General features: G+C 45.8%; 2 protein-coding genes across 2 annotated transcripts; one reads left to right on the forward strand and one right to left on the reverse strand.

Moving 5' to 3' along the window:
- Nucleotides 1–21,170: 21,170 nt before the first annotated feature.
- Nucleotides 21,171–82,030, reverse strand: LOC119445944 (protein regulator of cytokinesis 1-like). The gene is made up of 12 exons (XM_037710247.1): nt 81,998–82,030; nt 79,811–80,050; nt 73,070–73,237; nt 69,056–69,205; nt 58,665–58,809; nt 46,772–47,001; nt 43,183–43,326; nt 40,897–40,903; nt 33,984–34,226; nt 32,399–32,472; nt 31,735–31,848; nt 21,171–21,269 (listed from the first exon to the last, which is right to left on the reverse strand). The coding sequence occupies exons 1-12, from the start codon at nt 82,028–82,030 to the stop codon at nt 21,171–21,173; spliced, it is 1,647 nt and encodes a 548-aa protein (XP_037566175.1).
- Nucleotides 82,031–118,373: 36,343 nt separating this feature from the next.
- LOC125942444 (piggyBac transposable element-derived protein 4-like) lies at nt 118,374–119,164 on the forward strand. Its single transcript, XM_049660611.1, has one exon. The coding sequence runs from the start codon at nt 118,393–118,395 to the stop codon at nt 119,062–119,064; it is 672 nt and encodes a 223-aa protein (XP_049516568.1). The 5' UTR covers nt 118,374–118,392; the 3' UTR covers nt 119,065–119,164.
- The last annotated feature ends 25,015 nt before the right edge of the window (nt 119,165–144,179 follow it).

Genomic DNA, 144,179 nt, shown 5'->3' on the forward strand with positions numbered 1-144,179 from the left:
CCTCTTTCCTTAATTATTCCCTTAGATCAGTGCAGTTTTAAGGGGAAGCTTTTGCTCGGGCCCAGCACCGATGACGCCTGTTAATTGAAATACATGTAAAACGCAGAAACGCTTCTTGGATAACCCCTGAGCCGATTTTAATATATACATTGTTTTTTTTTGTATTTGAGAGAAAAGGTTAGATTCCAGTGGCTGTTTGAAGCGGAATTTTCATTTAAGGACTGAATGTTTTAAAATAAATTTTCAAAAATTGATAAGTTAGAAAAAAATAAAAGCAAGACTGAAGTTTACAAATTCGTACGCTTAACCAAGAACAGATCGCAGTTCTGTAAGCTGCATCCGTTAGAGCATCCAAAGCGGACAAACTTAATACAGCAATTTATATCTTTGGCGAACTTGTTACATTTGTTTACAAGTGTTTTGCAAAAGTTCGACTAACATATGTTAGTGGTATATTCGGGAGTCATGTATAATACATCAATTTTATCTCCTTTAGATGTACTATTAGATGCAATTTACAGAGTTGTGATATCATTTTTCAATACTGAGTCACCTTGTGAATTGTAACCTTATAGTTTCGTTTTCGGAAAATTTGCGATTTTAGGCAATTTTTAATGAATAATTGACGGCTTAAATAAAACATTCGCCACCAACAGTCACTAGATTTAAACTTTTCTTTAAAATGCAACAAGCCTCATCAAATTTGGTGCAGCGGTTGCCTAGAAAAACTATTTCTCCTTTCTCATGTATTTAGGAGCTCCGAGCTAAAGTTATTAACAATAATAAATACTCGCAGTGGCGCAGTACGGCTGTGTTTTTTAACAACTGTTACAGACACACACATGACATACGATCTTCATCAAATCACTAAACTTTTCGAACGTGCTTGAGAACGCCGTCTTCAGTGAGGATAACGATAACCTAGCTGAAATGGATCGCGTAGCAGAGGGCCGGTGCTGGAACCCTATGCTGGAACTGCTTTACGATATATTGGTGCTCAGCTCGAACGCATCTGACGGGCAGCGTACCATCTAAGGCACAATAATCGGTACGCCAGTTAAGTTGACGTTCTTGCTGCGTTCAGTTTGTACAAAACAAAGCCTGACGTATATGATATCCTATCTCTTGCTCCAGCAACGTTTCGAAATTTCCGTTATAAGTTGTGGAAGCATGCAGTAACGATCGACGGCATCGTATATCTGCGCGATTCAGTGCTGCGTGCTTTCCGAGTGCCCTCGCGCAAATGTCAGGGATGGAAGGTAAGTTACATGCACTGAATGATAAACAATTCGCATCGTTTCTTCTAAAGCTTGCTGCACATACAACTGGTCAGCCGACACAGAAAGGTTTCTTGATTCGAGCAATAACCTTCCTGCTTTTCATTTTATTTACCCACCTCTTGGTGCTCAAATGACTTCAAGATAATAAGCTCACATGGGTGGAGGCTTGGGCTAGTTGGTTATTCCTAATTAAAACCACGTACAGCGTGCATTAAGGACGCGGACTGAGTGAGGCGACACACACTCCGCTGACTTAACGGGTGTCACATGGCGCACTGTCGATCGCGATCAAGCGCGATCCGGATCGAATTTCTCCGGCGCGATTGGCTCCTTTGCGCAAGCTGAGCGGGAGGCAATCGCAGACGAGAATTTTGATCCGGATCGCGATCAAAAGTGCGCAATGCGACACCCGGGCCGTATAAGTCAGCGCACTGTGTGTTGTCTCTCTCTCTCCATGTCCTCCTCCTTCGCGCTGTACATGGTTTAAATAAAGATAATAAGCTTTTATATCAAACTCTCTGCATCTGTAAATGACACTGCTGCAGCTTTTGCCTGATCTCCTTGTAGCTTAATTCTGTACTTTCGTAATTAGAACAGAATTTATGCTTATTCAGTAATCTTGTGTTGCAGCTAGTACATCACGCATGAACACATATGCTTGCAACCGGTGCCACCAGAGGACCCACTCCTTGTCGGCTCTTTTTCGTCATTTCTGCACCTGGCATGGCATAGAAGACAACTGGAAGTGCGGCTTGGAAGGCTGCGAAAAATCTTTTAGGCTTTATAGCTCCTTCCGTAAACATGTCAGCCGTCACCACAATCATCTGTTCCTCCAGACAACCACAGCTGACACATCTTTGGCACCTTTTGCTGACAACCTCGAAGAAACAGTACAAACTTATCCCACTCAGCCGGCTGATCAAGCAGCTGAACAGGCATGTTTTGATGTTGACATTCTTAACACCAGTGGTCAGTGTGTTGATCGTGGTACTCCTGGCAGTAGTGATCAGTGTGCTACGGCTCTGTCTTCATTGTTACTAAAGTGGCAAGAGGGCAGGCAGTTACCTCAGAGCACCTTGAATGAAGTTGCAAATGATATGATAAACTTTATTTCAGAGTTTAGAGCAGACTTCAATGCAACCACTATTACAAAACTTGAGCAGCTCAGAACAAAAACAGGCCGTGAAAACTGGTGGAAATCTTCACATACTTTTGTTTCTCCCCGAACAGTATGCCTTTCAGATCAGGGTACTTCTGACAGCTTTGAATACATTCCAATTTTGGAAACACTAAAAGCTGTCTCAGGTGTCTATGACACTTTCCAGACAACTCACAAACCTTGTTCAGCTCTCCTACAGGATGTGTCTGATGGCATGTACTTCAAGGAGCACTGCTTGTTCAAAAATGCCAGTAGTCAGAAACTTTTTGCTCTACAGCTGTACTTCGATTAATTTGAAATCTGCAATCCAATTGGAAGCAAGCGTGGAAAACACAAACTCTTGGCTGGATATCTAACAATTTTAAACTTGCCACCCCGATTTCGCTCGAAAGTTGACAGCAAGCACCTCGTTCTTCTTGTGAAAAATTCCACTGTAGCCAGATTCACCTTGCACAAGATTGTGCAACCACTACTTGAGGACATACAGTACCTAGAATCCCAAGGAGTCGAGATTAGTGGAGAATTCATTAAAGGGTCTCTTCTTTACGTGTGTGGAGATAACTTGTCTAGCCATCAAATTGGCGGTTTCCGCGCATGCTTTTCATCAGGGCCTATCTGCCGTTTTTGCTTGGCGAAGAAAGAGCACATCAGTGAGAAGTGGAACGAAGAAGAATTTATCATTAGAACAAAGAAAATGCATGCTCAACATATTCACCTATTGAAGACTGATTCAAGCCTCAGCAATGTGTATGGCATCAGTGGTGAAAGCTGTCTAAGTTCACTTCAGTCATTTGATGTGACGAAAGGCCTTCCCCCTGATGTTATGCATGACCTGTTTGAAGGAGTCATTCCATTTGCCATGAAACACATCTTACGCCACATTATGTCATGCCGTGTGCTCACTCTTGATGAGCTAAATGATAGGCTCGTCTCATTTCCCTTGCAAGGAGGGGACAAGAAATCACGACTGCCTCCTCTGTCCCATCACTCAGTGTTTGGCACATCAGCCATAAAAGGTTCTGCTGCTGAAAAGCTTTGTTTCTTTCGGTTCTTTTCACTGCTTGTGGGAGATCTAGTTGCAAAAGGAAATGCTGCATATGATGTGTACCTTGCACTGCGTGCAATCGTTGACATTGTGCTTGCACCACAACTGTGCTGTAGTGCAGCTGCGCAATTGCAAGTCCTCGTTGATGATTTTTACATTGTATTTAGGGAAACTTTCCCAAATGTAAAAATTATTCCGAAAATGCACTACATGATCCATTACCCAAGGCTTATTCTTTTGTATGGTCCTCTATGCAAGCTGTCCTGTATGCGTTTTGAGGCAAAACATCAATTTTTCAAGTCAATTGCAAGGAAAACTCGTAACTTTAAGAACATTTGTGGAACCTTGAGCCACCGACATCAGATGCAGTTTATGTACTCATTAACTCAACCACTAGAATCTGTGGCTACTACAGGTAGTGTAAGAATTGACATAAACGCACTGCCAGACCTTTTGAAGGACAGACTGCAGGAGCTTGACATGCCTACGGCAGATATGCATAGTTTGACTTCTGTCACAGTGTGCGAAAGAAAAATCAGTCTGGGTTGTGTGCTACCGCTCTTTGTACCAGATGATGACCTTCCACACTTTGCCCAGGTTGTGTTAATTGTGGCCTGTGATCAAAGACTTTTCATTCTCAGTTCAATTTTTGAAACAAAGTATTTTGATGACCACATGCATGCCTTTGTTGTGGAAAACACGGCTCACAGTGTCATAGTTGAAGACACTAGACACGTGTTTTTTGACCCATTATACCTGTATAGGGTAAGGGACATTAACTATGTCAACCCTAGATATGCTTTCTTCACTAGTGCAGACTGATGACTTCTAACACGACAATCAAATAGGCCACTCAGTTGATCTACCCAAGTATGAGTGGCAAACAAACACACAGAGTGCTGTTGCAAGTGGCTTGAACTAGGAGCGAAGAACACTCCTCTTTACCCCTTAATTTGTTTACTTTAAATATGTTGCTGTACCAACTAGCTTGGATTCAGACGTCGCATACTTTGGTTTGTGGTAAATCATGCAACACAGAAACGAATGCAACTAGGTCAATTCAAGCAGAATTACAAAGTATAAACAAAAATATGACTACATATTTTGGATACCCTTAAAAATTAGTTTAGCTATGCTATAATTCAAGTGGAAGAAATGAAGACAACAAAGTTTGTGTCTCTAGTAACGAAGAAGTACAACTCTTAACGACTATTTTCAGAACAGTGAGTGCTATAGTGATTAAACCAAAGTTAAGAAATGAACTTTGATTAAACCATGTAAGAAAGCTAATACTATTTGTCTGCATAATAATAACATGGGAAATGTTGCCAAAAAATAAGAATAATGTTATTCATGGAAAGAGGAAATAGCATCATATATGAGTGAGATGCTGATTATGAATATTCAAAAGCTAAAGAGCTTACAAACGAGTTTGTTAAGAAAGCAAAGTGTGGGAAATAAAAAAAGGCAAGTAGACGGGAGGACATGAATGATAAAGTTATATAATTATTGCGACCTGTGTGCTTTTATTCAATAGGTACTGACAAGCTAGTTGGTGATCCATGATTTTGGTGAAGAAGCTCACTTGGAAAAATACAAAAATACATTCACACAAGCATGAATGATGACGACATACACAGGCGCTGAAACTTGTTTTGAGGATAACATGTCTGGTTAGAGTAAGAAGATTCTTCATTTTCTCGGTCATTTCTAGCATACCACAGTATTGGTATTGAGGTTGCTGAGTTATGTATATATATGTACATATACTGTTATACATGCTTGTGATTTTGTGGTTTGACTTTTGACTTCATTGTTGGATCTGCTGATTACGACATTGTTGCATTAACATTTCTTCAAAGCCTCTCTTTTTGATGATGCTGCAATACATCACAAATCGGTGCACAGCACCATAAGGTCGCCCGTCTTATATTTGTTTCCATTAAAAAATGCTGTCCCTCAAATCATTTCCATGAAAGATTTCTTTACTCAGAAAAAGTGTGCTGATATCAAGTTCTTTATGCATCCAGAAAGAGCAGCAATCTGCTTCTTGGGTCATCTGTCATGCTGCAACAGAAGTTACCTGCCGAATCATGTGAAGTGATGTACATGTGCTAACGTGCTGCTTAGTACATGATTTTGGTAACATGTCTGTTATGTTGATTGTCACTTTTAATAATGCTATGCATTTACAGCTCTACAATTACTGTACCCAGCCAGACTTCAAAGAGATGCGAGTGTGCTACGTGCTCTGAAAGTGTTCATTACAGATGAAGTGCACGCTCAGAATACAAATTTAAACATTACACAGTGAGCAGCTGCACATTTTTTTTATAAGTGTGTGTTTCTGTTAGAATTTTGTGGTGACCTATGCAATTGCCTAAACGGTGTTTCTGCTCATTATTGCATTGAAACGGGAGTACAATGCCTTGTGTTGCCTTTGACAGCAAGGAAGGTGACAAATAAAAGACATTACTGAAGTGCAACATGAGCATTTCGTTGCTTTCATTTTGTAGTGTCAGTTCTGTACTGTAAATGCAGTGCTTTTACTGAGTGGAATACATTGATGGGCTTGTTAGTGCATATTCATAATAAAGCTGATTGCAAACAGGGAGACCCAAGGAGCAAGGACAAGGCAATACTCTCAACTGCCACGTTTACTACATCGTACTTCTATACCTACTTATAAGAACCGAGGCATAAGCAGCATGAGCAGATTCTGATCCAAGTGACCTGTAAAAAAAATGTGGTTGATCCCTCTTATATAGGAATCGGTATAGAACACGAAAGTGAAACGTGTCTTCACAGAAGTAGTGTAATGTTTATTGCACATTGATATATAATGTCTATTGGTGTTTTGTGGCTAAAGCGCCCTTAGGCGTTGATGCACCCACGCTGACGCCTGGTGGCACGTCTCCTCCATCACGACTACCAACGTCGATGACCATGAGCAACCGTCGTGCATATGGAAGCTGCACTACGCTGCACACGCTAGCACAACGCGAAAGACGAAGCACGTAACTGACACACTAATACAACGTGCAAGACAAAGCACGTAACTGAATCGTCACCGAGTCAAATCAGCGCGTACAGCGCGTCGTAATTGCAGCCTCCGCGATCAACTTCAGAAACATTTTCAGAGCTAATTGCGGAGGCCACGCTCCGCTGTGCTGAGTACGGTGAACGCCACCTAGGTGGCGTTGGTAGTGCTTCTTGATGCCAGCGTCCCTTCGAATGCTGGCATCGAGGCGTCGTAGTGCTGAGACCACCGAAGCGTTCACTGTCGGTATAGTGCCTAGAATATACTTACTAGTGTGCCGACCGACGGGCGTTTCCAATGGGAGACGCTGGCACCGCCGGTGATGCCTTCCGCTGGAGCCCACCAGACGGCGACACTGTTTGGGACCGTGCTAACCGAGCGGCGCATCACGCGTCGCTTGCGCTTCGGATGCACTTCGGATGCGCGTTCGTAAGCGCAGTCGGTTGCGGCGCGTTGTAGCTTTCGAGCAAGTAGCATGTGGTGCCTCCGCATGTCATTGCTGGGTTTCTTTTCTGTGCGCGTGGTTCGCACTTGTGTCTGTTCACGGACGGAACCGAGATGTCGTCGCAGAAAACGAGGCGTAAACACAGCACCTGTTTTGTCCCATATTGTACAACTGGATAGCGCTCAAACAACGAGCAAGTCTCATTATTCAGCGCGCCTGCTGACCCAGAACGTTTTGCCGAGTGGGAGAAGAATATAAGAGGGCAGATCGAAGGCTAACTCTGGCGGCTGTCGCTAGCTTGTGAGAAACACTTTAATAATTGCTACATTGAGCGCTCGTTCAAAATTAGTCAACGGTTTTTCGCCGCCCATGAAAATGTGCCCTGTTTAATTACCGTCATTTATGGTAATTAGTTACAACTTGGTGTGAATTTAGCATTTGTGGGCATGTCTCGCATATAATGCTTTACTGTGGAAAAAGGTTACACTTCTTCGGAAACCACATATTTATTTATTGGCATTTTTCGCAGAAACACCCGGTATCGTGTAGCGTTGTAATGATAACTGTGCGTACGCTCGTTTGTAAGTGCAACGAAATCATATTCTTTCGATTACACTTTGCACCTCAACCAACGTTCCGCAGAGCGAAACGGGCTGGGACAGCCCATTGGCGTCTGTCGCACACGCGCGCGTTGGCTAGAGACGCCGCTCGGCATACACGGTCCGTACGGCTATCGCCGTCTGGTGGCCGCCGGCGGAAGGCATCATTCTCCGTGCCACCGGAAAGCCCGCGGTCGGCACACTAGTAAGTATATTCTAGGCACTATACTGTCGGTGCGCGTTAGTGTCATAATGCAGTACTTCTCTTTTCTGCTCGTAGGCGGCGGCACCGCCCCGAGCAAGAGCGCGGGTACACGGAGGAGTGTTAGATATATAAAGCGCGTCTGTGTAGCTCTCTGCCAATGCGTTTGTGGCGCAATGGGTTAAACGCTCGGCGATAAACGCGTCGCGGACCGAGAGGTCGTGGGTTCGATTTCCAAATTTTGCATGTTTGTGGAACTTTTTCTTCTGGTTTCTTTCTTTGTATTATGTTCTATGACGTATTTCCGTGACGGAAATACGTCAGTGAAGTCTTGGTGGACCCCGGCATAAAACACTTTCGTGTTAAAAATGTTACTGATAATTATTGGCAGGAGTATCCTGGCTCCTTGTTCCTTTGAGACGAGCTTGGCATGTGCACATTTTGCAATGCCCTGTTAGGTGTGACGCTGTTCCTGTCAGTAATGACTGCTCATGCTCTTCCAGGTGCTCATTAATGCAGTGGCCAGCCTGTCCAATGTATATTTTGCTACATACTGAAGGAATATTGTAATCAGCTCCAACAGCACATTCTGCAAACTTGGCATTTATTTTTGCAATGTAGTTTCTTAATCCTCCGTGACACACTACTACGGAACCTTGACAGCATGAAAGGTGCAGAGAAAACAACTGTAACATGGTGCCTGGTTGCCACATACTTTCAGTTATAAACTATCCCATAATGGTGCTGTTGCTCAGCACAGTTATGTCCTATTCTTTGTTTGTTAGAATGCCCCATGTAGGCTTATTGACTGGTGGTTTGTTGCCATGTGTATATGCCAGCTGTGAGAGCCAAATTTTACAGTGAAGCTATTAAGGGTAGTTACACAATGGTTTTCGTATGGTGGCGTGCAATCACATTGTCAATATCAACCTGCAAGTGCAATGCAACATGGTGCAACGCCCTCAATTTGCTTTGAAATGTGACGATCAATGACTATAGAATAAAAGTAACCTTGCATATTTGACATTCAAATAGAAAACAAATTATATCCACATTTTTTTAACTAGTAGTCCAAAATTGTTGTTCCTCACATTGCATTATATTGGCTTCGTGATGAAGGACAGCTAGGAGTTTCTGTGGCTGCAGCAGTGAAAGGTAATCGTGAGTTGCTGTAACGCAGGCTGCATGGCAGCCATCGCTAACAACAACCAGCCACAGCCGCACTCTATTGCAGCCTGCATGGAGGCTGTCGATTAACAAAAACCAGCCACTACTAAACTCGAATGCAGCAGCAGAGCCCACATGGAATCTGTCATTAACAACAGCAAGCCAAGACTGCACTTAAACGCATCAGCAACTGCAGTTGCGTTCGAGCATAGTTGTGGCTTGCATTTCCTAATGAGTGGCTTTCACGTACCCCGTGTTTGAGCGAGGCCGTGGCTTACTGTTGTTAGCGACGGCTAGCATGCAGGATGTGTTGTGTTGCTGTAATGCAGGCATTGCATGGGAGCCATCACTAACAACAACCAGCCGCAGCCGAGATCTATCGCAGCCTGTGTGGAGGCTGTCATTAACAAAAGCCAGCCACTACTACGCTCGAACGCAGCAGCAGAGTTGGCATGGAACCTGTCACTAACAACAGCAAGCCAAGACTGTACTTAAACGCATCAGCAACTGCAGTTGTGTTCGAGCATAGTTGTGGCTTGCATTTATTAATGAGTGGCTTTCACGTAGCCTGTGTTTGAGCGAGGTCGTGGCTCCCATTTATTAGTGACGGCTAGCATGCAGGATGTGCCTGTGTTGCTGTAACGCAGGCATTGCATGGGAGCCATCACTAACAACAACCAGCCGCAGCCGAGATCTATCGCAGCCTGCGTGGAGGCTGTCATTAACAAAAGCCAGCCACTACTATGCTCGAATGCAGCAGCAGAGTTGGCATGGAACCTGTCACTAACAACAGCAAGCCAAGACTGCACTTAAACGCATCAGCAACTGCAGTTGTGTTCGAGCATAGTTGTGGCTTGCATTTATTAATGAGTGGCTTTCAGGTAGCCTGTGTTTGAGCGAGGCCGTGGCTCCCAATTATTAGTGACGGCTAGCATGCAGGATGTGCCGTGTTGCTGTAACGCAGGCTGCATGGCAGCCATCACTAACAACAACCAGCCGCAGCCGCACTCTATTGCAGCCTGTGTGGAGGCTGTCATTAACAAAAGCCAGCCACTACTATGCTCGAATGCAGCAGCAGAGTTGGCATGGAACCTGTCACTAACAACAGCAAGCCAAGACTGTACTTAAACGCATCAGCAACTGCAGTTGTGTTCGAGCATAGTTGTGGCTTGCATTTATTAATGAGTGGCTTTCACGTAGCCTGTGTTTGAGCGAGGCCGTGGCTCCCAATTATTAGCGACGGCTAGCATGCAGGATGTGCCGTGTTGCTGTAACGCAGGCTGCATGGCAGCCATCACTAACAACAACCAGCCCGCACTCTATTGCAGCCTGTGTGGAGGCTGTCATTAATAAAAGCCAGCCACTACTACGCTCGAACTCAGCAGCAGAGTCGGCATGGAACCTGTCACTAACAACAGCAAGCCAAGACTGCACTTAAATGCATCAGCAACTGCAGTTGCGTTCGAGCATAGTTGTGGCTTGCATTTATTAATGAGTGGCTTTCACGTAGCCTGTGTTTGAGCGAGGCCGTGGCTCCCAATTATTAGCGACGGCTAGCATGCAGGATGTGCCGTGTTGCTGTAACGCAGGCTGCATGGCAGCCATCACTAACAACAACCAGCTGCAGCCGCACTCTATTGCAGCCTGTGTGGAGGCTGTCATTAACAAAAGCCAGCCACTACTATGCTCGAATGCAGCAGCAGAGTTGGCATGGAACCTGTCACTAACAACAGCAAGCCAAGACTGGACTTAAACGCATCAGCAACTGCAGTTGTGTTCGAGCATAGTTGTGGCTTGCATTTATTAATGAGTGGCTTTCAGGTAGCCTGTGTTTGAGCGAGGCCGTGGCTTACTGTTGTTAGCGACGGCTAGCATGCAGGATGTGTTGTGTTGCTGTAATGCAGGCATTGCATGGGAGCCATCACTAACAACAACCAGCCGCAGCCGAGATCTATCGCAGCCTGTGTGGAGGCTGTCATTAACAAAAGCCAGCCACTACTACGCTCGAACGCAGCAGCAGAGTTGGCATGGAACCTGTCACTAACAACAGCAAGCCAAGACTGTACTTAAACGCATCAGCAACTGCAGTTGTGTTCGAGCATAGTTGTGGCTTGCATTTATTAATGAGTGGCTTTCACGTAGCCTGTGTTTGAGCGAGGTCGTGGCTCCCTTTTATTAGTGACGGCTAGCATGGAGGATGTGTTGTGTTGCTGTAACTGCAGGCATTGCATGGGAGCCATCACTAACAACAACCAGCCGCAGCCGAGATCTATCGCAGCCTGTGTGGAGGCTGTCATTAACAAAAGCCAGCCACTACTACGCTCGAACGCAGCAGCAGAGTTGGCATGGAACCTGTCACTAACAACAGCAAGCCAAGACTGTACTTAAACGCATCAGCAACTGCAGTTGTGTTCGAGCATAGTTGTGGCTTGCATTTATTAATGAGTGGCTTTCACGTAGCCTGTGTTTGAGCGAGGCCGTGGCTCCCAATTATTAGCGACGGCTAGCATGCAGGATGTGCCGTGTTGCTGTAACGCAGGCTGCATGGCAGCCATCAATAACAACAACCAGCCGCACTCTATTGCAGCCTGTGTGGAGGTTGTCATTAATAAAAGCCAGCCACTACTACGCTCGAACGCAGCTGCAGAGTTGGCATGGAACCTGTCACTAACAACAGCAAGCCAAGACTGCACTTAAACGCATCAGCAACTGCAGTTGCGTTCGAGCATGGTTGTAGCTTGCATTTTTAATGAGTGGCTTTCACGTAGCCTGTGTTTGAGCGAGGCCGTGGCTCCCAATTATTAGTGACGGCTAGCATGCAGGATGTGCCGTGTTGCTGTAACGCAGGCTGCATGGCAGCCATCACTAACAACAACCAGCTGCAGCCGCACTCTATTGCAGCCTGTGTGGAGGCTGTCATTAACAAAAGCCAGCCACTACTATGCTCGAATGCAGCAGCAGAGTTGGCATGGAACCTGTCACTAACAACAGCAAGCTAAGACTGCACTTAAACGCATCAGCAACTGCAGTTGTGTTCGAGCATAGTTGTGGCTTGCATTTATTAATGAGTGGCTTTCAGGTAGCCTGTGTTTGAGCGAGGCCGTGGCTCCCAATTATTAGTGACGGCTAGCATGCAGGATGTGCCGTGTTGCTGTAACGCAGGCTGCATGGCAGCCATCAATAACAACAACCAGCCGCACTCTATTGCAGCCTGTGTGGAGGTTGTCATTAATAAAAGCCAGCCACTACTACGCTCGAACGCAGCTGCAGAGTTGGCATGGAACCTGTCACTAACAACAGCAAGCCAAGACTGCACTTAAACGCATCAGCAACTGCAGTTGCGTTCGAGCATGGTTGTAGCTTGCATTTTTAATGAGTGGCTTTCACGTAGCCTGTGTTTGAGCGAGGCCGTGGCTCCCAATTATTAGCGACGGCTAGCATGCAGGATGTGCCGTGTTGCTGTAACGCAGGCTGCATGGCAGCCATCAATAACAACAACCAGCCGCACTCTATTGCAGCCTGTGTGGAGGTTGTCATTAACAAAAGCCAGCCACTACTACGCTCGAACGCAGCAGCAGAGTTGGCATGGAACCTGTCACTAACAACAGCAAGCCAAGACTGTACTTAAACGCATCAGCAACTGCAGTTGTGTTCGAGCATAGTTGTGGCTTGCATTTATTAATGAGTGGCTTTCACGTAGCCTGTGTTTGAGCGAGGCCGTGGCTCCCAATTTATTAGTGACGGCTAGCATGCAGGATGTGCCGTGTTGCTGTAACGCAGGCTGCATGGCAGCCATCAATAACAACAACCAGCCGCAGCCGAATCTATTGCAGCCTGTGTGGAGGCTGTCATTAACAAAAGCCAGCCACTACTATGCTCGAATGCAGCAGCAGAGTTGGCATGGAACCTGTCACTAACAACAGCAAGCCAAGACTGCACTTAAACGCATCAGCAACTGCAGTTGTGTTCGAGCATAGTTGTGGCTTGCATTTATTAATGAGTGGCTTTCACGTAGCCTGTGTTTGAGCGAGGCCGTGGCTCCCAATTATTAGTGACGGCTAGCATGCAGGATGTGCCGTGTTGCTGTAACGCAGGCTGCATGGCAGCCATCACTAACAACAACCAGCCGCAGCCGCACTCTATTGCAGCCTGTGTGGAGGCTGTCATTAACAAAAGCCAGCCACTACTATGCTCGAACTGCAGCAGCAGAGTTGGCATGGAACCTGTCACTAACAACAGCAAGCCAAGACTGTACTTAAACGCATCAGCAACTGCAGTTGTGTTCGAGCATAGTTGTGGCTTGCATTTATTAATGAGTGGCTTTCACGTAGCCTGTGTTTGAGCGAGGCCGTGGCTCCCAATTATTAGCGACGGCTAGCATGCAGGATGTGCCGTGTTGCTGTAACGCAGGCTGCATGGCAGCCATCAATAACAACAACCAGCCGCACTCTATTGCAGCCTGTGTGGAGGTTGTCATTAATAAAAGCCAGCCACTACTACGCTCGAACGCAGCTGCAGAGTTGGCATGGAACCTGTCACTAACAACAGCAAGCCAAGACTGCACTTAAACGCATCAGCAACTGCAGTTGCGTTCGAGCATGGTTGTAGCTTGCATTTTTAATGAGTGGCTTTCACGTAGCCTGTGTTTGAGCGAGGCCGTGGCTCCCAATTATTAGTGACGGCTAGCATGCAGGATGTGCCGTGTTGCTGTAACGCAGGCTGCATGGCAGCCATCACTAACAACAACCAGCCGCAGCCGCACTCTATTGCAGCCTGTGTGGAGGCTGTCATTAACAAAAGCCAGCCACTACTATGCTCGAATGCAGCAGCAGAGTTGGCATGGAACCTGTCACTAACAACAGCAAGCCAAGACTGTACTTAAACGCATCAGCAACTGCAGTTGTGTTCGAGCATAGTTGTGGCTTGCATTTATTAATGAGTGGCTTTCAGGTAGCCTGTGTTTGAGCGAGGCCGTGGCTTACTTTTGTTAGCGACGGCTAGCATGCAGGATGTGCCGTGTTGCTGTAACGCAGGCATTGCATGGGAGCCATCACTAACAACAACCAGCCGCAGCCGAGATCTATCGCAGCCTGTGTGGAGGCTGTCATTAACAAAAGCCAGCCACTACTACGCTCGAACGCAGCAGCAGAGTTGGCATGGAACCTGTCACTAACAACAGCAAGCCAAGACTGTACTTAAACGCATCAGCAACTGCAGTTGTGTTCGAGCATAGTTGTGGCTTGCATTTATTAATGAGTGGCTTTCACGTAGCCTGTGTTTGAGCGAGGCCGTGGCTCCCATTTATTAGTGACGGCTAGCATGCAGGATGTGCTGTGTTGCTGTAACGCAGGCATGCATGGCAGCCATCACTAACAACAACCAGCCGCAGCCGAGATCTATTGCAGCCTGTGTGGAGGCTGTCATTAACAAAAGCCAGCCACTACTACGCTCGAACGCAGCAGCAGAGTTGGCATGGAACCTGTCACTAACAACAGCAAGCCAAGACTGTACTTAAACGCATCAGCAACTGCAGTTGTGTTCGAGCATAGTTGTGGCTTGCATTTATTAATGAGTGGCTTTCACGTAGCCTGTGTTTGAGCGAGGCCGTGGCTCCCAATTATTAGCGACGGCTAGCATGCAGGATGTGCCGTGTTGCTGTAACGCAGGCTGCATGGCAGCCATCAATAACAACAACCAGCCGCACTCTATTGCAGCCTGTGTGGAGGTTGTCATTAATAAAAGCCAGCCACTACTACGCTCGAACGCAGCTGCAGAGTTGGCATGGAACCTGTCACTAACAACAGCAAGCCAAGACTGCACTTAAACGCATCAGCAACTGCAGTTGCGTTCGAGCATGGTTGTAGCTTGCATTTTTAATGAGTGGCTTTCACGTAGCCTGTGTTTGAGCGAGGCCGTGGCTCCCAATTATTAGTGACGGCTAGCATGCAGGATGTGCCGTGTTGCTGTAACGCAGGCTGCATGGCAGCCATCACTAACAACAACCAGCTGCAGCCGCACTCTATTGCAGCCTGTGTGGAGGCTGTCATTAACAAAAGCCAGCCACTACTATGCTCGAATGCAGCAGCAGAGTTGGCATGGAACCTGTCACTAACAACAGCAAGCCAAGACTGGACTTAAACGCATCAGCAACTGCAGTTGTGTTCGAGCATAGTTGTGGCTTGCATTTATTAATGAGTGGCTTTCACGGTAGCCTGTGTTTGAGCGAGGCCGTGGCTCCCAATTATTAGTGACGGCTAGCATGCAGGATGTGCCGTGTTGCTGTAACGCAGGCTGCATGGCAGCCATCAATAACAACAACCAGCCGCACTCTATTGCAGCCTGTGTGGAGGTTTTCATTAATAAAAGCCAGCCACTACTACGCTCGAACGCAGCTGCAGAGTTGGCATGGAACCTGTCACTAACAACAGCAAGCCAAGACTGCACTTAAACGCATCAGCAACTGCAGTTGCGTTCGAGCATGGTTGTAGCTTGCATTTTTAATGAGTGGCTTTCACGTAGCCTGTGTTTGAGCGAGGCCGTGGCTCCCAATTATTAGCGACGGCTAGCATGCAGGATGTGCCGTGTTGCTGTAACGCAGGCTGCATGGCAGCCATCAATAACAACAACCAGCCGCACTCTATTGCAGCCTGTGTGGAGGTTGTCATTAATAAAAGCCAGCCACTACTACGCTCGAACGCAGCTGCAGAGTTGGCATGGAACCTGTCACTAACAACAGCAAGCCAAGACTGCACTTAAACGCATCAGCAACTGCAGTTGCGTTCGAGCATGGTTGTAGCTTGCATTTTTAATGAGTGGCTTTCACGTAGCCTGTGTTTGAGCGAGGCCGTGGCTCCCTTTTATTAGTGATGGCTAGCATGCAGGATGTGTTGTGTTGCTGTAACGCAGGCATTGCATGGGAGCCATCACTAACAACAACCAGCCGCAGCCGAGATCTATCGCAGCCTGCGTGGAGGCTGTCATTAACAAAAGCCAGCTACTACTATGCTCGAACGAAGCAGCAGAGTCAGCATGGAACCTGTCACTAACGACAGCAAGCCAAGACTGTACTTAAACGCATCAGCAACTGCAGTTGTGTTCGAGCATAGTTGTGGCTTTCATTTATTAATGAGTGGCTTTCACGTAGCCTGTGTTTGAGCGAGGCTGTGGCTCCCATTTATTAGTGACGGCTAGCATGCAGGATGTGCCGTGTTGCTGTAACGCAGGCTGCATGGCAGCCATCACTAACAACAACCAGCCGCAGCCGCACTCTATTGCAGCCTGTGTGGAGGCTGTCATTAACAAAAGCCAGCCACTACTATGCTCGAATGCAGCAGCAGAGTTGGCATGGAACCTGTCACTAACAACAGCAAGCCAAGACTGTACTTAAACGCATCAGCAACTGCAGTTGTGTTCGAGCATAGTTGTGGCTTGTATTTATTAATGAGTGGCTTTCACGTAGCCTGTGTTTGAGCGAGGCCGTGGCTCCCAATTATTAGCGACGGCTAGCATGCAGGATGTGCCGTGTTGCTGTAACGCAGGCTGCATGGCAGCCATCAATAACAACAACCAGCCGCACTCTATTGCAGCCTGTGTGGAGGTTGTCATTAATAAAAGCCAGCCACTACTACGCTCGAACGCAGCTGCAGAGTTGGCATGGAACCTGTCACTAACAACAGCAAGCCAAGACTGCACTTAAACGCATCAGCAACTGCAGTTGCGTTCGAGCATAGTTGTGGCTTGCATTTCCTAGTGAGTGGCTTTCACGTAGCCTGTGTTTGAGCAAGGCCGTGGCTGACTGTTGTTAGTGACAACTACCATGCAGGATGTGCTGTGTTGCTGTAAAGCAGGCATTGCATGGGAGCCATCACTAACAACAACCAGCCACAGCCGCACTCTATTGCAGCCTGCATGGAGGCTGTCATTAACAAAAGCCAGCCACTACTACGCTCGAATGCAGCAGTTACCTCTGCTGCATTCGAGCACAGTCATGGCTGGCTCGAATGATGGCTTTCATGCAGGGTGTGTTCGAGTGAGGCGACGGTTGGCTGTTGTTACCGACAGCTCCCATGCAGGCTGTGTTGTGTAGCTACAATGCTGCCTGCGTGAGAGCCGTCACTAACAACAGCCAGCCATAGCCTCGCTAAAAACGTAGCTTGTATAAGAGTAGCCAGCGACAACTGCTGCTGCCTTCGAGCAAAGGTGTGAGCAAGTGAACAGACTCCTAGTAGTTCTAAAGGGTGTGGGAACTTACTTATACAGCTTTGCTGTCTTTGAAGCTTCAGTTGTCTCATCGACATACATGTGTGATTTTTTTTTGTGGACACATAACGCTAGGACACTCATGTACTTAGATTCAGGTGCATGTTAAACAACCCCAAGCAATAACAATTAAACAAAAAGCTTTCCTTGCAGCATCTCCTGTAGCCTCAATGTTGTTTTGTGATGTTAAATCCAATGAGTAATTAGACATTTGAGAACAAAATGACTTGTACTTAAATGTGTTAGTAAATAAAGTGATAGAAGTAAACAATAAATTGTTTATATAGTAAGAAATAGCGATTCTACATTGAAAGTACTATGACACTTCATTTGCCACTGAAATACCATCAAGGGCACGGCAACGCACAGAAAAGACCTGCTTGCTGTGTCTGGCACAGATAGGTGGCCTCTAAGATGCAGATGTTAGTTACAGCAAGCGGTTGTCGAGAATCATATGTTTGTACTTTCAAATATTAGAGTGCATGCACTAGCATACAAAATGCTTTAAAATTAAGCATGCCAGGGCAAAACGTCAACTTTGAAAGGCTCCTTTTTTTAAGCAGTAACTGAAATTCACGGTCTGCTTCGTGTATAGTTCGGCAACGTTAAAGAACCACAGGTGGTCTAAATTATTCCGGAGTCCCCCCACTACGTCGTGCCTCATAATCATATCATGGTTTTGGCACGTAAAACCCCGTAATTTTTTTTCTCGATTAAAACAGTTATTAGTAAATGTCTGTTATTTAGGCAAATGTGCAGTGTGATTTGCCGTACAAGTACTAATGTCTTGTACACTAACTAAATGCCGAGACTGGTAGCTGTGAAATACGCGATCTCGCATACAAGCTGTGCAGGCGCAACGGGGATCGCCGTTAGTGCCGTTTTCGCCTAAAAGGCTGCTCCGACATATACGGAGCAACGCGCGACGAAGTTCGCGTAGCAGAACAAGTTTAGCGCACCACCGCATTTTCGCCGCGCCCAGTTTCAGACTGCGGCGAATAACGTTGACGGAAATATAGATACTGCAACTGTTAAGGCAAACTTCATACCACTTGACCACGAACGCAGATGTTTGTGCATCACTTGCGCGAAGCAAGCCTCTCAATATATTTTTGGAACAAGTTAGTCTTTATTTGGCAACACGTATACGTACGTCAATAAAGGCAGAGAAAAAAAAAGCACCATATCGGCCATGCGAGTATCGACACGATAGTCCAAGAATTATCACTCATTTACTCCTATCAAGTTGTTCAGCAGGCTCACGAAGGTATAGCAATCGTGGTTACCTGCACACGAAACACGGCCATGCATGGGCATTGCTTCGCTCGGCAGACACTGCACTACACGCCACCCATCGCCGTCTTTTCGTCATGATATCCACTTCAATGTTGACATTCACTTGCAGATACTCCAGATGACTTCACACTTGACCGAAAATTTCATGACGGGTGCCTTAATCAGCCGACGATAACAAAAATTGACCGAGTTGTTCAGCAGGCTGACCGCCATGTTGACAGAAGACGGCTGGGGACGCTGGGGTGATTCTCTCTGCTCATTGGCCCGCACAGTGGACCGCGCATTGTCCGCGCATTTAACTGTCCGGGCGCGGCATGGCGCGGGTCCGGGCAATGAAATTACGGACGACGGGCGTCCGACGCAGAACCTGATGCCGGTTCTTCGCATATATATACGTGCAGATGTACCTGCGTTACGGAGGGCGGTGACAGAGGGTTGCATGGGCACATTCTTCACTCCCACTGTAATCTGCGTGCGGTCTCTCCCCAGAAACGCCAGTTTCACTATTGCGTTACTTCCGCTTCCTGGGGATACGAAAAAAATAAGGGTTTCAGCCCATTTTACCCCCTTTCGAGGGGGTACACATTTTGGGCTGGGGAGGTAAAAGGGGATGTCAGCTGCTAAAACGCCCATATGGGCTAATTTGTGTTTACAGTGTAATGTCAATTGCTTTTATTCCGATAGAAATTATATGGATACTCAAAGCACATTTCTGCCGTCGCCGTCGCCGTGAGATGTCGTGTAAAGTCCGCGGGCGATAAAATCGTCGCCGCGCGCCGTATAGACGAAGCAACCCAAAGTTTGCCCGCGTGCCACCAGCGCCAAATGCTCCCCTAGAGGACCGATGGAAATTTCGAAGATCGTAGGTGTGCCAGCGGGCACGAGTTCTGAACTGCGCGAACGCTCTTGCGCGTTGTTTTGGCTATTGCGAGCGTGACGGCATCAACAACGAAAAGTAGCACACAATACTGCTCTGTTGTTGATTGCCGCAACAGCCTCGAAAACACGAAAGCCGCGCGTGAAGTTATACAGAATTCCGGATTTCCAGGAAGGTGGTACGAGAAGGACAGACGAAAAGCATGGAGAACTGCAGTGCGCTGAGTCATGTAAGTCACTTACTTTAGTTCGCGTGTATTATCACAGCCCTTCGACGAAACGTAATAGTAATATGCCTGTTTTTAGCGTATGACCGTTTGTTGAGCCGTGTCGGGTAGTTTAAATGTACAGTGACATCCGCCGCATTAGGTTATAGCAGTAAATGCATACACGTTGCGGCGCTAAGCTCGACGACGCGAGCTCGATTTCCGGCCATGGCGGCCGAATTTCGATGGGGGCGACATGCACGAACACCCTTGTTACCGTGTACTTTGATTTTTGTGCATGCTAAAGAATCCCGGTGGTCAAAATTGTTCTTGAGACCCCCCATTACAGCATGCATCATAATGATTTCGTGGTTTTTGTCCGCAAAACCCCCGAATTTATTTGATTGTACGGTGTGTTCGCTCGCGATCGGCAAGGACGGGCTCAAGAGAATTATTTAACTTTCCCAAACGCTGCAACCTAAATTACTAGTTGTGCAGGTTATGAAAGGGGCCGCGCGCTACTTGTCTTTTGTGTGGTAGCAATCCGTATTGAAAGCAAGCCGCGGTCGTCGCGTGCGTCGGTAAGCGGCAGATTGGAAAGCAGCCGCTCGAAACGTGGGCGTTATGTTTGTTGCTTGGCCATGCTTTCTATGTTCACAATATCCAAGCATGTTTTAAGGTAATTGCCAGATTGCACATTCTTCGTGCTTCACTCTTTCTGCCAAGAATGTTTGTTTCGTGTAGTTACCGGCCATCGGTGCGAACTTACATTTACAGCGGCGGGGGCATTAGCCCGAAGAGAAACTCGATTTGTTTTGATGAGGTATGTATCGCTAATGCTTGCGCTCGTGCTGCTGGTCCCAAGGTCATCGCTGGTTACCGTGGTCTGGGCTCATTTCCCGGAGCAGTCCGTACGAGCCATTTCTCGCGAGCAGTGAAAAGAGACCTGGCTCACTGATGCAATTAGTTGCAAAGACTCTAACATCTGCATTGAATAAGATATGATTCACAATAAATATTTATACAGCATGACATAAGGCATCATGCGCATATGTAGTACTTACATTGTCAATTTTGTATAGATGTAAGTTTTGGCTAGTGTGCTCTGGGGCCTTTGTGTAGTCTGTCGAAACTGCTTTAGTGTTATATTCATGCAGTTCTGTTCGTGCCATGCAATGTTGTCATGTGCCAAGAAGTAGGCAGCACAAGTTACAGGTACTGGCATCTCCTAATCACCGTGTAATAAAAGCGTGTACAGTTTGCCACAAACATCATAATTTGTGATTTGCCTTAACCTAAGGCTGAGAGGGTATAATGAGCTATAAGGTAGGCCACGTTGCTGAAGATGGGAAGAGGGTCTTTCTGGGTAGTGCCATGCTTATTTGTGGCCAATGCATGTGTTGTATCTGTGCTCACAGTGCTGATGACATTGCCTAGGAGCCAACATGAGAGCAGCCGTGTATGTGCGCCCACCTACCAAAGAGACCAACGGCAATCGTCACCATCTCTGCACATCTATGCAAGCATGCATGACCGCTTTGTGACTGCATCATAGAGAAATAAAAGTGACTAAATTACTCAACTCGGCCTATTCCTCTAACTCGACGTCGTAACAATCTTGTCGAACACCTGCGACACGCACTTGGCTTTCACTGTTCCATGCTCCGCACCATGCACGTGTGGAAGCAGACGCTCCTGTTTTTGGAGGTTGCCGACACGTAAAAAAAGCTGTCGGCGTCAGCAACCTTCTCGAAACCGCGTTGCAATCTTTGCATCGCTGCTCCGCAAGTAGGCGATCTGCCACCGTCGAAAACGATGTGAAGCGGACACGAAGCGACACAGGGGTGCGCGAAGCGCCTTGAGTACGAGCAAAGAGGGAAAGCGTGGGCGAAACAATGTACACAAAGCGGAGACTACTCCACGGCGCGACCGCGCTACTTGACGTTTCCACATTGGGGGCGCTGTCAGCAGGCACACTGTAAAGTCACTGGAACCCGAAACGTACCGCAACCCTTTTCTCTTCGCCGCCGCGCCGCCGATTGGTCAGTTGCAGTTAGGTGATCACTTTCCGCCATAGATGGTCCACGCCGTGCCGGAGCGGACAAGCAGACAAATGCACCGCTCGCACACGCCGCCCGTATGAGCCATCGACGAGGTTGGATTTTGATTTCTGTAACTTACGGCAAATGGAACTTTCCTAGACTTAAAACGAAACGAGAGGAAATGCCCGGGGACTGCGATTTCGGGTGCAGCAACCACCGCGAGTCCGGCAAAGCTCTTTTCGCGATCCCAATTTAGCGGAATGAGTGACAGCAAGCGCTATGACATCTGGATGCACCGAATAATGCGCGACAAGTTCACTCCCACAACGTGAATTCGATGATATCGCAAAGTTGCGAACTTTTGCGGTATCATCAAACTGCCTAAATGCCATATAGTGTGATCGAGATCGAAGCTTCTTCACGCGTTTGCTTTGAAGGCTGCGATTCACCTTGCGCAAACAATCCGAGGATCGAGAAGCTCAGAAATATGCAGAACCGAGCAAAATGTGGCTCGAAGAGTGTCGGATTGCGGGTGACTGTGTCAAAAATTACATAATGTCGTGAGATAACCACTGCAATAAAGATCTATCGACCTGTTAATGTCGAATATTAAAAAATAATTTTCTCGTGTGTTGTTTATTACTACTTCGAACAACCGGAATTTGACCAGGATAAATTTGTTGTAGCATATCTTTCCTTGTGCTGCACTTAGCGACCGTTTATCTTCGTCGAAGTTGATCTGTATCAATCGTTTTTCTATCAATCGTTTCGAGCGCGAGTAAATCAGTGGCCACGTTCGAAACCAATTACATTCTTGCTTATAAACGTTGCGTGGCAGCGCTTGATACCTAGTCAGCCTAAAAAATCATGTGTGACGCACGAGCATGGGGTTCGTTTCGCATTTAGAACGAGTGGCGCACTGTTGAATGCTTCACTTTCCGAATACATGTAATTTATATCGTATCTAGCTAAGCGAAACATGGTTTTGTTTGTGGATTTCACAGGGCCCACGAAGAGAACGATCGTGCTGTTCTTCATTGTAGCAAGCCTACAAAACGCGAGAAAAAGCTGCTCGCGTTTTCCGCAACGCGTCGAGTAGCTACGAGAGTAAAACAGTGAATGTAAACAAAAGCGCGATTTACGTAGGTATGCGACGTATAATACGCTTAAAGCACGAGTAATGTTGCCTAGCTATGCAGGCTGTCAAGCAGTTTAGTATACTCCTTGGATAGCAACGGAACGAAAACAAAACTTATCGGGAAGGTGAACAAACCAAAGAACGGCCGCTATAGCGCCAGTTCTCTGGCCTCGCTGCATGCAATTTGGTGCCTGTAAAAATCTTCCGATCGTACTTATCAGTACTGCCTCGCACGCATAGAAGATGCACCATCTCATCTTTCACGTAAAGGACGATGAAATCTGTCGATTTCCGATAATATAAATCGCTGAAAGCGAAGCTACATAGCTAAGCAGCAGAAAGACGCGTTGGAAAAAATCTGGCAAAAACAGCGCAGTGTTGACTGCGCGTGCCCCGGTGGTTGCGGTACTTTCCAGTTTCCAGTGACTTTAGCACAGTATAAGGTCCCTGTATACTAGTACCTTAGCGCAGCAGCGTTGTCTGGCCATGCTTTTCTTGTCTATGCTCAATGTGCGAGTGAAACCGTGGGCGGGTGAGCCGCCGATCGCGGCTAAATCTCGCGCACGCAAGGGCGGGAAGCGGGAAGGAAGCGCTCCGTCTTCCAGTCGCGCGCAACGCTCCGGAGGGAGGGTAGGGAAGGGGGGAGGGGCGTTTAACTCCGCGCCTCCCGAGCGACCGCGCGTGACCGCCGGACTGCGAGGCTCCGCGAGGCTCTAGAGGGAGGGTAGGGAGAGGGTAAGGCCACGTTCTATGCCGCGCGCTCCCGCCAGGGCGGTTGTGTCTTGAAAGTCATCTGCGGCGCTGGCAGAGTCCTTCCTGCGCTGTGTTTTCGCGGCTTAGTTAGCGTTGTTGCAAGCCGCGGGACGAAGGTCAATTCGCTCGCTGCTGCGACTGCACTTACTCACTCCAGCATTTTGACAGCGCGTTTCCGCGGTGATCGAGTGAGCTGTGTTCAAGTTTGCTTCTTCGCTCTTGACACTAAGCTTGTTAATTTAGTTAGTATGCTTATGTTTACAACTTTATACGGCCAAAAAAACTACTATCCTTATTTCGTATAGCTATCCACAAGTTGCTCTCGCAATCGATGCTTCATGTTTCGGGCGAAACGGCGACTTTTATTGAGTGTCAATAAATACATGTTAAACGACACCTTTCCGTGCGACAGGGATATTAGGTGTTTACTTTAACGGCTTTGGTGGAACCATTTATTGGATATAAAATCGCATTTTCCGTTAACTGATACAATCATAGGACGCAATTAGGTGGTAAATTATCGCAAAGAAAAGACTTACATTTTAACTTACAGCGCGTACTTAATATCAGAGACCATGGCCGGAAGTTCAGTGTTGCTTTTTATTGAGGATTTTTACCTCACTGCTCTGGCACGTATACACCAGCGTGTAACCTCAAGTACCTGGTGACCAAGTACTCCAGAATATGGAAAATTGAGCGCTATGTCAAGCTACGTATTTTTACGCACTATACTAAAGATACGCGAAGCTACTACATAAAAGTTGTATTTAACAAGCTTGATAACCTCTTCCATATTAATGAAAAAGGAAAACGGTGAAAAAATGCAGGAACTAGAGTGCGTCAACCGTAGCCTTTTTATAGATTACTTGCAGGTTTTTCCTAATTAGTAAAACTTGTAAATTGTTATTGTTTCACAGAGGCTTAGTACCCGTTACCGAGACTTACTAACAGCTAACGTGTGGGTGCCATGTTTCCTATTTGCAGAAAATTAAAAAATATCCTGAAACATGTAAATAAGCATTTGCCCCTGAAGGTATATAGTAGCTTCATCAAACTTGAACGCTTTGTCTACCAGCTGGTCGCTAAAGTTGAAATCATAGCGAGAAGGCTTCCACTTCCCAAGCGTTAGTTTCAGCTGAATGCTTCAGCTTTCTTCGCTTAGCGTTTGGTAAACATTGATAGAAAACTTATTCCAGAAAGTTTTTTTTTGCACATTATAAACCATGTCATCAGTCAAACAAAATTCGAGACAGGCAAAGCTCTTTCACTTAACGGTTTGCTGGAGAAGTCGTAAGAGCGCCTCACTAAAGATACTAAAAATGAGAATTCGAGCGCTGCATGCTCTTCAGCCACCGTGGGAGAAACGAGTAATACGCTGATGTTTCAGCAATTTGTCACAACCTCGCCGTAAAAGCAAACTGCAACGTGTGTTACTTTCCAAGTCGGTTTTCTTAAGTGTTTATCGCACGATATTTCTTTAGAGCAGTGGTGCATTTTTGTTGACAAAAGCTTCTTCCTAATGCTATATAGTCTGAGCATCTGATACATAGGTGGTGAAGTTGTATAAATTAGTCTGCAGCTCTCTCATCACAAGTACCAGAAGTATGTTTGTTAGCTGTTCCTGGTGATGATTCATCCGTATGGCCATGTTCATTAGGGCGCATCAACGCTTCCAAGTAGGCTACGTTGCTAGACCATTTCGTTAGTATTCACTGCCGTAGCTGTAAAAATTCTAGCTGACCTCAAACATGGAGCGGTAAAGCGTTGCTTGAAACACAAAACTTTCATATTGCAGGATATATATTCGCATAAATAATTTTATAGTCGAGCGAGGTATACGCTAGGTACCTTTTATTTTATAACGACCGATATTTACGTTTCAAATAAAAAAGTCGAATCTCAGGCATAAGCTGTGTTGCTGGTTGTTAATTGCATTTGATATAGCGTTCCGCATGCATTGAGGGCATCAATACGGTTGTGCATGTCACTTTAACAGCTTCGCTGCAATAGGGAGTGTGCCTTTTGAGTGTGCAGCTGCCACTAAACCTAAATGACGGTTATGTAGTGACACAAACGATGGGTGTTAAACTTCGATATATTAACATTTTAGTTTCAACTGTTATGCATTAAACCGTTCGCGCAGTTTACGAGACAAATTAAAGCTGTACAACAAATATCGCGTGAAAATATTACATTGCTATATCTGTTCGCACAATAATCACAGCTATTTGCTAAAAACTTTGTAAAACATCAGCAAGTTATGTTCACTCGATGTAAAATTTTTGTGAAATATATTTGGGATACGGATGATCAAATTTGCTGTAGCGACTTTTCTATGACACAGGTACACGATCACTTTTAAAGCATTGACAAATAGGCATCAAATGGTGGTTCCCTCGCGATGGTTGACAGCTTGACGCCATTGTGGCCTACATTTTTCATTCCTCCAGGGAAAGCGCTGGCGTTTGCGGTGCGATCATTAAGAGAATACCATCAGTATACGCTAGCAAATACTGTAAAACTGGGGTGCTATGCAGGATGCGCCGAGTTTCTCGTTCACCCGAGTTTTACCCGAGTTTGCTCGATGGCAGTCAGTGAACGAAGATAGCAAGGAACGTGCAATAACAGCAGGCAAAAAGAAATGTCGAGATAAAGCCGCGTATGACAACATGAGCGCACCCTGCGCGGCACAGTGCTGCCGGGCTTCAAGCACAGAGGACTGCGCAACAAAACGCGCCAGCGCCGCGTATTGTTATCAACGTATTATCGCAATTTAGCAATACCGTCACTGTCCCGCTGTCTGTCTGCACACTTGCCGTGAGCCGCTTGCCACGCCTTTCTCGGGCGCGTCAAGGGCGTGCCTCCTTTTTCGGGCATTATCTTTCTATCCTCCGTCGAATGCGAACAGGGCACATGCGGTGCATTCTTGCACCTATACTTTCCCTCAATCGAATACTTTGAAATACAACAAATAAAATAACCAACATTTTACTTCTTAAAGTATCGGTTTTTTGTTTTGTATGCTGTAAATTTGTGATGAAAAACGGACATATAATGAATTATTCAATTTTGTACTTTTTTGCCGCGAGTGGCGACAGTGAGGCGAAAGCTTACAAGCGGATACATTCTAGAGGGTCACACGCACGAGGGAGTTCATGCGGTGAGCAGTCGCCAGGGGCGCTGCAGTGCTAAGTCAGTCATGACAACGATCTGCCCATTCCCTGTCTAATAGGGCAATGGCAACGCAGCGCTGCGGCATGGCTGTTCACCGCAGGTGCTTCACTGCGGCGGCTATTAAGGCCGCCGCTTTACCAACTGAAACGACACTTTAGCCATAGAGACGGGAGCAACGGCTGTCGCTGCAAAATGGCTGTGCGGTATTCTGGGTTCGTAGTGACGCAGCACAATGAAAATGCACCAGTTTATCTGCGTGCGCGAAGTTTCCGCGATGCATTGCGAACACGAGCGTGCTGCCCAGCGACACAGTTCGTCTCTTGTCACCGCTTGCCCATTGAAGGTGCCTCCGTGCGCATGTGCGCAGAATTTGAGTGTGTTGTTCACTCCAATGTGCTTGCCGATTGCCTCTGCTGCTGAGCTAACAGCGATCGCAGATGGATATCGTAACGACAGCGCAGCAATCGCATTTTGCTGGGTGAGGGCTGTTGTGTGCAGTTAGGAAATTAGACTTCGAACGCAGGAAGGTGTTGCAATTGTTTAGTGTGCCGTGCTTGTGATGACAAAATGCCATTGCACTGGGTAGGTTTGCGCTGACCGCTGACCGTGTTTGCTGCACTATATCATTGACAGAGCAGCCATCTCAAATGACAGCTGCGATACGTTGCCGTTGGAAAACACTACGCACTGCTCAAGATCGTCGTCCACCACGGCGCATCGATGCCTTGCAAGCAGCTACTGTGAGGTGCGGATAATTATTTGCTGTGCGCTACGTAGCCACAACGCAGGCAATGAACCGTGTTGTGGGGCCATCACAGCCCAAGAAGACATATGCATAAGGCAGCGAAAGTCGACGCTTTTTTTTTTATAGTGGTGCTGAGTACATCACCGATGACAGTGCGTTGTGCGTGTTTTATTTCGCCGGTCAAGATTGTTCATTCCTCTCAGTTCCGCACCACGTCGCTGTTGTCGAAAAATAAGTTGGGCGTGGCCCAACCGTGGCAGGCGCGCACAAGAGTTACATGCCTCGCTCGAGGCGTGACCTATGGTTTTGATTGACACGCGAACTCGGGCCAAACTCGTACATCGCGAAACCCCTCTCGAGTTAAACTCGGGAGCATGGCGGCGGCAGCAGCAGCCTGTGTCATCGCATCCAGCGGCGGCAAGCGTCAATATGACCATCTGGACCCGTTCAGCTACATGACCGACGTAGAGTTTCAGCGTCGTTTTTGCCTTTCCAAAACGTCAGTGCGCTGGCTGTGTGACGAGTTAGGCGAACGCCCGTGTCTGCGGAGACTGCGTGGCGGGCATATTATGCTTTCCGAGCACAGACTGATGTGACTAGGCTGCGGAGGAAAAGTTCGTGCGATCGCTTCGGCTCTCTCCTGTTTCAAGCGCTGCTCGTCCACCGCGCCCTAGCCCCAGGCCAGGTCCGGCGTCGTCATCGGAGTACTGGGGCACCTACGAGCACCTGGGGTTCAACCCGGGCCAACCAACCTGCGTAGGCGAAGTGGTCACATTATATTGGAAGACTCAGAATGGAAGCCGGGCTGCCTTCCGATGCAACAGGTGCCGAAATCAGTTTTCGCAGTTACACGGTAAAGCTGCACTGCAGGGTCAGAGAGGCGAAGGACGTTACTTCGCCAACACGGACCGCCTCTGCCATCCGAACGACCACCTCTCCAGGCGGCAAATGATTTGGCTCACGTACTGCGTGAGCAAAAGCGTAGACATATGGCTGTTGAAGGAGATGACCGGTGACTTGTTTCCTTTATAGGAGCACACCATCGCCGACAGGACGAACTACCCCCGTAAGGTCGCGAGGGACGAGCTGCTGGCGCGACCTCCACTTGGTACCCCGGGTAGATAGCTCAAATTGATGAGTGCCTTCTTCGCGGCGAGCAAAAGTATACAATCGAGGCCGCCTAATGACGGGCGACAACTTCCCGCCAGCCGCCAAAATTACGGCGGTGTTAAAGTTGGGGGCCCATGGGTGTTCGGCATGTTCTGCGCGACCAGAGGGGTGTTGCGACTTTCAAAGTATACCGACGAAAGGCGGTGACGCTAGGCGCCATTATTGCAGCCAATGTTCAACCGGGGACCATTATTCATAGTGACGAATTACTACAAATGTATCCCAAATTTAGTGGATGCTAACGGGGCTATGCCTCAATCCGCATTGGTAGACAGTCAACCAAAGCGTGAACTTTGTGGACCCCATCACGGGCGTTCACACGCAAAAAAAGAAAGTTATTGTCAAAAAGTGAAGCGCTCCCTCGTCAGCGATGGGTACAGGGTAACTGCACCGATGCTGGAGTCCCACCTGGGATGCATGTGGTGGCAGTCAACATCCACGTGCGCTGCAAATACCCTTTCGTGCGTTTGTTAGAAGCCACGGATCGCTCGGGCTAGCCACTACAAATAATCTTTCCTGCGGTTGTTAGAAGCCATCGCTCGACGCTTGCCAGTATGAAGGTGTGTCGCAAAGTAAAAGAAAATAAAGCGTAGTTTTCTGACCCTTGTATGTGTGCTTTCCGGCATTCCTGTGTGCTTACACGGTAAGCGCGCGGCAAACCACTTATGCGCTAGCCGACGCTCACTTCGTCTTGTAGCTGGATGCGCGCGCTACTCGCAGCTTTTCTTTAGCGCGAGCAACGAGCGATCTGTTAAAAGCCCAGTGTGAAAACCAGGCGCACACCAATCTCTGCTCGGAAATGGGAGCGCAAGCATGTAGCGAGCCGCACCAATCCAATCTAGAGCAAAGTAGCAACGAGCGATCTGTTGGAAACCCAGTGAGAAAAGCAAGCGCACACCAATCGGTGCTCGGAAATGCTAGAGCAAGCACGTATCGAGCCGTGCCAATCGAATCCAGAAAAAAAGAGGGGGGCGAGCGTCCCCTCGTGGCATAACGCGAAACGTATTTAAATACAAATTAGTCTAATACACATTCCGTGTACATCGTGGAAACATTAAAGTGCTTACAACCCACGTTAATGTGACTAATATTATTGTACTAAATGAATTTATTTTATAACTTGCTTGTGCCTGTATTGCACTCGGTGGAACGACAAACAAGTGAAAGAAGGCACGACCATGCACCGACCGTATGATCACGTGAGCCCCAGTTTGTCGACCGCCCATATGGCAACGCCTAAGGGATAATAGCCACCCAGAGTGAATCAAGATAAACCAATGAAATTGGAGGTGTGCCGATGGACAAACGTCGTCTTGTTACCATTTGTTCTTTGATCTTGGGGCGTCGCCAGAGCTCGTGAAGATCCCGAGTTTCGCCAAACTCGGGGCATCCTGCATAGCACCCCTGGTGACACGAAGGCGGTTTCAAGCCAGAGAGTCTAAAGATGATACAAATCCTTGCAGTACCCATCATTCATAAGAAGCACTGTGTTGGCGTTCAGCACAAAACATCAGATTATCTCGAGGTGACATTATACGAGACTGGTGGTAGCTTTTTGCCCAATGTGCGTTGCTAAGTGCTCCAGCAGGCACACATTGAGTTGGGTTGATGGTTCAAGGTGTGCGCGCGTCCGAAAATTTGAATTGACACTGTCAAGTCCTGTTTACGCATATCACAACAATGAACCCGGTCAGATCAGCTTTCTTGGACACCTCTCCATCATTTGCTCCATTACCATCCGATTATTGGTTGGTGTGCGTGAACTGGCACCGTCCAGCACAGACATGGGACTTTCTGCGCAGCTTCACGGTTTTATTCCAAAGCTTCATGCACTTTTCATCATGAAGAAAAATTTTATATTAGGAGCATTGTTTCGGATAATTCAATATGAAGTGCTTTATTGCCAATAGCAAATATATAGACACTCCAAGCCCATTTCACCCATCGCCGTCGTCATCGCCGGGAGTTTCCGTACAAAGTCCAACAGCGATAAAATCGTCGCCCGGCGCCGTATGCTGTATGTGCGAGTGAAATCGCGGAGGGACGCGCGCTTTCACGGAGAGTGAACCCACGGCGGAGAGCAAACGCAACGTCTTCCGTCGTGCGAAAGGCCCTGGGGGGATGGGAGGGAGGGAGGGGAAACGATGTTTAGCTGGAGCGTATCTTGCGTCCGGGCGCAAGGGAAACTAGCGACTCAATCTCTCACGCGAAAGGAGGAAAGCCGGGAGGCAGCGCGGGAGGGCGGGGGCGCGGCTTCTACTCCGCCAGCAACTGCGTACTGGTAGTTTGCGCGGCTGAGGGCAGTCGTGCGCACCGTATCTTGAAAGCGATCTCCACACGGCTCTTACTTTTGTATGCGCTGTGCTTTCACCGCTCATACCGCGCGAACCTTCAGTCGCTGCTGCAGCCGCGCTTGCACACGCCAGCGTTTTTACAGTGGTTGTCTGCGGTCATCCAGGGTGATCTATTCATTTTTTCTTGTACGTGCTGAAACAATGCTTGGTAATTCAGTTATTAATCGAATGTGTCCAAGGTTATGCAGCCAATAAAACTACCATACTTACTCCGTATAGCTCTCTATATAAACTAGAAATTTCGCTATCGCGATTGATACTTCGCCTTTCGGGCGAAACTGCGACTTTTTCTTAGAATAGTGATATTAGAAATAACACTCGCGTCTACACATCAACCAGGCAACGCGAAAATTCGCGTCTTGCAGCCATCGTTCGAGAGATAGCGTAGAGGGCGACACCACGATACGGTCGCGAGTGGCAATGTCGCATGCGTGCTCTCAGCAATCATGTATTACATATCTCGAACCCAGCTTCGACCACTAAGCGATGCTTACGTAGTCTGCCGCCGGCCACTTGATATATATATATATATATATATATATATATATATATATATACTGATCCATTGTATGCAGTACAGTCTTTAGCCTCCTCAAGATATTACATTTTCTTTCCACAGGTCTGTGCTGGCAGAGCGCTCTAGTGGCGGACATTTATTTTGAAACATATCATTCATTTCCAAGGATATCTATAAAATCAACCACATTAAGACAAGAAAACCATCTGAGCAATTCATGTCATCTCAAGACAGTGTAGAACGGCGTCAGCGTACCTCAAAACTCACCGCGAAGGCGTCCATGGCGGTCGCCTCACTGACTTGTCCAGCTGTGCTGGTGCATGCGCTATCCTCGTCAATTCCTTTTCCCGCGGACAGCTGTCGCCCACTGGCCGCTTTCCTCTGCAGCAGTCACCGAGAAGAACAGAACACATTGCTGCCCCCGCTATTGAATTCCGGCTGCGGGCTGCAGCATTTCGAAGGGGTTGGAATGCAAGAACACCCGTGTACCGTGCACTGCGTGCGCGTCAAAGAACCCCAGGTGGTCGATAACAATCCGGAGACCCCCACTACGGCGTGCCTCATAATCAGGTCCTGGTTTTGGCACGTAAAACCCCAGAATTTTAACACGTTGCTGCACACACAACGAGACTGCTGTAAGTACATGTGCTGCGCAAAGGAAACATTTCTTCTTAGCCAATGTATGTAGTCAAAGCTTGCAATAACAGACAAAAAATGGTTCTTTTAAATTATTCTACAAAAACCCTTTTTTCTAAAGCTCAGAAGTAAGGTTTACTTAATTTTTGATAAAACGTAGAGCTGCGTGTAAGTCGTCTGAATCAGGAGTTAAATATTCACGTTAACTTTGAACTGCCATGGCAATGTGCCAAACCGGCCCCGATGCTAAATCGGCGGTCAAATACACACTTTAGCGCTGCAGATTGCGACGCACCCTGTAACTGCTACTGATTGCCGCAGTCTCCTTTCCTCTGGCGCACACGGTGCTTGGGTCGATGTAATGCACGGCTTGCGAAACAAAGGGGCACACGTGAGAAAACGTATGCCGACAAGAGATTGCCCGGTAAGCGCGATTTTCTCTTCTGCCTGTGAATGTCACTTGAAGTTATGGACGGCGGTCCAAACTTGGAATTGTGAACTTTGCACGAAAGTTTTCAATTTTAAGGTATGCATGTTTATTGCGACGAAATAAATTTCTTTTCGGCGATCCACGAGAAAAAAGAATGCGGACTAGGGATAACGAGATACGGCCGATTTTATCTTCTGCCTGTGAACGTAACTGGAAGTTAAGGACTGCAGTCAAAACTTCCATTTGCGACCTTTCCAATGTAGTCGTCAATTTCAGTTTATGCATGTTAGTAACGAAGAAAGTTTTTTTTTTCGGCGACCCTGTAGTTTGTATGCTTTTGTTCATGGGCGTACAGGAACTACATTTTGTGTCATGTAGTCCTGTTCAGTATTTTGCGTGGTATATGCAAAATCATGCAAATGAAGAAATGTGGATCCTGGATGTTCAGCCGATGCCGGGTGTTTCGACGTCTAAGGTTCCCCGGCGGAGGCAACACAACTCTTTGGCCTCTGCTTCACATGGACGGCGTCTCCAGACTGACCCACCTGCAGGAAATCGGCAGTCGCCTTTTCCTATCCCCCTATCAACACTTTTTCTTTCTCCTTCACTGTTGCCTCCTTCCTGTCTTCTATTCACTTATCACTTCCAAGTTTCCGAGCGGCAAGCGTTCATCTTGAGTGGCTAACTAGTATTGGTTACGTTGTGAAAACTGATGATTATGTTGTGATTGCCAAAATTCCTTATCAGTTTTGGCAATCATTTCAAGATTTGCACACTGCAACTCTTTTGTTAAATTTTCCGCTTCAACTTCTCGAAATCGCACGGTGGGTTATGAGCAAAGCATTAGTGTAGGACAGCAGATAAGTTTCTACCAGGTTGGGTGCTTTAACGTGCAGCCACAGAACGGTGCACGATGGTTTCTGCATTCCGCCCCGATCGGAATACAGCCAATGCCATACCGGCGACAACTTGGTCAGCAGCGCAGTGTCATAACCAATAAGTCACTCTGATAGGTAACACACTGCAAGTAGAGAGATTGAAGTTCCTATGCTTATCTTATTGCAGGTGAGTGCCGGCCCTTCAGAAGTTACCACTTAACCAGTGAGCACTAAAGTTCTCTGCTAAATCCTGTCTATCGACAGAAAGCACACAGGCTTTGCATCCTCTGTGTACATTGCATACAAGGGCAATGCACCAGGAACACGCGGCCCACGCACGCAATCATTCCATTCCCGAATTGACATAACAATTCCATTAGGTCTGATTGCTGCTTTGCAATGTACTTTTCCTGGAATCCTGCCTTGTCTAAAAGAATAATTGCTACTCCTGAAATAGACCCCTTAGGACTGGAGTACATCAGTAGGCCTCTTCACCGCCCCCCCCCCCCCACCCCGACCACTCTCGCAATTCCTCTGACCACGCTTTGAGAAGTTGCTTGCCCCAGCCATACCAGGTACTTCAGCGAGCGCCGCCGGACGGCTGTTGCAGCTGCTGCAGAAGCCGTTCCAGTGCGGGTTGCTGGGCGGCGGTGTGCCACCAGGGGGCCAGGTGTCCTGCCTACGCGGCTGCTGGACGCGGGAGTGGCACTGCTTGTCCCTAATCGGGGCACCTTGGAGGTCCCACTCCACTGTCTCCCGCATGGCAGTGGTGTGAAGCTGCTTGAGCTTCCTTGCGCGGCTTTGCGACGATTTTTCTGCAAGTGAAGTAAGCCAATTTGAGTTTCACTCGCGCACTGGCTGTCCTTTCTACATGGCGCCAAGAACAGCTTTATTCGCTGCAAATGAAGAAGCGAATGCATAACTCCTTCAGGTGCTGCGTGCACATTCGTAGATGCCAGGATTATGGCTAAAAATCAGCATTACTACTACGAAAAATCACGACATTCACAACGTATTGCGGAAATTCCGAATATACTTTTCAGTAGCCCAATGCTGCAACATCAATTATTACGTCAAAAGCCGAAATCGACGAAGTGTGGGGCTGCGTAATAAGCACAGCGTAACATGATGTTGCTAACAGCTGCCTCTAAGCAACATTTTATGTTTGAGATACTGGTTGATGCGTCATGAAAAGCTCACTAAACTTCAGTTTTTGATTAGAGAGACAATAAATAGAGAAAAGAGAAATATGGGATTACCAGAATATACGCAGAAACCGGAATACTTTGAAACACAGCGGTGCCCGGGAATGGCCTCCGATTTTTGGTGGTGTCCCCAACAGACGAAAAACTCCAGATGTCATGTTCTGCGATTGACGTCACACCCACTAGCTGCAAGGTGCCCACATCTCCTAAGGTGTTGTTTCTAAAAATCCGAGGACACCTAAGCACACCTTATTAGTTATGAATGCGAAAGCATAAATGTCCAATTGAATGCCGCTGGGCGGTCCATCGAGTTATGAACTTCTTGCGGGGAAGCGAGTGCAGTGAGACGCTGGTGTGTTTTGATTTGGCATTACCGAGGCACCGTCAGAACGCCGGCCAGAGGCTGCGCAGACAAGGAACGCGCGGATAACACTGGCTTCCGATAGCGAAGGTGACGTGGCGTCGCGGCGGTGCCTTCTGCCCTCATGCAACACCTGGCGCTCTAAAGCAGCAGCAGCTATTCCCAATCACCCGCTCTACTCCTTCGTGGCGCGCTCGTGATATGGCGTCGCAGCCAATGGGAAGTTACCTGCCGTTTCGCGACTACAGACGACAGACGGAGGATTTTTCGCTCAATAAGTCATTTCGACGCTTTCGCATAAAAAATGTCGTTAACCCACCTGCTGCCAAAGCTGGTGAACAACGGTTACAAAACATAGAGCCATACAAATAGTGTTGTAGGCGAAGTTTATGCATGTCACGGGAGCATGATTGTATATAGAGACATAGCAGCTACGAAGAAGTGCCAGCTTCGCAGTTAGCCCGGGATGACCTTGATGATGGATTGAGGCTTGTCGAAACCGAAGCCAACGCCGATGAGTACCTAATGTCAAATGCTTTTATTACGATAGCAATTATACGGATACTCCAAGCACATTTCTGCCGTCGTCGTCGCCGTCGGCGTGAGATGTCGTGTAAAGTCCACGGGCGATAAAATCGTCGCCGCGCGCCGTATAGACAAAGCAACCCAAAGTAGGCCCGCGTGCCACCAGCGCCAAATGCTGCCCTAGAGGACCGATGGAAATGTCGAAGATCGTCGGTGTGCCAGAACGCGCACGAGTTCTGAACGGCGCGAACGCTCTTGCGCGTGGTTTCGGCTATTGCGAGCGCGACGGCATCAACGAGGAAAGGTAGCACACAATACTCCTCTGTCGTTGATTCCCACAACAGCCTTGAAACACGAATACCACACGTGAAGTTCTACAGAATTCCGGATTTCCGGGAAGGTGGTACGAGAAGGACAGGCGACAAGCGTGGAGAACTTAAGTGCCCTGAGTCATGTAAGTCACTTACTTTAGTTCGCGTGTATTATCACAGCCCTTCGACGAAACGTAAAAGTAATATGCCTGTTTTCTGCGTATGACCGTTTGTTGAGCCGTGTCGGGTAGTTTAAATGTACAGTGACATCCACCGCATTAGGTTATAGCGGTAAATGCATACACGTTGCGGCGCTAAGCTCGACGACGCGAGCTCGATTTCCTGCCATGGCGGCCGAATTTCGATGGGGGCGAAATGCACGAACACCCTTGTTACCGTGTACTTTGTTTTTTGTGCATGCTAAAGAATCCCGGTGGTCAAAATTATTCTTGAGACCCTCAATACAGCATGCATCATAATGATTTCGTGGTTTTTGTCCGCAAAACCCCCGAATTTATTTGATTGTACTGTGCGTTCGCTCGCGATCGGCAAGGACGGGCTCAAGAGAATTATTTAACTTTCCCAAACGCTGCAACCTAAATTACTAGTTGTGCGGGTTACGAAAGGGGCCGCGCGATACTTGTCTTTTGTGTGGTAGCAATCCGTATTGAATGCAAGCCGCGGTCGTCGCGTGCGTCGGTAAGGGGCAAATCGGAAAGCAGCCGCTCGAAACGTGCGTGTTATGTTTGTTGCTTGGCCATGCTTTCTAGGTTCACAATATCCAAGCATGTTTTATAGCAATTGCCAAATTGCACATTCTTCCTGCTTCACTATTTCTGCCAGGAATGTTTGTTTCGTGTAGTAACCGGCCATCGGTGCGAGCTTACCTTTACAGCGGTGGGGGCATTAGCCCGACGAGAAACTAGATTTGCTTTGACGAGGCATGCATCGCTAATGCTTGCGCTCGTGCTGCTGGTCACAAGGTAATCGCTGGTTACCGTGGTCTGGGCTCATTTCCCGGAGCAATCCGTACGAGCCATTTTTCCCGAGCAGTGAAAAGAGAACTGGCTCACTAATGTAATTAGTTGCAATGACACTAACATCTGCATTGAATAAGACATCATTGACATTAAATATTTATACAGCATGATATAAGGCATTATCCGCATATGTAGTGCTTACATTGTCAATTTTGTATAGATGTAAGTTTTGGCTGGTGTGCTCTGGGGCCTTTGTGTGCTTCGTGACGGAAACTGATTTAGTGTTATATTCATACAGTTCTGTTCGTGCCATGCAATGATGTCATGTGCCAAGAAGTAGGCAGCGCAAGTTACAGGTACTGGTATCTCTTAATCACCGTATAATAAAAGCGTGTACAGTTTGCCACAAACATCCTAATTTGTGATTTGCCTTAACCTAAGGCTGAGAGGGTATAATGAGCTATAAGGTAGGCCACGTTGCTGAAGATGGGAAGAGGGTCTTTCTCGGTAGTGCCATGCTTATTTGTGCCTAATGCATGTGTTCTTTCCGTGCTCACAGTGCTAATGACATTTCGTAGGAGCCAACATGAGAGCAGCCGTGTATGTGCGCCCAGCTGCCAACGAGACCAACTGCAATCGTCACCATCTTTGCACATCTATACAAGCATACATGACCGCTTTGTGACTGCATCATAGAGAAATAAAAGTGACTAAAAACTGAACTCGCCTATTCCTGTAACTCGACGTCGTATACGATCTTGTCGAACACCTGCTACACGCACTTGGCTTTCACTGTTCCATGCTCCACGCCATGCACGTATGGAAGCAGACGCTCCTGTTTTTGGAGGTTGCCGACACGTAAAAAAGCTGTCGGCGTCAGCAACCTTCTCGAAACCACGTTGCAATCTTTGCATCGCTGCTCCGCAAGTAGGCGATCTGCCACCGTCGAAAACGATGTGAAGCGGACACGAAGCGACACAGGGGTGCGCGAAGCGCCTTGAGTACGAGCAAAGAGGGAAAGTGTGGGCGAAACAATGTACACAAAGCGGAGACTACTCCACGGCGCGACCGCGCTACTTGACGTTTCCACATTGGGGGCGCTGTCAGCAGGCACACTGTAAAGTCACTGGAACCCGGAACGTACCGCAACCCTTTTCTCTTCGCCATCGCGCCGCCGACTGGTCAGTTGCAATCAGGTGGTCACGTTCCGCCATAGATGGTCCACGCCGTGCCGGAGCGGACAAGCAGACAAATGCACCGCTCGCACACGCCGCCCTTATGAGCCATCGACGAGGTTGGATTTTGCATTTTGTGTAATTTATGGCATATGGAACTTTCCTAGACTTAAAACGAAACGAAAGGAAATGCCCGGGGGCTGCGCTTTCGGGTGCAGTAACCACCGGGAGTCCGGCAAAGCTCTTTTCGCGATCCCAATTTAGCGGAATGAGTGACAGCAAGCACAGTGACATCTCGCTGCACCGAATAATGCGCGACAAGTTCACTCCCACAACGTGAATTCGATTATATCGCAAAGTTGAGAACTTTTGCGGTATCATGGATCTGCCTAAATGCCATATAATGTGATCGAGATCGAAGCTTCTTCACGCGTTTGCTTTGAAGGCTGCAATTCACCTTGCGCAAACAAAGCGAGGATCGAGAAGTTTAGAAATATGCAGAACCGAACAAAATGTGGCTCGAAGAGTGTCGGATTGCGGATACTGTGTCAAAAATAACATAATGTCGTGAGATAACCACTGCAATAAAGATCTATCGACCTGTCAATGTCGAATATTAAAATATAATTTTATGGTGTGTTGATGTTTATTACTGCTTCAAACAACGGGAACGTGAGCTGGGTAGATTTGTTGTAGCATATCTTTCCTTGTGCTGCACTTAGGAAAAGTTTATCTTGGTCGAAGTTGATCTGTATCAATCGTTTCTAGCGCGAGTAAATCAGTAGCCACGTTCGAAAGCAATTACATGCTTGCTTATAAACGTTGCTTGGCAGCACTTGACACCTAGTCAGCCTAAAAAATCATGTGTGACGCACGAGCATCGGGTTCGTTTCGCATTTAGAACGAGTGGCGCACAGTTGAATGCTTCAAATACATGTAATTTATATCGTATCTCGCTAAGCGAAACATGGTTTTGTTTGTGGATTTCACAAGGCCTATGAAGACAATCATCGTGCAGTTCTTTACTGTAGCAAGCCTACAAAGCCCGAGAAAAAGCTGGTCGCGTTTTCAGCAACGCGTCGAGTAGCTACGGGTTAGCTACGAGGGTAAAACAGTCTATGTAAACAAAACCGAGTTTTACGTAAGCATGCGACGTATAAAATGCTTGAAGCACGAGTAATGTTGCCTAGCTATGCAGGCTGTCAAACAGTTTAGTATACTCCTTGGATAGCATCCCAAGCACAAAAATACTTATCGGGAAGGTGAACAAAGGAAAGAACGGCCGCTCGAGTGCCAGTTCGCTGGCCTCGCCGCATGCAATTTGGTGCCTGTAAAAATCTTCCGATGCACCATCTCATCTTTCGCGTAAAGATTTGCGATTTTTTCGATTTTTCGATTTGCGATAATATAAATCGCTGAAAGCGAAGCTGCATAGCTAAGCGGCTGCCACCAGAGAGACGTGTTGGCAAAAATCTGGCAACAACAGGGCAGTGTTGACTGCGTGCGCCCCGGTGGTTGCGGTACATTCCAGGTTCCAGTGACTTTAGCGCACTATAAGGTCCCTGTATACTGGTACCTTAGCGCAGCAGCGTCGTCTGGCCATGGTTTTCTTGTCTATGCTCAATGTGCGAGTGAAACCGTGGGCGGGTGAGCCGCCGATCGCGGCTAAATCTCGCGCACGCAAGGGCGGGAAGCGGGAAGGAAGCGCTCCGTCTTCCAGTCGCGCGCAACGCTCCGGAGGGAGGGTAGGGAAGGGGGGAGGGGCGTTTACCTGCGCGCCTCCCGAGTGACAGCGCGTGACCGCCGGACTGCGAGGCTCCGCGAGACTCTAGAGGGAGGGTAGGGAGAGGGTAAGGCCACGTTCTATGGCACGCGCTCCCGCCAAGGCGGTTGTATCTTGAAAGCCATCTGCGGCGGAGGCAGAGTCCGTCCTGCGCTGTGTTTTCGCGGCTTAATTAGCGTTGTTGCGAGCCGCGGGACGAAGGTCAATTCGCTCGCTGCTGCGACTGCGCTTACTCACACCAGCATTTTGACAGCGCGTTTCCGCGGTGATCGAGTGAGATGTGTTCAAGTTTGCTTGTTCGCCCTTGACACTATGCTTGTTAATTTAGTTAGTATGCTTATGTTTACAACTTTGTACGGCCAACAAAACTACTATCCTTACTTCGTATAGCTGTCCACAAGTTTGCTCTCGCAAGCGGTGCTTCATCTTTCGGGCGAAACTGCGACTTTTATTGAATGTCAAAAAATACAAGTTAAAAGACACCTTCCCGTGCGACAGGAATATTAGATGTTTACTTTAACGGCTGTGGTGGAACCTTTCATTGGATATAAAATCGCATTTTACGTTAACTGCTACAATCATAGGACGCAATTAGGTGGTAAATTGTCACAAAGAAAACAGTTACACTATAACTTACAGCGCGAGCATAATATCAGAGACCATGGCCGGAAGATCAGTGTTGCTTTTTATTCAGGATTGTTACCTCACTGCTGTGACACGTATACACCAGCGTGTAACCTCAAGTACCTGGTGATGAAGTACTCGTAGAATATGGAAAATTTAGCGCTATGTCAAGCTTCGTGTTTTTACGCACTATAGTAAGAATACCCGAAGCTACTATACATACCGGTTGAATCAAACAAGCTTAACAACCTCTGCCATATTAATGAAAAAGGAAAATGATCAAAAAAATTTAGGAACTCGTGTGCCGATAGACTTCTCATAGATTACTTGCAGGTTTTCCTGATTGGTAAAACTTGTAAATCATCTTTGTTTCATTTAAGTATGCAATGATATTTGCGTGAACTACCTTATCAGTCCACGAACCTGAAAAGCTTAAGGCGTGCTTCACTCCGCAGTTCCACACAGCACATATAGATATTTAGCATCAGTGTTCACAGACTCTTTTGCTAACTCTAAATCACCTTTAGACTGAAAAGGAGAAAACATTGCTCCCATTCAAAAGCCGGGTACGAAACCAAGTTTGCAAATTTAGGTCGTCTCTTAAAAATTCAGAACACGTCGTTTACACAAATATTTTTGATATCATCAGGATGACTTCTTTGACTATCAGTACTGTTGTCGAGCATGATTTTTGAATGGATTAAGCCTGCATATGGCATATGTCGTGTCGGCTCAATCTATATGTCGTTTTCCGGCTCAATCTCAGATGCCATGCCTAGCTGTTTCAGCCTACGCAGCACGCCGCATAAAGAGAGAGGTACATGGCGATGATTATAGTGAGCCGTTGCATGCACACAGCTAGCTTGGTTGTACAAAATGCCGAGACGCATTCACTTCTCTCGCTCTCTTTTAATACAAGGCGTGGCCTACGAGACTGCATCGCCGCAGGTGCAAAGTCGATACGGCGAGGTTTGTTCGCCCGGCCTCCTGGTTCACACAGCAAGGCCTGCGGTCACGTCAGAGGCGTCAACTGCATAGTCCGCCCGGCGTCTCGTGTGCCACGTGCATCTGAATTACAATGAACTTTCGCGTTGCCGTTTTGCCTATTTCACGGCATGAGCCAAAGATAAAAGAGGGCAGAAAGCGTGACGCTGGCGCAGAAGGCAGCTGTCTTTACGCGGTCACGTGGGGTGTTATGAACTTTGCTGCTTTATTAAAATTTCTTCGACTATGTGCTCACGCGGCAGTCTGGAGATCCGCAAAGCCGTGTTCCTTACATGTTCGAAGTTGTGCACCCCATTTAATTTATGTTAGAGGAAAGGGCAATAATGGATATAGCAATGCAATAGATGTGTATCAGCTCGTTGCAGCTTCGGATTCACCGTGCAGCAGACGACACGCCAGCGTCGGACAACGACGACGAAGTGCCGGCTCTTCTCGGCGACCGCGCAGCATGACCCCCGACACAGAATGATCAATTACTTGGAGAAGACACGGAACCTTAGTAGTGGCGCTCTCCTCTTGTGACACAGTGTAAAACACTGCAGCTAAGCGTTGGCTATTTCTCGTCCTTAATACAAGTTATTGATTTGTGGCCGACCTCCTTCATTTCTCGGCTAAGGCCACATATAACGAAGTAATAAATATAACGAAATGATTTATCTTCCACCTTCATCTATGGTATAACGAGATTTAAGTGTATTAATATACAGTGCTGTCGGAATCATTTTATTAGATTTGCTGTTAAAAAAGGCATGTTCAAAGCCTTTTTCCTTTTTTTCTCGCCCGAAAAGTGCCATCAAGATCATTATGGCCTATGCATAAACAACGGAGATCATTCACAAAATGGTATCATATGACTTCAGGACTACAGATCTTTAAGACAAGTAACCGATGGCAAATACAACTCCGGAAAAATTTATAGTCAGAGCAATACAGTGGCTCTTTAAACCAAGTGCACTAACACCGACCAAAGCAAGTGTAAATCCTGTAACCAACTGCATACCCCAGGAACCTTAGAGTAACCTCCTAAATACTTTCAAATGTAGCGTTTTGAGGGACCGGATGCAACATTCCTGCTGGCCAATACGATTTTCAATTATTGTCGACGACAATGGACAAGGCTCCTAAGCGAGAACACCAGGGTACGTTTTCTAATCTGTTTAAATAGGTTACCTACTGCAAGCCAATTCAACTCTACTGAGGTGAATTGGTAACCCGAAAACGACAGCTGTTCGAGCACTTCCAGTCGAGTCACTAGCATCCAACATGACACAGGGAGTGCCACGAAGACTAGAGCGACTTTTCTCAGTGCCTAAACTTGCGACCGAAAATAATGCAGCATATATGAAAGAAAGATAACAATGCACTATGCAATTCAATGTAACATTATTTTTCATAATTTTGTGCTCCATATAATGATGGAAATATTGCAAGGACGGCATCGCGGATGTTAACCTATTTGAGGACGAACACGTGTAGTGAAACGTTTTTGCAAAAAGCAATCACAGTGTATCACTTGCGATGAAAATTTGGTATTTCCCAACCTGGGAGCATATGGGAGGGCAAATAATGTGCGATTCGAAATGACTTTGCGTCCAAGAGTTGCAGTTTTACACGTCAACCAATAATACACCACAAAGCATCACCCAGCGAAAACAGCTGCAATGCGAAAAGCGCGAAACAAAATTGCTCTGATCGCCCTATTGGCGTAGCTTCTTCGGCATTGCCCTCCAAGCATGAAGCACTACGCTCGAGCAAACTGTGAAAAGTAGGCAACGAAGACAAAATACTGCAAGTGCCCTCACCCTTTCTAGGCATTCCCGCTGTTTTTCTTCAGCGCGTGCGTGCTGCTGGGATTCCAGGTAGGCGAGGAACTGCGCACTCCACAGTGGGAACATCTCGTTCCTACCGCTGTAGAGGGCGATGTAATCTTCAATTTCCTTCCTCAGCTGAAAGCAAAGTTTAAAATTGTTCAAAACGCCAGAATTACCACATAGTGCAGAGGGGTTATGCAAGTGTCTAGCACGAGCTGAAAAACTGTATGGGCCCGACACATTGGAAGAGTGGCGCACTAAGAATCAACACACTGGAGAGCATGCAATCGACATCCCGAGGGATGTGCTAACAAGGCGACGGTATTGTTCAAGCTTTTACGATATAGGAGCAAAGGTTGTCGCGTTTCATGTGCCTGCTTACATTGTTCTTGCTAATATAGCTAAAGCTGGAGCAACAATACTACCTTCTGATTGCACTACTCGCAATATTTACATCGTGCTCACGTGCTTATTTTGCGGCACGATGCTTCTCAAGGCCATCTGCAAATGCATCAGACCAACTTCACCGCGACTGAAATGCGTGCCATGCTTTTTAACCAGTGACATCAGTAAAAATTGAATTCAAGAAACAAAGAAATCGAAAGAGTCTGCATAAGTACCAGTGGTTGCACTTTAAATACGGGTAAACAGCTGTTAAGCCATAGGCGGAATGATGATACATTGGCTATTGAAGCGGTTGAAAGGACTAGGGTATAGAATCAATCGCACGACAGTTGCCCTTCAGGTGCCAATCAATTCTGTTCATCGAAAATTTATTTTCACCCCATTTTTCTCCATCTTCAGTACAGTTGATTTCTGTTAGCGCTTTCTTGACTAGACAAACAAAAGCAGTCAAATCATCCGACTGATCGAATTAATAGTAAGCAAAAAAAGCCACAACACTCTACTGGTTATTAGGGTAGTGTTTTCCCGGTTCTAACAGGCCCTCTAATAAAGCATGTACGAAATATTTATGGGTTCAACGCAGTAAACTAGCGTGAAAATGGCGTTAGAGTGCCATAGAAATGTAAAAATCAAGCACGCACTGTCTTCTTGCGGAAAAAAACGTAGTGTGTTTCCGATTCTGGTAATGAGGAAAGGACAAAACCGGTGAACTTTACCTTTACAGATTGTAAATTTAATTACTTAATGGCCATCGCCATCCCACCGAGATAGCTGTAACGATGTTATGAAGCATCAGATTATGTGGTCCCCCTTACGGTCGATACCCCTTTGTATTCTGCATATATTTAACTTTGCAACAATACCGATTGGGATGTGGCCCAGACCTAACAAACCACGCGGCCAGTTTGTGCTTCGACACATGCAATTCTAAAGGAGGACAAGAACACGTGACACGACTCGTTGCTGCTAGCTTAACGTGTCAGTAATCTTATTGTTTGAATCTGCGGTTGTAATCTGACTGATGGCTGCGTGTCTTTATTATCATGCTATGCGGGAACTTATTCTATCCCCATCAATGTTCGCTCTCTCGTGATGGAAATGGCGATGGCACTGGCTAGGCTGGCAATGGCGGTAGGCTGTCGCGAGCACAATGCTGGTTTCGTTACCTTTTTTTTCGAAAATAAAGGAGCGTGTTAAAATCACGTAAATACGATAATAAATGCTTGTGAATTACCGTTTTCGCATTTAAATATTTCTCGACCGCACAAATACGGACATTTTCAAATGGGGATGGTGTGTGCTTGCGCATTCACTGCACCCTAAGCGCCGCCAAGAGAAACGGTGCTGCTATTCGAGTCACCAACGGTGTCAGCACTGGAATCATGCACGGGCGTGCTGATTAGCCAATCTTGAAGTATCCGGCGAAGGCTAGTCTCAGGATTGAAATAACGAAAGTTAGGGCCCATAGAAATGTATGACTGCTGGCTGTGGACTTCGGCAGGATTCGAATTAACGGAAGAATTGGGTTAACCAGTCCACTGTATGATGAACACTTTACTGCTTCAGAACGTATTGGATTTCCCGAATCCTTCAGTAAGCCTTAAAGTTTCCAGAATATGGATTCTATGCGTGAACTTTCTACACGAACATCAGACATGAAAACACTTTTTCATATTTAGCATAGTTGGAAAGCACATTTGCTAACTTATCGTAGGCATCACGCTTGCGTTTATTTCACATGCACCTGACTACAATTTTATTTCACCAATATCATCGTTTATGCGTAAAAGAATATTACATATAACAAAGGTGTCTTTGTGTCAAATTCGGCTTCATTACAACAGGCCTCAGTTGTATCTGACTGAGGCTCGCAACATCGTCTATTGGTGGCTCTACAGACAGCAACATATGACTGTCACTACTTTCAGCAGATCATATAGGTCAGTCGCCGTTGCAATCAGGTTGGAATTTCCCTTCTTTACTTAAATCTGGCAACACCAAGATGTCTTTACGCATACGAAATTGATTCAGCTCCGTAATGATGAGAAATGGAAAACAGAAAAATGTGGATAAGAGTTGCTGGATGCATGCCAAAGGGACCTGAGTGGTTTTTCACAGACTCGATGTAGTCCTACAAGGAGGTGAACATCTGTCATTGTGTCTCTACAACACAAATTTCCACTTCGGCTGGGCTTCCACAAACAGTAATAACAGTAGTAGAACAGTGTTAAAAAGCCACTAGCATAAGAGTTACCTTTTTTAGTTTGTTTCGTGCAACCTTCTGTTGGATTACTTGAAGCACTGTTGTTACTATACTGTTTTCAACAATTAACTGCTTACTGATTCTTACTCTCGCCAGTCATTACGGCTGGCCGGATCAACTCCAATTATTGGTGTAAGGGGTACGGTGATATATTCTGTGGCCATGCCTATTTACAACTCGGGAACATGGAAACATAAACATCAACTGTGAACAAAAAATAACAAACGAACTGCTCAAATTACAAGAACGAAAGTTGTTCACAATGAGTACGTAATTACGCAATTTTAAAGAATTTGTCGTTTTTAATAAAAATATTTTCTGCAAGAACAGATAATAGATAATTTAATATTTAGTGCGTGCCTGGTCATGACAAACTTTTTTTTATCTCGTTCACATCGGTTTAGGTTATCTGGGTAATGCGAACAATAATATCGACACACACGCACACATTGTTTCCATTTTCCAAGTGATCATATTTTACCGGCTACGTTGTAGCTCAATATATTTCCAATTCTTATATTGTTGTCGCCGAATCTACAGGAATATAGTTCATTGAAGTGAGTGCTTGCGCGACATCAATAAGGGAGTACATTCTCGAACGTATGGCCGGACCAGTGATGACGCAGGAACGCGCGATGACTCATATGTAAATATGTGATGCCCTTCTCTAGAAGGTCTGATTTTGACGACCAACAATTTCGGTTTCATTACTGTAGTGCTTTGAGTGTTACTGTGCTTCTGGACAGAAGTTCGCTTGCTAAACAAAGAGACCAATTCGTAACTCGCAGTTTTTGCACCAACTGATTCTTCGGCTTCACTAGAATGTGACAATATCCTCCCCATATGAACTAGCCCGCAGCATACCGCACTCCTGCATACGACACCCTATTCCCCATGGCGGTAGGCACATACCCTCGTGAGTTTATTCTGCAGCCGCTGCCGTTGTCTTGTCTCAATGAGGAGGCGAGCTCCTCGGTTCTTCAGGCGAGATGGGTCCCTGGCATGCCTCTCCAGTTCCGTATAGTTATTCCAGAAATTTTTATAGGCCTTTACTTTGGCAATAATGCCTTCGTTTTCAGAATATAAGTCTTTCATAATCTTCAGCTTCTCCTCCAGCACTGACAGGCGCTCTTCGGTGACCCCTGGAAAATCAAGCATAAACAAAAGGAATTTCGGAGAAAGTCCACAAGTTGATTGCAGCGAATGAGAGTCACCGATGCTCCGTTTGTAAAGGAATTCAACTTTGGTTTTAGAGAACTGGAAAAAAAAATAAGACGGCAAGCGTATTCCACCGTTTGTTGGGGGCTCACATCACACCTCTGTTGCTTCCACAAACCCCTTCCACAGCGTGTAGCAGCCGGCAAGCGACATTTCACTCAGGCCGACTTCTCTACCTTTCTGCCAATAAGGTTCCTCTCTCTCATAGACTGCAGCAGACCGCCACTGAGGTAGCTTCCCGACCTTGAGGGAGTGTCATGGTTACCATTCGCAAGCTCACGTTACAATTCCCTAATGCAGCGGTCAGAAAGAACTGCCACAAATAGGGTCAGCAGACGATAGCGTTTTTTCTCACGCGGCTAGTCTGCCCTGTGTGAACCCCTCTTGTCGGGCGCTTTGGTACGCCTATTTCCCACGCGCAACGGTCAACAGCTACAAAAGTAAGCACATACGCTTTAGCGCACACCGCAAAAACAGAGTTGTCCGGGAACAGGATGATTGTTTCCATTTTTCCGGCAAATCTTCAGAGAAAGAAAAATTCGGCAAAGACTCTTAAGACTGCTTATGTGTGGGAATGCCAAGTGACGCACGCACTGGGCCATACCTTTAGTCAGCCAGATGGCTGCGACGTGACATGTACAATGACGGACGCACTACGCCCACCTTTAGACAGCCACATCCGTATAGCCGCCGTGGCGTCGGGGAAGCGCGCTCGTCTCGCACCCCTGATGCGCGGGTTCGATTCCCACCGAGACCGAAACGTACCAAATTTTCTTTTCATAGCCATTACTTTGTTTACAGGAACATCGTTGAGAACTTCTACGTCAATCCGAGCATTCTTTGACGTGTTTTTACTCTGTGCACCGTCGGCTATTTTTGGTACTATCTTTCGGTTACGCCGACACCGAAGATTTTGGCATAATGAAGCTTTTGGATTGAAAATCCGAGGGCACCTAAGCACTTACGAGTTGCGAACGCGAAAGCACCAATGTCCAACTGAACGCCGCTGAGCGGTGTTCAGTTGGACATTGTTCAGTTGGACTTCTATACTCTGCCAACAACCGCACTCGTCGCTCGCCCGCACCGTCTCTTCTCTCCAGCGGCTCGGACCTTTATGCGCTGTGCATTCGCCGCTCAGTTTCCCTTGAAGCAACAGACCGCACGTACAGTCAACCACAAAAGTTTGCGGACCACGCCAGCAAGTGGCCAAGAGCCTCTTCGCGACACTTCCGCTACGTCACCAGCGATCGACAGCAGCGCTACGTTGAAGACGCATCCCTCCTTAAATCTATGGCCTGTCTATTTTCGCACTGTGCGCAAATATTTTCTACCTATCTCTTTCAACGTGACGCGCTCTTTGTTAGCCAGGGCTACTTGCTTATATTTTGAGAGCAGAATATCAGTACAAGTAATCAGATAGCGTATTCTTCGGCTGTTATCAGTTCTATTTTCGCGTAGCCACGCTGTATGTTTTGTTTTTTTTTCGTGAGTGCGTGAGTGAGCGGTGAGGCAGCCATGGGACACAGATGCTGAGTCAGTAGGCAGAATTTTTCCGTTCCTCCCCCATCGCTAAGTGACAGTAGCGGCCGGGATTTGATCGCCTGCGCCCAGGTTTTGCTGCGCAAAGCCCGAACCACCGCGCTGCTATAGTGGTTACATTTAGAAAAATAAGAAATAATCGGGTGCGATGACTCTTTTTATAACCCTTTGCGACACGGCGTCCTCGTTTGGGGACTCGAACTTCGGAGCCGCGTCCCACGCCACGTGTTTCTTCAAATGACCTAAAACTCAGTGTGCACATTCGTGTCCGCTTCCTGATGGGACAACTAGCGGTCAGTTAACTTCATTGTCCTGCGTATTGCTGCAGATGATCACTTTGCTGGAGACACTACCATGTTAGACAATCGTTCGACGTGCCGCGTTCCAAGACCAACGTCAAGAGTATTTTTTTTCTCCGGTCGACACGAATACAACCGAAAAAGCAAGTGTGCATGCGTTTCGGGCCTAATAGTTGATTCTTTTTATGCAAGCATTGAAGCTGACGGATTTCAGAATAATTAGATAATGAGTTATACGCTAATTAATTTTTTTTACTGAAACTCGCACAAAACAGCACATTGCTTCGTCTTCTTTCTTGGAATGTAATAGTGAGCGTCTTGAAATGATGCCATGCGCATTTGACGCATTTGCAGACAGTGCATCATAATTCGTGTCTGAAGGGGATGAATTTATTCACAAGACATTTACAGAAGTGTCATGAAACATACGTCTCTCAATGATCTAGTAGGAAGTGAAATGTCCGCCGTTTTCTAGCACCTTATTGATGCGTGTGGGCATCGACTCGTACAAAGATTCAGTAATCTCCGGTCGACCGCGCAGGCTTTCTCATTCTTGTGCGATCGCTTGCCACAGCGTATCGGCCGTGCGGCCGCGGTTGGCTCGTGTGGACAGCCGTTTCTTCAACATGCCCCAGACATTTTCTATGGGATTCAAGTCGGCGCCACATGGAGGCCACTCAAGCTGGCAAACAGCATGTTCTTCTAGCAATGACTGGACGATACGTGCTTTATGGATCGGGCTGCGGTCGTGTTGAAAAAAATAGCAGCCGTCGCTGAAGGGACCGTCCAGCGCATACGGAACGAGGTGTCTAGTGATGACGTCGCAGTACCGTGACGCAGTGAAGGGCCCTTCCAGACGCACAAGGGGACCAAGGCCATCTTTGCTGATTGCTCCCCACACGCTCACGGAACACCGTCCACTGGATAGAACACTCTGTGTGTAATTAGGCAGATATCTGCAAGAAATAGCATACAATTGGGTTCCAGCGGCGCGTCTAAAAATGTTGTGATTCCTCTTGCGTATGAACTTTATAATGCTGTTATAGAGTTGCAATAGAAAACGTGCAAACATCATTAGATAGTACTGAAAGACCCACTGGCAGCTTTTAATTAGCTTCAGAGTAAGTAGTACTATGAAACAATCGTTAATGTTTTCAACATAATACCACTACAGAAAAATCTCGTAATGTCCAAAAGCTCATTTTACGTGAAACATGTTGTGATGCAGAATTAGCTTCGTGAATTAACTGCCAATACACTGTAAACACACCTGCAGTTTAGTGGACGCCAAACCCGCTTCCGTTGGTCCCAGCGCGTGGAAAAAGTTGACTCGTCGCTAAAGATGACATCGCCCCATTTCTCTGTTGTCCAATCTTTCATTGCTGTAGCTAACATGAGTCGTTCTTCTAGCTGGCTGTCTGAGAGGCAGGGCTTCTGTGCTGCTACGAAAGACTGCAGGCCAAGCTCACTCAGCCTTCTTCTTACAGTCTCAGACGATACCGTGAGCGAGAGCGCTTCTCGGATATCCTCTGCACTTTGAAAAGGATCAGCCACGATGGCGGCCGTAATCAGGCGGTCCTCTTCCTCAGTCGTGGCCCTTGGACGCCCACTGCGCTCCATATCTGTGAATCTGTCATCGTCGCGGAAAGCTTGAATAATCCTATTCACGGCAGTCCGGCTCCTGTTGGTTCGGCGGCAGATTTCGCGCTGAGGTATTCCCTCTATAAATAAACACACAATGTGCCTTCTTTCGTCAAGTGGAACACGCAGCGGCATCTTTCCAAATAGGCAATCACCACGTGGCCTGAAGCAAGTCTACTACGTTTTCAGCGACTGATGCGAAGATGCGCCTATGTGTGAAAGAAAATTTTCTATGCATCCGCTTTTTCTTTATTTTTGATGACAGTGAAACACCTCCCTACCCTTTCTCTCAAGACGCAGAAGCAGCAACACTCATTGGACCAAGAAGCTGCCAACCAAAGTGCGCCAGTAAACGTCGCGTAAAAAAAAAATCGTCGCAGCGCTTCGTGAAACTTATCTACCCACTGGCACACCAGTCGACAAAGGTTGCAGTGATTGCTCCGATACTGCTATCAAGCCAGATATGTGGCGGTCTTATCGCAGACAGCGCTCTGCGTCAACACAACGAACTAACAATGTCATGCACGGGAATAAAAAATTAACAGGCAGGCGAGTACCAAGAGGGCTCATATCCGGGAGAGCGCCCCTGTCGCCGCTAGGTGGCGTACCGCTAGGTGGCGCGGATAGGCAGTCTGGCACGCGCTCGCGTGGTCCGCAAACTTTTGTGGTTGACTGTACCTTCGCCCGCTGCGGCGTATGCGCTTGCTGCCAGCGTCTTGACAGACGTTGTCTGCAGTCATTCAGTGTGATCTATTCATGTTTGTGCGCGCTCACACCACGCTTGTTCATTCAGTTAGTAATAGTCGGGCCACATTTTCCAACGCATGCTACACATGCAATGCTGCCCGGATCGGCAGTGCAGCGCTACAGGTGTATGCCTTCGCACGCGCTGCCCACGGGAAGCGCTTCTCATCAACACCACCGTTTCACACGCGCCTTCTCGTGGTCATCGAGTCTCTCTTCATGTCGGTCTACTTAAGCCGCAGCACACCTGCTTACTTAATCAGCTCATGTTTACTACAATTCATATTGCTACCAAAGCCGCTCACCTTACTTCGTATGAGATTGCTGTGTTGCTATCGCATTCATTGCTTCGCCCTTAGGGCGAAACTGTGACATTTTTTCTATTGAACAGAAACAATAAGTCTGATGAAACATAGACATCAAGTACGCCAGTTAATGCCCAGTACAAGTATTCAGCAGAAGTTTTGAGGAAGAGAAAAAAGATTCAGGAGTTCTATGCAAAAATGCTAGAATAAAAAGCATGTATAGCCTGCCTGATTAACTGCAGTCAATTAGTTGACTATTTGTGACGGCCTTGTTTCAAAGGGAATGCCACAAAATCATCATCATCATCATCATCATAATCATCGCCGTGCTGCTCGTACTAACGGGTGGAAATTGCACGTGCGGGAAATAAAATATTTACGCGAATAAATAACGGATACCGCGTTGATGTGACATTTGAATATAGTGCGGTAAATTCTCGAAAAAGAAATATGACAGCACATGGCTCTTATTTTTTGAGCGAGCGTCCCAGTTTTGGCAAACATTTTTATTGCGATAGCAGTTATATGGACGCTCCAAAGCAGATTTCTGCCGTCGGCGTCGCCGTTGCCGTCGCCGTCGCCGTGAGGTTCCGTATGACGTAAATGAAGATGAAATCGTCGCCGCGCGCCGCCGAACGCTGTATGTGCGACTGAAAGGGCGCGAGGGACGCGAGCTTTCACGGGGAGTAAACCCACGGCGGAGAACAAACGCGCGTTCTGCGCCGTGCTCCCTTAAGGGCTGCAGAAGTAGGCATCTCTTTCCTCCTTTACAATCACCATATATGTAGAGCAAACGCGCCTTCTTCCGACGCGCGAAAGGCCGTGGGGGGAGGGGGAGGGAAGGGAGGCGACGTTTAGCTGCGGCACCAAGTGCCTATTTATATCAGAGGTTCCGACAACAGTCCCCAACGCCGCACGCATTTTGTGCGAACGCGGGCAAAACGCCGACGGCGTCGACAACAGTTCTGCGTGTTGCCGGTGCTGCTCCATGTCAAAGTTTATACAGCTGATAAAGCCACTATCATTACTCCGTATAGCTCTCTACAAATTTGCTATCGCAATTGATGCTTCGCCTTTCAGGTGAAACTGCGACAACTTTTTTTTTTGCACGTCAAAGACTCAAAGCTAATCTGGCGCCATCTCGTAGCCTTCGTCACCGCAGAGCCCGTCTTCCGCGGCATTACGCTTTTCTTATCACAGTTTCGCTATACCTTCCTCCTCCGCTTGGTAACGCTGCACTCTCATCCGCTTTCCTCATCGTGCTCTCTTCACTATCGCCGTCTTGACGTCACCGCTTTTGTCACGCCCGGCATGGCAATGGGAATTTCGATGCACGTAGCATGACGTCATAAAGCAGGCTTGCTATCCAGGGGCGGTATCTGTAAGAGTCTACCTAGTGGACTGTCCATTTCGCCATTTCTGCGACCGTTGATTCGCTGCAGCTTGACGTGCAGGAAGGTGCCAGCCAGTCCCTTCCTGCACGTCAAGCAGCAGCGAATCAACGGTCGCCGAAATAGACAGTCCACTAGGTAGACTCTTACAGAATACCGCCCCAGGAGGCACTGCCCGTGCCCGTCATCTGCGAAGCCTGGGCCAATACCCCGGTCGTCTCCCTGACCTTCGCCGATGGAGCCATGGTTCTTTTTAAAGGCCGCTCCTGGATTTTATACAGGACATTGGCCTTTATATCTTCATTTGAATTATGCCACACCGCGTGCTTGTGCAATAATAATAATAAAGCCGCACATAACGGAGTACACCTGACGATGAAGAAAGATCGGAAATTCGCGGCGCGTCTCTTGTATCGAGAAGCTATATGGCGCGGTTGTATAAGGCCAAGCGTGCTGTGTCTCGGCGAGCACTGAACACGTTTTAATGCTGATGAAATGTACCAGCGAAAAAGATATACGTTTTACGGGGTATAACAGTGGCCGCTCTTTAGTGGCTTTCTCGCAATCATCTGATAACGACAATCCGAAAAATGACTCTCCTGTCCCTGGATGAACGTAAACGTAAACAGCGCTGTGAGGATGTCAATTACCTTGCTTACGTACACCCTAAACGTTGTTGTCCCGTATTATTTTAATGTATCCGATAGATATATGACGAATATAATTATTTGTCAGACTGACATATCGAAACCTGTTGTGCACCCGGATTTCTTGGAGTAACATTGGTAAAAGACTTTGTACCGTCGAAGACATTGCACTCTGACCGTCGAAGGACTTTTTACCTACGTGCCGAAGCGGATGAGTATTGAACCAGGTGTTCGTGAGAGGGCTGTGCAACTTCAAAGTTTCAAAGTATGCCAGCTACTTCGCCCAACACAAGCCTCTAGCATGAGCCGCGCCCGGAGACTCTGGCAGTAGCGAAAAAGAACAACGGGCAATGTCAACAGGGCACCATTAATTATGTATGAGAAGAAACTCGGACGCAGAGTGACAATCGGAAGACTGTGTGCACATTTAATGAAAACTAGAGGGAAAAACGATAAACATGTATAAATGTAAATATTAGATATAAATATAGTGTGGGTTCGGTTTCCAATGGCGGCAAGTAATCTTTTCGCGTCCATTTTCACTTCCTTTTTCTTTATTATTTTCTAGATTTCATTTTCAACCACGGCTAATTTCCCCGATGCTTTCCTGTATATATATATAGGAAAGCATCGCGGATATTAGCTGTGGTAAATTCGTAAAGTGCAATATGTGTTGTAAAGTAATGAACTAAGAAGTTCATTAGTCAGTGTTTGTTAACTACCTTAATATGCGTTTAGATTTCTCGTGCTACCAATGTCCGCCTCACCGAATAACCCAGCTCAATGATAAGAATTATGCTGCCTGCCACAGGCTATTTCGAAAAATTCCGCAATACTTAAAGATAAACACGCTGTATGTATACAGGGTGTTTCAGCGAACACTTTCAAGAATTCTTAAAGGTTGCCTGTGGCAGATAGCACAATTCTAGTTCATGGGCTGGTCTGCTCGAGAGGCAGACATTAGTTGCACAAGAAATTAAATGCATAATCAAATAATAAACAAAAATGCACTAATTAAGTTTTTAACTAATTACCTGATCGCCCATATTTCAATTTACAAATTGTAGCCGTGGAGTTCGCAAGGCGGATCAACTTGGAACGAATTCTTGGGATGACACCAGTTTCGAGATATTAATTCCCGAACTTTGCGGAGAAATGCATTGGCGTGGAAAGATTGTGTCTCCTTGCCTGACCCCTTTCTTGATAGGTAACTTTCTACTTTTCTTGTGGAGAGCCAAGGTAGCTGTGGAATCCTTGTAGATGTTTGCTAAGATATTCACGTATGCCTCCTGTACTCCTTTATTACGCAATGCCTCTATGACTGCTGGTATCTCTACTGGATCAAATGCCTTTTCATAATCTATGAAAGCCATATAGAGAGGTTGATTGTACTCCGCATATTTCTCTATTACCTGATTGATTACCTGCATATGGTCCATCGTAGAATATCCCTTTCTGAAGTCAGCCTGCTCTCCTGGTTGATTCAAGTCGTGTGTTGCCCTGATTCTATTGGAAAATATCTTGTTGAATATTTTATATAATACTGAAAGCAAGCTCATGGGCCTATAAATATTCACTTCTTTAACGTCTTCCTTCTTATTGATTCGTAAATATTTGGCATTCTTCCAGCTTTCTCGTACACATGAAGTCCTGAGGCATTGCGTATAAAGAGCCGAAAGTTTTTCAAACATAATGTATTCTCCATCTTTGATTGAATCGACTGTTATCCAATCTGCTTCTGCCGCTTTTCCCGGGGGCATGTGTTGCAAGGCCCTCCTAACTTCATCGCTAGTTATAGAAGGAGCTTCTGCATCCTGTTCATCACTACTTCCACTGAAGGTTACATGGCTGATCTGGGTACTGTACAGGTACAGGTACAGGTAAGTATATAAAACCTGTTATTTAGCTGCACAAAATTTTTAAATATTGCCTGTGGCAGATAGCATAATTCTAACCATTGATCTAACTTATTCGATGAGGTGGCCATTAGTGCTACGAGAAATCGAAATACCTAGATAAATAATTAACATAATTACGCTAATGAACTTTTCAATTATTATTTTACTGCACATATTGTATTGTAGAATTGTAGCTAGAGAGCTCGCAAGGCGTATCCACTTGGAACGAATTCTCTGTACTGGACCAGTTTCGAAATATAAATTTTCTAAACGTCCGACGAAATGCATTCTGCTCCAGTTACTATTGTGCTTCAATACATGAAACAGAGTTTTCTTTAAAAAGGTAAGTTAAACACCAATTTCATTAACACGTCCCTGTCTGGCCCACATGAGGGAGCGCCGTGTGCAGGTGCGGGCTTTGGCGGGATCGAGCCATCTTGCTAACCACTGCAGAATATTCCATGCATATGCTGATTTCGCAACACGCTTTCTTGGGAATCACAAAACGAAAAAATTCAGATTAGTACATGCAGCGTTTTGTATATCAAATGAGACTGACAAGTGCGTGAAAGTTTCATTATTGCTTTGGTGAGAAAAAAAAACTCCATTATCCTGACAAGCTGTTTCGTGCTTTGGGGAATAGGCAATGGCATTAGTCAAGTTGTGCCATGTTCATCGCTCTGAATTATGTCTATGTTTTATTTTTTTATTTGTTTCCATTGAAATCTAGTGGTCCCAAGCTGGCCATGATTGGCCAGAAAGTGGGAAACCACAAAGTGGAGAGAAGAGCCAAAGAAAGTTATCGCTTTAATACCCCACTGACTATAATAATATTTACTATAAAATTCAGCTAAAATGATAATAAAAATCACCAACAATCATTAGAAGTCAGACATTTATTAAGTGGAGCGGGGGATGAGACCCACTTAATAATTTTTAATAAGGTTGCTTTCCCATTTTTTGTTCTATTCTACAACAGTAAAAAAGTCGCAGTTTCGCCTGAAAGGCGAAGCATCGATTGCGATAGGAAATTAGTGGACAGCTATACAAAGTAAGGATAGTAGTTTTATCGGCCGTATAAACTTGTAAACATATATACTAACTAAATAACCAGCATGGCGTCATGCGCGCACAAGCAAACATGAACGCATATCACTCGATGACTACGGTAACTGGCTGTCAAAACGCTTTTGTCGTAAGAGTGCGTGCAAGCGGCGCCGCATGCCGTTTTCTGCCTAGCGCCAAGCTGCCCCAAAAGGGTGTTTCAGGATAATGATGGTGATGATGTTTAATGGCGTCCCCTTTTGAACGGGACGGGGACAAATAGTCCCCGAGTCTGCTTGATTTATTCAGGATTTACTACGTCTTTCTCGGTCTAGCTTTTATCCTATCTGATCTCGATCTTTCGTATTTAAAACCTGTATCACTATATTGTATCATTACCTACACTTGCAATGATCCCGGTTCGATCAATCTCTTCCCTGCTTATCTTCCACCAGTACTCTAATCGTCTCTTACTTATCTTCACTGCTGACCAGTTATTCCATCTTCATTAAAATCCAACGCTTCTGGAATGTAGGTACTCCCTATGGGTCTCGCCGGATGAATATCTTGGCATACCATTGCGATGTGCAGAGTCGGTTCTGGGCATTTCCTTTTTTTTTTCAGAACACACTTGGCTCAGCCTGTGGGGCATATTTGTTTCGCTATGTTTTTGTCCTCAGGCAGCAGGCACGGGCCTTATATAGCAAGGCAATCACCTTTGCGTTATCATACAGTTTTTCCCTCCTGACTATTTTGGCAATTTTTGTAAATCTCGAGACATGGCCTTTTTTGTTACCATTTTTTGCATCAAATTTATCGTCTATGTTTCTCTCTCTTTCTTTGCTATGACTCCTGGCTGTCTATTTACACGTTCGATTACCCTGTACTTGGTTGGCATCTTTCTTAACCTCTTCTTCCATTCCGTGTCCATCCTATTGAGGTACAGATATTTGTGTGCTTTAGCCTCGGTGGCCAGCATCACCGTGGCGGGAGAGGGAATCCAGACGACTATGCGCTCTCCGTACGAGTGGGACGGCCTGAGAAAGCGCATGCCGCCCAAACCGCGAGGCCGTGGTTGAAGCCTCTGGTAGTGGTGGTGGTGGTGGTGGTGGTGGTGGGTAGTGGCAAGACAGCAGCACTAGATTGGTTGAGTGGCTATCGAATAAAGAGTGCGGGCAGTTTGATGCGTTTCCAGATAGCCGACGGCTCGTTGGATTTTAAGTCTACAGCAATAGCTGCACTACTAATAGACTCGTCCTCCGTCAAATTTCCATCAAGTCAAAGTAAAACAATCAGTAAACATTTGCGCTGAACTAAAAGTGTAGTACGGCATTGAATTCTAGGGGATTTTTGCTTTGTTTATATCAGATTTTATAGGAATGGGCTTCGGTAGAAATTTCACGGGAAATTGCAATTGCTTCGTCACATCCACTAGTTATTTACGAGTCGTTTTCTTAATACAAGGTGTCACAAATAATCGGGGACAGTTGTTACAGAAACACGCAGTATACACCAGACAAATTAATCCCATGTATGCAGTAGAGTAGCCAGTGCGGTGATTTATGGTTGAGAGAAAGAGTCTTTGAACGCAATCTGGAGCAACGTCCGAGCCATGCCGAAGCGATTCGGTCAACGGTGCCGTGTCACGCTGAGAACACGCAGCGGCGAAATTATCAAACACGAGCACACTCCAGCTCACAAATGTGCTCTCGACATCTACTTTTGACTGCATTGTTCCATTCTGGAAACACAAAAAACAACCGTCGCTGAGAGGAAATGACGTGTGACTTCAGGTACTAGCCTATGTAGCCAATTATTTGTTGTTATCCAAGTAACTTCTAACCACTTGTAAAACAGCGGGCTAACGATAATCTTGATACCTGTTTCTGGTAAACAGGATTTCTAGCTGTGCAAGTCTGAATTATCGTAAGTGGACTATATAAAATGCTTGATTTGTCCTGCTGGTGTTTGCTGTTCTAGTGGCCTGCAAGTGCGTAAATAGCATTCGTAGATACCATAAATGAGAAGCACCTCTTTTGCGCAGCTTGGCACGGAGCGCCACGTGCAAACAAGACGCACCTTCACAGTCATCATCGGGGTGCACCAGGTTCTGTGGAAGATCGCACTTCTGGCACCACATGGTGATCTCGTCCTTCACTTTGTTGTAGAACTGAGGTAGGTGGAGTTGATTTAGATGCTCGTACTCGGCAAGCTTGTTCTTGAGCTGCCGAGACAATAGAACATTGAAAAGTGCTCAGACATTGCTGCATCACTCGGCTTGCAAGCGTTTTCGTGAGCACGCCAGCACAGCACTGCAACCCTCATACAACGCTCGTCTTTTCATTCAAGCGTAAAGAACGGCTGTTTTATTTTTTTTTAGAAGGGCATTACTCACGCCTAACGACACGTGTTCACAGCTGCCAACCTTACACTGTAATAAGTAGTATAGTCAAACCCGGAAAATACTAAAATTCTATGAAGTACACTAAACATACATTAGTGAATATTTCTATTGTTTATGAAACATTTGCCAACATTGTTTTGTAGGGAAGCTTCGAACAGATGCATTGCTCATAAAATCACGGCAAAATTACCTGCGCCACTAACCAAAATATTGGGGAAGCTTATTCATGAAATATGCATTGCTCATAAAATCACGGCAAAATTACCTGCGCCACTAACCAAAATATTGGGGAAGCTTATTCATGAAATATGCGTGCATGCATGGCGTCTAAAATGCACATCGATTCCCCTGGACCGTTCCATCCAGTGCAGCACCATATTGCTTGCGCAATGAGTCGGCTCTCTCACTTTTTTACGCATGGCGGCTCACAATTTCGCTTCCATGCTGGCTAGGGCGAATTGTCAGTGCTGTACAGTGCTGTATGCGAGGTATGCGCTCGGCTGTGTTACTGGTGGCTCTTTTCGGGCTGGCACGGTCAGCGTGGTATGTCGTGACCTCTTCTACAATATGTTAGAAGTTATGTTACTGAATGGGTAGCGTCCAGCTACAAGACGGTGAGCACTAACAAATGAAGAAGACAAGAGACGAAGGCGCGCGTAGCGGGTGCAAGCAGCCGTGTGCTGATCGATAACAGTGTCAGACAACATTCTATGCCTGTGTGCTCATTCCTTGAGAAGCTAACATTTGTCAGAAGTGGAATTCTAGGCCGTGGTGAAGACCTTAAGGAAAGTGAACGGACTCTGTATAAATACTGAATCGAGCCGTGACGAGCTGCGAGTGCTGTGAACACCGGCGTCGAACGTCGTCAGTAGGCCTAACGGAAGCCAATGGAAGGCGCTGACGAGGCACAAGGCCATGACGGCGGTGATCTGTCACTGCCTGATCTCCTGAAGATCATCGTTGAGAAGGTTCGTCTCATCATTACCTTACTGGTCAGTGGTCATTTCATAATGATTGGTTGATTATCAGAACAAAAATTGAAGGTCAAAGTTCTATTTTTCGCACTTCACTCCGAAACACCAGCGCCAGTGTAGCGTCCCAAATTTCAAACTTTTTTTCGTGGTTATGCCACGTTGTCTCAATTAAAGGTTTCAGAAACTTGCCACATTTATTCTCTCACTTCTTTAGTACACAATTGTCACAGAACCAGTGACCAGAGGTGGCTTGCATGAACATTTAATAACGAATATAATACGAATTTCAATAACGCTTTATTAAACGGCCCTTCATCACCGCCAATTTGAGCATAGGCAACAGTTGATTAAATATACTGGTCGGCCAATGTCATTCGCAAAGGCAGTGCAGAATATTACGGAGCTCACGCGATAAGCTTCTTAAAACGAACCGACGATATCGCGGTCTATAAATTCAGAAGCGCCGGCTTATTTTGCTGTGTAAAAACGTTTTCGCAAGAGTTTGATTCAATTTTCCAGCAAGAGGTGTCGCGACACATTGTGAGTACTAACTGCATGATTAAAGAAACGCTGGTCTTGCGAGGTCATGTACGTGTGCGACATTTCGTGACTATAGTCAAATAGTACAGCTTTTGCCGAGGATAGGGACGCTGGGGAACAGCTTGCCCTGCTAATATGGCCGCCAGTCGTCACAAACTGTTGTGTGCCTTTTCGTCGGTTAGCCACACTCACGCCTTCTGGAAACTTTCTTTCAATGACCAAAGGTATTGGGATGGTTCGATAACATGGCTTCTCCCCCACAAGAAGTTATCAAGAAGGAAGGCGCTTTTCCATGCATCATGGTCCTCGGGTCACCGAATGTAAACAGAGCGAACGCGATCTAGACGCGGCATCTCTGTGTGCAGTTCCAGCCTCGTTACGTGGTAATTATACCGTTGCTCTGGGTCCTGCGAGTAAATTTAAATTAAAATTAAATTATGGAGTTTTACGTGCCAAAACCAGTTCTGATTATGAGGCACGCCGTAGTGGGGGACTCCGGAAATTTGGACCACCTGGGGTTCTTTAACGTGCACCTAAATCTAAGTACACGGGTGTTTTCGCATTTCGCCCCCATCGAAATGCGGCCGCCGTGGCCGGGATTCGATCCCGCGACCTCGTGCTCAGCAGCCCAACACCATAGCCACTGAGCAACCGCGGCGGGTTGGTCCTGCGAGTACAAAAATGGCAGTGGTGTGTCCATGCGATTGCCACACTGCTCTGACGGTGACGTGAAGAGTGTTTGAGTTGAAAAGCTCCGATAAAACGGCACAGTGTTTCGATTATAGCCATAGGCCTACTTAGCTTGAAGCAGACGATTGCTCGGCGTAAATTGCTGGTGACGGAGTTGTTCAGTGGCTTTGGGCTTGACAAATTGGCTTGAAATACATTAGCGTAACGTTTATGTTTGGTCTGCAGCATACGTTCTACACACTCTGCCCGTTCAAGCAATGGGCCAAATGTTGACTACCGCTCATCGTGATGTGCTGAGCAATGATGCGCTGCGCTCAGTCTTTGGAATTCGTCTTGCTGAAACTATCAATTTTACCTTAGCACGGTGCACTAAAATATACCAACGTAGTGTATTTCATCAGTGCTAAGTCTCGGAACCATAGAATGCTTTCTTACCACCAACACTCTGTGTTTGCGTGTAAACGTGTGAGGAAATGGTTTACACGAATTATACCGCCACATACTGCTACAAGTAAAGTCACTTATTCACTGAAGACCTATCAGTGGTTTTCGCTGGCAAATGAAAGTGGCAGAGTAAAGATGACACATTATGTTGCTTAAATAAGTGCCTTGTGTACAACGTTTCCTACTGAACTGCTCGTTCGTTCGTGGTCAAATTCGAAACAATCATTATTTCGGGATGCATGCATTTTTATTCCGCTTTTGGAGCATCATTGCTTCTTTCATTCAGAATAAATAGAATACACGTCTATTTCCTTTGCCAAGCAGAAAGTGTAAAAAATGTGGGTACGGAACCACAGTGCCGTCTGTAGTTAAAACGGCTAAACACGGGGCACACCTTGTTTCACCCGTAGCCTATGGTATCACCTTGGTATTATCGAACGGTTACAGGAAATTCGATGTGTTCTGCTAGGCGCTGCAGTAAGAGGCGCCCTATAAAGGCAATAAGTAATGATTATTATTATTTGTTTTGAAAACATATATACACTAGACAGGAAAGGCAAAGTGATGAGCAGCAGGCTGGCAACTGCCACCGGAAGGGGCACAACGCCTGCCTACTCTTCAGAAAGAAGGAGACAGCAACATAGAAAGAAGAAGAGAGGGGTGGAAAAGGAAAGAAAGAGAAAGATGACAAATCCGAAATAATGAAGCAGAACACACACAGTAGGGCCGGTCCCTGCAGGTCACGCCACTAAAGAATGTCAAAATAGAAGAAATAGTGCCTGAGGTTTGGTCACCCGAAAACAGAAACAGGCTACAAACGTGAACCTAAGTTAGTTAATTCTATAGAAAAGTAAGGAGAGCGCGATGAGCCTGGTCGCGCCGAGACGCACAACCACTGGCGTACAAGCATTCGTCGAGTGTCATACACCGCACGCCAAGGAGGTAATATTCTCTCACTAGCCACGTGTGCTGCGCAATGAAAGCGGGACACTCCATTATCAAGTGCTGAAGTGTCTCGCAGCAACCGCGAGACGTACACGATGGACTGGCCCACACGTCCTTGTCGGTATAAACGTTCGCACACGTTCACACAGCCAACCCTTAGCTTGAGTAGTTGTGCTCTAGCGCGACGAGGGCAAGCCTCGACCACGAGCGCGGGGCGGGAAGTTTCCAGTAAGTAATGCAATCGGCCACAGTATAAAAACATGTTCACTAGGAAGTTTAGGTGCGAACAAGCCAGCCGTCTAGCCAGAAGAGTCATGCATGCCTCGAGTTGTACCTGTATTTGGATTGAGATATCGCACCACTGGTCTAGGAAGTGGTCACCGAGCTAGGGGTTTAAAATCGCGTATCACCCTCTCCGCCGTAACACTTGCCTGCGGGTGGATAATTCCTAATGGAGAAACAAGAAATGAAATTGATTTCATACTCTCTGCGGATCCCAGCATGGTGTAGGGTGTAGAAGTGTTAGGTAGGATAAAGGGCAGTAACTATAGGTTAGTGAGGTCAAGGATTTAGCTCAATTTGAAGCGAGAAATAGTAAAATTAGTCAAGAAGAAACAGGCCAACGTAGATGACGTAAGGGCAAAAGCAAACGAATTCAGGCTGCTGCTCCCAAACAAATATGCGGCTTTAAAATAGGTAACCTATATATAGTGAATGAAACCATAACTAGGATGATTTCAGAATCAGCAAATGAAGTGTGAGGTGAGGCACCAAGGCAACCAGTAAGTAAGCTCTCCCAAGTAACAAAGGACCTAATTAAGAAGCGAAAAAACATGAAAACGTCTAACTCAAGAGATCATATAGAATTCACTGAGCTGTCAAAACCGATCAGCAGAGAGAAAGTAAAGGATATTCGAAATTATACAGTGGGAAAGGTTAAGGAAGCAGTAGAAATGGTCGCAGCATTAAATCAGTGAGAAGAAAACTTGGCATAGGACAAGGCATGATGTGCGCACTGAAAGAAAAGCAGGGTAATATCATAAGCAATTTCGATGATATAGTAAAAACAGCAGAATTCTATACTGACCTGTACAGTACCCAGAGCAACCACGCTACCTTCATTCGAAGTAGGGATGAACAAAAAACAGAGAATCCTTCTATAACTAGCCATAAGTTAGAAGGGCCTTGCAAGACATGACGAAGAGAAAAGCGGCAGAAGAAGATGGAATATAACAGTCCATTTAGTCAAAGATGAAAGAGATATCATGCGTGAAAAGTTTTCGGCCCTTTCTACGCTATGTTTCACGACTTGAAGTGTACCAGAAAGCTGGAAAATGCCAACATTACACTAATACTTTAAAAAGGACATGTCCAACAAGTGAACAATATAGGCCCATTAGCTTGATTTTACTGTTGTATAAGATATTCACCAAGTTAATTTCCAATGGATATAGAGCAACACTTCACTTTAATCAACCAAGAGATAGAAAGGTTGGCTTGAGGAAGGGAAGTTCTACAATGGATCACATTCCTGCCATCAATCAAGTAATTGAGAAATTTGCGGAGTACAATAAACATCACTATATGGCTCTTATAGAATGTGACAAGACTTTGATTCAGAAGAGATACCAGCAGTCATAAAAGCATTTCTTAATCAAGGAGGAAAATATGTACAAAGATTCCACAGCTACCTTGGCTCTCCACAAGAAAAGTGGAAAATTGCCTATCAGGAAAGGGGTCACACTAGGAGACACAATCTTACCAATACAAGTCATTACATGCCTAGAAGTATCGAAGCTATTAGACTGGGAAGGCTTAGGAGTGAGGATCCACAGCGAATATCTCAGAAATCTTCGGTTTACAGATGACATTGTCCTGTTCAGCAACACTGGGGACGATTTAAAACAAATGATCAAGGAACTTACCCAGAAAGTGGTTAAGGTCATGGTGGTTAAGTGGGGTTGAAGATTATTAACCCGAACACCAAGGTAATCTTCAATAGCTTGGCAGGGGAACAATAATTCGGGATTACCAGTCAGCCTTTAGAGTCGGTGCATGAGTATTTTTATCTAGGTCAATTACTCACAGGAGACCCTGTTCATGTGAAGTAAACTTACAGATTAATAAAAATGGGCTGGAGTGCATACCACCGACATTACCAAATTCTGACTGTGAGCTTACCACTGTCGTTGAAAAGAAATATACAACCATCGCATTCAACTGGTGCTAACATATATGGGGTAGAAACTTGGAGGTTTAGAAAAAAGTTTGAGAACAAGTTAAGGACTACGCAAAGAGTGATGGAACGAAAAATGTTAGGTGTGACGTCAAGGTACAGGAAGAGAGCTGTGTGGATCAGAGAGCTAACGGCGATAACCAATATTCCAGCTGACATTAAGGGGAAAAAAAAGAGCTGAGCAATACACAGGGTATATGACCGGTCGACCACAAGAGTTACAGAATGGGTGCCAAGGGAAGGGAAGCGCAGTCGAAGAAGCAGAAAATTCGGTGGGATGATGAAATGAGAAAATCTGCAGGCGAAAGCTGGAATCACCTAGCGCAAAACAGGGGTAATGGAGATCGGCTTTTATCCTGCAGTGGACATAAAAATGCCGCTATTTCGCCCGAAGGAGAAGCATCGTTTGGGATTGCAAATTAGTGGGCTCGAACTAAGGATAGTAGTTTTATCGGCCGTATAAACTTGTAAACATAGGCATACTAACTAAATGAACAAGCATGGTGTCACTCGCGCGCAAGCGAACATGAACGCATCTCACTAAATGGCCAAGGGGACTCGCTGTCAAAACGCTGGAGCGAGCAGTGAGCAAATGGACCTTCGTGCCGCCCCTCGCATCAACGCCAACTAAGCCGCGAAAACACAGCGCTGGGCGGACTCTGTCCCCGCCGCAGACGGCTTTCAAGATACAGCGGCCGGGCGGGCGCGCCCTTCTTCCTTCCTCCGGAGCGTTGCGCGCGACGGGAGCCTTTGTTCGTACAACAGACAGTGCTTCCTTCCCGCTTCCCTCCCTTGAGTGCGCGAGATGGAGCAGCCGCGATCGCCGGCTCACTCTCGCACGCTCTCACTCGCGCATATTGCATACGGCGCGCGGCGACGATTTTATCGCCCTTGGACTTTATACGGTACCTCACGGCGACGGCGACAGCAGAAATCCGCCTCGAGTGCTCATATCGCAATAATAAAGTATAATGCAGAATGTAGGACTGTGCTTTCCTTTTGTTACGATGTATTCCTAGGACAGAGTACATTCAACCACAACTTTCCCGGTGCTTACAGACGAAAGTGCTTTCAGTTCTAATTGTAGTCATAAAATCACGATGGATGTGCTCAGCACTTCCCAGAGATCTCACTGCACATAGTCGCCTGAATAAACCGTTAATGGTTGTTGCAATGCATACGTGGTCGCTTGAATTACGCACGGCATACCTTGGTTCTTATTTTGTTTAGGACAGGCATTGCTCAGCAGTTTTTTTACTTCATGCAAAAGCAATCATTTAAAACCGTTATACAACAACCTGTTGTGTTAGTGCGACATATATAAGAAATTGGCATGCGTACACAACAAAGGCGTTGGTGTTCTGACGCCTTTGTCCTTTGTCCTATATATTTCGTGCTAGAACATCAGTCCGAATTATTTTAGCAACAAAGCTGCAACTTAACCCTTCCAGCGATATGCATCAGCACAAGGATTTGCTATTCCTTTCATACTTGGTCGCGTCGCACTCAAGACTTAAGTTTAACTTAAGATGCCGGAGCTGTTTATGACATATAATTGCGCCTAAGCATTATTCTTATATGTACATAAAAGCTTGGAGTATTTTAGAATATCTTGAGAGCAGACATCAAATGTGCAAAAATTTTCATGTCTCATGCCGTGTCCTCGAACCTCAACTCGTGACCATCACTGAAACTGACACCCCCGCAACTAGAGGCTTCCCTAGGTCCGCGCTTGCGTGAGGTTCGACGGAGAACGGATGTTTTGACGTAGGAACGAGGAGCCCTTCCGCACCAGGCAAGTGCAAATAGGCGAAAGTTTACGACTTCTGACACTGAGTGCAGCAACGCTAAGCAGAAAGGAAATTAATTGGACGATCTTGAAGAATGAATCCCTAGTAAAATGGGCCAGCGGTCGCAAATAACTGCGGAGAAGACGTGCTTGTGGAGATCGTCACAGTAGTCGTGACCATGACTTTCACATCTGGTAGCTAAGTGAAGTTCCGGGGGGGGGGGGGGGGGGGGGGGGGACTTGCACGCAATAAGTGTATGGAAGTATTTCACGCCATTGTTTATTAATGCGTGGAATGGGAAAATTGCCATAACTGAGGATGCCAACAATGCAATTGAGGCAGCTGGAAAGCTGCTTGATGAGGAGAACGTGTATGGAGAGTATTCAGCCCTCAAAAAGCAGAGCAAGGATTTATCAATCCGCGAACAAATACTTCGGTATTTAAACAGGAGTGCAAGAAACCAAAGGAAATAATTTTGAAAATTCTGAGAAGAGTCAACTTTTAGGCCCTCGACACCATCGCACTTCACCAGGAAAGTGGACATTTACCCAGAAAAGCGAAAATAGAGTGTCGTAAGTACAATATTGAGACAAATTCTTAGTGTGGAGATTCGGTCCAGTTAGAAATGAATCAAAGCGTTTATTCATTTGGCACAGAAAATTATAGCAAACGAAAGAAACTTAAACAAAAGCACAAAAATGGCAAGAAAGAGTATAATTATCACAATTACAAGAGAGAAAATAGTAAAGTAGACAAAATATACGGGTGTCCGCAATATTATGGTTCATCCCACTGAAGGCTAATATACCTGGAAGCTCGTGTGTGGCACTGACTCAGAAAATAGCAATGTCATGCAAACCATGTGCTACGAGGTTCAAAATGAAGTCATACATCAGCACATATGAAAGAGTACAGGCGTTAAATTAAGTACTTGTTTGTTAAATGTGAAAGCAAACTTCGTGGTGTGCGCGCGGATCCCTAAACAATGACGTTAGGCAAGTCAGGATGTCTGAGCGTTAGAAGTTATGTTAGCTTATCTCCAACGCAAAGGTTACGTGGCGGTGAGCAGGACAAAATGAAGATAAAGACACGAAGGTGCGCGTGGCGGGAGCAAGCGGCCATATGCTTATCTTTGTGCGAATAAATGTTCTCGTTTTGCGTGTTTATTCAGTAAAATGCCAACAATGGGACATCATTATGCCGCATAAGCGTGTGTGCGTATCTCAAGCTCATAATGTGTCTGATAGGAATGAGCTAAGCAGCATAAAATCTTAGTAACAGGGACCACCTAAAGTTCCGGGGGCCCCAGAGTGGGTCCAGGACATATTCGAACAAAGTTGCTAAAAATCAAATGTAAGCAGTTTGGTAGATGCACGTACGCAGCTGGCACTGACACCGGGACTTCTTTCAAAACCTGGACATGTCCCGGAAACCCTTGTTTTAGCCTTAAGACAGCTGAAAAAATTAGGCAAGAATTTCTGCGCAGCTATTTCTACGCGCACAATGACAGTGAAGGTGAACTGGCACAGACACCTGTACTAGTGAAAGCCAGTCATCTGGCAAAAAATAGTCATTCACTGTCCTTTGGTGGCAGGTGGCAAGTTTTTCCATCAGCTTTGATTTATGCAACAGTAACTCAATCAACGCTGCCTCTCGACGGCAGTGTTGATTCTCTGCTCGGGCAGCTTGTTTAGTAGCAGCGGCAGGCGAAGCATTTCTACCGGTGGCGTCGCTCATTATTCAGAAAGCAAGCGTGAACTTGGAAACGCGTGGCTCACGCGGAGCGCATTCTCTACCGGCGGCGCCGCAGGCTAAGCAGTGCATGCGCAGTGGATCCGAAGCCCACGCCAGCGCTTAGTTTCCATGTATGATATCGGTGGACGCACTCGCCGCATGCCTGGTCGCCGCCGTGGAGCACGTCTCTTCCTCACCCTTACGCCATACTCCCCTCCTCCGCTTTCCGCCTCATGCTTCCGCGGCACCCTTCTCGTCCGTTTTCCTCCTCGCGCTCTCTTCGCTCTCGCCGTCGTTCATCCCCTGCTGCGCTCCGCTTTCGCTCTTTCATCCTTCGCTGTGCTCGTTCGCTCGGTCACGCCAAACGACGCCGACGCTCAACGCAAAAACGGCCGCCTAAGAGCGGCGTTGTAAAAAGCAGACCCTGACAGATATGCGCAACGGTGCTGCATCAAACCACACTTCCCGAACCACCCCAAGTTTCATGAACACCGGGCAGACTTGGGCAAGCAGTTAATAGTACTTTTCCGGAACGTTATTAATCTCTACCCGACACAACACATTGCGCAATTTTGGGCATCCTAAAGTTTGCTTCCTCAGAGAGGTGCGTACATTTTACAGATGCTACCGTTATGGCATTTACGTGTTTCGACAGTTCTAGTTGCGACTACAGCCTTGTTGTAGAAGGCCTTGAAAGAAACCGGGCATCATACCGCTGCCATTCTGGTAGGAATGAGACCGCTGCCGGCACTCGGGATGCGGCCCTGCTCTTCAGGCGGCACTTCGAGCCAGTCATGCAACAATGTCTGGTGGTGCAGCAGGATGGCAAGCTCGTTGCGCCTGCCCTCTTCCAGTTTTTCCAGCTGATCATGCAAGCAAAAGACAGGTGCGCAAGCACGACAGTTTATACGTAAGGTCTCTAGGAAGTTTTTGGTGGCAGCATCAAAGTGGCAGCTGGGTCCGGTCAGGATCCTTCAATTCAAATACGGTTGCCCTGATGAGCTCGTCCTTAATGCATCTACAACTAAAAGGGCTACTAAAGAGAGAACCCGAGCTGCAGGAGTAAATTACCTTTCCACAATACAAAGGTCACTGTTATCCTGATGAGAGGTCAAATAGGCCGGCTTGAACATCCCATATCAGCTCGCCCCGACTTCATAGATTTCAATGGCGTCTATTCAGGGCTAGTTAATTTCTTATTATGAAAAATGTGGGTATCCTTATCTAAAATAGCCAAAGACGGAACAAAGTTCTGCAATGCTTTACTGCACCTTAACAGGCTAAATATGACAAAGCATATAGAAATCCGCGACGTCATACTGGGTTTTGATGGGGTTTCTTCGGCAACTTAAAAAAAATGAAAGTCTGGCCTTCACTTTCTGTTGTACAATAATGAATGATTTAAACGAAAATCTTGAAGCACTTGGCTGCCTGGCACTTCTTGCGCCATCGATGGGCGCTCGGGACACCAAGCTGATAGATTTTTGTATTACGTGAAAGTGAGGGTGTTTGTGACACATTGTGATATGCATTCGGCCCCTAATCGATCACCCACCGCTCACCAGCACTGCGAAAAGTGGCTGCCGCCACGCAGTCCGCATACCGCGTTTGAATCGCTGATCACTGTGCAGTATATACTCGTCCATTCGTATTTCACGGGGTCGGAAAAAATTCCACTTTGACGGAATGTCGAATTAACCACGGTATCAATAGAACGATATACAAATGCTTAGTACACCAGCAAGGATTTGTTTATTGAATAACTCCTCATATCATGTGTCTATTCTGCACAAAAGCAGTGGTGAAGCAGCAATTCTCGTTTTCTCGCGACTGATTCGCGCTCGCAGCAGCGAAGTCCTCGCGAGTTAGCTCGCAGTGCGTCCGTGATCGAAGACCCGGGAGCATTTTCATCTGCATGGGGCGTGCTTTTCCCTACCGCGTGGGCATCGTCGTTATTTTTTCGACAGTGAGCTGGCCGGCGACAGATCGTCGGCCAATTGTAGCGGGTAGGTTGAATGCCAGCCTGCGGGACGTGGTATCTTCATCCTGTACAGTTTCCGCCGCGTTTATGACATTGCGCGCGCATCGCATTGAGTCAGAACAAAACTACTGTTCGCGACAACCACTGCGGATGAAACCGCGGTCAATACCGACGCAATCATGGACGGTCACTACGAGGTTCTGAAGACATGCGGCCAACATGCCACGAGTCAAAACAAAACTACTGCTCAACGCAGCTGCTGTGGACAAAATGATGGTCGCTACTGGCGCAATCCCGGATGACTACTACGCCGTTCTGAAGGCACGCGGTCTGCGCGGTGTCATGTACTAATGTTAACGCAAGATAAAGTCTATTAAATGCACAAGCGCACGACGAGTTCCGGTGTACCCGTACAGATATCGCTGATGACAGGGACGATGTGGACTCCGCAGTTTCGGTTGCACTGAGCGCTCCTATATCGTCGTCCAAATTAAGAAATGTACGGCGAAATAGGTCCGAAAAGGAGTTTGGTGGCTGTAAATAGTGCATACGCCTACAGATACAAGACGACGAGCCCGAAATATGCAATTTTGGAAATTAACAAGGATCAAATAACGAGGTTTTCCTTTAGTAACCAACCTCTTGCCACCAAATGAGTGAATATACTTTTATACAGTGAATATACTTTATACAGTGAGTATAGTTAATTGAAATTGGCGCCAGCTACTCAGCAAGCTCCCTCTTCCTTTCTTCACCCTGTTCACTACCAGAATCTCCTTTTTACGGACTTATTTTTATTAAATTGTAGAAAACGGTGTAATTAGGTGAGGATGACAAATGTATTGTTCAGCTGGCACTTCTGTGTGTCACGGTAGTGACCCCACCATAGCCAGGTATCTTTTTGCATAGCTTTTGTCAGTTGCCATTAACGTCAGATGCGTCAGTTGTTAGAGGTGTCGCTAGCCGATGTGGATTGGCACGCGCTGCTTTAGGCGTTACCGGCGTTATGCGATGTGACAGCCAGGTAACACGTATTCCTTCCTATACAGTGAAAAAAAAATGCCATTGAGGTTGTGGAGTGGCATCGGCGAACCGAGCAAACTGGGCACTGCTTGTTGGTCCTGTATAGCCAGAAGGTCGTGGGCTCCTTCAGGCCGAGGGCACGGGCCCAATTTTTGGGTCGATCTCATAGGAATCATTTGAGGGATTTGAGAGTGATGACGTATAATAAAAGCAGTAATTGCATGTTATATAACATTTTTGACTCAAAAGAAGGCGGTGCTGTCTTTAATGCGAAGTATTCTTCGCGAACTTCAGGCGCTTTGAGTCTATGTATATATCTATCTATCTGTCTATCTATCTATCTATCTATCTACCTGTCTATCTTGCCTCCTACGTCGTGATGCCGTCGTGGTTTTTTTAAGCTGGCTATATATCAAAATTGGCATGGCATGCATGGATACATAAAATCAATGACATAGTATGACATCAATGACATGACGTATTATTCATGTCATGACGCAAATGGTATGCATGTCATGATGCCGTCGAGGAGCAGGAGAAAACAATTTTATTTAGGGCCAGCATTAAGGCCCAGTAACGAAGAGCGCTTGCTCCGCTAATGAGTCAAGGTCGTTTCTTTAACTCGATATACAGGGTGTCCCTCGTAACCTGTGCCAAAAAAAAATATATGTGAGTGCCACGTAGCTGGACACAACCAAGGTAATTCGCTGTCCCTTGGAGCAAGTGAGACTACGTTTCGTATTTCGCCTAGTTACATAATTAGTTATTTGGATTTATTTACTTGTCAAATATTATATTCAGTGCAAAACTGTCAATCCGAAAGCCGTAGGCCATAATGGCAAATTTGCGGTACATCTTTCTGTTGCGCTATCCGTGCTACATAAGAGTTTTTTCCAAGCTTGAAAGAACCCCGCAAAAGCACACTAAAAGTACCGCTAGAATAGTCACGTGGCACTTTTTTCGTGTTTTGCGTGCTTTAACTTTTTTATTTAATTAGTCGTATCTCTTTAGTGTCCCTTCAAAATGCCAGGGACCAAGTGCCTGATTTCTTAACTGAGCCGCTACCGAAATTGTTTCAAGCCATCTCTCCAAGGCTTTATTTGACAAATATAATTTCAAGCTCTCAATAAATCGGATGCGATATTTCCGTATAGCTGAGCATGGCTGCCCGCTGCATCCTGCACACACTTTACTATCACACATGTTATGCGCAAAGCAAACTTCCCGGTACTATTCAACTCGCTCATTCTGCACATTACCTTGCATGGGAAGATCATTTGCAAAATTAAAGCACATTTGCTCCTTTTATGCTGCTACATCCGGCCACGCACTGAGTAGCAGCATAGCAGACAATCATGTGAGCTGGAGCAAGTGCCAAGACGTCGCGATGTACTCACCACATGAAAACGGAACTGTAAGTGGCAGTGGGAAAGCTTGTATAGTATGAAATTACTTGTAGCGTTCTGAGGATTGTCCATATTGTATTAGGATTTACAGGTCTTTCATTGAATGCAAAATAGAGAAAAGCAGAAGAGGTCATAGCATTACTCATATAAATACTCATCGCCCATGTGCTTAAATTGTTCACTATTGTTTTCACCTGTTCTTCAAATTAATGTAAGTTGTCTTGGCGTAAATTAGTGCAAGTTATCTTGGCTCCTAGAATGCAACTCGCTCCGCTTGATAGCTGTGAGCAGCAATTATTCCACCAAATTTGATTTACCCTCGCAAGGAATGCTGAGGCTTCCTCGATGTTTTGTGTAGTCAGGCTGAAGCCTTCCTGGTCCTCGATCAGCTGCATCACTAGCTCTGCCTCAGGTTGTACGTCGAGAAGCTTGACCTTAGCGATGATGCTGTTCCTTAGTGCAGAGACCTTCCTCGAGCGGATTTCCTGGAACAAACAATGTTGCCCAAGGACACGGGGACCATGGCTACGACAGCAACCTGTGACAACAGACTCGTCAGGACACTGCACTTTTCCTTGAGGCCAAAAAAACTCTCTTTGCTTCAGACTAAGGAAGTGCAACTTTGCTATCAGGATGCAACAAAGTATTTTAGACATCGATAGCGACTAAGAAAGACTCGGGTTGGATGACATGAGAGAGCAGCGTCATCGCATCCTATTTTTATAAAATACTGATTCTAGAAACTGTGGGAATCAATTTATGAGAAGCATAATTTGCAGGCAGCTGTCTATCTCAAATAATGTGAGGTTGCTGATAATCTTACCAGATAGCACAACGTGGCTACGTCCGGCAATGACTGATTTATTGTACTCCAGTCAACAAATATTACATACAGCGAGCTCTGTTACAGGCTCGGCCAATGCCAAAGGTGCCGCAATATTACATAGCATTTCAACGCAGAAGGTGCCCTGGAGAACAACGGGTGAAAGTTTCATCCTTTCGTTGGAAGGAAGAAAGTTGGAAGATGGAAGCGCGTTAGCCCTCAGGTGGCACTTCGGTCGGGTAAGCAACACCCCACTGGAAGGCTCATCCCGCGATCATGGAAACGCATTAGAGATGCAGCGGGTTGGCATTAAATTTTGGCAAAAACAGAATTATTCCCATGTGTTCAATGCGCTAAGTGGTCCTAGAGATAGTTTTTATTCCACCACCACCAAATCTTTCAACAAAGCCTTCATAGAAATGGTTCTTTGACATGTGTTTTGTACCGCCGGTACAACACATTTATATGGTTCATGCATCACACTACATTCTAAGATCTATTACACTACACTAAGATGCATTACACTACATTCTAAGAAAGCAGCCCATTTATGTCAAACTACTTCCAAATTCGTGATGTTGTCAAGCTCACTGGTGGTTCACGTTTGGGCATAATTGGAGAGTCAAACTACGACCTTCATTTTCCTAACAACCGGCCTTTCTAAAAGTTGGTTTACGAGCCACAACTTATGGTACTTTCGGCTGGTGCCGATCACGCTCTGGCTCAGATTGCACTGGTGTTGAGCCCGTTCTAGATCGAAGCCAGGGAAAATATGCCTGTACCAAACGTATAGCGGGCTCGACAAAGTGATTCGAAGCGGGCAACACGCGAGCGCTTCTAGCTGTTGTAAACAAACGCAGTGGATATACAAGGCGCGCACTAACAAGGCAAATCCTACAAATGCCTACATCAGCCATGGCAGATACCTCACCGACAAAGGAAACGGCAGCAAACACGCGACCAGCAACTCCACCAGATACCGGTTGTGCCCCCAGATTGAATGTGGGGGCGCCACTGAACATTTCGATCATGAGCTTGGAAGAATCCTTGAAAAGCCTTTATCTAAGCGTTCGATTTTGACTAGCTGAATGTATGAAGAACGTAGCGTTTAAGAAACCCTTTACGTAACTAATACACTTTTCACAGCTACAGAGGACCTACAAGTATTTTAGAGCTTTCAAGATGACAGCAGCTGGAGCGCTCATTTTGACAAGGTGAGTTGTCTTCATCACAGTTTCAATTGAAGATTTCTTCTTAAGGTGGCGGTCCCACTCGGGCGGCACGAGCCCCCCGTTTTCAGTACTTTTAGAGCAACCGCGGCGGCTCTTCTACTGGGGATATAAAGTAGTGGTATATACCATGAAAAAGCCTAATTCTTGCAGATTCCAACTATATATTATATAAAGAAATTTTTGAATGTGATCTAGAAATAAATGTTCAAGAACAAGAATGAGATACATGGTTTTTGCGAACTGTGTCTCAGTTGTGACCATATTTAGAAGGAACTACCGCATTTACTGCATTGCGGCTTGCTGTGTACCTTTAGGGCATATTTATCTGTTTTCTAGACGAAGCGAAACAATTTTGAATTTTTACGTTTTGTATAATTTGCTTTTGAAGATTGCCAAATATTGCAAACTTCTCTTGCAAGAAGCCTGGCAACTACACGCTCAAGAAAGCTAAATTTCGGAAACGTTAGAGTTCAAGAAATTTACATCTAGTACGCAAAATTTCATTCATGTACCTTTATTAGTTTTACTAATAATGCGGCCGAAATTAAGCAATATTTAGAATTCTGGTTTTGCTTTTGCCCATTTTTTCGGGAAGGTACTAAAGCTACGAAGCTCCGCTTTAAAACTAATAAAGGTACATGAATAAAAGTTTGCGTCCTGAATGAACATTTCTTGAACTCTAATTTATCCAAAATTTAGATTCCTTGAGTGTGTAGTTATCGGGCTGTTTACAGCACAAGTTTGTGATATTTGGCAATATTCAAAAGCAACTTATACAAAAAAGTAAAAATTAAAAATTATTTTGCTGTATCTAGGAAACTGATAAATGTGTCCTAAAGCAACAGCGCAAGCCGCAATGCCGTACATGCGGTAGTTTCTCCTAAATATGGTCACAACTGAGACACAGTTCGCAAAAACCATGTATCTCATGCTTGTTCTTGAACATTTATTTCTAAATCACATGAATCAATTTTTCTATATTATATATAGTTGGGATCTACAAGAATTAAGCTGTGTTATGGTATATACGACAACTTCATATCCTAAGTAGAAGAGCCGCCCCGGTTGCTCAAAAAGTACTGAAAACTCGTGCTGAAAACTGAAAGCTCGTGCCGCCGGAGTGTGACCGCCACCTTAAAGCACTGTTTACCATATAATACCGTAATCGTCTTATGGCCACTATTTTTTAACCGCTCGTGATAGTGGTCAACAAAAACAAAAGCCACGTGGGACACATTTACTTTGTGGCAAAGTTCAAGAAAACTGCTCAAGTTGTGCTATCTAGAACCAGACACATGGGGTGAGGAATTTCGGTGTAAGAGACTAATTGCATTGAAAACACAACATTCGTGTTCAAGGAACGTGATTCATACAAGAAAAAGCTTATATTTTCTCTAACATAGCATGAAATTTTCATTCCTTCTCCATTCTTGGAGATTTCCGCAGAACTCGTTTGCAGATTTAATGTTCCCGCGTTTGGAGTTGTCAATATAGGTCTCTGTTCTTCTCTACTATCTCGCACCATGCTGTTAGCTCAAATAGAAGAATGACTGGATCAGCAAGGCGATGGTGCTGAGATTTATCACTGGACCAGGAGTCATATATTTAAACACTCCGTATAGCCGATGATGCCGCCATTATTGCACGGTTCAACCAGTAATAAGCAGCATGGTGTACAAAATGCAACATAACTAAAATTGTCCCGAGACAAATTTTTGTTCACTGTGAAGCTGCATTTCTAAAGAGCTTTAATTTGTAGCTTTAAGCACCTTTTGGGTAAAAACCAACGGACCGTTACATCCCTTTTCCTCTGCGTTGCACACTCCTCACAAAAGAGGATCAGCCTACAATATTTCTCGAAATAATTAAACAGCACGACATTCTTTAGCCATCACTGTAATTGATTTGTTGATTAGAAAAATATGCGGTGATTGTATATATACTAGGCCGTATATTGGACTCTTGTATTTACACATAAATCAAATATTTCTAATTTGGTTCGACTGCCTACATTCCAAATTGTGTGCACAGCCCTCAGCTCATGCAAGCGGCACTATGCTGCAGTGCGAGGTTCACGAGAAATACAATGCAGTCAGTTCTTGAGTGCTCTAATGTTCACATACGAGTGAAAAACATTGATGTACACCCGTGAGCAAAAGTATACGGACCAGGGATTGCGCGATAAAACTGATTTTCTCCTCTGCCTGTGAATGTAACTTGAAATTAAAGACTGGAGTTCAAACTTAGCATCGCGAACTTTCCAGTCCAGCGCCTGTGTGTACGTGTCTCCCTTCCTGTGGTCGTCTGTTTGCGCTGTTACCCAAAGTTTCAAGATGTACCAACTCGCCCGAAAAGAAGTATTGATGATTTCCAGTACACTCGTCAATATAAGTTTGTGCATGTTGATGACGAAGAAATACAGTTTTTTCGCTGACCCTGTGGTCCGTATACTTTTACTCACGGGTGTACATCCTTTAAAACGGTCGACAAAGTCGTATTTGCTTGGTTAGCAAAAAGACCGGCGCAAAATTGTGCAGGAACGGTTAAACGTTTCATTGAAAATAACATTCTTGGTAAAAAAAATCGCCAGCCCTTTTCCTGTTGAGAAAATGGGGGTAAGCGAAGCTTGTCGTGTATGTATCTGACCTTCGTCAGGGTAACGTTCGGAAGCCGTCGCCTCGGGATTCTCTGATCGTCTCTGACGGTGGGCCTCGGCTTCGGAAGCCCTCGCCTCGGGATTCTTTGCTCGTTGCTGACGGTGGGCTGCGGCTACGGAAGCCCTCGCCTCGGGATCGTCAGCTCTTCGCTGACGGCAAGCCTCGGCTAGGGAAGCCCTCACGCTAGAATCGGCACGTCGCCGACGAGCCCTTTCCCGAGTGAGTTCACGCCGCCGTTCATCAAACGCAGCTTGCCCCTTTGCAGAGTGCACCGCGCGTGGCTTTCCCATCTGTTCGCAGAAATTGATCTGAGGCGAGCTAAGCCCGGAGGAGCGCGCGCCAACCCGCTGGCGTTCCATGTCCCTAAGGCCTCACGACACACCAAACGAACCTGATTGGTCGCCCGCGTGTCACGTGACAACGCATATAGCATATGCAATGCGGGTGTATTTCTCTATTTCTTTCTGTCTTCATACCGTCCGTTCTCTCTTTTCTTTCTTTCTTTCTTGTCCCTATTATGTGCCATTGAGCTTGGACCCTTTCTTCACTATCGCCAGGATCGGCCCACTTTTCAGCGTGACACCACCACCACCACCGACTGTTGCTAGCCTGTAAAGCTTCGCCTAAAACGAGACATCGCACGCCTCAGCCAATGCTGGGAATCCTGTGCAAGGTGTTTTGTATTAGTTGCTGCCGAATTCAGTGAAAAAAACATGTTCTGTTGCGTTATAATGGAAGAAAACATTGCACGACTCCTATTTCTTATGGTTAGAAATTATCCCACATTCTTGCCATAATTATTCAGCAGAAATACAAATGTTTTGGATGGGCAGCCATAGAAAGAAGTGCAACATTCTTAAATCCCACATTCGGATGAGAAAAAAATATTTTCTAGATGTATGGCAATCGCAGCAGCTGGTAGGTCAAAGACCCCAAAGCAGTATAAAAGTTCCAGCAACTTTCAGAAGCCCTAGAAAACTTTTTTGGTTACTGCCCAAAGCCTACACAAGCCTTTTACAGGATTCACCGTAGCGGAGCTCTGTACCTGATATTTTTATTGATTAAAGAGGGCGATGCGGCGTAAATATACTCTTAAGAACACATACGCATGTTGATCTTGGAAGGCGATGAAAGCATTACGCGGGTGATTCGAGACCGTCCCAGCTCACCTCCAATGTCGAGCTGATGCAACGGAACATATAAATATTACGGAATACTGGTATAAATTGCGAGTGCAAAATATTTGTTCGAGTTAAGTATAAACATTATAAATTTACTTCTATTGCGATAGCTTTTTCTTCTTTCTGGGGTTTTACGTTCCAAAACCAGTGGTGATTATGAGGTACTCCGTAGCTGAGGGCTCCGGAATAATTTTGTCCACCTGGGGTTCTTTAACGTGCACTACAACGCAATTATATGGACAACCCCGGCGCATTTCTGCCGTCGGCGTCGCCGTCGCCGCGAGATTCCGTATAACGCCCACTGGCGATACAATCATCGCCGCGCGCCGTATGCTCTATGAGCGAATGAAAGCGTGCGAGGGTGAGCCGGCGATCGCGACTCAATCTCGCGCACGCAAGCGAACGAAGCGGGAAGGAAGCGCTCCGTCTTCCAGTCGCGCTAAACGCTTCGGAGGGAGGGGAAGGGGGGGCGGAGGGCCGCGTACTACGCCACGAGCTGCCGCCTGGGCGGCTGTATCTTGAAAGCCATCTGCCGCGGGGGAAGAGTCCTTCCTCCCTACGCTGTGTTTTCGCGGATTACTTCGCATTGATGCGAGTGGCGGGACGAAGGTCCATTGGCTCGCTGCTGCTGCCACGCTTACTCACTCCAGCGTTTTTACAGCGAGTTTCCGCGGTCATCGTGTGAGATGCATTCGTGCTTACTTGAGCGAGCGTGACACCATCCTTGTTAATTTAGTTAGTATACATATGTTTACAAGCTTAAACAGCCGATAAAACTACTGTCCTTACTTCTTATAGCTGTCCACTAGTTTGCTATCGCAATCGATGCTTCACTTTTCGGCCTAAAGTGCGACTTTTTTCTTATTCATAGATCATTATGTTTTCAAGCAAATTCAGTGATCCAGCGCAGGCTCGGCTGCTCTTTGTTCTTTGACACTTCATACCAAACAGGCTGCCACACGCCTGCGTTTACCGACAGCTTTCACTTTCACTCGCCTTAACAGCTTCATTGTAAAATGACCCACGACCAATTTTGCTCTTTTTCTCGCTATGAGATAGCCAACACTGACACTTCAGGCATGCATTGATGCAACCTCAGGCCAACACATCGAAGTTGCCTTACAGACTTAGCGCTCGAATGCCACGATGATAGAAACAAACCAACCTGCTCTCGTTCGAGCTCTGTCACATGCTGCTTTAGCTCTTTCAAATCTTCCTCAGTTGGAATGGGTCCATTGTCGTAGTAAAAGTTCAGATCTGTCATCCCGAGCTTGGCACACAATTCCATGCGCTCGGCGTGCAGCGTCTTCAGCTGGCGGGTCCGATTTTTTTTCTGTTTTCTCAATTCCTTTAGGGATTCTGCCATGGCGTTTTCTTTTTCCAACACTTTTAAAGTCTCGTCAATCTAAGAAAGAAGAGAGGTGAAATTGTCGGAGCTTACACAGGACAGTATATAAAAATTAGCACCAACACATTTTTTAGGAAACTTTGAACGCAAAGCGCACAATCCGGCCATAGACGCGTGGAACAGGACACAAGTCTGGGATGTGCTGCCGCCGTGTCCTCCTGCTAAATATCCTACTAGAGAAATGTCCCTACTAAGTCCTGTTAGAAGTTTATTTTATTGCGATAGAAATTATATGAACACAACAAGCGCATTTCTGCCGTCGTGATAGCCGTCATCGCCGCCGTCGCCGTGGGGTTCCGTATCAAGTCCAAGGGCGATAACATCGTCGCCTGCGCGCCGTATGCTGTATGTGCGAGTGAAAGCGCGTGATTGGAGCCGACGATCGCGGCTCAATGTGGTACACGCGCGAGAGGGCAGCTGACAGGAAACGCGCCGTCTTCCTACGGGAGGAAGGGAGGGGGGGGGGGGGGGGGTGCCGTTGTTCTCCGACAGCAAAAGCGCATTTTGCGACCGCGCGCCTGGGGAAGCGACGTTCGCGGCTCAATCTCAAGTGCGCAGGGAGGAAGGCAGTTCAGGAGGTAGGGGGGCGGCGTTCTACTTCGGCGCCAATTGCATACTTTGCGCGGCCGCGCGCGGTCGCGCGCCCTGTATCTTGAAAGTGATCTGCAGGCGGCTCATACCTTAGTGCGTGCGGTGTTCTCGTCGCTCAGTGTGTGTTGAAGCGATAAACAGCCCGAAGGTCACTTCGCTCGCTGCTGCTGCGCGCTTCCTCACGCCAGCGTTTTGACAGCGAGTGTCCGCGGTCATCGAGTGTGATGTGTTCATGCTTGCCTGTGCACGCTGGCACCATGCTTGTTAATTTGGTTAGTAGGCGAGTATTTCCAAGTTTATACGGCCGATAAAACTACTATCATTACTTCGTATAGCTGTCTACTAATTTTCTATCTCAATCGATGCTTCACCTTTCGGGCGAACCAGCAGCTTTTTTTGGTATTGCGTACAATTTTTAATGCAGTTCGTGGTTCGGACAGCCTTATCAGCTTATCCAGTCTCGTGTGCTCTAGAATGCAATTAGAGTAACTTTGATCATGTCAGTTAACAAAATTCGCTTGGAGTTCATGCCGCAGTGCTTAGGGCAACCATCAGCCATAAGGTTATTTGAGAAGCCTCCAGTGTACAATGTACCGTCATAAGCTATTTGCCAATGATTGGGTGTGAAATGCAGTGCTGCAACCCACAAGCCCAAAGGAGGTTAACCAAAAAAACAATTTACCATTGTGTCATCACAATTTTTTTATCTTCAGGCTTCGGAAAGAAGTGACTTCAACACAATTTTTCACCGAAGGCTCAAAATGTTAAATTGCAGAAACGTTTGATATTTTTTACATTTAATGGTGGCAAGAAAACTGCACAGCTAGTTGCAGAATCAAAGTCCGGAAGATAGCCGAGTACTAATTTAATTAATTATGGGATTTTACGAGCCAAAACCACCCTATGATTATAAGGCACACTGTAGTGGGAGACTCTGGATTAATTTGGACCACCTGGGGTTCTTTAACATGCACCTAAATCAAAGTACACGGGAGTTTTCTGCATTTCACCCCCATCGAAATGCGGCCGCCGTGATAGCCCAGTCCTAGAGACATTCGAAGAGTTTGTAATAAAAATAAGTACTTGTATTTATTCCAAGTGGATTTCAGCTTGATTTGCGAAGATTCCTGGGCTGTTGCGGGCTTTTGGGGTATCAGTTCGCTGCCACGTTTTCATTACAAACGTATGCTATTTTTATGCAATAATTTTGATGCTCTATAATTGTAATTACACAAAATTATATTTTGTGACAACTTGAAACAACATCCCGAAATCGCGAACCTGCAACGCAACATTTATGTCTAGAACACGCCATCAATGTTAATGTAAAAATTTCCGCCATGAATTTCTCACACTGCCGTCCACCATGTTCCAGCCGGAGGTCATCGTGCCATCTGAGCAACAGGAATCGCAAAAGCTTACAGCAAAAATTACTATAGTCGCCAACTAATAAAGCAGACTCGGCAGAGCTGTCGAAAAGTTTGATAGTAAGGAATTTGAAGTGTCAGACTCTATAGGCAAGTGTATTTCTCAAGTGGTCAAAAAAGCTTGTAAGGACGTTGCTATTCATGCATGTGCTTTCCAGCGACCGGGCTAGCGCGTACTTCAATCATTGCCGTGTTGTTGCCACAGGTGCACGAAGGCACAGTCAATTCATGCAGTAATCGCCGTCCCCAGGAAACTTTATTAGACTGCTTAAGGCAATATTAAAACGCAAGTTAGGCCAATATTGTCGCTTTTGCTGCTAGTCTCAGTGGTTAGCTTGTCACGTGATTACCAAGGCGGGCTCCGAATGATTGAAGGGCGCACTGAAAGAAGTACGCAATTTTGATCGTCCTTATAAGTAAATGTATGAGGCGAGTGGGGTGCCCCAAAACTGTCCTAACTGCCCTAATAATTTTTGTCCTTGTGGCTTCTCACGGCTTTCTAAGTTTGCAAATCCATCACTGAACAAAATATTGCGTTGTAAAAGTCACACTTTGCAATGATGTTGTGTGCGCTCAGAGACTTGTTGAATTCACGCATTTTGAAAAAAAGGTTCGCTAAGAACTTCCGCCGAAGATTAATAAACGATGGTACCAGACAGAATACTCGAAGCCACAGGCACGAAGATTCGATAAGCATATTTATGAAATTCTCATGGTAGATGAAAGGCAGCAGTGTGAGAGATTCCACCATTAAGTCTGGAAAATGATTCTAGACATAGCGCAGATTATGCGCCACTTCGCGGGCAGAACCGGCAAGGCACATACACGTCTCGCTACGGGACGCAAGGCCGGGACACCAGAGCTTTGGTTGCTTGGTGCGTGTGGGTGGCTAGGCATGATCTTTGCAACCCTATTTTACAGCAAAGCTCTTACGCTCTAGTTGGATGGAATTTTTCGTGCCCGCGTGCGCGGTGCTCACCCAAAAATGTGGGCCTATCCCGGAGACAGCGCAAAGCGGGAAGCGTATAGTGTGCTGCTTCTCCATGAGGCACCACATTACGTAATCGGGTGGCATCATCACTTGACAAAGACGTCGCGTGACATCACGTTTGACGTGAAGACGGCATCATATTACTTAATCAGGCGACATCATGCCGTGACGAGGCCGTTATTCTCGTATATTCGAATCACAATCCAAAGCTATAATGTCTGCAGCTTGTGTGTAAGTCCTACTTTACGAATGTTCTGACGCAATTTAAATCGAAAATTGCAATTAGTTCTATAAGACACCTGCACTTGGCGGAGGGCCTCGGGTATTGAGGAAGTATGCTGCAGTTCCGCACGTGTGGGTGCGCGCGTGGCGTACGTCGCTTGTGTCGGTGGTGCTTGTCTAACGTCGTCTAACGTCGGTCGTGTTTGTCTAGCGTTGGCAAAAGCTTCGGTGCGCATCCACTTTCATAGGGTGGAATGGAGGCGGATCTTTTTTTTTATTATTGAACCAGTTCCACCTAATTATGTTTTTCTACGTCTCCTCTACTCAAGCTTAGCTGAGTTTTTCAATGTGAATCCCGAGCGAACAGCCGAAGTGAAATGATTGGTATGCACGCACAATTACTATAGAAAACCAGAAGCACAATAGCATGTTGTGTGCTAATCAATAGTGACTAGCATATTGCCATTTTTCTATACAGGGTGTTTCAGCGAGCACTTTCAAAAAATGTTTTAAACTGCCTGTGGCAGATAGCACAATTCTAGCCCATGAGCGGATCTACTCGAAGAGGCAGACATTACTTGCGCAAAAAAATTCAAAGGCATAAGGCGCAATTGACTAATTACTAAACATTAACTTATTAAGCTTTAACTAATTACCATACGTCACATATAGCAATTTCGGAGCAACAATAGAACGAGGTGAAAGCAGGAGTCAATGTTCCGACAAGTGCTCTCCTCGGCACAGTGTATATAGGTACGGTTCTTCGAAAGGGGAGAAAGGGTAAGGCGCGTTGGCGAAGTAACGAGCGAGGGTGTGTTGGGGGCGAGACTGTAGAATTGAAAAGAAAGAGAATGCGCTACTGATCGTCGGTGGAGGAATTTGAGGCTGTGCCGTGTGTCAGCCGGTTGACGTGGCATTGTGGGTCCCTCTTTTCGTGGAAGGATCCTCGCACGACGGCGACGAGGAGGCGGGGGGGGGTGTAGTTCTGCTGCGCTGGAGGTCGGTGAACTATCGTTTCTGTAAGTCACAAATTCTTGCGCATGAGACTGCAAAGCATATCCACTTCAAAGGAAATGTGTGGATGACACCATTTACTAGATACGTGCCGTCAAACCTGGTGTAAAAATGCACTGTCGGTCCCCTTACTTTCCCAATAAAAAGCGTTTTATGTATTGAAGCCCAAAATTAACTGGAAAGCCAATGAATTTCCCGCAAAGATTGGGAATTAATATCTCGGAACTGGTGTCATCCTGAGAATTCGTTCCAAATGGATCCGCCTTGCGAACTCCCCGGATAGAATTTGTAAATTGCAATAGGTGCCATTTGGTAATCGGTTAAAAATTTGATTAGTGATTTTGTAATTAGTCGATTATGCATTTCAATTTTTCGTATAAGTAATACCCGCCTCTTCGAGTAGACCTGCTCATGGACTAGAATTGTGCTATCTGCCACAGGCAATTCTTGAAAAAAGAATTTGAAAGTCTTCACTGAAATAGCCGGTATATGTATTTGATCAAAAAAACCGCTAACTAAAGCACGTTTCCTTTGCACAATGCATATAATAGAGGACAAGGCATAGTTGTATGAATTAAATGTTTCATTTGTTGTAGTCACCGCCATTCTATAGAAAGCTGCGTTACTTATCTATGCAGGAACAAAAAGGGGAACCGAAGGGTTTAATTTTTGGGGTAGTTTCAACATTACCTGAACACAATTACTTCAACTTCTGACTGAACTGGTGAAGTAATAAGAAAAAAAGGACATAAATTTGAACGAAAAGACAACTTGCCCTATGAGGGAACCGTACGCCTTCTTCTTGCAATATGCCTTCGGTGCTTTGCCTAATTGTACCGTAGCCCCAGCCATCTTCCCGCCAACATTATTGGGTATTTGTGTACGCGTACAAAATTAGCCCTGGGAGAGTTACAACATTTCAACCACAGCTATAACCGTATGATCAGGAACAACTTTCTGATGTGCGCAAGAAATACTGATGAAGGTGAGCGCAATGGCGATTCTATGCCAGCATCGGCGTGAAGCAGACAACCCGGGCCTAGCCGTAGCTCCATGCTTTCGTGGCTTTCTGTCCAGCTGCGTGAGTCATATGCAAGTCAAGGCATTCTTTGCTTCCGAGTCGTCTTAGTTTAACCTTACGGTTCTTCCACGACGGCAGGTAGAGCTATTCGTGTACTGCTGGCACACCTTTACGGAATAATTAGGCGATGGCACTTTGAATCATGATTGTCACTTTATTTACCGCAGCACTCGGATTACTCGCAAGCTCGCGCGCACACAAAAGCACTCATTAGCGCCGTCATAAATAAGGAACGCTGTCTCGCAATGACGACGCCGTTCCACTAGTTGCCGCAAATCAGCGCCATTTCATAGCGTGAACGTTTTTCTAGCTCGTAATTCGCATAGGATAAACGCAAACACATATATACGAGGTCTGTTATAAAAGTGTCCAACCTTTTTTTTTTGCAAACACCTGATGGATATGAAACAAGCGCGCTTGCATCAGCCGACCTTGAACCTTCGTGCGCATGCGCGAATTCTTTCCCGCCTGCCGATAGCGTCAGTCACTGGGACGCAGCGTTTAAGTGAGGTAGTGCGCAGTGCTCTCGTCGGTTTTTTATTGCAAAAAAAAATGGCGGAGCGACTGGAGCATCGCTACTGCATCAAATTTTGCCAGAAAGTGGGCGACAGCCAAATGGAAACTATTCGGAAGATTCAGACGGCTTTCGGTGAAGATGCTATGAGCAGCACACAGAGTAAGGAGTGGTACAACTGGTTTAAAGACGGTCGCACATCGGTACAGAGTGAGCCACGCTCCGGTCGCCCATCAACATGCCGAAATGACCAGGTCATTGCCGAAGAGAATGCTGTGGTGATGCGGGACCGTACGTCGTGTGACTATCCGAGAAATTGCGGAAGAGGTGGGCATCAGCACTTCTTCTGCATATTCCATTATGACCGAAGATTTGACCATGAAGAGAGTTGCGGCGAAATTCGTGCCGAAGCTGCTCACATAGGAGCAAAAGCAACTTCGTGTTGAATTCTCACAGGACATGCTGGATTCCACAAACAGTGACCCCGACTTCATGAACACCATAATCACTGGTGACGAGTCTTGGGTGTACGGGTATGACCCGGAAACCAAAACATAGTGAAAGCATTCCACGTCACTAAGACAAAAGAAGGCCCGCCAAGTTATGCTAGCTGACTGCTTTCCTTGACTCCCGCGGTCTGGTACACCACGAGTATGCACCACAGCGTCAAACAATCACCAATGAGTACTACAGGGATGTCCTCCGTCGCTTACGTGATGCTGTGCAGCGCAAAAGACCGGAGTTGGGGTCAACAGGAAATTGGCGCATCCATCACGACAATGCTCCTGCACATTCCTAGCACTTGATTCAGACTTTTTTGGCGAAAAACCAGACTCCTGTAGTTCAACAGGCTCCTTACTATTCTGCTATGGCCACCTGCGACTTTTGGCTGTTTCCCAAAATCAAGAGGCCATTGAAAGGAGCGCAATTTCATACAATAGAGGACATTATGGCTGCAACGACAGCTGAGCTAAACTCCCTTCCGAAAGAGGCCTTCTCGTAATGCTTCCAACAATGGCAGCACCACTGGGAGAAGTGTGTGGAGTCCCAGGGAGACTACTTTGAGGGTGATTAGGTTTCTAACGCTCCCGTTATGCCAGTTTTTTTCTTCGGCCAAAGGTCGGATACTTTTCTAACAGACCTCGTATTATAAAGACTGCAGTTTTAAACAACATTTGGTGCATTCAATAATAGCCGGCTTCTACACAGTAATTCGAGTGCGCATCCATCCCTTTTACCGCAAGGCTGAGACACACCTTTTTCTGCGACGTTCCATGCGAATTTAAAATTACAATTCTTACAGCCTCGTGGTCTTTCACGCGAGACATTAATCGCCTGCAGACATACTCTCCAAATGGTTTTATTTTCGGAGGGGCTTCCCCGGTGGTATCCTTACAGAGGGAAACGTAAGCACTACGTCCTTGTATTGTTCGGTGGACAGCCACCCGGATATTGGACACTTGTGTGGGAGTTTGCAGGCTATGATACAATCTACGGTCGATACAGACCCAAGACAGTGTGGGCGCTGCAACTGTAGGAGAACACACGTAATGATCTTACAGCGCTGTGGATCTTTGTCGCAGAAGCTGGAAAGCGTGGTCAATATTTATACTATTGATGAGACGTTCCTTTTCTTCCTTGCGCCCCAATAACGCTTCGGGCGATCCTGTGAAATTAAACATTAATTTCCTGGTTGACCAATTTATTATTTAATTTTATTCTAACTGAAGCAAACTCTCAACCAAAGAAGCTTGCCCTCATTTGTCAGCAGAGAAACAGCACGCGTACCAAGAAGTGTTGGGAAATCCGTGATCTTACAGTTATGAGACTGGTGCTGCAGTTCGGGCATCCCATAGACAGTAAAAGACTGGCCTTCATTTTTACCACTAGCAATGAAGACATTTTACGCCAAAGGAATGAAAATCGACATATGAACATGCTTCACTAGCCTATATTGTCTTCATCTATAGTGTTCCTCTATGAAGCAGGAAAAGTATCTAGGAACTTACCGCAGGACTGGGAACTGAGAGTTCCGCTGAGAGCTCTTCGATCTGCCTGCTCAGAAGTGAAATATTTTTTATTATTCTTTCTCTCATGCTCATTTCGCCCAAGTGCATTTCGTCGAACAAGTCGGCAATGTGTGCCTGAGTTGCTTTCAGACGGCTGGTCATTTGCTCGTGGTTTATCCCTATTTCAAGCCACAGTTCCGTTAGCTCCTTTACCTTTGTGACCACGAGTTCACAAATTTTTTTCGTTGTCTTTTCCCTGCATTCAGAAAAAGATAAAAGAGGCCAAACACGCCGCACTTTGGCATCACATCTTTACAAACCACAACAATGCGGAGTTCAAACGTGCCCTTCGCTCTCTTAAGGCATCTCTTTACTTGTGTTCAAAAGATGGTATGTAAAGAGCTTGAATACTTCAAAAAACACGATATAACTCAATAAACATATCTAGGAACGCGTGTTTTTAATTACAAGGCATTGATGAAGTGGCGACATATTCATAAGAGGATGAGCTAGTCCTGAGCCAACAAGGGGTCGTCAAGCTAAGGTCGTCAAGACCCTTGTGGGTTAAAGACACTAAGGAGGATACCACGTTGAGCTATATTAGTAATAACGCTTCTGCAACACACAAAAAAACACTGCTAGTCTTAAAAAAGCCGCAGTAGGGCAAGAATAACGAAAACATAAAAGGCGGGTGACGACGCTGTCTTGCTTTGAGTTGGTGCACCAGCTCGCAGTGATGTAATGTATTTCAAAGGTCTCTACTTGAACCTAGGTAATGAGGCAGATTTAGCTTGTCTGGTTTCTGGTAAACGCAGGCGGTCTGAGCGTTTCACCGGATGGGTGGGGGCTTAAACCTGAGCTGGAGGAGTGGTGCATCCATCTGGCAGCACAGAGCTCAACCAGACAAACACAGAGCTAATATTGCAGTAACCAAGTGTATTCTTTTTCGCTGCTGGTCTAAAATTCGCAACGGCGTAATTGTGTCACAATTCGCTGCTGCCGAAAATGTACACCAGCAGTGAAGTAGAATACACTTGGTTAATGCAATATTACCTCTGTGTCTTGTTCAGCTCTATGCCACCAGGTGCCTGCAGCGCTCCGGCCGCTCACGTTTACGCATCCGTCCATGTGGTAAAATGCCCAATCCACCTGCTTTACCGGAATACTGGACAAGCTGCAACTCTCTAATGTTTCATCTTGAATCAAAGCCTGAAGTTAGCAAGTGTCAAGGACATTAACTGAGGCACCATGATCAAAATATGAGATAATACTTGGAAATCGATGACAAGACGTACATGTGCGGAAGTTTACGCAAAGCGGAATCTATAGCTGACTTTTCTTCTAATACTCAACCAATTAGAATAAAATTTAAAAAATATTTTCCCTGTCTATTTTATCAGCGCACTAGGTAGGAATTTTAAGTTTTACAGAATTAAAAAAGACAGCCTGTGGCAGATAGCATATTAATAGTCCTTGCGCTGGAAAGTTCAGTGAGGGGGACGTTACTTGCACGAAAAATCAATAAAAAAATTCAACTAATTAACAAATATTCACTAAGTTAGTACTAAATAATTGCTTTATGGCACACATTGAAATTTGCGATTATAGCCGATGAGTTTAAATTAGTTTTCAAGGCGTATACACTTGGAATAAAGTTTTACGATGACACCACTTTCGAGATATTTATTGCGAATGTGTGCGATGAAATACGTAGGTGTTCGATTGTCGTTTTGCGTTTCAATGCATACAATATCTATAGCGTTTCTTTTTAAGTAAGTGGAACAACAGTGTATTTTTACCGCTAGCTTGATGGCGAATATCTCGGGACATGAGCTATCCTCAAAATTCGTTCCAAGTGGCATGGCTTGCAAGCTCACCGCCTCAATTCCTAAATTGCAATATCCGCCATAAAGTAAATATATTAAAAAATAATTAGTGTTTTCTTCAAATAGTTTCTTATGCATTTCATTTTTTTGCAAGTAATGTCTGCCTCTTTGCATAATCCAGCTCAAGAACTGGAATTATGCTATCTGCCAAAGGCGATGTATAAAATTCTGTACAACATAAAACTTATCACCTCGTATACTGAGTTAGTGTTTCCCTTTACTTTCCCTTTGACCCTTTTTGTCTGCAGACATTTTTTTTTGCGCAAAAAGATTTTACGAGCCTTTGCTTAAGCCAGGAACCCCCCCCCCCCCTTCTAACAGACATCAACTTTCTAAAGAAACTAAAATATAATATAAACTCGGGGGTTTTACGGGATAAAACCACGATCTGATTGTGAGGCACGCCGTAATAGGGGACTCCAGATTAATTTTTACCACCTTGGTCCTTAAAAGGACCCTGAAACGATTTTGACGATTTTGTACAAACGTATTGAGTCGTTAGGGTATACGTCCTTCTGTTCATTAATTGATGCATCTGAGTGCTCCGCGTAAAGCGTGTAATTTATTTTAAGGTTTAAAAAAGGCACATCGCTACCAATCAAAGCATGCCAGTCGTCTGAGTTTTCAGCCACCCCTGACCAGGTAACACGATTTGAAAACATGACGTCAGTAGAGCGAGCTATTTGATTGGCTACCCAGGGCGCGTCATCGATAATTTTTATAACATTATGGTAAAAAATCATGGTAAAAATTATGGCAAAGTTGTTTCTATAAAAAGAAAGTAACAGAATGAGAATGCACAAGGACAGTGTATCACTACACTGTTGAAAGCATTTCCGGCACGCAGCAAGTGTAGTCTGCTTGTGTTACAACGTGCTTCGTGTTGACGCGAGCTGCGTGGTCTGTGTTGGTCTCTAACTGTGTTTTCGCGAGCACCATGGTTCGCCCTTGCGTTGTGGGCTGCAAACGTAGCGATCGGCGACATATCAAGCTGCAACACCGTGTTCCTCTGCAAGGCAAACATGCGAGCCAAGTGGCTGCAGGGCTGGTTGTCGGTATCCGATCCGAACCAGCATCAACGCTTTTGCGGCCGCCGCTTCACACCGAAGGATTACTGTATACCACAATAGTGTTTTGCGCGTCCGGTATTCGGGTAAACGCAAGTGCAAGCTGACTACGCCTGGACGTTTTATGGACAAAGTTGGTTCTTTATTCTATGTTTTACGGAATGAGCGGAGGCACAAACTTGAACGGCCTGGACGGTGCAGGCCATCTGGTTGCACCGTCCCACAGAACCAAACACAGAACTAATATAGCATTAATCAAGTGTATTCGACTTTGCTGCAGGTTTACATTTCTGGCAGGAGCGTAATCGTGAACACGTTTACTTTTCTATATGTTTAAAATGTTTTACACTTGGTTACAGCAATATTAGCTATTTGTTTGGCTGATTAAGCTCCGCGCTAGCAGGTGGCTGGACCATGCAAACCGATCAGGCCGCTCACGTTAGAGCAATGCACGGGCTCGGGCTTACCCGAAAGCCCGGGCCCGGCCCGGCCCATGGGCCGGGCCGGGCCGGGTAGGGCAGTTTTTTCACGGGCTCGGGCCGGGCTCGGGCACGGCATGTGCTTTTTGACGCGGGCCCGGGCCGGACTCGGACTTTCTGGCGGCGTGCATGTAACGTGCAGCGAGTTATCCTCGGGCTTCTCGATTCTGAAAAGCATGTCTTTTTCGGTCTCGGGCCGGGTTCGGACCGGTTTCGAGCCGGGCTCGGGCCGGGCTCGGGCCTAAGGTAAACGGGTGGCGAGCCGGGCCGGGCGGGTAACGCAGATTATTTCCGGGCCCGGGCCGGGCCCGGGTCGCACTATAAAACTTTTGGTCGGGCTCGGGCGGGCAGCCCAACGTAAAAACGGGCCCGGGCCCGGGCCCGTTTTTACAGCCGGGCCGGGCTGAAAAAATCAGCCCGTGCAGTGCTCTAGCTCACGTACGTCTGCGCTCAAGCTCCTTCATCAAAGCAATAGTAGCGCTGAGAGGCTTTAGTTTACGCCTCCACCCATCCGTCAAAACGCACAGCTCACTTGCGGTTACCCGAATACCGGACACGATCGGCGCTGCGACAGAGCGCTCGCAACGCATGCTGCTTGCATGGAGAGCTCTCGCGTGCGATCGACGGCCAGGCTACCAGCAGAGAGGTTGGAGAGGCTGCGCGCGCTGGCTCCAAGATAACCGGAAGTAGACGACACGACGTCACATCATGAGGCAGAGTCAGTGAAGGCGGAGCTTAGCCCCGATCGCTCGGGGAACGAGTTGAGGAGAAAAAGCATGGCTATGGAGGAGGGTAACTTGTAATCGTCTGTAGCTCTCTTAATGTGAGACGCTTCACGCAAATTGTGGTGCGAATGTTTTACTGTAGCTGTACCCTGCGCGTCTACAAAATTTGTACAAACCGTTTCAGGGACCCTTTCACCCGAACCCATTTGGGCGTTCACCGCATTTAGCAATTCGGTGGCTGCCTTTCGCCTTCAACGAAATGGGGTCGCCGTAGCCTAGATTTCCTTAACGAAACTGTTGTTTGCAATATTGTGAAATAAAAGTTTGGCACATCATATATGATACGACATACAGTCATGTATATAATTTGTGATTATTACAAGAAGACATCTTCAGTGCCGAATACCTAGAAGAAATATCATAGCTTTAATAATAATTTCTGGGGTTTACGTGCCCATACCACGATCTGATTATGAGTCGCGCTGTTGTGAGGGACCCCGGATTCATTTTGACCACCTGGGGATCTTTAACGCGCCCCCAGTGCACGGGACACGGGAATCATAGCTTTAACAAGAACACAAAACTGTAAAAAATAAAGTGCATTTCTCGCTGCTCCAGTCGGTATAAATTCGTTTAAAATTTGATGACTTTATCCCTGATCGACTAGAAGACAACTTAAGTATATCAACCGAACCTCTAACGCGCTTCATTTATTGCGAACGTTTGTTTTGCCTGGGCTTTGGTAGCTTGATAAGAACAGAAACTGCGTTCCTCTTCCTAAGAAAGTTACATGACACTACGGCCGCCATTAGCTGGTGGAACATGGCAGATCCGTCATCGTGTTTCTTGTAAACACGGCTGGCATTTTCATTTTCTTTACATATTTCGTACAATAACGGTGCGGAGAAATAGCATTGTCGGTAAACACCGTGGTACTTCTACCGCTAGGCATTCAGATGAAATTATTGTGAAAATAAAGTATGTTTATGGAACTACCTCCGTGTCGTGCAACAAGCAGATAAAACACAATGATTTCCACAGTCAACCGCAATCTATTTCATTGTGTGACAAAGCACGGTTTCTAGGTACATATGTAAGATACTTTCTTTGTGATTTTATTAGTTTTTGAACAACTTGCTTAAATGCACTGTATATGATCCACATATATAAATACTGTGCACATATGATATGCCATCTCTAAGAGCTTAACGTAAACTTTCTTTCGGTGAATTAAGTTTTGCACATTACCCAGATTTCAGGCAGATTTTGAAAAAAAAAGTGTTCTCGCACACTCGGTTTCTGCATACACATACAGCATAGCATTGAGCCTTTTCGCTGCGATCCCCTGGACGCTACCATGTTTGATAACGTGGTGGCGCGTCCATTGCTTGCCTCAACTGCCTCCGTGTTTACAGTGGATGTGTGTGACGCCGGTGCGGCTTAGCAAACCTCAGTTTCGGGAGATATCATACACGGTGATTGGGTGGACAACACGAAGCTTTGGCCACAGTTTCATAGAACATGCAAAAGCGCTTTCGGAGCTGATTAATCTCTGTCCAAACGGCGCGAGCAGCGTTTATGGTGCTTGTTCTAAAAGCGGGGCTAAATATCTATTCGAAGCTATCCAAACTTTCCGCTCATGAATTCAATCAGGATTATGGTGTCTTGGTCTTCGCTCTTTACTTGGGCAAATATTTTGAAGCAGCGGCTTGTCACGTTTCTGACTCAGTAAGGTTCCTCGGTGCGGTAACTATCTGATCATTTTCTGCCTAATCGCTCGTGAGTGTGCTCAGTTCCGTTAGATTTGTTCTTGCTGCGCACAAGGCTTTAAACGTAGCTTTGCAGCAAATGCACCTTGCAGCAAATGCGTGTTGTCGCTAGTAACTCGCTTATTCTTGTGGACCGTCACGAAACATTCAGCTTCGACCATTCGTGTGCTATCGGTGTAGTACCATCACTTATTGTGCGTATATAGTGCGCATGTATTCAAGTGTGCGCCCATTCACTTATTCTTGACACGTTGGCGAAAGAGTGGGTGCAAGTTTCCGCGCTGGTTTGGTTAGAGGTGTGTAGATACTGTGCGCGAAACATACTATGAGAGGAAGCGGTGCTACTCCCGTTATCATTGTTTAATGAGCGATACTCACTCTTGCCGACGTACCGGGGCTGAAGCCCTTTCTTTGAAGGTTAGCGATGCAACGCTGGCGGATGTGCAAATTTCTGTATCCTCGAGGAAAGCCGTAACATCTCGAAGTGCCGGTAACACGTGAGGACAGTTGCAGCAGCGGTCCGCGAACTCAGACACAGAGATTCATTCCAATCCTTAATATGCCAGTCACTATTTCTGCAGCCAACTACTGCACACATCTTCAATCCACATCATTCAATCCAGCATGATTGGAGCACAGTGCGTTAGCGAAACCTCATTTGCATTTCCGACAGCTGATCGCATAGGAGCAAGGTAGAAGCGGTAATGGTTTCGTATTCGGGCGCTGTCGTTGAGGCCACGTGCAGTACGCCGTCAAAAGCGCTATCTCGTTTCTCTAGAACAAACTGCTCCGCGAAAAGGGGTCAATAACAACTTCCCTCAGTAATAGCCTCACACACAAACAACTTTCGCACATCATAACGAAAAAATTGTCATCGGCAGGAAAACTTGGCATTGTTACCCAACCATGACGATCACTGCACTAACTTAGCTAATCACGTAGTTCTCAGATGGCGGCAAAGCAATGATAGGTTGAGCTACCAGGTGACAATGCTACACATTTCATTCACTGTATATTCTGCGTCAAGATGTGCCAGTGTCATTAGCGCTTATTATTTCTTCCTTAATTGAACAACGTGCGATAACAAAAAAGAAAAGCCCCACGTCAGAACTATGCCTGCAACTTCAATCAGTTACCAAAATTCATGATGAGTTTCTAAGCAACTTTTTGATTCAGCTTAGCGCACGCTCCATAGAAATGCATTACATGTGGTTAGGTTTAGGTCAGGCTAAACTATCCAGACGACTTTAGCCTTGCTAAATAGTCCGGATAGTAGACCAACTACGGAACTGCGCTGTCAACGACCAACCAAGAACTGGCATACCAGCGCGGGCTTCAAGCCTAGCGGGGAGGGTCGTCTCAAGGTGGTTCTTAATCGCACATATGCTCTTCCTTAATTGTAGTGTGCCGCAAGACTTAAGAACGCCGAGTCAAACCACACTTCTTCTTCTCTTACCCGGGCGTGTAAAAAAAATTAACACGTTCGTGAGAACGTGTTAATTCTCACGAACGTGTGAGAACGTTGGAATTGCAATAACAGACATTTAAATGACGCCTTGCCAGGGTCGAAAGTGCCGGTAATCTTTATTTTTTTTTTTTCAACGCGGTGACGGATAATGCCTCACCGGCACAGAATGACTGCCGAGCACTCTTTAAAGCTAGCTGGTGAGTCAGCATAAGTTCAGACATCATGTGTTGAAAACGTTTCGCTAGCCTCGACTGGCACCTTTCAACACTAAAGTAAGCGAGCAGTGGTGCTAGGGCAAACGTTACTATTACTTGGAAAACCAAACAGAGGATATTCGAGTTGCACAAGGCGTACGCACCGTGCCTCAAACGCAATTAAATGAATCATGCTCACCTGAGTTCTTCCAGTCGGGCCTTTTCGTCCATGCCAAGTTTTTCCACACCTCGAGTTCCGAAAGGCGAAAACGAAATAGTGCGCGGTTTCCAGCAGGCGGTACAGGTTGAGCCTTGGAGTTTGGTTTGGTTTGGTGCCTGTAGATATAGCACAACCCACTTGGGGGATTGGCCATGAATCGGGCGGCAGTGGGAAGAAAAATGAAGGATACCTAATTGGGATTTTCTTACTTAAGAATGAGATAATAAATGAATTATAATCGTTAATATCAATTTTCATTCTATAGCATCTTAAATTTGAAGCAAATATTTTTGTTGTCTTGTGAAAAAAAAATTAGCATGGCAGTCTCCTTGTTTCCATTACAAAATTAAATATGGCATCACATACGTTCCTATTACAGTGTCCTAGTGCCGACGCCCCCAGAGATAGAATGATAGGTAACGTAATGTTCAATCCAAGTTGGCGAAGGGGACCTTCTAGAAGTCGTTTTCTATTTGAGTAGGCGCAGCATTCGAATCATCATCATCATCATCATCATCATTCGAATCAATTCTTCTTCTTCGTCCTTCATGTGATGGCATGCACCACGTACGAAAGAGGAATTGGCCATGGTTCGCATTGGAAACGTAATATGAGGTTCTTGCTTCCTGTTAACCTATTGATCAGTACTACCTATATTTAATTAATAGTGAATAAACGAACTATATGAACAGCAGGCGAGTACTGCCGGTATTTAGCGGCTTGTGGACGAAATCGCGTCTATATTTTTTTTCTTCAAGAAGACCGGCCTCGCGTGTCTGGTGAGACGTCTGATGCAATTTTGTGAAGTGCCGTAGGTAACACGGCGGAGATTGAGCTTTCAATGCCCGACGCCTGCTTCAAGTATTGCGGTAGCGTCATCTGCTACACTGGGCGTCGCATAGACGCCAACGAGAAAGAGGTTCACAGGAGCGCGCGTGCCACGTGGAATGCGGTGCAGGCGCACGAGGGGGAGGGGGGGGGGGGGGAGAGAGAAAGTCTGAAGACTAGCTGACACTACAGTGGCTAGAATGTGAAAGTGTAATGAACGCGCCGGCTCCCGCGTGGCGCTTTGGGAGTAACCCGCCAGGTGGCGCTGACACACCCTTACACACCCTTGCGACAAATCTAGGCCTTAAGTTTAGCACAGAGAAATCAGGGATTATGATCTTTAAATGGCAACTCCGGCGATTTTTTGACCATGTCGAGCTAATAAAATATTTAGGTTCCCGAGACCCTCCTGTGACGCACCTGATAGCAGAATTGTTCCGCAAATTCGAAAATAATTTTATATCAGCAAAAAAGCACAAAAACGAAACCGAAACCTGAGCAAGCAGCCGAGCCAACCTCTGCATGTGACGTCACGAATGTATCCCCGGCGGGGAAGGCGCGCAATGCATGCCGGTCTCGCCCGCGGGGTTAACGAAACCGGCGAAGAGCAGACGCTCAGCTTATTCGTGACCGCGCCGGACCTTCGGGGACCTTCGGGTGACATTGCATGTAAGCTGCACCACCTATTCGGATCTGTCAAACAGTGGCAGTTATTATTCAGAAGAATTCAATAGCCACGAATCGCCGTCCTCCACCACTAGAGCCAGCACCCATGCGCAACATATCGCGCTGCGACATGAAGACCAAGGGTAGCCCTAACCACTGATATACGTGCTGCTTGCTATTTTAGGCGTTTTACCCCTCTCAGGGAACCGCTTCGCATGCTCACTGTAAGATGTGGAGCACGACTTTCCGCATTTGTATCCCACAAGAACGCCGCTGACAGTCCAAAGCACCGACCGGTGCATTTCTTTACATCGGCAGGTACAGCGACCACTCGTACGTCGTTCGCTTGAGATATCCGCTCATCGGTGACATCAATTAATGTCAGAACATATCAAAACACGTCGATTTTGTGCATGTAAGCACCGTTACATCACTCTGAATCGCACTGATACCACGCACCTTCGAAACAGCGAGCGGGAGACCGTATAGTAGGGAAGCGTTGTGCAGCCTGCTTATTTATTCTTCGTATTCTCTTCATGCACACAATTAGTGTTCCGTAAAGTAGACATAGATTGGGACATTGCGCGTATGATCGTTCATTTAGAGAATGTACAGAGATAATGTTTCTCGCGGAAACGCCGATGTAATGAAGTATGACATCGTTGGCAGCTGAACGAGACGGTTGTTTGCGCATATGCTGTATCGAAGGGGCCTCCGCTTGCTGCCCATTTGGGATACGAGGCAAACAGTGCACCTCGTAAGCTAAATAATGTCAGCATAACAATGGGTAATAATACACCCATGGATTTGCGTAGTCACATTTCATTTAGGGAAGCGCCGGCGAGTGCGACTGGCCGCATTCGAGAACGGCAACGTATACGGATGTTGATTGCGCGTCGTGTTGTCGCTTTTAGCTTTTTGCGTGTGTACTGTACGAAATGAGGAATGGTTTATTTCAAATCCGTATGGTCAAAACTGAACTACAGAAGCAGCTTTCCTCATCCTAATAGCTTAATTAGCTTCATATCAGTGGGTCTGGTCCGCCAGCAGCAGACGCACGAACTTGGCCACTGTGATAGGCTTAACCTCGGTTGAACGCGATCGGCATCGGCTCAAACTGTGTTTGCGGATGGCGAGGGCTGAAGTTCGTGCAGCCAACAACGCAACACCGCTTGCCACCCCGCATCACTTGCCCGTCCACAGGGAATGCAACTTCTCGCGACAGCAACATCTCACACCAAGCACTCGCTCACGATCGTCGACTCCTGCACGCTCTCGTCGCTGTCGTCTGCATGATCCCGGCATGCTCTGCGTGGACCATTCCTGACGTCATACACAATGTGGCCTTTAACTGAGGAGGGGGTAAGGTAGTGTGCTCGAGGCAATAAACTAAATTCATTTGTAAAAAATCTGTGCAACTCTCAAGCCTGCTTTTTTTAGGACATGACGGAGGTATTCAGAGGAACAGACCCAGCGAATTTCATCGACATGCGTTGACATCGCAAAATCGCCGGAGTTGCCCTTTAAGGAACACACGAGTAACTTCGTGGTGTCAATTCAACAGCAAGTAATACCCATAGTGAAGCAATATAAGTACCTCGGCGTACACATAAACGAAGGAAAGAATTACTCAAGCAACCACCAAGATAATCTGAAAATAAAGGGGAAGCGGAATGCAGCAATAATGAAACACAGAGCACTGTGGGGCCACAATAAGTATGAGGTGGTGTGTGGAATCTGGAAAGGAGTAATGGTGCCAGCGCTAACATTCGCAAATGCCATTATATGCTTAAAATCTGATATATTGGCGGGTTTGGAAGTTAACCAAAGATCAGTAGGCCGGTTGGCATTGGGAGCACACGGTAATACGACAAATGAGGCAGTGCATGGTGACATGGGTTGGGCCTCTTTTGAAGTCAGAGAAGCACAAAGCAAAATTAGTTTTGAAGAAAGGCTCAGGAACATGAATGAAAATAAATGGGCGGCTAAAGTGCACAAGTATCTCTACATGAAAAGCGTGGACACAGAATGGAGGAAGAAGTCAAGGAAGTTGGCAACCAAGTACAGGATAATCGAAACTGTAAATAGACAACCAGGGGTCATCAGAAAGAAAGTGAGAGAAATAGAGACCGTGAATTGGATGCAAAGAATGGAAACGAAAAGGACAATGGAGATTTACAAGAATGAGAAGAAAGAAATTAGAAGGGAAAATCTGTACGATAACACAAAGGGCAGTGCCTTGCTATTCGAGGCTCGAGCCGGTTGCCTAAGTACGAAAACATATCGGAACAAATATTCGGAACTAGATGAGACATGTGTATGCTGCAGTAAAGATCCAGAGACTACTCAGCACATCCTAATGGAATGCGACGGGATCCACCCAGCGAGAACCGTAGGTAACGTGCAACTCCCAGAAGCGCTTGGGTTTAAAGTGGAAGGAAACGTAAACAGATCAGCCGTAGAGATCAGCAAGAGACGATTAGAGTACTGGTGGAAAAAAAGCAGGGAAAAGATGGATACGACCTGATCTCTTAAAATCATAGGCAGCGGTACAAGGTAAATATTTGAAAAATAAAAATAATGAGAGGTATACAAAAATGCTAGATAAAGAACATGTATAGTATACCTGATTAAATCAAGCAGGCTAGGTGACTATTTGTCGCCGCCCCGTTTCAAAGGGCATGCCAATAAATCATCATCAATCATCATCATCATCATCATCAACACCTACTATGAAATGAGCACTGGGAACATGCAGAACTTTCAAGCAAGAAATTGCCTAAGAAAATGTCTATAATAATTTTAGGGGAAGCTCTTTGTTATTTGAAGCCAGGACGGGAGTATTGCGCACTAAGATGTACCGAGTCAAGTACCAAGGTATAGACACGTTGTAGGGTGCATGTGGAGAGGAAAAGGAAACGGCTGAACACCTCATACTTTTCTGTAAAGGGCTTAACCCTACAGTGCAAAGCAACGGGGTTGATTTTTTTCAAAGCATTGGGGTTTAGGGACACTGGAGGCAAAACAGTCTTTCAGCGGGTAGAAATAACCAAACGGAGATTATCTTATTGGTGGCTAAAATCAAGTTAAGGGTGAAATTTCACCTTCCACAAAGTACAAATTATGTTAATAGTCACGGCTAGGTGGCGTGTGCCACCGCCCGATTTAGACGGTTCAGCCTCACCCATCGATCCATCCATCCAACAAGGGATTGAGACACGGTTGCCCTCTATCCCCGTTGCTGTTTATGATGTACATGGTAATGATTGAAAGAGCGCTTGAAGCGATCAATATCGAGTTTAACCTCTTATACAAACAAGCCGGCACAATTGTTGAGCAGCAGCTTCCAGGTTATGCGGACAATATTGCGTTGCTTGCTAACAAGCAAAGTGATATGCAACGTCTGGCTGATATCTGTGGAGAAGAATGTGAGAATTTAGGATTAAAATGTAACGTAAAAAAAAACAGGTTTTATGGTATACAATGAAAACAGTGAACAGACAGTGTTGATATAGGGCCAGGAAATACCTAGGGTAAAAGAATACAAATACGTGGGTGTATGGATAAACGAAGGCGATAGATATCTGTTGACACAAGAAAAAACAATAATAACAAAAGGAATCGAAATGCGGCCATAATGAAACACAAACCGCTGTGGGGATACAATAGGTACGAGGTGCTCCGGGCTATGTGGAAAGGTGTAACGGTTGCAGGGCTTACATTTGGAAATGCTGTTATTTGCTTGAAGTCAGGGGTTCAATCAGGACTCGATGGCAACCAAAGGTCAGTGGGACACCTCACATTTGGCGCTCTCGGGAAGACTACTAATGAAGCTGTACAGGGTTATATGGGGTGGAAAAATTTTGAAGGAAGAGAGGTTAAGAGTAAAATTGATTTTGAAGAACGACTGAGGAATACGGAAGAAGTAGATGGGGTGCAAGAGTGTTCAAGTATTTGTACAGGCAAAACATTGACTCTCAGTGGAGGAAAAGAACTAGGACGCTTACCAGCAAGTGTGCGACCGGTATGGTCAGGATCACGGCAACAAAGAACGTCAAACGCAAACTGCGAGAGGCTGAGACAATGTCACGGGTGGCGGCAATGGAAAAGACACCTGCTATGACTAACTACATCAAGGAAAAAAACAAAATCAGGAAAGAAACAATTTATGATAACTCAAAGGGAAGCTCCTTACGTTTCGAAGCGACATCAGGATGCCTTAGAATGCGTAGTTATAAAGCGAGGTACAGCAAGGAAGAACAAGCATGTGCTTGCTGCGGTAAAGCTAGGGAAACGATGGAACATGTTTTATTGGAATGTGAAGAAATTTATCCAGCTGCCAGTCTAGGCTCTTCTGACCTCCTTGAAGCCCTTGGGTTCAGGGATAGCGGGGGGAAAGTAAACGTGTCCGCTATAGAGATTAGTAAGAGGCGGTTGGAGGCTTGGTGGCAGAAAAGTAGGGAGACCTCAAACAGCGGAAACGTACAGAAACAGAGTTCCCAGTAATGGTTCAAAAAGTTTGATGCTTGGAATTCTTTGTATTTATGTATTTTCTCCAAAATAAAGGTAGGACATTAGGCAAAATAATAAGAAGAGCTAGGTGGCGCAACCCACCGCCCCGCTTCAAAAGGGACGCTCATAGCATCCATCCATCCATCTGTCGGCCGCGATGGCGGCCAGCAGCCGCAATGCAAGGGTGCTGCGTGAAATGCGATTATCCGCGTGCGCCGGCCAACCTGCAATAACAAAAAATGAAAGTTTCGTAATATATATTCTCGCGCGTGCATCGCGGCAAATGGCAATAAAGGAGCTATGCTAGCCCTTTAGGAATTGAAAGGCGCAAAGGTAACAATCAGATTGAGCGCGCGTCGGTGGCTGAATGTAGCTTGCTATAGCCGATTTACTCCCGCTGACACCTTATCGAATGCAAAGCCAGAACAGTCCCGGTGGTAACTCAGAAGCAAGCATTTTATTTGTGACCCGCTGTTTACGCAAATAACTCATTTTTGAAGAGTCGCTCACAATACATTTAAAGGAAACCATTTAAACAAACCAAAACAAATCAGGTCGGCGTCATCTTTTTATTCACCGGAGTGCTATAAAGCAAAAAAAAAAAGCTCATCAAGAGCGCTTTGACCAGTTTGAGCATAGAACACAGCGACGGTCCCCTTGTTTTTCCAGAAGTTTCTTCCTTAGGTAGGTCACGAAGGGGGCTCCAGGAGCGGTCGCGGTCGACAATGATCACTACAAATTGATGGATTCTCTTGTACAAGATAGGCATGGCCATTAATAGACACCAGGTATGCAGTCGTCGACGTTCGCGTCAAGGCGACTAACTTATATAGCGGCGGCTACCGCGATGCTGAAAGAACGAAGAGCGAAGATAGCATCAGTAAATAGGGTAAATCCTTTTTTTACATCCGTCCACATGAAAACACAGACACACGGTGTACATATATATATATGCATAAGGTACATGACCAATCATTGTCAACGCTCGTGTTCCAAGCATTGGGTGCACGTTAAGTAACTTCAGGTGGTCAAAATTATTCTCGAGCCCTGACACTCCAGCGTCCCTCATAACACACGGTCTCATGTTTTTTTTTTTTTTTTTTTTTTTTTTTTTTTTTTTTTCATTTGCGTAATGCAGAGAATTTTGTTTCGACGTTTTCTTTTATCTAAAGAATAGTGCAATAATGAATGTTAAAAACACTTTCCATATACGTTTTATTGATCCTTTTCGCGGAGCTGACTTGAATCATGTGGATTGAAGACGTGTGCAATTGTTGGCTACAAAAATAGTGACGGGCATAATAAAGAATGTAATGAATATGTGGGGACAAATTCGCGGACCGCTGCTGCAACTGTCCGTACGTGCTACCGGCACTTCGAGATCTACGGCTTTCCTCGAGGATACAGAAATTTGCTCATCCGCCAGCGTGTGGATTCATTCTCCGAAAAAGAACGCAGCCATTCACATTCCGCACACCGCGCGACGGCGCCTCCCGCACTTTCTCTTAATTTTCGCACTTAAAACACTGGACTGACTGGACTTTTCGGCGCTTCCGGCAAGTGGCCAGCGCGTGCGCGGCCATTCCCGGCTGTTGTTGCTGCTGTCGGAACGGCCAGGGCGGCTGTATTTAGAGTGTAATAGAACATGGTTGAGTGGGCCGAGCGACGCGGCGCTCCCTAGATCTGATACACAAAACAACGAAAAGTAAGCTGAGAGCACTGTGAGCGCACTAGATATTAGGGAGGCATGCGCTGCAGCGGGTTCAGCGGGCGGGTGACTCTGTCCCCAGGACAGAGTCACCCGCCATTCAAATCAAATCAAAACTCAAAACCATTCAAATCTGTTTTTGTGCCCATATGGGCGAGGCTTGAGCCATTTTGACCTATCATGAAGGGCCATGGCGTACTTGGAATAAAATGTCGCAGTTTCGCCCGAAAGGCGAAGCATTGATTGCGACAGCAAATTAGTAGACAACTATACGAAGTAAAGATATTAGTTTTATCGGCTGTATAAACTTGTAAACATTCGCTTGCTAACCAAATTAGCAAACATGGTGTCACGCGTGCACCAGCAAACATGAACACATCTCACTCGATGACCGTGGAAACTTGCTGTCGGATCGCTGGATGTAAGGAAGCACGGTAGCAGCAGCGAGCGAACTGACCTTCGTGCTGACTCTCGCTTCAACACGAATTAAACGGCGAAAACACAGTGCACATGAAGCTATCAGCACTCTGTCCCCATCGCAGATCGCGTTCAAAATAGGGCCAGCGCGGCCGCGCCATACGCAGCAGTCGCAGGAGTAGAACGCCCTCTCCCTCCCCTCCCCCGGTGATTTGCGCGTGACGAAAGACGGCGCGCTTCCTCCTCGCTCTCCTCCGTTTCGCGCGCGACATTGAGCCGCCAAGCTTTCCCTCGTACATACAGCATACGGCGCGCGACGACAGGTTGGAATAGTTTTACGTTATATCAGCCCAGGGTGATTGCGCATATCTGGGCCCGTAGTACATGGTGATCCAGAAATTATATGTTACCTAGTTGACTGGGCCGCATAATGTGAGAACATTTTCCGCTATCATCGTGAGTGTCGGCGCGGGAATATGTAGTTGGATCGTAGTGTCACCGATGTTTTTGGCTTTATAGGAAAGCATCCGCCGTGCCGCCGTTCGACCACTCTTCAATATTGTAGTATGTTATCGCTACAAAGTGCGCTTCTACTACGCGTTTCTTGTTGGTTTTTTTCTGTGTTTCATTGTGGTTTGAAGTGCGCTGCCATATTCCATTATTCCACCAAAATTCAGATTGGCTTGCTCGAAACTGTTTCAAAATGAAATTTTATCTGCTCCAAATTGCCCCAAAAAGCAATTTTGTCTGCTCCAAACTGCTACAAAACGCAATTTTAATTGCTCCAAAATTGCTCCAAAATGGCTTTGGGCAGTCCCACCCCTGTACAGTCCCACCCCCGTACAGTTCGCGGACCGCTGCTGCAACTGTCCTCACGTGTTACCAGCACTTCGAGATGTTACGGCTTTCCTCGAGGATACAGAAATTTGCACATCCGCCAGCGTTGCATCGCTAACCTTCAAAGAAAGGTCTTCAGCCCCGGTACGTCGGCAAGAGTGAGTGCCGCTCGGTAAACAATGATAACGGGAGTAGCACCGCTTCCTGTCATAGTAGGTTTCGCGCACAGTATCTACACACATCTACCACAACAAGCGCGGAAACTTGCACCCACTCTTTCGCCAACGTGTCAATAATAAGTGAATGGGCGCACACTTGAATACATGCGCACTATATATGCACCATAAGTGACGGTACTACACCGATAGCGTACGTGGTCGAAGCTGAATGTTTCGTGTCGGTCCACAAGAGTAAGCGAGTTACTAGCGATAATACGCATTTTCTGCAAGGTATTACAATGTGCAGAACTGCTACGTTTAAAGCCTTGTGCGCAGCAAGAACAAATCTAACGGAACTGAGCACACTCACGAGCGATTAGGCAGGAAATGATCAGATAGTGACCGCACCGAGGAACCTTACTGAGTCAGAAACGTGACAAGCCGCTCCTTTAAAATAATTGCCAAGTAAAGAACGAAGACCAAGACACCATAATCCTGATTGAATTCATGAGTGGAAAGTTTGAATAGCTTCGAATAGATATTTAGCCCCGCTTTTATAAAAAGCACCATAAACGCTGCTCGCGCCGTTTGGACAGAGATTAATCAGCTCCGAAAGCGCTTTTGCATGTTCTTTGAAACTGCGGCCAAAGCTTTGTGTCGTCCACCCAGTCACCATCTACGATATCTCCCGAAACAGAGGTTTGCTAAGCCGCACCGGCGTCATACACATCCATTGTAAACAAGGAGGCAACGGTGGCAGTTGAGGCAAGCAATGACCGCGCCACCACGGGATCAAGTATTGCAGCGCCCACGGGATCGCCGCGAAAAGGGTCAATACCGGAAATATTCAGCCGCGTATACTATTGCTACTTCAAATTATTTATGAACTAATTTGGATCTCTCTAAAGAACCTTGCTCCATTCATGGGACTTCCTCAGCGTCACCAAACTTCAAACCACGAAGGTGCGCTAAAAAGTGGACTGACCAGAAGGTGGTTTGCTTTCTTTACAATGCCCGCATCTATTATTACCAGCTTGTTGCTGGGCCCAATCGTAGACCTGAAATCACACGACAGTTAATTACTGGGCAGGGAAATTGTAATCAATAAGCATGGGCATGGAGATGTGGCACATAGAAATAATGCCGACAAGGCGCTTCTCATTCGTTTCGTGTATGCGCTAAGATTTCTCGGTTTATTTAATGGCGTGGTAAGGCACGTGCTAACACATTGTACAATAAAGTTATGCTAAGCGCATTCCAGCAAACGCCGCTAACCACTGTAAGCGCAACTTGGTCGCTACGCTTAATTACTGTATTTGTTTGTTGTCTGAAACCAAAACAGTGCGCGTATATATTAATTTACGCTTTCCATTAGTGTGCGTCGCTTTCCACATACAGTCCACGCGCAACGTGGACATGGTCCGCTTTCTTGCCACGCTAGCTGCGAAATATTGATAGGTGCGCTTGTAGAATAGTGTAATTACTTTGTCAGGCTGTAGCATTAAACTAAAATAGACGCAAAGTTGCTTGCGCAGCACGCACAAGCGAAAACTTGCCCTTTGGAGTTTTACTAGAAAGAAAATTCTTTCCAGATGATTCCGAAACCAAAACTTGAGGAGAAATGCTTTGTTCAGAAGCTGTTTCTTACATGTATATTATTAAAAAATTGCGGTTTATTTGGTGGAACCAACGATAATTTGACCGTGATGGGGAATTTACGGTCCAGGTTACACAGTAAGCACCATGACGTCACTAACCAAAGCGGTTCGAACAGCTCATGGCCGGCTTTGAACCATTAGAACCGCAAGCTCGTAAGTTTGAACGCTACTGCGACGGCCTCGTATCTGCTACTCGTGCGATCGGTTGGGCACCTCGACTTCCTCATTCGGTGAGTTCGACTGCCGTTCATCGCTGTCTGCGTTTCGAGTATTGCGAGGCATGCTACATGAACATTTTGATGCTCATTGAGTACTCGATTTGCGTTAATAGTCGAGAAACCTGGCTGTTTGGTGATCCGTCGCGTAGCACCTACGCTTGGTGTTGGTGTCGGAAATGGCGGACCGCGCGTTCACAGGCTATGAGGCGCGCATCGACGCCTCCAACACAAACCATGCTAGAACAATCTGTCGCGCGGCAGCTTCGTGCTTGGAGAGCGCGTTGCTTTATTGGTAGATAGGCAAATGCGTACGATGGCGGGCGAAAGATACGAAATCTACATATATTACACGACGTTTACGAGTAACACTCGTACAATACACGTGTATTGCGTGTTCAAGCGTTAGCTGTTGCGCGGGAGCAATTAATATTTGGAAGACGGGTTCAGGTTTTGCTGTGTGCTTTGCTGTGTACTTTGCTTCTGCTTCGGCGGCCCGAACTGTATACGATCCGCGTCTATGTCGCTTCGCTTGTGCGGCTCTAACCGGCTCGAACTCTCGCTTACGTCGCATTGCTGCGGCCTTTACGGCGCGCCCGACTGTTTTGGCGGGCTAGGGGTTCTCTCTCCCAGTGTCGCCCACGACCTACTACTGTACTACTGACCTGACCAGCGAGCAGAACGCCAGCGCGCCTGTCCTAGGTCATATTTCCGCCACTACGAGCCTTATGGCGCTACTAGTTACCCCATCTGCGCCGCACGTTTGCTGTCGTCTGCTCGCGCCAAGCGGCGATGTTGCAGTGGGTATGCACTTTATACGACTAAGAAAAGGAGCAAAAGTGCGTTGATTGAGCAAAATCAACAATAATGCCGCACTGCTACGTGACTTTGTGTAAATCGCGGCAAGGTAAGACGCCTGGCATACGCCTGACCTGCTGAGTTCCCGCTTTACGCACCTGGGTGAAAAAATGGATCAAATCATGCAGTTTCTAGAAAAGGTGAGGCTGCTCTAGTGTTATTTGGCGTGCCGAAAATGCAGCTACATGCCTTAAGGTCGCGATTGGTCGAGAGCGATATATCGCTGTTAATAAAATGCAAAATGAAATACGCCTTAACGTACATAAACAGCATTTTCCAACTTTTTAAACCGTTTCAAGCGAGGAAGTACAAGTTTAGCACAAAATTAAATAAATAAGAAAAAATAGCATGGCGAAACATGCGGCCGTGATAGTTTCGTAGTTTCGTTTTTGGTCAATGCATCGTCGCGCGCGCTTGTTCCGCTCTACGGTGTTTGGTTGCGTGTTGCGTGGCTCGAAAAACGTTGACTTCGCGGGAAACAGCCAGAAAATGCCTCGTGTGTGTAGTGTTGAGGGCTGTATAAATGGCCCAAGGCGCTTGATCACGGGCAGCGGCAGTGTTGACTCGATTGTGTCGTTTCATGTGGCGTCGCTCGGAGAGCCCCGGCTCCCCGGCGTTCGCAATGGCTCAGTGCTCTGCCGATGATAAAACGGCAAAAGAGCCGGAGAAACCGATGGTGTGCTCTCTGCATTTCTCGCCCTCGGATTATGTGTATAATCTTGCCCTCGGGAAGTATCTTGGCGTGCCCCAGAGGCCAGTCCTTTCTCGAGCAGCTGTTCCCTCAATGCGACCTTCATCAAACCTCCTACCGGTGGGGCTGCAGCAGCAAACTGGCGGCTCGGTGAGTGCTGAATGTCATTAAATAAAGCCACGAAATAACCATACCGAGTACGTGCACAACTTTCTACGCTTGTTCTGTCGGGAACATCGTCTCCTGGCGGACCGGACGCTTCGCCTCCCATCGACGAAAACGAAGCTCTGCATTCCGCCGGCGCGGCCGGCGGTTCACCGCCATCGCACGCGGAAACACCTACCGCTCGAGCACAGAGGATCATTACGCGCTCCGTTTCACTGAATATCGCTGAAATGCAGGCCTGCTTTCCTGGCGAGCGCTTCGTTGCAAGGTTCAGCGGCAGCTACGGTATCCATCGCGGCGAACGCAAACGCAGCGACCATGCATGCAGCCATGATTCATCCAGCCCAGCGCCTCGGCCGTTTAAAATTGTTATACGTGTTAAAAACAGCCGCGTCTCACAGGTCACAGGGGTTTGATTGAATGAAACTTGGTTTAATAAGTGAAAAAGAGAAGGGAGGGTGCTCACAGAGAGCAACGCAGAGGCTCGAGTTTGTCGCACATAAACTCGCACATAGCGTCCGTCGAACACGCACACGGTATCTCGCGCTCACACTCGCACAGACTCGTCGTCACACTATTACAGTGTACTAAAAGGGGGCAGTGGGCTTACTCAGTCGCTCCTCTGACGCAGTCAGCGTCGCATCCAAGAGGTGGCGCCACTGGCAACTTCAATGGAAGCTTTGCTTGCAGAAGCTTTGATTTTTCTTGCATTTCTGTCGGTTCAGTTCGAAGCAGTTCACACTCTTATTTGTTTTTAATTTTGGCATACTTGACAGTCTTTACATATCTTTAGCAAGCACTCTATTTGTTTAGGCCACATGATATTTGCCATAATAGTACCTTGTGGAAAAGGAAGACGGCAACTCTTGGGCAATTTGCTGCCTATCCTAACTCTTAGACCTTTTGTGCAAAGAGCTCGTCGCTCACGGATGTTGCTTATGCGGAAGGGGCCTTCGAATTTTCCGAATTATCGGGCAATCGTAAAAAAAATTTGAAAACGGTTTCATGCCGTGTCGACCTAATGTAAAATTTTGTCAGACAGAAAACAGTGCGTGCATACTTCCCAGCTGGGCTCAAAAAAAAAAAATCAGGCATGCTAACCAGGTTTGTGCCTTTGCTTAGCCAAAATGAATATGTATATATGGCTTAAATATTTCATTGTTCCACTTTAGTTGTTCCATGCTTCACAGTAACCTTCTGCGTTTATTATTAACCATCATTACGCCAGCACACATTTGTTAAATCAAATCAGGTTTGTTTTTCCATAAAGAAATGGAGGGAGGCCTGAACAAAAAGTGAAAACTAGTTCACTTGACAAAGGCTCTGGCCTATGCTTATGTACAGTTATATAAGGGTAAGCAAAATGAAGTAACAGGGCTGTTGCTGACACAAAGCTTTTATTTGCGAGAAGTACAGCAAGCCATTGTCTCATGCACTTCAACTCATCTGCAATGGCTCAACTTCAGCTGCTTGGCCCTTTGCCGCTTTCCTGCCTTGTCACAGTTAATTCCTTTCACATAAGAATGCAGACGTGTGACAATGTAAAATTAATTATTTTAGCTGTGAGGCTAAGAGCGTGCACATTGCAGCCAACTTCGAGGGAAAGCTTACTCTTAACAACTTCCAGCATATCCATAACGCTGCTAGAGTGTAGCTCACTCTGAGAGAAGCATTCTGTGAAAAGATCCTCTAAAATTTTCACAAAGCCGTACAGCTGACTGGTGAGATAAAGGAGGCCTCCTCGGTCACAGAAGTTTGTTAGCCGGGCAAGTTGAAAACTTTCACCTGGTGGCGTCATAGTGAGCAGCTTTATGCATTCTTGGCATTTTGTGCGGGAATTGACAATACACTTCCGTGCAACATAGCCCGCAATGTGGTAAGTGAGCCTCGAGTCGCTTCTGGCCACGTGCTGGTTATGGTCGTTTGAAACATGCAGGCCCGTGCAATGCTGGGGTACCACGTTTGTGTGGCCTCTGTGGCAGTAGCGCTAGTAGCAGTTTGACTGCACTCATTTCTGTCACCTGATGCTTCGAGAGAGTCAACTTCCAGTAAGGAGGCCAGTGTACCTTCCTTGCAGTTTCCTTCGCTAACTGACCTAACTAGACCATAAAAAGAAAAACAATTCACAGTGATCAGGAACTGCGTTGGAGTTGAGCATAAAACGTGGCTCAAAATGGAGCTCGCATGCTGCGCTCGTGTCGTCCAGGGGAGGTTCTATGGAGGTTCTTTTCCCAGTCTTTCCGCCTATTTTTATCCTTCGGGACGCCAAACAAGGACAAATTCGGCTCATCCTTCACATAAACATAGCCTGTTTGGCACCCAGGCGCGTAACAGTGGTTTTGTCAATGCCGCAGCATGGCTCAGTTACTGCAAGGCATACTAATCTCTTGCAGGCTATGTGCGAAAAAAAACACTGAAGGAAAAAAAAAACACACGACGACGTCCACAGAAAAAACAACGCAGCTCAGCAACTCCAACTAATATGATCAGGCACTGGGCGGGCACTAGGCAGCTGCGCCGTCGCACCCACGTTCCATTGAAACCGACGCCAGCGCCGCCGCTCGGGCTATCGGAGAAGCTCATATTTGCGACATTCGTGGAGCCGCCGCATCGCATAGCCTCCGCCAGAGAGTAAGCCCACTGCCCCCTTCTAGTACACTGTAACACTATCGAACACGCGCTCTCACTCTGCCACAGAAACCCACAACACAATAGATGCGTCTCGTCCACAGATTGTGGTGTACAAGGTAGGGGGCGCTAGCTAACAGCTTATGAAAAAGCTAACATCTCGGCCGTCCTGAAATCTTAACGTCCTCGTTAAGGTAATCGCAGTCACATACACATATACACAAAGAACACTAGCTGTCTTATGGTATGCAGTCGCTTAGTCTGGCAGGTACTACTCGTTGCCTGCGTGGGCGTCTAACTGCCAAAGGGTCGTCGTACTGATCCTGGTCAAGTTAGTGCTCGGATTCGTCTGACTCCTCGTCGTCGTCTAGATGAGACGTTTTGGTTGTCGATGACCACGCCTTCAATTGCGAAACGTGTGCCGTCGTTGCAGTACCTCTTTCCAGAGTTCTTGTTGAGCTCTGCCACTCTACGTGTCGGCAGGCAACACTTCAGTTATTACCAAGGGGCCTCTGTACTTGGGTTGTGTTTTAGTTGGATTTCCCGTGTGTTGGGGTGCTGTCTTCGAAAATACCACTTCGCCCACATCATACATCCTTGCAGGATAATGCCGGGTGTCGTATGCCCGCTTACTTTTTGCTTGTTCTTCTAGCAAGTGCTGCCGTGCAGTTTCTCTGAGCTCACTCGGGTCTTTTCAAGCGTCTTCACTGTCAATTTTCTCCTCTTGCAGGGCTAGTTCATAAAAGACGGGTTTGTAACCATGAAGAATTTCATAAGGGGTCTTTCCCGAGCTCTTACTCGCAGCGTTGTTTAAGCTACATTCAACATACTTGAGGTTAGCATCCCAATCCCGGTGCTCTGGGTCTTTCACTGCTGTGGTGATGACGGGCAATACAGTACGATTCACTCCACAAATACAATTCACAAGCTTATTTATTTATTTATTTAGTACATACTGCAGACGTTGCGGTCCAAGCAGAGGGGCAACAGAATACATACAAAAAAGAGAACAAATTAGGAACAAGCAAGTACGAAATTATACAATATTTAGTCACACTGTGTCTGTAAACTGTCGTTCCAGTCTGATATTGTTCTTTGAAAAAAAGGAAAATTTGAATGTATCAGTTCGAGCATAATAGGGTGTTAGTGAGTCCGGATGATGCTGTCTTGTGTGTCGTGTTATTGCAGGCGTTATGTAAGTCGATGGTTTCATTTGAAGCCTGTTGTTAAGAAGGAGGGAAAGGAATTCAAACCTTAGCTGCTTTTGGCGTGATTCAAGAGTGGGTATAGAATTTTCTGTCATAATTTCAGAGGGAGAGTCCAGTCTTGCGAATTTATGAAATATAAATCTAACTGCCTTTCTTTGTATTTTTTCAAGACGCGCAATATGTGACTTAAGTGTAAGGATCCCATGATATACATGCATACTCTAACTTTGGTCTAATAAATGAAAAATAACAGAGTAATTTTACATTAGGAGGGGAGTTTTTCATCTTGTGTCTTAGGAAACAGAGTTTGCGGAAAGCAGAACAAATATCAATAATGTGCACGTTCCACGACAATGTGGAAGTCAAAGTAACACCTAAGTATTCGTAGTTGTTAGTCTCACGCAAAGCTGAGGAACCTAGCGTATAAGAAAAAGCTAGTGGTTTTTTTTATGAGTAATACGAAGAAATATGGATTTATCAGCGTTAATAAACATACCCCATTCATTACACCACTTCAATATGTTATCTAAATTCCTTTCGAGGACAATCTGATTATTCTGACATATCACTGTACAAAATACAATCATCGGCAAACAGTTTAATTTGCACACCAGAAGTTATGGTTTTAACGATATCGTTTATATGCACTAGAAACAGTAAGGGCCCCAAGACGCTACCTTGGGGCACCCCTGACATGACTGGAAGAGTGGCCGAGCTATGTTCACCAATTTTAACGTACTGGGTGCGTTTTGTGAAGTAAGCAATAATCCAATTTATGAAAATGTCAGGTATGCGAATAATTCTAAGTTTGAAGATTAATTTGTCATGCGGAACCTTATCGAATGCTTTTGTGAAATCTAAAAATATTGCATCCGTTTGACCATTATTGTCGAGTGATAAAGCAAACAAGTGAATCACTGATACCAATTGGGTTACAGTCGAATAACCCTTCCTGAAGCCGTGCTGAAACTCCGTGAGCACATTGTTTTCATCTAAGTATTCCTTTATGTAGTTTGCCACAATGTGCTCCAAGAGCTTGCAACATTGTGAAGTCAGAGAAATGGGACGATAATTTTGTAATCTTAATCGATCCCCCTTCTTAAATATTGGAACAACTCTGGCCACCCTCCAATCATCGGGAAGTTGTCCCGACAGCAGAGAAGCAGAAAAAATTTTGACCAGAAAGCCGGCAATAAGTTCAGGATAGCGTTTTAAAAAGATGTTTGGGATTTCGTCAGGGCCACAAGAAGCTTTGGTTTTCAGGTTTACCAACATGTTGACAATTCCAGCATAAAAAACAGAATACTCATCAAATACCTGTTTCACTGGAAGCATAGTAATACAAACATCTGACACTGCAAAGACAACTTGGAAAGTACTCATTAAAATGCTGTGCTATGTCTTCGTCATTAGTTATTGATGTGCCCTCAATTATTATCTGTGAAATCGGTTTCTTTTTTTCCTTCATATGGTTCCAGAATTTAGTGGGATCATTTTTGATAAAGTTAGGAAGAGAGGTGTTATAATAGTAATTCCTTGCAGCAATTACCTTCTGTTCGAGAGAGTTTTGCGCCTCTTTTATTTTAAGTGGATTCCCATGTTTTTTCTTTAACCTTTGTACCTTGCGTTTAATATGAATAACATCGCGCGTCATCCAAGGTGTATGTTTGCGAACTTTCTTATTTTTACTAGGGATGAATCTGTTTATGCAGTAGTGGCACATAACTTTGAAGCGATTCCACAGGGAGCAGGCATCAGTCATGGTACAATCAACAAGGCAGTTTTCCATGTGCTCTATGATGGACACATCATCGGCATGAGAATAATCTTTGTAGCTAAGTACTGAGGAATAATTTTGCGCCATCTGTACTACTGGCGCAATAACAGCAGGATTAATATGCAACAAAATAAGCTAGATGAGAATTTAAATAATTCTGAACTGGAGCGTTGCACCTTGCCATCTCTTTTAAAGCATTCTGATAAACACAAAACATTTCGAGCACAAATGACTAAATCGGTCGCTTCTGGTCCAACGTTCACTTTGCAACGCCGTATCGGTTGTCGTTCAGTTGGCACAGGCACCTCTTTTTTGTCAGACTTGTCCTCGTCGGACTCCTCTTTCTTTGCTACTTTCCTCCGCTTGGCAGGAGTGCTGGTCTTCTTTGCAGGCCGCTTTCGAGATGCCTTCCCCTTCTCTGCCTTGGGAGTTGCCGTCTTTTGTTTCTTCGTCTGGCCCTTACCAACGGAAGCATGTGTCATATATTTTCTCTTTCCCTTCTTGGTAGGTGGCAGCGGCTTCTTGTTATCAAAGGGCTTGAGCAGGAAGTTGAGAATGCGATCCGTGCACTCCTCGATCGTGTCACTCATCTCCAAGTCAAGCATACCCAGCAAGTCCTTGTGGGCAGTCTTTTTGAGCTTTGCAAACATCTTTTGTCTCTTCACATACTCTGCAGAGTCCTTCTCAAAGGGAAACCCATTGAACTTGCGAAAATTCTTCTTGATCTCGGATGGCGCTCCTGCATGGCCAAAGAGCAGTCGATGCAAGACCTTGAGACTCTCTGAGCGCTCTCGGTTGATGTGCTCAATGCGGGGGCAGTCACCCAGTGGTGTGCCTTTTCCTTGCTCTGGTGGGGGCCGCTCGCGTGCCGCTGTGCGGAAGCTCACGTCCAGCCGCTCAACCTTCTTGCGCTGCCGAGAACCTGACAGCTGCAGTGGCTGGTACAGCAGGCCAAGCTTTGGCTCCTCATCGTCACTTCTCTCCTCAGCAGCAGAGTTTTGGTCATCCTGTTTGTCATCCGCAGGGGCCTTTTCTTCCGATGCAGCTTTTCTCACATTGTTTTCAACCGGCACGCTTTCCGATTCTGACATCACGGCTGCACCCTGGTCCACAGGCTGCATTTTTTGGTGACTTTCATAGGGCTTCTGATGAGCGAACGGAACGTCACTACAATGCCAAAACTGCAGAGAACCTCCAATTCTTGTATATGTGATGTAAGGCAACTCTGTGAATGTCCTTCTGACCAGTAAATCGACAGATTGTGCTCCATCTGGAACTACAAGAATGGGTATGTTCTTTGCCAAAACACCGTCAATGCATAAATCAGTCCTGCACCTTCCAATGCTTTTTGCCGCAGGCACAGTGCTATTTCCAAAACCATACAGGTCTGTTGTCTCAGGAACGATTTCTATGCCACATCGCGCTGCTCCGGAGGCACGCAGGAAACAGCCAGAACTACCCGTGTCAATGAGTCCAACAACAGTGAACTTTCCATTCAAAGTGACTTCCTTCAGCAAAACGCTTGCGCTCTTGATTTCACATACTGGCTCGGTTACTGTGTTCGCCTCGTTGCGCTGTAGTGCCTCCTTGCAGTGACGCTGCGTGTGATCTGTTCCGTTGCAGAGGAGACATTTCATCGGTCGTTTTGGTTGCGGACAGTCTCTCGCTATATGTCCGTACTGGCTACAGTTGTAGCACTTTCGCTCTCCTTTTTGGTTAGTGAGAGGGGGTTGCCTGTCCTTGGTACTTCCCTCCTCGATGGATTTTCTTGCATGCAACGCGCTTACGTATGCAGCACGTGCTTCGTTGCTCGCCGCTCTATGGTCGCGTGTTGAACCCAAAAACTCTTGCCTTTCACGCTCGATCCTCTCGAATTCCTGAATGTCGTGCAGGATATCGTCGTCGTCTTCGTGACTTTTTCCGAGCAACATCGTGCTGAGTTGTTTCGAACGTAGTCCTGTGATTACCTGCTCACGAGTGTCCCAAAAATCCAAGTTTGCCTCCTTGCACAACCGCACCTTGGCGTGAAAATAGGCCACCGAGCTTTCGTTGCGCTGTTGCACACGCTCGTGCATTTTGCGCCAGCGTTCCGCCGCACGCGTCTGACTCACGAAGGTTCGCCGAAAACGCTCTTCAAAATCGCTCCAAGTTTTGACTTCGGATCTCCTCGAACGCAGCCAGCCTCTCGCCGGTCCGGTCAAACAGGACTTTGCGGTCTCAAGCATGAAAGACTCAGGCCAGCTGTGCAGCGTCTCAGTTGTACGGAGATTTTCAATGCAATCCTTTGCTGAGGGTGCGTCCTCACAACTGTTAAAGCTTGTTATGTTGTTGCTTAGGTCGGGCATCACTTGGAACGCAGCGATTCCACCGAGCGTTCCCGCGGACATGGGCTGTGGCGTCGCTGACGGAGTCAAGCGTTCCAGCAAAGTCGTTAGGACGCGGTCCTTTTCCACAAGGGCGTTCAATAGTTCGCGCACGGTAACACCATCACTTTGGTCGGTGCCCATGGAGGAAATCGCCTCATGCACAGTCTCACCAGTAACACCACTCTCGTCGCTGGCGGTTGGGGCGTCTCCACTCCGAACTTCCTCTTACATTCATGGTGCCGCTCAGTTCGTTAGGCCTAGTAATCCCGCTTCTGAGGTGTTGAAGACAGCCGTTGGGCCTAGTAATCCCACTTCTGAGATGTTAAAGACAGCCGCATCTCACAGGTCACAGGGGTTTGATTGAGTGAAACTTGGTTTAATAAGTGAAAAAGAGAAGGGAGGGTGCTCACAGAGAGCAACACAGAGGCTCGAGTTGTCGCACATAAACTCGCACATAGCGTCCGTCGAACACGCACATGGTATCTCGCGCTCACACTCGCACAGACTCGTCGTCGCACTATCGAACGCGCACTCTCACTCTGCCACAGAAACCCACAACACAATAGACGCGTCTCGGCCGCAGATCGTGGTGTACAAGGTAGGGGGTGCTAGCTAACAGCTTGTGAATAAGCTAACATACGTAAGTGTTCTGTGGTTAAAGAGATGTGCCCGTACATTTATTGTCACTTAACCCCTTAAGTGCTTTGGACGAGCAGAGCTCGTCCTGCTCAAACTGTCCCCAAACTGCTTTGGACGAGCAGAGCTCGTCCTAGCGGAATAGGTACACCCCTCTAGCGTTCAGGACTAGAAGCGCTCGTGTACGGCTTAAATTGCGTGTAATCCACCAGATGGCAGCATTTACTCGATGATTTAGTTTTGTTCTGCGGTAGGAGCGTGGTTTTTGTATGAAAAGATGGCGTGCGGTGGCGGCAACCCATGCATAGCTGGTCCGTCAACGCAAAAAAGAAGCTTTTCATTTTTGTCATCTTCGAGTGATGATGATTCGGATACAGATGTTTATCTTGTGTCCGGAAGTGATGACTGCGATGACGGTGAATTGAGCAGCTCCTCCGGTGATGATGAAGACAGCTTGGAAGCAAACATCGCGAGTGCTCGCCAGTGGATCCTGCTTGATGGGGACAATTCTCCTGTGAAGCCTCCTCGCTTTCCCTTCTTGGCCATTCTAGGCACGACTTTCAACTTGTCATCGCCAGATGACCTTATGGAATATATTCAGCAGTTTCTGGACGATGAACTCATATCACTAGTGGTAGACGAAACCAATCGCAAAGCGGTTGAAACGCTCTCCTCCGAGTGAACACTCCCGCCTCAAAAAATGGGTGCCGGTTACAAAGGAAGAGATGTGGGTATTCCTTACACTCCTGCTATTGCAGGCAATAGTTCACAAGCCTCGACAGCAGTGGTACTGGTCCAAGAACAAGTTGTTGTCTACACCTGTTTTCGGAGAGGTTATGTCCTGCCACTGGTTTCTGCTAATTATGCGAATGTTGCACTTTGTGGACAATGCCAGCATCACCAATCTTAGTAGCCATCCACAGCCGAAGCTGTGCAAGATATGGCCATTTTTGGAGCGATTGTTGAAGAACTACCGCTCGGCATATATACCAGAAAGAGACATATCAATAGATGAAAGTCTAATGTTCTTCAAAGGAAGACTTGGATGGGTGCAATACATCCCGCTCAAAAGAGCAAGATTTGGCTTGCAATTTTTCTTGCTTTGTGAGGCATCTTCGGGATATGTGTGGGATGTCTTGATCTACACAGGAAAAGGCTCAAATCTAGGCACGCCAGCAAATCTTCAACCTTGTTCACCAATGGGTACCAAAGTTGTTATGAAGCTCATCGAGCCTTTGCTAGGCAAGGAGTACTGCCCAGTACGATAGACAACTATACTTCGCCAGAACTCGTCGAACTCCTCATCCAGCACCGCACAGATGTGTATGGCACCGTGAGACCAAACAGAAAAGACATGCCTCCAGATTTCCAGACGAAGAAGCTGAAGAAGGGAGAGGTGCAAGCCTACCAGCGCGGTAAATGTATTGCTCTCCAATGGCGAGACAAAAAAGTAGTCTTCATCATGAGCACAGTGCACACTGCAAGCGTGGAGACTTTCAAAGATTCGAAAGGGCGAGACGTCACAAAGCCCAGCATCGTGCGTGATTATAATCACACGATGGGCGGTGTGGACAAGTCAGATCAGATGCTGTCCGACTACCCTGTCCCTAGAAAACGGCAGAAGATCTACTACAAGATCTTTCGACACTCGATCGATGAAGCGACGTTTAACTCTTTTGTCTTGTACCAAAAAGACGGAGGGAAGATGAGCCACCTTGACTACCGCCTCGCCCTAATTGAGGCGATCCTGACTAGGTACCTTGATCCTTCAAAAAAGACAAAGCACGGCCGATCGTCTGATGTGCTTGACGCTGTGTGTCTCAAGGAACGGCACTTTGCTTACATCCCGCCAAGCGAAACCAAAGCAGTGCCAACAAGAAAATGCTTCATTTGCTGTCGGAAGCGAGGAGAAAACGGGAAAAAGTTGAGAAAGGAAACTCGCTTTTGGTGCAGGAGCTGCAACAAGCCGCTTTACATTATTCCATGTTTCGAAATTTTCCACACAGTCCCGAAGCTTCCCGAGTGAAATAGCCCAAGGGTACTTAGCCTACACAAGGGAACAAAGATGTGACGTCTGCAACTGTTCTTTATAAGGTTTTTATTTATATTAGCAGCAGGTAGCTAGTCTCCTATGTATTGTTCCGAAATAAACTTTATTGTGTTGATTTGACTAAGTATGTGGTGCAAATATTTTTTCAACATCAGCTAGCTGCTTTTTAGTACAATCAGATTCGAAATCAGCAATAAAAAAATAGGCACTTTTGGTTTGGAAATTGTAAAAAAAATAGAGCACTTAAGGGGTTAATGGCATTTCCCGAATACCTTCGCCACCGGTATCAAATTTGCATTGCGAGCCTGCGAGGCAAGGGTTGCGCGAAATATTTTTGCAACAAAGGCCAGAGTATGACATAAAGACTGAAGGTAAGATGTACTCCTTTCAATACCTGTATTCATTGTACCCTAGGTGGACTATACGTGCCTGGTACCCTAGGTGCATTGTGCCCTGTAGGTGCCATACCAAAAGCAAAATCAGCAAAAAGGAAGTGAAGCATGTAATCAGCAAAAAGGAAGTGAAACGAGGTGCAAGCACGTACGTTATACAGTCGAATTTTATGCAGTAAATAAACGGTCTTCGGTCGTATACATTACGCGTGTCGCAAAGCCTATCACAGAATGACAACTCATGAATTGGTACAAACAGATGCACCACTAATCTTCAATTAGAGTTTAGAAGATTGCGAAGTTGATGGTGCCCAGACTTGCACACTGGGCCTTGGAATTTTATTGCAGATTGTAGACTTTCATGAACAGTACAATGCACCTTTGACACTGTCCGGGAGTCAAAATATTTGTTAAAGAGTCCCGAACAAATGTAGCAACATGAAAACATTCAGCGCCAGCTAAGAAATAAAATAATCAACTGCCCTCCAAGTGATTGCTGGAAATGGTATTTACACTGGAGGGCTCTACTGAAGAGCGCATAATAAGGTTCGTTAAGCTCGTACACCACAAATAAGCCCATTTCTTACTTGCACGGTCAACAAAACAAAGAAATAAACGTGCGCAACATCAGTTACTCGCTGAAGAATCGAATAATACACCAGTTTTGGTGCAGTTGCTTCTTTTGTAAATAAACGCTTTGAAATGTTGGCTGAAGTGCAGATAAACATTCTCACTATCACAAATATTAAAATAAATCAAAATATGCCTAAATTTCAGCACGTTGTGTGAGTGAAGCACTTCTACAGTGCGCCCGCGTGTGCTGTAACCATTGTTCTCGATGGTCGGGTGGGGTAACTCGAGCGCCCTCTTAGCGGCGAACTCTAGAACGAGAACTGGCGCAGGCAGCTCCATAGAGGGCTGCCAGCTGAGCAGGTCAGTATTTGAGTAGGTCGTGGTGTCGCCATATCGCATGGGGCCTGACGGCCCTGCTTCCATCCGTGACACTTCACCCCGATGCTCTCAGCAGCAGTGTGCGCTAGTGATATTGCAGGGTGATGTGGTCTGGACAAGTTTTGAAGTGAGGGAAGCTCAGAGTAAAATCGATCTTGAAGAATGACTGAGGAATATGAAAGTAAATGGGTTGCAAGATCGTGTTCGGATATTTGTACAGGAAGAACATTGACTCAAAGTAGAGAAAAATAACTAGGAAGCTTACCAGCAAGTATATGCGACCGGGATAGTAAGCAACATGGCAAAAAAGAACGTCAAACGCAAAGTCAGAGAAGAGAGGCTGAGACAATTTCATGGGGGGCGGCAATGGAAAAGAAACCTGCTATGAGTAACTACCTAAGACGAAAAAAAAGCTTAATCGAGAAAGAAACAATTTATGATAACTCAAAGGGAAGCATTTTACTTTTGGAGGCGAGATAGAACGCGTACTTTTATTAGGCGAGGTACAAGTAAGAAGAAGCATGTATGTAAAGCTAAAGGAGCAATGGTGCATGTTTTATTATAATGTGAAGATATCTTGCCCAGCCGTCGGTTTAGACTTCCCTGGCCTCCTGAAGCCCTTGGGTTCAGCCAATGGTTCAGCGATAGCAGGGGGAAAGTATACATGTAGGAGGCAATTGGAACTTCAGTAAAGCAGGGGGAAAGTGTACATGTAGGATTCAATTGGAACTTCAGTGGCACAAAATAGGGAGCCCACAAAAAACGGAGACTTAGAAAAACAAAGTTCCCAAATGTAGTTCAGAGAGTTTGATGCAAGGAATTCGTTTTTCTTTTTTGTTGTTGTTGGTTTTTTAAGATAGGTGGGACATGAGGCAAAATAATAACTTGGTGGCGAAACCCACCACTCCGTTTCAAACGGGACGCTCATAGCATCCATCCATAGTTTGAAAACCGCTGCCGCTGGATAACCGCTAATATAAATTTCGGGGCGTGCATCTCCCTCGCCTTCAAGAGGGACCGAAACTCCACAAATGAGTAGCTCCCTCGCTATGATTCTCCCGGCATGGGTCTTGTATGCGTTCCAAAATGGCGAGTGTGCTTCCCCGCAATACATAATACCTCTGTCACATGAGCACGCAAAAACTCTTTTACACAAGCAGTCTTTTTCCAAGCTGAAAGACTTATGAATGAAGAGGTGGGTTGCGCAGCAGACACACGGCACCGACGATCTCCTTTTAGTGTTTCCTTCTGGACACATTACCGAAAGCGTGGCGCTAGCGTTTGAAACAATATCGGCCAAAAAAACTTATTTATCTCAAATATAAAGCGAAAACTTCTTCTAGAAAAGAACTCCTCTTCCAGAAAAGACTGCTTCTGAAAAAGAGATCGCTCCCTGTCGTGTGTCTGCGGGTAAAACTCTTTTTTGGGAGAAGTCTTTTTGCTCAAAAGACTTTCGAGTGCCCGTGTGACAGGGGTATTAAATGTGTATTGTTAATGAAGCGTACCGATTGTGGCGGGGGGTAACGTGGCACACAGGGTTCGAGCCAACAACGATTGTGATAACATGAACCCAACGAGAAAAAAACTAAAAACTGCTTCGCTGCGCATCATAATTTTCGGTTCGGCAGAATCCCTACATGGCCGGTTCCTCCTCTCCATTTAATTAGCATGGGTCCGGCGCGCCACCAGCAGTGCAGCCAGAAATTATTTCCGGGGACAGGGAGGGTGAGGGAGATGCAGAGACGAGGCTCGGAAGGCCGCATACTAAAAAAAATTCGGGAAGGGTGGGGGGTCGAGTTTGGTGTGTCCCCTCCCCCCGGCTACGCCACTACGTGTCACAGTCTAGCAGGCGCTCCCTAATTATTTAGATTTATTATGTACGCAAATAAATTAGGAACAGGTGCTAGACGGTATTGCGCACACCTGTGGTTGCGCGAATAATTTAAAATAAGGAACGTGGTCATTTGTTTAAGCCCTGCATAGTCAATCGGCCCAATCAGCCGTGAAGCGGTTACGTACGGTTCCCTCAACAAGGACCAAACGTTGTGGTCCGCAGAGAAGCATTTTTTCTTATTTAGTTGGCGTTTTCACAACGGTCGGTTAGAAGCCTACGAGCCATGTTAGCCTTTGGCACTATTATTCTTCTTTACTGCAATACACAACGTGCATATTGCAGGATGCCCCCTTTCAGGCACTAAGGTTCAGTAACGGCTAAAAAACAAGTGGTTGAGCACTTGCATCAAATTTCCAGTTGACTCTCCACAGTAGCTAAGTCTGTAGGGCAGGGTGTTTTGCTACGTGTCGATTAAAATTTCTATCTATTGGATCATAGCTGAATCGTAGTATTCCTGTTCTAAACGACATAAACCCCTCATTGTTATGTTATGATATTGTAACATTATAATAATAAATGTTATAGTGTAACCTTATTATAAAAGACTGTAACAACTGAGGAAAGTTATTAAGCTGGAGGGTAATATCCCATGAAAAGTGATTCTTGCCTGTTTGTTATTTATACACTAGGTGATCAAAAAGTAAAAGTAAACATTCATTCGTACAGTCTGTACATGTATTAGCAGGAAATTGGCAGAATGGCAATAGTAACATCTTTCATAACCAGCGGGTGCTGCAGCTGCAAAGAAGCCGCAGCCCCTCATCTACAAATGCAAAGGTGATAAGGATAAGACAAGCTCATACAGGCCAGTTACAATAATGTTGTTCATGCATAGAATGGCAATGCGAGCCATACAATTCGAACTACCAAAATTGGTGGAAAAAAATGATGTACTCGGGGAACCACAAAATGGATTCAGACCAGGCAAGTGCGTAGAGGATATGTTTGTACTAACTCAGAGCATAGGCATTTCAATAGCTTATAATAAACCTTTCAGGATAGAATTTCCAGATATTAAAGGAGTCTTAGACAACGTAGACAGGGAATTGTTACGTGATATTCTTAAGCACGAAGGCATAGCTGACGATTTCTTGGATCTGCTGAGGGAGATATATAGAGACAACCAAGTACACATGGTATGGGAAGGTCGAAAAGGTAATGAAATGGTGGGAATTCACAAAGGATTGAAGCAAGTATGGCCTCTGTCTCTGTTGTTGTTCAGGCTTTATGTTAAGGGCATGGAATGACGACTGGAAAACAGTGAATTAGGGTTTGATTTATCCTACGTACCTACTGGGCAAGTGGTGCAACAAACGGTCACCAGACTGATGTATGCGAACAATGTAGTGCTACTAGCGGACAATACAAGAAATTTACAGACACTTGCAAATATATTTGGCAATGCAGCGACAAATCCAGGACCAAAGTTTAGCACAGAGAAGTAGGGCATTATGATGTTTAATGAAGAGGCAAGTAATTACGAGGTGTCAATTCCAAAGCAACTCGTATACCCGTAGTCAGCGTATACCTCAGCGGATACATACCCAAAGGAAAGACTTACTCAAGCACCTACCAAGGTAACCTGAAAATAAAGGGGAAGCGGAATGCAGCAATAATGAAACACAAAGCGCCTTGCGGGCACAATAAATATGAGGTAGTGCGTGGAATCTGGAAAAGAGTAATGGGGCCAGTGCTAACATTTGAAAATGCCATTCTGTGTTTAAAATTGGAAATCTTGTCGGGGTTTGAAATTAACCAAAGATTGGTAGGCCGGTTGGGTTTGGGAGCCCACGGTAAAATCACAACTGAGGCAGTGCAGGGTGACATGGGTGCCTCTTTTGAAGTCAGAGAAGCACAGAGCAAAATTAGTTTTGAAGAAAGACTCAGGAACATGAATGAAAATAACTGGGTGGCTAAAGTGCACAACTATCTGTACCTGGATAGCGTGGACACAGAATGGAGGAAGAGGTCAAGAAAGTTGGCAGCCAAGTACAGGGTATTGAAAGTGTAAATAGACAACCAGGGAGTCATCAGGAAGAAAGTGAGAGAAACAGAGACAGTGAATTGGATGCAAAAAATTGAAACAGAAAACACCAAGGAGATTTACACGAATGGGAAGAAAAAAAAATTTGAAGGGAACCTGTACGATTTGAGGCTGTACAATTTGAACCTGCTATTTGAGGCTCGAAGTGGTTCCTCAAGGACAAAAACCTGCTCGAGCAAATACTCGAAAGAAGATGAGGCATGTGTATCTGCTGTAGCAAAATTTCCGAGACCACTCAGCACATCCTAATGGAATACAAAGGGATTCACCCAGTGAGACATGTAAGTAACATGCACCTTCCAGAATCACTTGGATGTAAAGTGGACAGAAGCATGAACCAGTCAGTGGTCGAGATAAGCAAGAGATGTTTGGAATATTGATGGAAAAAAAGCAGGGAAGAGGTTGATACAGCTGGATCCGTTACAGGTATAGGTAGCATTGCATGGTACAAGGAGAAGTTTTGAGAAAGAGTAAAAAAATTAGGGTGATGTATACAAAAATGCTAGAATGAAAAGCATGTTATAGCATGATGTCATGTTATAGCGTGATGGGATGATGTCATTCCCTTCCTGGCGCAGAAACCGTGTTTTTTCTGGCCTTTTTCGCTCAACCTGTGTATTGTGTATATTGCATTCCCAGCAATAAACCAGTGGTTGTTAGTCAGCGCCTTGTCTGTCTACTCACTTCGTCCCGTCCTAGCGCTGTTTGTTCCTGTCCTAATGTTATAGCATACCTGATTAACTCAAACAGGCTAGCTGACTATTGGTCACTGCCCCGTTTCAAAGGGGATGCCAATATATCATCGTTTCAAATATATAAAAATATGGTCAGTCTCCATGAAGCCTTGGGGGTTGAAGAAAGTTGTGAGCGGGTTAACATTAGAGCAGTAAACATAAGGAGCACACATGGCGATATTGGTGGTGCATAGATATAGAACCTGAGTGACGTCAAATAAAAATTGGGTGTATTTATGATAAACATCAAGGAGTTGGGATTGAAACATATCTAGCGATAATAAAGTTGCATATAAAGTTTAATAGTATGTGGTGGCACATGCCACTGCCCTGTTTCAAAGGTTGTCACAAGTAGTCATCATCATTACCTATATTTTTACAAAAAGAAAAGTCAGAGAAACAGAGGCGGTAAATGGATGCAAAGAATGAGAACAAGAAAGTGCATAGTGATTTACAAAAATGACAAGAAAGAAATAGGGGGAAGAAATGTACATAAACACAAAGGGCTTTGATATCTGGGACCCGAGCTGGCTGTCTAAGGACAGAAAGTTACAAATATTCGCTACAGGATTTGTCTGCTGCCGACAAAATGCGGAGACAACTCTGTAATAAATTGCCAACAGATTCACCCAGCCAAGACTACCAGGGATGTCCACCTTCAAGAACTGGCATTCAAAGCTTATGGGAGCTTTAATTGGTCAGCGGTCAAGACAGGCAAGAGGCATTTATTATATATATTCTTGAAAAAAATGCAGGGAAGAAATTTAGCCGGGTTCGTTGCAGCAATAGGTAACTTTACAATATAAATGCTTTATTGGAGGGGAACAATATAAAGTATAGAAACAGCCAAAACGACTGCAATAGATGTAGAGCAACACGTTAGATGGAAATTCAAGACGATGAGCAACACATCTCCCGCATTTTCCCTGCAATAGATGTAGTAAAACCTGGTTAGCTCAAGCAGGGCTAGGTGACTATTTCCCACCCCGTCATTTCAAAGGGGATGCTATCAGAAATAATTATTGCATGTTTTGGGTAGCATTGAAACATTTTGTCGGCTCATTTCTGCCTTCAATTTGCCTCTCCTTCGTTGTAGGATCACCAACTGCACTAGCCTGTTGATGGGGTTCCGTTACATCTGTGGTCATCATTTTCTGAAGTTTGGTCATTTGTGACATCTTGGGGGTACAACTGATCGTCAGTGGTCGAAGGGATATGTCTCTGGAGCCTAGGCTTACCAACTCCTCAATGATGCTAGTCGGGACGGGAGGGGGGAGAGATACGCGGTTTGTAAAACAGCTAGTTTTTATTTTCTTACTCACAGCCAGTCTCCTTTACTGTTGCAACTTAAAACTGTACTTCAGCTGACTTTTTACAGCTTCTAGAACGTGATCATGCTTCAAGATAAAAGTTCTTACACTTTATGCAGAAGTTCAGCTTCACCTGGAGCTCTGCCTGCACGAGCTCAATGCGCATCCTGTTTCTTCCTGTCATCTCACCACAAACTCGTCATAATGGAGAACACCCTCTCCTCTAGGGCAGTTGCTGACGGGGAGGGAAAAAAACAAGTTTAACAAGTTTCAGGGGTGCTTGGGGAGCGAGCATTTGAAGAACTCCACCCATTTCAAGCTGGCAGGTAACTGCTCACTTGCAGACTTTGCAATTGTAGCAGGAAGAATGCCGTACTCGTAAAGTTCATCGCAGTCGACATTCACGCCAGTGGCCTTGACAGCAGAGATGAGTTCATCAAAAGAAAACTCGCTTGAGCCCCAGCACTGAAAGGGCCATCAGTGGGCACCTATCAGATAGGAACAATTTTTCCAGGTACTCAAGACTTCGCTGCATCTGTTGTGAATATACATTGTGCATGGGCTGTCAGTTCCTTTAAAGCCTGGTGTACCTTGAAGCCATAGAATTTGTCGCTTTCTCGAGTCCTCAAGCTTGACCTCATAGAATCCATAATGTCATGCACATCAGTGGAATATGTGGAATTACTCTCCCATTTCTTTATGTTTGTCAGGTCTAGGTGCATGAAATGATGCAATAACTGCATGTAGCACTCTGATAGAGAGATATCCTCCTCCGAGAGCTCATTCCCTTTGCTTGGAGATGAACTTCCAAATTAGGGGATTTGTCTCATCCTCTCGATGTCACAAAAAGTAAACACGAACAGCCTTCCCATTTTTGGTTGGCCAGTCAAGAGCAGGAAAGAGTGACAGGTGCCTCAGAAGACTGCTATACCCTTCCTCGTCTATCAGCTCAAAGCACCTTTTGAGTTCTACCTTCTTCGCTGATGAGGAAAACTCATTGTAGACTTTAATGACAAGGCCTTCTACATGGTATGTTGGAAGCCTGCACGAGAACTTGACCACGTTGTGCAAGACGTGACAGTTGCAGTTGGCCTGGATCAAACGAGGGTTAGACACCTTCAGGTTCTCGAAAACCGAATGATGCTTACCGTAAGTAACCAATGTATTGTCAGCAGAATATGCAGAAATGTCTTCGATGCACAGGGAGGTCTTCACTAGCACAAACTTCAGCCGGCTAGAAATGCCATCAGCTGTTTCGTTGTGATCAGAATAAAAATCAAGCAGTCCCTCCCAATACACCACATTCTTTTGAAAAATATCTCAGCTAGACAAGAAAACATTAGCTTGCCCTTTGTTTGAAGCGTCGGTAGCAATGGAAAATGCTTTGTGGCCATGGAGGTCATCTAAGAGCACTTTGGTGGAATGTGGAGCCAGAACGTTCTCCACAGTGCTTTTCCACTTCGTGCAGCCAGAGTGTCACTTACCACTGAGCTTCGAGTCTGTGAAGATCTTGCTTGCCAGTTTCAGAGTGCTGTCTGTGGATAGGTAGCTGTGGTGGTGAGCAACTCCATTGTATGCAAAGTTAACTTCTGCAGCTGTAGTTAACTTCTCTTCAGGGGAGTGCCTAGGAACAAAAGACTTCCCATTACTTTGAGTCCTGTGTCTAGCATGAACGGATCCTTTGTGCTTGCTCGATTGCATGTGCCTTCTGGTGGCCCCAATGCCTTCGCTTTTCACTGAGAATTCCGATGAGCACGTGTTGCATCTTGCCATTCCAGCGCTTTCTCCTTGGGATATGAACTGCTTGAACGCCGAGTCTGCCAACCAGTCGTTTTTGAACGTGCAAACTCATTTAGCCTTTTTTGATGTCCCTCCAAAGGAGTTGCTGAGTTCGTTGTCACTTTCCAAACCATCACCGATGCCTACACTGGTTTCGTTTCTTTGACTAGACATCCCTGTTCCGTACTTTTTACAAAATACAGACCGAACGGTAGCATGGCACAGCAGTCGCACGTATGAAGTAATGGAGTCGTCACCACAGTTGTCACCGTGCAAATGAAAGACTGCCCGCTATAGTATCGTCACAGCGGATGCTGCCTGATCACCATCACCAACCAAGCCAGAATGCTAGTACCATGAGCTGGCACGGGATGGAGCTCCAATCTCGGGGTCCAGCCTTATTCATCCATCGGTTGCACCGCGCCATCCCATGCCATAGGTACTTGCGCTAGGTGCCACGACCTGCCCAATGCTTCCGCAATACGCCCAGCGGCCCCAGTCTGTTTGTTGTAAGAGCTATGAGCAGGTCGAAAGTAGAAGTCCTTTTCGTCGCCTCACATTATGAGCTGCAAAACTATTCAGGCCTCAATCCGGGACATATCGCTGTCCCGACATGGGTAAGTCGGGACTCTGGACTCCACGTGAAAATGAGGGTCAGTCCCGCAAACTCCGGGACGGTTGGTAACCCAACAGAAGCCCTGGTTCAGACAAGGGCACTTGTGTTGAGTGAGCTGTGGAGATGCTCTCGAGGAACGCACATGTCGACCTGGCGAAGACTGTTCCTCTAGTCGAAACGCTGGCCCCAGAGACATATCCCTTGCTTAAATACGGTCCAAGTATCCATTTTTGTGTGTATACCTCTGTAATGTCTCCTTTTCCAAGGCATCATGATACACACAACGCAATATGAAGGCCTCCAATTGGCAGATTTGCACAGTTCAGCAGAGCTTGCTGATTAGCAAAATAGAAGATAAGAAACTTAACGGGTTCTTATGCAGACTGAAAGTGTTGAGCAAGTTGGTAGGCATTCATGGCAAGAAAGGCAGGACTGGTGTCTGTGTTTGCACACCTGCCTTTCCTTCCACAAATGGCTGCTCACAAGAAAGTATCACATGCTTTGCATTTCTTGCACAATGCTGGAACAGGCATGTTTTTCGGTTTTCTTTCCTAGGATATCTGTTGGCTGTGGTCACGGTGTAAGATATATACTCTTTAGGTGGGGACACTTCTCGGCTTGCTTGCTAGACACGACCAACCAGATAAAGTAGCAACTGTGTGCATCTATCGGGCCGGTGACGGCAGTGGATACCTATTGGCGGAATGACGCAACTTCAGTTAGAACGCACGCGAGAGCTTGTGTGGACAAGGAACGCGCACATGCCCTTTCCCCCACATTCTCCCCTCTCCCCGGTGACCTACTTTCACGCGTCACTCAATCATTTCGGATTTCCCGTGAAGCGCCGGTTGCTATACCAACGGGAGATTAAACCAATAAAAAGTTTTCTGTGTTGAAGTTGCATCGTACCGCTGATAGGTACCGCTGCCGTCACCGGGCCGATCGGCGCGCGCCTTTGCTATTTTATCTGGTCGTTCGTGTCTCGCGAGTGTCCTCACCTAAAGAGTATATATCTTACACCGTGGCTGGGGTTCATGACTCAGTATAATGCCTGTCGTATGCTCTCCAATTCATTTTCATTTCTGTAAACTTTGTTCTCATTAATCAGGTCCTCCTGTGACTTGCATTGTCTGAATAATTGGACTCCTGCACAGCCTAAAGGGGCTGACCGCGAAACACAAACTCTAGTTCTCAAGCCAAGGCTATTGGTTATTTCCTGAGTTGTTTGCTTAATAATCTTCAAACCCACTGCTATATGTGGCCAATCAACATCTTTATTCATTTGCTGTATGTGATCTCCACTGTTGCTGAACGGGATGTCATGTGCATTCTGGATACATAGCCCCTCGAGATATGAAAAGTGATATTTCAAAGCATATGCTATGCAGGATACAAATGCTTGGGTAGAATTTCACTTTATGTCGTAAGCAAATTGTTTCATGTGCATGCATATCAACATCATGCAGCCACCATATCTAATCTGCATCTTTTACTGCTGTCTTATTTAATTATGCACAGATTTTTTTAGTGTGTGCCATTAAGTGAATATAAAAAAATTAATTAGTGATTTTTAAAATAATCCACTGTGCCAGTGCAATTTGTGAAAGAAAAAATATCTGCCTCTTTGGGTTATTTCCATAAACAGGCTGAATATGCTAGCTGCATACAATTTTTTAATGTGTCTGTTCAAACTAAAGGAAACCGTTCTGTATAGCGGAAAAATTTTCACTGCTGCACCGAGGCAATAATTTCCGTAACACAATGGTAACCCTCACCTTTGCAAATGCCTTAAGTTAAGTAAACAAGTTTAACTCGAAGCAAACAACGTACACACAGCTTTTTATCACAAGCAGATTATTTCAAAATGGGTGATTATCTTTTTGAAGCGTAGAAGTGCTTTGATAGCACTTGTGTAACAGGTATTTACCTTGTCTTAGCCTAATTAATGTACCTTTCTAAGGCAAAGTATGGAATGCCCTGTCTGCATCTGGCAGGCTTCTTTCCACATTCAGTATGTTCCACTTTTAAAGGCAACACCAAGTTAGTATTTAATTGCCAATTACAGGTGAATTATAGTATGAAGGCAAGTATTTAACTGCTGATTACAGGTGAATTATACTATGAAGTCACATGGAGTATTTCTTAAGACGCAGTTGCCCTATCAGGCATTTTTTTCTAAGTTAGTGTTGTCTGAGATATATCAGCTTTATTATAAGCTAGTTTTTCTCAGTAACGGTGTTTCATATGTGGTGTTGCCGACACAGCCAACAAGGAGGCGCGAACGGCTGAAGAAAAGACGCCGGCTAGATGATGTACGGACAAGCAGATGCAGGCTGTATTCTAGTACTCACCTTCAACTGCTAATTAGACAGCTAAGCGGATGCCGACCATATTAGGTCTCGTTCGAATTCATAGAAAGCTTGCTAAAAGGCTTCGCGAAGATAGCACTGAAGTCTGGTGTCCTTGCACTGATTATCAAAACTTTAAAGCATGTTGTACTAACTAGCTCAATCTCACACCCTTCTTGATCTTGTTAGGTGGATGAAACAGTGACAACTCGCCTCTTTGCCAATGAATGGTTTTGGCTTAGTGTCTGTTACATTCCACCTGCATCGTTACGACATTTTTTAAGGAGAAGGACAAGGACCTTAATGCTGTTTTCTCCAAATTTGCTACGTGATATATTGATACAGTACCATACTTCCCAGACTATAGGTTGCGGGCGTTCCCCCCCCCCCCCCTTCAGAAATTTTCAGTGCATTTTGTATAATGGTGTGACATATATGCTTAAAACTATGCATGCTGGCGTGACCAGAATGTGTGTATTGTTTTTTTCAATAATAATAATTATTTATTTACTATAGTACGAGTGCAAGAAACTGTGCACAGCAACATTGTGAAACTGGACCTTGTATAAACAGTTGAGCGACCATGGCGATAGATGTTATCTCCTAGGACTAACGTCGCTTGCTGGATAGGGTTATCCAGCAAAAACTTGTCAGCATGCACCCATCTCTTCTCCGACTTCTGCTCCAGAAAGTAAAATGTCGCTTCCATCACTGCAATTTCCTTAAATTTGAGTTTTTCTGTCCTTATAATGTGTGCTTTAATCACTCACTGTGCTCTATATTGTTGTTCTTACTATGAATGGGAAAAAATTTGTATTGTGAGTTTTACTGCCTTATTATATGTGCAAAACGCATGCACTACCTTCCCTAGTGCTATATTTATGCCTGTTTATGTTTTGTATGGAAGTGTGATATATTATGCTATATAGAGAGAGAGACAGATAAGTTTAATGATGGGAAATGCAGAGAGGTCGGCCTGAGGTAAATTCCTCTAGCCAGCTACTCGGCGTTGGGGGAAGGGGAAGAGAGAAAGAAAGAGGCGCATGATGGGTGATGATGATGAGAGGAGGAGGATGTAAAACATATGGCAAGCAATTTGGCATGCTCAAAGCATACAGTCCAGGCCCGTACTTTTTAAAAAAAGTTCAGTAGCACCTGGATGGCCTTGAAACTCAATTGAGCGTCTGGCCAAGGGCCTAAAATAACGTCCTCCGACAACGGTGGGCTGTCGAGATGCGTAAGGTCATTCTTCAACCTTTGACGCTCTTCCACGTACTTAGGGCAGTCAAAAAGTACGTGCTATATGTTCTGTATTACCACTCCTATAAGGGCACTTTCGGGGGCTTACAGTATCATTAAACAAACTGCCAATGTAGGACCATGGCCGCTGGATTAAAAAAAGGTGTGGCTTGCCCCGTGCATCGAAAATGGTGTAATCCACCACGGCACCACCAGTCGGGGACTGTTGTCTAGGATCGCCATAGAAACTGTGTTAGGAACGTGCTGGGAACGTCGTCACCCGTGGAAGCCGACACGTCACATCCCCATCAGCTAGCGTCAATTGGCCCAGCCAAGTGGCCGAGAATGCAACTTTGGCTGAGACGTTCGCTCCCATTGCAGCCCGCCTAACGTGGCAGGCCGCACCTTTTTTTTTTTTTTTTTTTTGTCCCGCGGCCAAGGTAGGAAAAACTGCCCAAGGAAAGCAGTTGTTGCCCGTATGAAAGCAAGTTTCTTTGTCCAAACTGCAGGCTGAAGCTTTCCTTGTTCTGTTGATAATTTCAAATGCTGTATTGTACAGGTGCATTCAACGGCTAACTGTGCAAATGAGTTAACTTGCCTAAGGATCAGAGAAAGTTTTGTGCTTGTGTTCTCTTCGCCTTAGTGTCATGTCACGTGTCCACATGGTAGTAGTTTTCTCAGGTGAGAGGAGAGAGTGTGTGTGTGTGTGCAGTGACGAGCTTCAGCGTGAGCTGACCCAGGGGATCGATGGTCGGAGGTCTCTGTGCTTCTCCCTGTGGCTGTCTTGCAAGCTCATCATGGGGCTCTGGACACTCTACCGCAGGAAGGCTGCCCTTATCCAAGGTGAGAGGCAGGCAGCACTTGAAACAAAGAATGTCATTCTATGAAAAGCATCATCTGGGACCACAACCTATAGAGTGCAATGGCCCTCAGGGTGCGTACAGGTCCTTGAAATCCTTGAAAACCCTTGAAATTGACAAGTGCGTTTTCAAGGCCCTTGAAAGTCCTGGAATTTTTTCCCTTCCTTGAAAGCTCTTGAATTTCATGAGCAATGCACTTGACATTGCGACCTCCTTTCTGTAGTAGATCGGCGTTGATCTGACAAACTCCCCATTTCAGAAACAATACGCCGGCGCGAGCACACGTTTCCGTTTTGCAGAACTGTGTGGAAAAAAAAATAAAAGGCTTCGCCGTGTCAAACCGCGAACGGAGCAAGATACCCGTGCCACGCTTCGGTGCTGGCTCGGCTGGCAGTGTTTACGCTGCTTTCCTCACCCTATCATTCGTTTCACTCTTCACCCGTCGGTCTGCCTTGTCCCACTTTCCCTCTGGCGCGTGAGGTGAAGCTAGTGAAGCTAAAGAGCTACAGCGGAGCAACTTTACCACTGATGCTCAGTGCCTTTGGGTGGAGGTTTGTTATAATATTATTTATGATAATATAAGTACAATAACATTACCGCATTTTCCGGTCTATAATTTGCACCTTTGTATAAGACGCACCACCTTCAAAACGGCAGTTCAAAAAAAAGTATATAAGTCGCATCGGTGTATAAGACACACCTGTTCTTTCGGTAATCGATTTTAAAAAGAAAAAAGTTAGTGATGTTTCGCCCCGTGAACGCGGGTCACATGCAAACGTATGGCTGCCATATATTTCCACTCCAGGCGCATTTCTGCCGTCGTGGTTGCCGCGATGTTCCGTATAAAGTTCAAGGGCGATAACATCGTCCCTGCGCGCCATGTGCTATATGTGCGAGCGAAAGCGGGCGACGGTGAGCCGAATCGCGCAGAAGGTAGGAAAGCGGGAAGGCAACCCGGGGGGGGGAGGGGGGGAGGGGCGGCCTGTACTCCTAACAACTGCGTAGTTTGTGCAGCGGCACGCGCCGTATCTTATCTGCAGATGTGATGAGTTCGGGTTAGATCGACTCGCGGTCGGCCTACCGCCGTTTGCGTTGCTGCTCCATCGTTCTCGCACGGTGCTCGGGAACTTGATCACAAGAACCCGGCACCTCGATAGTGCGCACAGAACCCGTATCAATTAAGTCAACCAGCGTGCTTCGCGTGGCCATAACATCAGGTCCGATTTTCACGGCAGTTTTTCCGGAAAAAAACGTACATAGGTCACACCGTTCTATGAGATGCACCGACGAAAAATAAAAACTGCGTCTCATACACTGGAAAATACGGTATGCTGAATGTTTTCGAAATATTTAATGAACTAACCCAGCTAATACTGCAGAAGCCTGAGCAGCTGTTGAGAGTGCTCGTTGTTTCAACTTTTACAATGCGGACTTGAGAAATGATCAAGACATGTTTTACAAAATTGGAATATACATCTATTTGTTATAATATAATCGATGTGTAGCAAGACTACACTGAATGGTTTGGAAATGTTCGGTAAACTTCCCCAGTTAATACTGGAGAAGTCAGAGTAGCTGTTGGGAGCATTCATTGTGCTTTGTGAACTTTTTTTTTGTATTGTTGTGAACTTGCAAAGTGATCCAGGCTAGACATTATTAACATCATTGGGATATACATTTATTTTTTTTGTAAAGGGTTTATTAGAGTTCCCAGTACCTCCAGCAATTGTAAAGGGTTTATTAGAGTTCGGAGCAGCGCAGTGCCCACAGTCAAACGAGACACAGCTTTCAAGCACGAGCGCCGTTGCCGAGCAAAAGCGCTGGACCCACTAGCGTCTCTCTTCGCTACACTTTTTATTTTAGTGCAATAACCCTATGCTGAATGTTTTGAATATTCTTGGTGAACTTTACCCAGCCTATACTGGAGAAATCTCAGCTGCTGTTGTAAGCGTTCATTTTGTGTTGTGACCTTGAGAAGTTATCAAGGCTAGAGATTTTTATTATAATTGTTATGTACATTTATTTATTGTAATTGCAATAAAACTTGTCATTTTTGGAAATGATAGAGTAAAGAAATCATACTTCGGATACCGCTTTGAGTCCTTAAAAAACCTGTGACAGGTCCTGGAAAGTCCTGGAATATCCTTGAATTTTTCCTTGGAAACCTGTACGAACCCTGCGGCCCTGCTGTCCAACTCAAAGGGAATTTCTGTAAGCGTGCCTTGTTCGCTCTTTTCCATGGCATCACAGTTTGGTCTGCAAACTTATTTCACAATTGCCATTTCTCAGAAACTGCTTCAGGGTACAGACACACAGTGTGTGCAAGTATAGTGTGGTGTTTGTATGCAGTGCTGGTGCTGAATTCCTCGCTTGTCACCAAGTGTTGAGAGAAATCTGGTTCTAATATGGGGATCAGCACACTTCAATACAGCACTCCATCTAGAATATGGGAATGATGGGTATCTGCAGGGCTTTGTCTTTGAGTTTCAAACATTCGGATTTTTTAACTTGAGAACAAGCATTAGTTCGGTACCAACTTCACTTTCCCCATTCAAATACATGTAAAACACAGAAACACTTTGATGAGACAACCGCTGGGCGGATTTGAATAAAATTTGTTGCATTTGAAAGAGAAGGTTAAGTTCTGGTTACTCAAGAACACAACATTTTGATTTAAAGCCTGCAATTGTTTCACAAAAATTCCCAGAAATTGGTAAGTTTAAAAATATCGAAGCGGCAAGTTTACAAATTCGTATCTCTGCACCTAAAACAAATACTATTGCAGTTCTCTAAAGTGAATTCATTAGAGCATCTAAAGTGGACAAATGTGATATATGAATTTACAGTTTACGTGCGATTTTTACAAATGTTTGTGAGGGTTTTGCTAAAGTCCTACTTACAAATTATTGGTATATTTGAGAGCAGTTTATAATTAGCGTTGTTTGTTTTTGGGTTTTACCCGACTTTTACACCCTGGACACGTTTTAGGAAAATTGGTTTAATGAATTCCAAAGCAACATGCCAACCTAATTTTTTGACGCTGCACGGAGTTTGCGGTGCACACGCGCTGGCTACGCTGCCTCGGGGCAACAAAGTTAGATCCTGTTGGCTCAAGTGAACTCCAGTGACCAATAGTTCATTCCACAAGCTGCATGCTGCACTGTGGACACTACAATCTGTGGACACTACAACCGCCCAACAAGTGCGCTTAACTCTGAGTTAGTAACTCACCATGACATTCTGCGGAGGCCGGCAGAAGAAAAGTGACAATAGGCCTTGGCATGGAACCGTTTTGGCATGACACGTACCTTCCGCCCTGCTGCACGCAGCTTGTGAAATGCACTATCATTCTCCCTTTGACCTCACACAATAGACGGCAAAGCCTCTACAAAGCGCTCGTTTGTTGTCAGAAATGTTGAGCTCATTAACGAAAGTTGCTACAAGCTCGCATGATAGCAGCAAAGCAGATGCTATTCGAGTGATACTTTCTGAAAAAGAAGTTGTTTATGCAAAGGCAATCCTGATAGATGCACTCGGTCTACTTTTAGACGCCCAAAAAAACGCTTGAAAGAGGAAAACTTCTTATACCCAACTTTGATCACCTCATAAATGTCAAGCTGCAGGAGACTGTCAGGAAGCTTTCAACGATGATTGGTAAAAGCAATCAGGCAAGAGCAGTTTTGTGTATTACCCAAAAGCAGAGTTAGTGAAAACATGGTCTGAAGAGTTTTGCATGGAGCTCGCTACAAAATGGTACTGCACTGTTTAATCCTTTAAGGCCCAGTGATTCCAAATGGAATCATCAATTTTGTAGCTCAGTGGGCAACCCAGGGTTAAAAAAAAGGTTGTTCTTACGCTACAACTCATATTTAGCCCTTGCTCTACATATGCTGGCAAGGTGGTAGACACAAGGAAGTGCTGCCACCTCTGAACAAAAAAAATAAGAGAATCGCTTGCACTGTTCCCGCCATTCACTGAGATCCCCTCTTCTTTTCAGCGTGCAGAGGTGTGACAATTATTTTATTTTTGTCTCGAACATTTGGACTTTGACTATTAGGTGTTATGGTATCCCTCCGCAGTACCTTTATTTGGCGAAAAGTATTTGCGGGTACCGGAGAACTTTGCGAATCTTGATGATTCTAAATGGAATCATTGGGACGTAGCGGCCCCGACTACTCACGCGATACATTTTCAATTGACGTTACCTCACTGGCTAAATCGCGTGTTGGTTCGTGCTCAAACGGCGTTTTCATGCCGTACTTGGCCATGTTTTGGGCGCGTGTTACCTGATGGATCATTATCGCGTCTGGAGCTTGGTGGAGCCTTGCTCTGCTTTTTGTGATTTTATGCTGTTGATATGAGCTTATGCCGTGCAGATAAACTTTTTTTGGGGAAACCCCTCCGTAATACGGAAAGATTTTCATTTGGAACAGATGGCGACAATTAGCACATGCGAGTTTTATGGGAAAAAGAAAAGTCCCGAAGCTTGTGCTGATCCCTCGAGGTGACGTTGATTCGTTCAATGAAAAAAAAGTCATCGCGCAAACTAGAAAAAATAGAGAAGAATGTGCTCTTACTACTGCATTCGGTGCGAGAAGTGTGGTACACACCTCTGCCTCAACAAAGAATAGAATTGCTTCAAAGAGTTTCATCAAAAATCTACTTTTCACGTATTGCTTGAAACGACGCATTTCAAGTCCACCAAGTCCCACTGATTCCATTTGGAATCATTAAATAAGTTTTCATTGAAAAGTGCAAGCACAGATTTCTTAATTTTTTTTACCTACCACGATCATGCACATCTCAAATTGTAAAGACCAATTGTTTACATTGAACAGAATTAATTTGGGCCTGAAAGGGTTAACGGAATGTCTCCGATAAAGACAAAAACCACCTAACCTTACGGAAATTTGGAGCCGTCTTGGATCCATTGCAGAAGCATCTGCTGCGCCAGTCATTTGATGACTACCGACCTCTCTTCATTTCCGTGACTGACGACATGGATTCGCTTGATGATGAGTTGAACCAGTACTTGCGGGAAGCAAGCCCCACTAATACAGCTGTTGAACTCAATGAGTAATGGCCTGACTGTACCGCAGGCTACCCCAGCCTGGCAAATGCTGTGCTGACATTGTTGTGCCCAGCTAATGGAAGCTGTGATATCGAGAGAACTTCCTCTCAGCTGAGATAAGTTCAAAGATTGGACATGTCTCAGATGGAGACTGACATATTGTGCTTGCAGATGATGTATGTAATCAAGGATGTGTAAAAAACTGATGACCAGCTATTCGGGAAAAAAATGTTTGATTTCCTAGACGTTATCAATGCTCTTTACTGTCATTATTACTTAGTAATTTACAAACAAATGCCGAGCTTTGGAGTGTTTGCTAGAAAATTCTGATGTCCCCCCAGTTACCAGCTTGAAACAAATGCCTAGTTTTAATGCGTTAAGGAGCTCGTGATACCTTCCAATAAAAAAAAATTTCTAAAAATTAATGTAATGTATTACTTGGTACATTTGTAAACTTTTAAAAATCCAAATGTCGGCATGGTTCCACAAAAAACCCGAATTCTCCCCGATTCCCAGCTTGAAAAATAGCACCCGAATTTTATCCCCCCTCCCCCCCCCCTGAATTTCAAAAATATAAAATTTGAAAACGCTTTAGATGTACTATAACTGTTGGGTGTTGTTTGCCGCATTGTGATATAGTTAGAGTTGTCAACTTAATAACTAGTTTTTTAAAATTTTACAATATTCCAGAATTTTTCTTACCAATCGGCCAAAAAAATAATTCCTATAGTCACTAGATTTTAACTTTTTCTTTTGACTGCAACAAACCTAATCATAATTGGTGCAGTAGTTTCTGAAAAAAAAATAACTATTTCTCTGTTTCCATGTTGCATTTAGATAGGATCTCCCGACCTAACACTTCCTTTCAAGACGCCATCTATCATTGCCAATTTGTTGTGTGGTAATCGTTAGCTTCATATGAACCTTTTCTACGAGAGCACCCTGGGCGTCGTCATGATGCTCTCTGGGCTGCGGTAATTGCACGGGGATTGCAGACCCTGCCACGCGTGCCTTTTTAATCCCATGGCACAGTCCAGAGAGCCCTATGAAAACATCTATAGCTTCCAATTTCTACCATCGAACTCTGTTAGAAATAAAAAGAACTGTTGAGAATGATAAAAATAAGAATGGACATATCGACAGCACATACCGTCTCAACTTCGTTATTTGCTCACCTGAAATTCCATGATAGAATTAATTAGTTGCAAAAGTAAAATGCTCAGCTGCTAAAAGAATTTGTGGCTAGCATGCCACACATTTTAACAACTGAAATTGGCATTTTGAAATGTTTTCCCCATACATGTATTGACCTTGTGGACATAAACCTAGTAGTTTAAAAGTATGTTATGCCACTGTGAGCAGTGATGGAAGTGAACGCATTGGCCGTGGTGATCGGACTGGCGAGGAGCAAGCCCACCGATGGGGCCTGCTATGTGGCAGGCAATGTCGCATGCAATCTATGCAGTGCTTTCCTACGGCCGTGCGATTGTTTCCACTATCTTACGACGATATATGGGCAGTGTGTCGATCCTTCGGCACTCGATGCTATGCTGCATGCTGCGATGTACTTTCTCTCTCTGTTTATATTTTATCCTAGCCCTTTTCCCAGTGCATGGTCGTAAACCAGATATTTCGATCGGGTTATCCTCACTGCCTTTCCCTTTTATTCCTCACTCCCTCACTACAAATGCTCACTAAGCACAGCTCAAGGCATGTGTGAACATCAGCCAAGGTGTGCCAAGTGCTGGCCGTCCGCCTCTATGCAATACTGCCACGGGTAGTCATGACGTCACATCCATAAGTGCACTCACAAACCTCCGAAAATACAGCCATCTGGTAAAAACTATGCGATATGATCACTGTGTATTGGAATAATTGCGTCTTCTGAGTGCAATTTAGATGAGTTCTAGATTTTTTTCATATTTTTGTTCAATATCCCTAAATATACTGAAGGCTTATTAAAGGGACACTAAAGGCAAATACTAAGTCAACGTGGACTGTTTAAATACCTTTCCAGAAACCTAAAAACGCTTGTCTCATGCAAAGAAAAGACTTAGTTTACGAAAAAATTGGATCTGAAGGGTCCAAATAATTTTATTGCAATTCAAATCACCCGCCACGCCAATTGAGGAGTTGTGACGTTGCATACGCCATTTTCTGCCGTTGGTGAGTGTGACGGCGCCCGACAGATGGCGGTACGGTGCGCCGCTGCAGCTGATTTTGGTAAAGTGGCGTAGACCGTTCGGGCATTCCGCGACGTCGCGTGGAAGTGGAATTCTCTGCTACTTGCAGTTAGTGCGAGGTTCGCGAGCCAGAAAAACAAGTGCAACACTACACGTTAACAGAAAAACTGAAACGCGAAAGTGCGGGCGGCGCAGAGTCGAGCGAACACGAAACATTTTGACCGCCCGCGTTGTTGTCAACGGTGTAATGTCAGTTAGTTCTTTTTTGTAAAAATGTAATACAACTGGTGAAGTAGTATTTTCTTTCTTCTTATAATACAGTGCAATGATGTTTTCATAACGAGTGGTTCAGTACTAGTGACAGAATTTAAATGAGGAGTGCCTTCGTCATCGGGCGAGTACTTGAATGTCCCGGGGGAGTCGCTAATCATGTCCTGCATTTACCTTAATTTCTCTATTACTAAGGCTCTGCTCGCGATAATATTGACGCTTTAGAGATACTCGTGCACTAATGCATCACTTTAGCTTGACTTAGTATTTGCCTTTAGTGTCCCTTTAAGGAGGTTACTAAGAATATACAGCTTGTTTGATCCGTGCAAAAGGCTTTGCTTTTCTTTACTTGCTCCGCATCAGATGGGGCAGGTAAGTAAAAAGCAAAAAAAATAAATACTGCAAATTAAGCTATAGCTTCCCAAAGCAGTGCATGGGCTATGAGAGATGTAGCTGTGCTGTGTTGCCAGGTCGGACAAGGCGGCGTATCTCAAAGCTACAGAAATTGTAGCCCAAATGTAGCCAAACACAAAAAAGAGCAAAAAAATTTTGTGGCCAAATATAGCCATTTTTATTTGGAGTTTTATTTGTGTATACATGTGCACATTTGACTACGACAATCCTTTTTTGCACAACGCGTCGTAAGAAAATGTCCGTGTCACCGTATTGGTCGACCCTTGACATCAACAACAGCGACATCATGCTTGCACACAGAACACTTCCAACGAATCGCTTCAGAGGGTGAAATCAGTGTTTTTATTTTATGACAGACAGTACTACGCTATAATTTTTAGTTATGTTAATTTATTTACAGTAATATGATCTACGAACTCTACTTTTTAGCCGTCGTGAACACAAAATAATGTTCAGCAACATACACCTCTCACGTGACCTCTGCCTACGACATAGAAAAAGTTCAGCGGTCTGCAACGGCGACGCGCCCATGGCTCTTCTTTTTATGAGCCAAAACCAGTCTTTCGCGCTATGATATCTGGCGTTATTAGTCTGATCATCCTATGTTGCTGTTTTTGTTTTTTGTTTTAGTTAGCTTGGCCCTAGTTAGCTGGGACACACTCTATATAGGGCCCATTTACATCAACCTGGCTGCCATCTTAGGTCTTTAGCACGCCAAGAATATAAGGTAAAATAAAGTGACAGACAACAGATGCCACTCACTGTCTGAATCGGTGTAAGTGAAGTTTTAAAAGATTACTGCGCAAAACGGCACATCAGTGTAAGAAGCGCGCGGTCGTTTTCGGTGACGAGCACGTCCCAAACGTTACTTGCTCGAAATGGTGAAAGCCACGAAGGCGCACAAGTAGCGAAGGTAAACGACAAATTGAGAACAGTGGTAATCCTGTGAAAACCGTTTACTGTCAAAAAGCAAACCATGTTGATGTGCTAATAATAATAAATGCTGGGGTTTACGTGCCAAAATCATGATCTGATTAGGAGGCATGATGCAGTGGGGGACTCTGGACTCTTTAATGTGCACCTAAATTGGGTGTTCCTGCATGAACATGGGTGTTCCTGCATTTCGCCTTGATCGAAATGCAGCTGCCGTGGCCGGGAATCAGATGCGTCTTCGAGCCAACGGCGCGACACCTCACCTGCTAAGCCGTGTTGGTGGCTGATGCTCACGTGACGGGGTGCACTGATGTCATCGTGGCAAAAATGTTGCGATATTAGTGCAATGAGTACCTGCATATGTGACGTTACGGGCAAACCATCTATAAGTAAAAGCACCAGGACCCACCTTTGAGCTCGGGCTCTTGCTCCTATTCGTTTTTATACTTTCTAGCATACTTGGCCCACTTCCCCATAGTTCGATTCTCTTCTCCGAGGAGGATCCGATCTTAAGTCCTACCTATCGAAATGAATCTCAAATGTAAGCACGAACAAAAACTGTCAGCCCTTCCACTGGGGTGGAGTTGGAAGACCAGCGAAGCTGTACTGTGGTGGCAGCGGCGGAGCGCGCTGGACGCAACGGTCTTGCCTCGCTCTTTTATTTTCACAGACCGCAATCGACCAGTTCACTGCAGACTGGAGCCTTTGAATCGCGCGCCACCGGTTATCTGTGAACAAGTGTGCTGCCACAACGGGAGAAAGCCGCGGCATATCGTTCGGCGGGGGCGTGTCCCTACATTCGGTGGCAGCGGCGGAGCGCGCTGGACGCAACGGTCTTACCTCGCTCTTCTATTTTCACAGGTTGGTGACTATCTATCCGCCGTTTCTTTCCGCGTTCTGCCGCTGCCACCAACGGGTACAATATTGTGCTACAGTTGAACAGTGTGTTTTTGCGAAGTGTCCGTGTATTGGTGATGTCTCGTTGTTATTCTTGCCGTAAGGTACTACATGATATTGACTCTGTTCTGACTTGTGGTCAATGCAAGTTCTCTTTTCATTGCGGTGAATGCTCAGGAGTAAGCGAAAACACGCTGAAGGGTAAACGGGAGCAGTACAGGAAGAGTTGGAAATGTGAGGCGTGCAGGGCTGGCGGAGGTAAAAGTGGCACCAGACTCAGATTCTTACAAAACTAGCAGAAATGGACCGTAAGCTCAGTTCACTCCTTGTGATACCAAACAAAATGACAGAAATAGAGAAGTCGATGCAAATGCTATCCGACCAATTTGACAAAATTCAGTATCGTCAAGATATACAAGAGAAGGAAATCAAGGAAGTGAAACATAAGGTAGAAAAGATTGAAAGTAGTGGCGCTCCCGAACAACTGTGTCGACTTGAGTCCGACCTTGAAGCGCTTGAGTGGCGCAGTAGAAGACTAAACATTGAAATACATGGGATTGCGGAAACCGAGGGGGAGAATCTACTCGAGAAGGTTAATAACCTAGGTGCACAACTGGAAATGCAACCCATCACATCCCATGATGTAGTTGCTGTTCACAGATTGCCGGCTAAGACAGGGAAAGCGCGCGGGATCACCTTGCGCTTCGTGCGCCAGGAGACTAGAGACGCTTGGATTGCCAAACGAAAGGTTTTGAGAGAAAAGAGAAACAGGGTTTTCATTAATGAAAACCTAACCTTGCGAACCAGAAAGCTTCTTGCTGCCACTAACGAATGGGCGAAGGATGCAGACTATCAGTTTGTTTGGCATGCAAATGGCAAGGTACTGGTACCCAAATCGAGTGGTGAACCAGTGACTGTAGTGAAAGACGTGAATGAACTCCGGGCCATTAGCACCTGAGTCTTCTTTTCTTGTGTTACTGATCTCATTACGATGGAGCAGCTCGGTCATATCGATAAACATAAATGGTTTTCTTCTTTTCCGGCAGGTAAAGGCGTGAGCTGTTTACATATGAATGTGCAATCTGCTTGTAACAAACTTGGTGAACTAGAAACCTTTTTTGACGACATAAATGACCTCTGTGACGTCATTATGTTA

This window comes from Dermacentor silvarum, chromosome 1, assembly GCF_013339745.2.
Source record: "Dermacentor silvarum isolate Dsil-2018 chromosome 1, BIME_Dsil_1.4, whole genome shotgun sequence".
In the NCBI taxonomy this organism is placed as follows: Eukaryota; Metazoa; Arthropoda; class Arachnida; order Ixodida; family Ixodidae; genus Dermacentor; species Dermacentor silvarum.

Excerpts from the sequence above, each read along its gene's own strand:
- LOC125942444 (XM_049660611.1), top strand. The coding sequence starts at position 118,393 with ATGCCTCCAGATTTCCAGACGAAGAAGCTGAAGAAGGGAGAGGTGCAA.
- LOC119445944 (XM_037710247.1), bottom strand. The coding sequence starts at position 82,030 with ATGACCTCCGGCTGGAACATGGTGGACGGCAGT. Across the intron at positions 43,327-46,771 it reads TGCAGAATAAACTCACGAGG|CTGAGGAAGGAAATTGAAGA; the intron begins GTATGTGCCTAC and ends CTTTGCTTTCAG. Across the intron at positions 31,849-32,398 it reads CAATCAGTAGCAGTTACAGG|AGGAAAGCGGCCAGTGGGCG; the intron begins GTGCGTCGCAAT and ends TGACTGCTGCAG.